Source organism: Mercenaria mercenaria, chromosome 12 (assembly GCF_021730395.1).
Source record: "Mercenaria mercenaria strain notata chromosome 12, MADL_Memer_1, whole genome shotgun sequence".
NCBI lineage: Eukaryota > Metazoa > Mollusca > Bivalvia > Venerida > Veneridae > Mercenaria > Mercenaria mercenaria.
Window position 1 is genome coordinate 20,688,315 of NC_069372.1, and position 144,179 is coordinate 20,832,493.

General features: G+C 36.0%; 3 protein-coding genes across 4 annotated transcripts in view; 1 reads left to right on the plus strand and 2 right to left on the minus strand.

Annotated features, from left to right (window-relative positions):
- Positions 1 to 3,621: 3,621 nt before the first annotated feature.
- LOC123534429 (uncharacterized) lies at positions 3,622 to 22,148 on the minus strand. Of its 2 annotated transcripts, none has more exons than XM_045316673.2 (11): positions 22,028 to 22,148; positions 10,820 to 10,968; positions 10,228 to 10,342; positions 9,024 to 9,132; positions 8,068 to 8,253; positions 7,378 to 7,487; positions 7,132 to 7,225; positions 6,740 to 6,833; positions 5,372 to 5,509; positions 4,810 to 5,048; positions 3,622 to 4,165 (listed from the first exon to the last, which is right to left on the minus strand). In XM_045316673.2, exons 1-11 carry the CDS (start codon positions 22,078 to 22,080, stop codon positions 3,713 to 3,715), a joined length of 1,740 nt encoding a protein of 579 aa, XP_045172608.2. In that variant the 5' UTR covers positions 22,081 to 22,148; the 3' UTR covers positions 3,622 to 3,712. The 2 variants fall into 2 exon arrangements, with proteins under 2 accessions (XP_045172608.2, XP_045172609.2); XM_045316674.2 differs by lacking the exon at positions 22,028 to 22,148 and adding an exon at positions 12,643 to 12,768.
- Positions 22,149 to 26,208: 4,060 nt separating this feature from the next.
- LOC123533171 (helicase domino-like) lies at positions 26,209 to 117,252 on the plus strand. The gene is made up of 47 exons (XM_053520468.1): positions 26,209 to 26,331; positions 32,291 to 32,372; positions 34,014 to 34,181; positions 35,147 to 35,368; positions 35,584 to 35,635; positions 36,019 to 36,123; positions 37,350 to 37,440; positions 37,776 to 37,896; positions 38,983 to 39,168; positions 40,221 to 40,228; positions 42,262 to 42,280; positions 49,562 to 49,711; positions 55,267 to 55,393; positions 56,352 to 56,495; positions 58,416 to 58,507; positions 68,819 to 68,911; positions 70,919 to 71,096; positions 72,472 to 72,608; positions 72,878 to 72,988; positions 73,254 to 73,505; positions 78,061 to 78,197; positions 85,023 to 85,209; positions 85,542 to 85,739; positions 86,176 to 86,317; positions 86,493 to 86,612; positions 87,274 to 87,351; positions 87,717 to 87,941; positions 89,083 to 89,213; positions 90,276 to 90,604; positions 91,853 to 92,055; positions 94,721 to 94,890; positions 95,616 to 95,812; positions 96,249 to 96,363; positions 96,671 to 96,835; positions 97,219 to 97,395; positions 97,769 to 97,852; positions 98,115 to 98,249; positions 104,541 to 104,576; positions 107,254 to 107,410; positions 107,828 to 108,057; positions 108,506 to 108,773; positions 109,610 to 109,758; positions 110,022 to 110,121; positions 113,289 to 113,440; positions 116,097 to 116,237; positions 116,611 to 116,788; positions 117,122 to 117,252. Exons 3-47 carry the CDS (start codon positions 34,023 to 34,025, stop codon positions 117,235 to 117,237), a joined length of 6,567 nt encoding a protein of 2,188 aa, XP_053376443.1. The 5' UTR covers positions 26,209 to 26,331; positions 32,291 to 32,372; positions 34,014 to 34,022; the 3' UTR covers positions 117,238 to 117,252.
- An 18,750-nt stretch (positions 117,253 to 136,002) lies between these two features.
- The window catches only part of LOC123533939 (DNA-directed RNA polymerase II subunit RPB11-a-like), a 9,309-nt gene continuing 1,132 nt past the window's right edge, over positions 136,003 to 144,179 (minus strand). The window contains exons 2-4 of the mRNA XM_045315929.2: positions 139,992 to 140,081; positions 138,904 to 139,078; positions 136,003 to 138,359 (exon numbers count right to left, since the gene is read on the minus strand). Of these exons, the coding sequence (XP_045171864.1) occupies positions 138,324 to 138,359; positions 138,904 to 139,078; positions 139,992 to 140,081 (301 nt within the window). The 3' untranslated portion in view covers positions 136,003 to 138,323. The remainder of the gene's footprint in view (positions 138,360 to 138,903; positions 139,079 to 139,991; positions 140,082 to 144,179) is intronic.

A 144,179-nucleotide genomic window follows, 5' to 3' on the forward strand; every position in this document is an offset into this window, starting at 1 on the left:
GTGCAGATCCAAAAAAATCTAAATCTCGGGTAACTCTTTTTGCGGTAACTCGGCAGCGCCTCGTTACCCACTAAACACGTATTCTTGAGCCAGATATTTCCATTTGCACCTTCAACCGGTGAAAGAGTCTCATAACCTTTCCTTGTCCTAGACCAAGTTTACAAGTTTATTTACAAATAAGCATGAGTCCCACTTTATGTGGGCAGCATCAGCATATACATTTCTATAATACATACATTCAGTAATATATCACATGACAAAAAGGAAAACGGCTACAAATTGTTCATATATAGGGCTATATACAATGATTGATTTCTTATATATATACACAATAATATACTTTACAGTAAAATATCTTCTTTGCTCTATGAAAAATAATTGTTTCTCTAAGAAAGAATCCGTATGTGTTTCTTCTTCTTATTATTGTTGTTGTGCGTATCATTATTATTATTATTTAAATGTTTACTGTATTATAAATATGTTTTATTATAAATATGTATTGAACTCCTAGCTGCCTAAAAATGAAGAGACGAAAGCTTTAGACGAGCAAGAAAGTTAAATACAAGAGAATAGTCTGAAATAACTTGACCAACTGTGAAAGCAGTCTAACTGTACAATCGAAAGTCAGGCTAGACTGCTGATGTAGTCAGTTATTTTCTACTTGTATATTTTTAAAAAGCGCTAAATAATATATACTTAACTGGTGAGATATATATATGTGTGATGTCAATTGGTCACAGGTATGTTTGAAAATTAATTAGATATTTCATTATCTTGTCACACATTATACTAAGTTTTTTCAGTTTGATATGGTTATCTGTCGTAAACAAGTCAATAAACTTTATCATATTAGGTCTTGTTCTTATATGTCTATCAATATATTTATCTCGATCAATATTAAACAATGGACAAACTAAAAGATAATGGTACTCATCTCCTATTTCGTGACAATTTCTACATTTTCTTTCGTTTTGTGGTATATTTCTCCACCGACCAGTTTCTATTGGTAAACGATGATTTCTAGTTATAAATCTGACCAAAGTTTTACTGAAATAAGGTGATAGTTTACTAATATATGGGCTACGAGAGAAACTTGTTTTATAATATTTGTAAATGTTGGTTGCTGAAGTATTATTTATTTGTGAAAACCAGTTTTGAATAAACGTATCTTTCAGTTTTTGAAAAGTCGCCCTAATAAGCCATTTACTATTGATAAAGCTCTGACTGTACCAAATTCCCGAAAACCCAAGACTACATAAGTTGTGTTTAACATTGTCTAGCCATTGTGACTTAATACTATTTTGTGAGTGTAGTTCGTATATCAGATTGTAAATTTTTGCAGCTAATTTAGTAGTTCTGTCGCTCTCAATATTTTCAATGAGTCTTGCCCAGTATGCAATAATTCGGTTTTTAATGTTAATTGGAAGTGGGGTAATCTCTAGTTCTCCGTATATCATGTACGATGGGGTCGATTTCTTTAAATTAAATATATACTTATAAAACTTAAGTTGTACTTTTTCTAATATATCTATATTTCCATACCCCCATATTTCACTTCCATATAGAAGTACTGGTTTTACTGTTTTTTTCAAATAGCTCTATTTGCATATCATAAGGGAGAGAAAGGGATTTTATTTTTCTTAGCAAAGAAAACATTGCTTTTGTAGCTTGGTCTGCTATATATTGTTTTGTTTTATTGAAACTGCCATTTTTTGTGAAGAATAATCCAAGATACTTATATTCATTTACTCATACTGAGAAATTTTCCTCACTTTTCAGGGGAAGGAAGTGTGCAAATACTACGATTATTAAGTCAATTTCGCTATTAGCGTTTTCTCCCCTTGTGAGCAAAAGCGATAGCGCTTTGATATCTCCTATCTCAAACAGCGACCAAGTAACCAGACATCATCTCTAACAGGTTTGGTTGTCTGTACAATCAATGAATATAAATCAATAGCATTTTTATTCAGAATGTGAATGTTGTGACTGACATTTTTTAAACAAAATGTTTTTAGCAATTTTCTGTTCTTTGCACGGGACAATGGATACTTTTTCGAACCTAATACACAAGAGTTTCGTTAGCAATTTATTCGTTATACATTGTTTTGATTTCTGATCTGACATTTTAATCCAACGAAGTATCTAAACTGTACCAGAGGAAAACATTTCAATACAATATAGTGTTATTTTTTATGTTTTGTGATAGTATTTATTATCAGATCAGAAACCAGATTAACTTGAATAGTTGGTGTATTCTTCAGACTGATTGACAAGGATAGATCTATCAAGTTTACCAAATTTATTCAATAAGTTCATTGCACATCTTTTAATAATATCAAGTATTGCTATTCAAACAAATCAAAGTATACATGTATATGATGTATGGATGAATGGCCATATTCTGTTCTAAATGTATGCACCTATGATAAAACATAGAGTTCTTATGAAACTTGATTAAATATTAAATCAGGTACATTATATACAATATCAACACATCTGTTTATAATATATCATCTCCAACACCATGCCCCTTATTTTATCTCTGTTTCATCTCAACGCATCCTTATCAATACGCATATCAGTGTAGCTTGTTGTGACGGTTTCTAGCGATTTCAGTTTTGTTTTTAGTTCTTCCGTTGTCATTTCACTGGCGGGTTTTTCATTTTCTTTTTTAAATTTCTTATGTGCACTCTCAATGTAAAACTCAATTCTTCGTGTTTTTTTTTTTTGCTTGATGATCTACTTTGCTGTATATATAGAATTTTGTCATGTCTTTAATATTGATTTGAGTACTTTGATGAGATTTTGATAAAAAATAAAACCTATATACGTAATTATATTTGCAGTTTAACATACTATTTGCAGTTTAACATATTTGAGAATTATTTTCTTTCCTTGTTACTTGTTATTTTTAATAAAAGGGTAAAACATGAAAAAGTAATAAAACCTAAAATGTTGCCCCAAATGAACACAGGTGGTAATTATTAGGTGTCGATTCTTTCTTCATTATGAAAACACATGTGCATCTGTTCACGGTTAATTAATGATCTAATTAGATAAACATCTTTTTGGCGTAAAACGGCACGCACTAGAAAACTGTTTCTAATTCTGTGTCACCGATTTTAAAATTAGCATTGTGATACTGTCTCCCTTTATTAAATATCAGAACTTTTGTTTTACTGGTGTTAATTTGGAGTTTCCAATGGTCACAGTATTCCTTAAAATTATTTAAAGTATGTTGCAAGTCGTTATGGTTATCACTAAATAATACAGTGTCGTCAGCATAAAGTAGAATAAAAAGTTTCAGGAATTTACGTGTACCCTCTTTTATATAATCCTTAGAGACACCAGATACATTTCTATCATTCAAAAATTGTTCCAGATCGTTTAAAAATATAGAGAATAAAAAGGGGGAAAGGTTCTCGCGCGAGTCTGTCCCGCAATGAAACCATTCCTAGACTTAAACTGGAAATCTTTCCCGTTATGAGTCAGATTGATGTCGGTTGAACGCCTACCTCCGGTCAAATCTTGGAATGAATTGTAAATATCTCACCTTACAAATATAGTTATCGCGAGTATGATATACATGTAAATGTGACAAAAAGAAAACTAAAATTGATATAATAGACATAAATTTCTTTACTTTTTCTTGATTTTTTAAGACATGAATAAAAAAATGATTTAAAAAAATGGCAATTATAAAGGCAAATGTTTATGATTTCTTTCCCTTTCTCTTCCTAATTTTTCTTCTTTCTTCACATAAATTGACCTCTATATCGTCAGCTGCAGCTAAACTCTCGTCTGGTCTTTTGGCTTCCATCTCGCATCCCATCTGTATAAACCTTACAAACGTATTGTCAACATCTACTTCCTCAATTATCAAATCATGTGGTTGCTCCTGGTCTACTCTTACATCATTTTCTTGTGCATGGTTCCTTCGGGAAAACTCGGATTCTCCTGGCTGTAGCTCTCTTGCCAGCTGCCCACTGCCTCCATTTTCCATCATGAGGCGGAAAGCGCCCGGAAGCAGTTCAATCTCTGTTCCTTTTCCCTCTTTCTTCCCCCATTTTCTTAACAGATTTCCAGAGGAGAAAAACTTTCTTGGTCGGCGTTTCTTTTCTAGCTCATCTGTCGTTATTTTTTGCTTGGACTCTGTCAATTTAGTCTGAAAATATTAAAATTCAAGGACTGTAAATTAGTATGATCCATAACCTCTCTTACATTCACAGCTCACCATTACACTTCTAAGTAAGTTTTTTTTTACTTGTATAAGCTGAGACTCAACTCTACCTTTGTTGAACGTGACATATTGCATATAATCCATTGTATCATGTAAGTACTATAATGTAAGGATTTTTTTTACTTTCATATATTCATAGGAATTACTTAAGTATTACCCAACTACCTCTAACCTTTCTTCTTACAACTTTAATACATTGTACGAACTGTAAAGAAACCTTTTTATGCTGACATAGTAACTTGGTCACCTAATTTGCATAAACGCACAAATCAAGTTTACGAAGCAAACAAATTATGCTGTTTAAGCTCTTCTGACCTTGCGACCTAGCTTATTTTGTTTAATTTATTAACATATTTCATATTTGGCTGTATTATAGAAATGCAATTACTTTTGTCCGTAAAAATCGGTCGTGAAAACAGCGTCTTCCCGAGTTTCAATTTACCGACTTTTAGGTATTCACAATTTGCATAACGGCCGGTCGACATACAGCCCAGCTAGTCGTTCGCTTGTACGAGCGAAGTTGGCCATTACAAATGCGATTTGAGAAAGTTTTACTGCATTAATAATACCTTTCTGTTTGGCTTTAAAGCATTCATTACTCCTATCTGGAACTTATTCCTGGAACTTTTTTCACTGTCGTCCGTGGCTCGCACGTTATTGTCGATGTTGGCCTGAATTTCATCAATATGCCCGACATGACTCTCTGGGAAGAATCCTTTCTTTTTCTTATGCAGCATGTTGTTTCTTGTAACTTCACCGTAAGCCATTCCTCTGTCATTTGCCGGGAGCAATTTTGTCACTTGGTCGCCTGGAAACAATGAAGAAGAAAGATCAAAATTAATAATTTGGGGTCAAGTATGATGTGACAATTACCTTTCACAAAATGGCCTCTTAACAGGGGTCATCTACTTACCCAGACAATTTTTTACGAAATTTGACAGTCTTAGACCAAACCAGTCGGAACCTTTTTTGAGCTCCAAAGCAGTAGGGGTTATCTTCAGAAAAAGACAATAGAACAGTCATTGGTCAAAGCCATTAAAAACCGTCACAATCCCTCGAACTTAAGATTGCTGGATGGGAAACAAACAATATATAACTTAAAGCCTTACCAATTATTGATTATACACTTACCAATATTTAAATTAAGTTCATCGATGTTTTCTCGTCTGTAGTTTTCTGTTACAACATATGTCCGAGACTTTCGTGCTGTCTTCATATGTCTGTTTACGCGGAGATCTTGTTTAAATTCTACGTCGGAAACATCAAAATCTGAAAGACGAAATAAATATTGTTGTTAAATAATTGTGAGTTTCATATTGTTTTTACCTTCGCCGCCTGTCTGTGTCTCTGCATTTAACTCGCCCGTGCTTTTTGGCTGGATTTCTATGAAACTTCACAGGGGTGATTTGAATGAATCTTAGTTGCGCATATCGTCGGCGCGTCCCACTCGGGATAATATTTGCGGAGTTATGGGTTCTTAAATATAATTGTTGGATAGTATTAATGCTATAATATTGATAATATTGGACTACTTCTCCTTTTTATTGAAACTTCATAGGAACGATCAGTAGGAAACCTAGTTGCGCATATGTTTCGGATTTTACAGTTAAATTATTTTTTTCACTGAGTTATGGCCCTTTGATTATTATACATAAAGTATATGTAGAAATTATTGTCCACGCTTAATCTCTAACTCTAAAATTTCTGTCCAGATTTTAATGAAACTTGACAGAGAAGTTTTTGGTATAAAGCCTTATTCTGCATATCACTGGCACGTTCGGATTATTTTGTGTGGAGTGACGGGACCTTTGAATAAAACGTGTCCAGTTTACTTCTCCTATACACTATATGTGGAACCTGTGGGAAACTATACAGAAATGATCGGTAGCAAGCTTAGTAATGCATTTATTACGGGTTTTACGGTTGATTTTTTTCATTGATTTCGGACCATTTGATTTCTTATGTGTAGTCTACATAGCATCATTTTTTTCTCTGTAATAAGTTAATGTTTCCCACATTTTTAAATCACATATCTAGTTATTACTTTCGAGAATCGTCTTGAAGGTGCTCAAAAAGTAAAGGTAAGCTTTATTTAACGTTGCATGTGATCAAGAGACAACATGACCCACACCGCATTTTTGTGACCAGTATGGTATCCAGTAACAGATACCTATATTGGCTTATTTTACCTCGTAGAACAACCTTCTATTATTGACTATACGCTGAATGCCGAGCATGGGTGCTATCAGTACCATTTTTCACATCTTTGGTACGACGTGGCCGTGAATCGAATCCCCAACCTTCTGCGCTCAAAGCGGGAAATGCCACTGAGCTATTTAGTCTTTTAAAGGAAATTGTTCCTCAAAGGAGGTTTGTCATATGGATACTGCTAGGCAATTAAATAACTCACATCACGATTTGTGTTGCCTGCGTTGGTGATAACGTTAGATGTAACTTAAGAAATCGTAAAACAGCGACTTTGTGGATAATGCTACATACCGCTATCGCTACTGTATGAACATCTCTCCTCTGCCTCTATCTCCGCTCTTGCTTGGGCATACATCTCTGTTGTGTTACCGGAAGGTTCAAAAGCCTATAATCGGAAAATTATGAAAAAGGATTTAATTATTTTTTTCTGATGATAATGCATGTGTATACACCCGTCTTATAACGCGCAAATTGAAATTGTCACCATATGAGAGTCAAACTTCTACCAAAATGGTCCAAACTTGATTCTAAAATGATCTTTTGTAGGAACCAGAAGAATGTTGATCTTTTTTTCTTCTTAAGTAAAAATGAATCATTTGAAAGAAGCGAGCGTATCAGGAAGTCTGAATATCAGCGTATTAACAAATTTACTTTATACTAAGAAGAACTATCTAATTAATTACCTCAAATTGTGGAGCTAGAATTTCTTCCCTTTGAAGCACCTTGGTTTTGATTATATTTGCTCCGTCGATGCCTTTGAATATTCGATTTTTATCACTGAAATATAAACATCATGCCTAGGTCAGGGGTGTAAAGTTTAAGAATAATCTTCTGATATTCTGGAAATAAAATCAGTAATTTTGAATTTTTAAAGAAATTTCTTCTCTTAAAACTGATTCTTTTTTCATCGTTTTAAAATTCTAACTTACCCGATAATGCCGGCGTCTGTTTGGGTAACACATTCTCTCAGGGCAGACAGCACGATATCCGCACGCTCAGATTGTAGGTCAGTAAAAACGTCCTCATATTCAGAAGATATCTGTTGATTTCACAGAGAAATATTGATTTAAATTTTTTGTAATTTTAAAAATAAATAACAATAATCTTCCTTGTATTATTTCAATCTATATCTATACTTCCGCGCCAATATATTTTATGCACGTACATCACATGAAAAAAAAATCGTATATCCCAAATTAAACATTTTAATCTGGAAACTCTGCTCCACATATTATGACTGTATTTGATATAAATGTGCCCGTTACTCGCGTGAAAACGACTGAAGCTGCGCTTGCTATTGGTCTCCCAGCCACTCACGTGAACATGGTGGTGACTGATACAACAAACTTCCCGCAGCGATTACCTCCCCTATCACTACATTAAGGGGAGACCACTGCATATAGGGGATTGGTAACAAACATGACTGAGTCTCACGTATCGGTTCTCAGTTTTGCTCGTCACTAATGAACATTTTTCAATTAACGGTTTATCCTAATTGTTGACCTCAATCTGGGTTATTCCAACCACTTTTGTATTTGATTTAAGTGTGTTTATGCAGTTGCAGATATGATATGATATGGTATGATCAGTCTAGGAGAATAAAAATCATGCACTCTAACCTTTTCCATATTTTCAAACTTCCGCTGCCATTTTTCGAGTTGTTTCACATATTTATGGTACAATCTGTCGGCTTTTGTTTTGAGAGCATTCAGCTTTCCTTCTGTTCTGTATACTACATCTGGTTTGGTAGCAAGTTTGGATTTTATTCTACCTCTTTCGATTTGAAACATTACCTTGTGGTAAGCCTGAAATCATGTATTGCTGAATTAATAACATGAATGCACCAAAAAGAAAAAATCTTAGAAAACCAGACATTTTTTTTTCTTCAGAAAATAGATTTATTTTGGTTTCTTTCACTGTATGGTAACTACAACTTGGATCTGTCCAATGTGGTATCGAGCAAAAACAACAACAATAACGAAACCACATAAGATTTGTTGATTTCTGCTATTAAGATGGTAAATCATATTTTGATGAAGTACTGGATCTATTCGCAAGTTTAACAAATGATCATTTATTCGTATTTGCGTTCATCTGTGTGCTTAAGGCGTGTTAGATTTATTGTTAATAACTTGGAGGTCCAGCAAAATATCATGAGAACATTTTAGAAAGTCCGGAATATATAGAACAACACATTATATAAAGGGGGTATTCACACAATATCATATTGTTAACCAGTGAATGGTTAAGCCTAAAAAAATCTTTGTTTCCGGTATCCCGACCTACACTAAATGTTTGGCCCGACCCTAAATGTTTTTATGGCCTTGGAGAACTTTGGAAAACTGCACTTTTTTATGCTTTAAATATGGTCAGTGATGTTAGAAATAAACTTACTGATGCTCCAGAGGCATAACCCCCTTATTTGTGTTCATTTTTGACACAAAAATAATTTCCGAAAAGTCTCACTTAATTAAAAAAAATACCGCCTACCTACCTAAATTTTTTCAGCATGTTACAGGAAACAAACAATCTTTTTTAGGCCTGAAATTGTATATAAATTTTAATATAAATGTACCGTCTTGTGCTCTTCAATAATCTTGTTTTGTTTGTCCAGTTTTTCACGACGGTTCTTCAGCTGCTGGCTGTATTGCGCCAGTTTTTGCTCATGGGCCTTCATTTTGTGTCTAAAAATAGAATATTCTATTACATATCACCTTTTTAAAAGTTTTATCTGAACCAAAAAAAAAATATATATATATATATAAGATCCCCTGGAACAAAGAACTATTTGTTTACCATGTCATGAATATAAATGAAAGCAGGCCAGATATAACAGATATATATATTTATTAAGGAGCAGAAACTATCTTTTGTTTACATGTTTATCAAACTTATCAATTAAGAAATCTTTAAAGGTATGCAAGACCCAAATTCAATATTCAAAAATATGATGAACTTTAAATATACGAACATAACATTAACATGTTTATGTGTCTTAATAGTACTATATGTATTCGATTTTTTTTTGTATTATTCACTTTAAATATGTATAGCTGAACGCAAAATAAACGGTACTACCGCTAAAAATGGAAGTTTTTTTAACAATCGACTGTTACTGCATAACATTTATAAAGTTAAATATATTTGATGAGGATATTCTACATTTGAAGTAAATATCTAATAAAGATTTTAATGGAAGATGGCATTCGATGTCTTTAAGACATTAATTTGTAATATTTAAACCAACTAATTTGGTAAATGGAAGTAACCTCATATAGTGGTATACTACTCATGTGATCTTTGACCTCATTATGCCCTAAAAACAAAGAAGGCGACATGCCACTTCAAATTTACTAGCTAAAATTTAATGAATTGATTTTGATGATTACTTTTATAGTAATAACAGAACATCAACTAAGGTCACAATTTCTTTCAATATTGGCAAAATATATGGAATTGGGCTTCCTACTATAGTGCTAAACCAATTTTGATTTTTGTAACTTCGTACTAATTTATGAATTACAAGGCGCATTTTTGTGTTAGGTTTAATGTCGCATGGCGACTTTCCAGCTTTGGTGGTCGAGGAAGACCCCAGGAGGTGACCCTCCGTGAACAAATTTCATCACGAGCGGGCACCTGGGTAGAACCACCGACCTTCAGCCACCTGGATGGCTTCCTTATATGAAGAATGAATTCAACATCCAAAGTGAGGCTCGAACCCACATGCATTTTTACAAGATAATTATGTATGTCGTATACATCTGAGAAAAAAAGCATACTGTTTAAGTGAGCGTTCTAGTTCTTGATAGACTTCAGCGTCCGCCTTTAACTTTGTCGCCTGGTATTTCAAACCATTTTGTACAGTCATCAAGTTTGCAATCAGGGTTTCTTCGTCTGTAATATAAATCAACCATAAAAATAGAACATAAGTTTCATAACTGATATCAGTTTATTTCAAATAGGAATTGCTTCAGTAAGCTTACTTGGTAATTTATGCTTTTTAAATGCAGTTCAAGACAAAAAAAAAAAACAAGGTCGTAAGAGCTCTTGTCCAAGAATCAGGCTTTGTGATATAAACACCAGGAATCTACATCTCTATTTGTGCTATTGTACTGGAATAAGTGTATTTCTTCAATGAAAGAGAATGACCACTTGCTCCACTTGCTAGTAATACAGAAGAAAAGGATAAATGACCTCTGACGAGCATGTACAAATGTATATTGTTTGTTGTCAATTCTCGAACCATGTTGAATTTTAACCAAATGATGTACTATATCAGACAAATTATCAGTATAGTTTTAAGAACATATAAACATGTGCCTGTTCCTGTATGCACAGACAAAACTGTGTATGGCTAGATAAAGAACTGACCTTGACACCTGGTATCTGTAGTTGTAGCAATGCTTTCCATGTAGCTCTGCGTTCGTCCGATTATCTTGCACAGCGACTGGTTGTGTGCAAGGTTTGCGGAGGCAAGAGCTTTAAATTGAGCCCTCCAGAACGGGATGTCACACACAATACTGAAAGCAATTTTATACAGCTGATAAAGTATATATTCATAATAATAATAATAATAATAATAATAATGATGATTTTATTTTAAGAAGGTAACACATAAAGACATATAACAGTTCTAGAACATATTACAAATCTTAAGTCTCAATGTGGCCTTCTTTATCTGTAAAATAAAGACACAACAGTTCAACATGATAGAATTTACGTGATAAACATTTAAACACAAGAGTCACTCTTGACAAACACTCAGTTTGATTACACATACATGTATACGATCCTGAAAAAAAAGAGAAGTCAAATCACTCAGACAAAACAGTCACACACAAAACAGAAGATAACGAAATAGCAATGACAGAGAAAGTTGCAGCTTATTCCGATTCTAATAGATATTTGTTATATTTGTTTTTTGAAAGAAGTGAATCCACACAACGGATATTCTGTGGAATGATATCCCATACTTTAGCACTAGTATATTCAAATGACTTTTTTTATTCATCGAAATACGAGAAGTTTGTAAGAACAATATTTTCGGGTTGCCGTGATTTCTTCTGATAAGGCCTAAAAAATTCTTTGTTTCCGGTAACATGCTAAAAAATTAGGGTAGGTATATAGGTCGGATTTTTTTTTTATTAAGTGAGACTTTTCGGAAATTATTTTTGTGTAAAAAAATAATAAAAATAAGGGGATTATGCCTTTAGAGCATCAGTAAGTTGATTTCTAACATCACTGACCATGTTTAAAGCATAGAAAGTGCTGTTTTGCAACTTTTTGTTAAAAAGTTGAAAAAAAAAATATTATCCACGGCAATTAAAACATTCAGGGTCGGGCCAAAAATTTAGGGTAGGTCGGGATACCGGAAACAAACATTTTTTTACGCCTAAAAAGCACCAGCCATATGAAAACGAAGTAACGAAAGACATGCATATCAAGACTAATTCTTAGAGTCAGTATATATGTAGTCTAGGATTAATTATATCAACTAAAATACCCGGCGGGAATTCCCCACCGCAACTTTTCTCCAACTAAAATCATGTTGTCATGAATATGAAGTGTACAATAGCCTAAGAATTCATTTAACAACAATGGGTATTTTCAAAAGTAGAGTCAAATTAACAGCTATGTAAACAAAGTGACAGCTCATAATTATGTCTATGAATAACTTTTTAACTATAACTATGAATGAAAATACAAAGTACATGAATATGTTTAAAAAGTAGTTAATTTATGATCGGAAAAGGGGTAAAAGAGATTGAGATAATCTGAGAAAAAAACGTAAACAAGCTAAAAAAAATAGGTAAATGAAGCAATCTAATAAAATAATTAAGTTTATCTAGAATGTCTGTAATCTTAATTATACCGAAATGAATTATAAAACATTGTCTTTAAATATAACAAAATATCAATTTTGTCCAAAGAAACAGTATTTTGATACATTTTACTTTAAACTATCACAGAAGACCTATGTGAAGACAACAGAAACTAATAAAACCAAAACTATTTTTTGTCTTTTCGCTTTGGTTTTAGCACCGTTTTCAACAGTAGTTCAGTTATTTAACGACAGGCGGTTAACCAAAACCGTTTTCCTGCCATGTACTATGTAGGCCTACTAGTAAAAACCTGTTCCCAGCAAATAACTGCCAACTTTCAAAACGAAATTAAAGAGAAACAAAAGAACATACTGTGCTGGAGAATGGCCATGCTGCACGTTAAAAATCTGCAATGATGCTTCCATTTGTTTGCTATTTTAGTTTTCTTTTTGGGAAAAAGCTGTTGCTGCTTCTTCTCAACTTTGTACGGTGTTAAAGTAACAACGACGTTGTCAGAGTAACAACGTCATTTCACCGTGGGCGGAAGTGACGTTTTGACGTCGATGTCTGAAAATGAGTCCCGGCTTGTTCCTGCCATTCCTACGTCCAGTAACAGTAAACATCGGAAATAGTGTCATTTTGTGTTTTGGGTATAATTTGCCTTGCTGTTGATACGCGTGTCTGAGTAGCTACATGAATGACTGTGTCTAAAATACACTAGGGTTGTTTAGATTCCTGTGCTTCTTTCGTTCTCTTTTACTCTTTTTACAACAAAATGGCTGCGAAACCACCCAGTCCGCCATCTTGGAACCACCAATATTTTTTATATTTGTTTTTGAAAGAAGTAAGTGAATCCACACAACGAATATTCTGTGTACTTTAGCACTAGTATAGCCAAATGATCTTTTCATATAATTTGTGCGATATTTAGGTATTAAAATATCATTATGTACAACTGATCTAAGGCAATAATTTTTATTGCTGGAAAATGTTAAAATATCATGTAAGATGGTACAAGATTTTTTGTAGTTTTATGGTGGAACCATTAACACCACATAACAAACGCATGCCATGAATATCCTACCACTTTAGATTTCATACAGTTTGCCGGGTTTTAGTGATGAATATAGCCAGTCTATCCCTCTGATCCATGACATTTCGTGCAAAGCATGATTGCAAATTCATTCCGTGCAAAGCATGGTTGTAAATTATCTAAATACATGTACACTGCTGACTTGCGTACAAATTAAACCAACTATCAGTCAAATCGAGTCTGCAATATTTACTATTTGTTTTGTCCTCATTGCTTCTGAGGAATCTATTTTTCAGATATTATGTTGTTATTAAGTGATTAAGTATATATCAATATCTATTTCAAGAAAAAAAAAAAAAAAAAAAAAAAACATTAGATAATTTTAGGATTTTATTTAATGATAACATCCTCACATCATTTAAAGATGTTTCAGCAAATAACCTTTTTATTTACACTACAGTATGTTCTTTGATTTTAATGCCGACCGTAACTTTGTAAATTCTTGTCCGGGCTGTAATTCTGTCATCCATGATGGAATTTTGAAATAGTTTGGCATAAATATATTAACCTTAATGAGACGACGTTTCATGTGTAACACTCAGACCCCTTTCTACAATGTCAATGTCACACTTAGAAGTCAAACAGTCTGTTTTGTGTCCGGATCGTAACTTTGCCATTCATCAAGAGGTTTTAAAAGTACTTAGCATAAATGTTTATCAAAATGAGAACCCTAGCTCCAAGGTCAAGGTGTTAACAGGGTTATTTTTGTGTCCGATCCATATTTCTGCTATCCATGGAGAGATTTTGAAATATCTTGGCATAAATGGTAACTATAATCAGACAATGTGTCACGCGCAAGACCCAGATCCCTTGCTCCAAGGTCAGTGTCATATTTAGAAGTCATATCATAATAGATCTTTATGTGTCCGATATATAACTCTGTTATCCATGAGGGGGTTTTGAAACAACTTGGCATAAATGTTTACCATAAGGAGGCAATGTGTTACGCGCAAGACCCAGACCCCTAGCTCCAAGATCAAGTTTACACTTAGAAGTCAAGTGAAAGGTTAAAAGGGTCTGTTTCATATCCGATTCGTAACTCTGTCATTAATCATGTTACAATCTAAATATTTTAAGATTTTGTACCAATTGCAAATTAGCTCAGTGGTAAAGCATACAGTCCATGTTAAACAGATCTTTTACCGTGTGGGTTCGAAACTCACCATCGACATTATTTTTTTTTATCGTAAACATTAAGATTCCTTCATGAACTATGTGACAACACAACAGAGTATCATAAGCCGATATGGCAGATCAGAAAAGTTTACCATTATATCAAAGATGATATTGACTAAATGCATGCATTTAAGCCATGCAAATAATAAACATACTGTTGTTTTATATAAAGGCATACATACAAATACAAACCATCAAAGAAAGAAACAAAAATATGGGAATGAAAATGAAAACATTAAAAATATTTCCCGATAACGAGAAAACGTGTCGTGAATAACAACCAGACCACTAGCTCCACGATCGCGGTCACATTTAGAGGTTAACGGTTTACATGGTGTGTTTCTTGTCAGTTCCATACCTATTCCGTCGGTGAAGACATTTTAAAATTACATGGCATAAACGTTCCCTATATTAAAATGACGTGTCAGACGCAAGACCAAAATCTCTAGTTTCAAAGTCAAAGTCAAACTTAGATTAAAAAGCTAACATTTATGTTTCTTGTCCAGTCAATAACTCTGCCATCATCAAACATTACTTGTCACAATTTTCCCTATGATGAGTTAGTGTGTCATGTTCAAGACCCAGACCCTAGCTCTAAGGTCAAGGTTACCTTCGGTGAAATTTTTTCTCTTGTCGAAAAATTAGTCATAACTTAACCATTCTGGCATATTTTGCGCAACGAACTGTAGCATTCTTGGACAAACCTCGGGGGCGTTTGTCACTAATAGTGCCATTTCTTGTTTGAGCTTCAATTCTAACTTTGAGAGTTATATATATTTGTACTTATCCCTTTAAAATGTCAAGGTCAGTAGTGGCTATTGTCAAGTTACCTTAAAGACACACCACTTACTAACTGTAACCTTTTGTATTTCCATAATGCTGTCTGACTAAAGTACATCTCCTATTACGCTATACTTAGGATCTGAAGACGTGCTATTGCTAGCCTCGTTCTGACGACTATTCCGTTAGCCAGGCAGAAGGCTTACTTACAACATTTTGTAAGAATAAAAAATCTGTAAGCGACTGGTCCCGAATTCGAGTCCCTGACAGCCTACACATTTTTACTTACTTACAACATTTTGTAAGAATAAAAAATCTATATTTAGACTGGGTTTTTGATAGTTACATTTTTATGACGTTAAGTGTCAGCCGGTTAGCTCTGTCGGTAAAGCGTTAGCTCTGTCGGTAGAGCACTTGCTCTGTAAGCGACTGGTCCCGAATTCGAGTCCCTGACAGCCTACACATTTTTCTTAATCTTTGACATTCGAACAAGTCGTCTGATTGGTTAAAATAAAAAAGGAAATAGAATTGCGAAAATAAAAATAGCAATTCTGGAAATCGAAAATATACAGAACACGATTAAGAATGGGTCCTTCTCGGATATTCGTTTAGAAGATCAAGTACTTCAGTCAGATTGTTCCATAATTGTAATTATACATTTTTGTATGGAGAAATGAGAAATAACAAGTGTCTAACTACAGTTTGACAGTAACAGATATAAGGCAAAGATAATGTGTTACTAAATATATTGTTCAATTAATGTAGTAGTATGCACGGTACTTCATGTATTAAGGTGAGTTTAGATCACACTTTGTTTCTATATACAGTGTAAGATAGTTATTATTCTATTTTTTATAAAACTATACTGAGAAGAGAATGACTGAGTAAGTTTGCAGATGAAGTTATGAAAACCGGACTGAGCTTGTCCACCTATCATCTTGTAGAATAGTTGTATGATACCAGTATTACCAGAATTATTTGCACAAAGTTCATGTGGGAGGAAAAGTAGACCACTAGGTATTCGTGGGTCTTTAACTCTTCTAACTTGTTAAATACCGATGGATAAAAATAAATGCTAGAGCCTACAATTAACGGTCAATGCAATACGTTAATGTTACACACCGATAGCCACACGAAAACTACATGCAGGTATAGACTTGCCACAGTTCTCTACTGCGAAAATCTAAAGTGGTAATTTTGACTGGGAATTCACGGCATGGGATGCTGAACCGACCTGTTCACATCTTGGAACCACCAACACCACCAAACAAAATGGTTGTGGTACCACCCAGTCCACCATTTTGGAACCACGAGTAACACCAAACAAAATGGCTGCAGAACAACCCAGTCCGCCATCTTGGAACCACCAGAACAACCTATCAAAATGGCTGTGGAACCATTCAGTCCACCATTTTGGAACCACCAGCACCACCAAACAAATGGTTGTGGAACCATCCAGTCCGCCATCTTGGAACCACTAGAACAACCTATCAAAATGGCTATGGAACCATTCAGTCCACCATTTTGGAACCACCAGCATCACCAAACAAATGGTTGTGGAACCATCCAGTCCGCCATCTTAGAACCACCAGAACAACCTATCAAAATGGCTATGGAACCATTCAGTCCACCATTTTTGAACCACCAGCACCACCAAACAAATGATTGCGGAACCATCCAGTCCGCCATCTTGGAACCACTAGAACAACCTATCAAAATGGCTATGGAACCACTCAGTCCACCATTTTGGAACCACCAGCACCACCAAACAAAATGGCTGTGGAACCATCCAGTCCGCCATCTTGGGACCACTAGAACAACCTATCAAAATGGCTATGGAACCATTCAGTCCACCATTTTGGAACCACCAGCACCACCAAACAAATGGTTGTGGAACCATCCAGTCCGCCATCTTGGAACCACCAGAACAACCTATCAAAATGCTATGGAACCATTCAGTCCACCATTTTGGAACCACCAGCATCACCAAACAAATGGTCCAAAATTTGCCAAGACAAGCTCCAAGCAAAGATCCACATATTCCGAGAATTTTTTGGAAGTTTTGATGTGAAATGTTGAAGTTTTCACGGAATGCTGTTTTCTATATATCACATTTTGATTTGTGCTGAATGATAGAATCACTAATTAAGGAAAATGTAAATGTATAATTACAGTATACGTTGCGTTGCGTTACGTTACCCTGGAGCTATTATCACCTTGCCAGGCCCATTATCACTTGTACAGCCATTCCGAAAAAATGTCCCATTTTAGAATTGAAAAAATAAAAAAATTATGGTTTGCGGTTTCGTAGAATACCAACAATTTCATAATGTACAAGGTGTCAAGTTAAAAATCTGAAAATTCCATCCACCAACTAATTTGCGTTTCAAAGATATGAATATTTATTTATAAGGACCTAAATTTACGAGTAACGGAGGTTAATTTCTGGTTCATAAGATTTCTTGGGCAACGTATATGTCATTTGATACAACTAATGCACATTTTCAACACTTCTGTACTCTACAAACCCTGAATAAGATAATAAATGTGCTATCAGTCCAACTTAGACAAAAAGTTGCTCTAGATGTGCCTATTTTAATATTGCATTGTTTCCCAACAAACTTTATTTACTTTATTTTTATTTTCTTCTGTTAATATTTTGTTAGCTAGATGAAATTATTTCATATAAGGTATCTTTAGTTATGCAAAAATAAAATGTCAGAATGTGATCAAAAAGAAGGTGTCACTTTTTTCTGACAATTCATTTAATTATAACGTAACCGTTTGTGATTTCCAAACCAGGTGATAAGTAACGGATGTTAAACTTTTGAATCAAGTAGTTTTATTTTGTAATATTTATATATTATAGATTACACAATCTTTTTGTTATCATAATGCAACAGTAATGATACTGCCGAATCTGTAACGGAACAGCTGCGGCATTTTAGAAGATGATACATGTACAATGTTTACTATTTCTTGAAGAAATATAGAAAATTGGGAATAAAACCGAAACAAACTGGTGTGATCGTATAACAGACCACTACTTTACGGCATTATCTATTTAATAAAAACTGTTTATTATCGGGAGCTTACATCACGTATGTGCCCAAACTGATATTAGCCAAGAAAATATACTTAAATGAATTAACAGAAATTGTAACGGATGTTAAACAGAGGACAGTGCTTTATATCGATGGCAGTATAAATATAATTTTAAAGTCGGGAACGAATATTTTAGTTCAAAGAAAAAATATTCATTCTTAACCAGGTATAATGACGCATTTATATATCTAAAGAAACTTTTATATATCCTGTTGATCTCAGTGTTTCGATAAATTCTTTTTCAGGAAGTGATATCAATGTTTCTACATATCCTGTTTCATTGAGTGATCTCAATGTTTAGGGCCTACATATATTCCGTTTCAGGGAATGTTCTTAATGTTTTGATACATCCTGTTTCAGAGGGAGCTCTCAGCGTTTCAATATATCTTGTTTCAGAGAGTGGTCTCAGTGTTTCTATATATTTTGTTTCAGGGAGCGATTTCAATGTTTCAATGAATCCTGTTTCAGTGAGTGCTCTCGTGTTTCGATATATTCTGTTTAAGGGATGGATCTCAGTGTTTTATATATCCTGTTTCAGTGAGCGGTCTCATTGTTTCTACATATCCTGTTTCAAAGGGAGTATTCTCAATATTGTCAGTATTAGGAGCAAGAGTAGCCACTGCACTGTGATGTTTAAAAACATTAATTCCACAGCTGGTTATCTCATGCTGCCGGGTCTTGGTTTCGCGTGCTATGTTACTTTTCTCAGTTTCAGCAGGTAAAAGAAACAACAGAACTACGAGCAATTGAGAAAGTGATAGATATATCTTTTATTCCACCATAAAATAAGTTTGCATAAAATGAGCAAATACATACACCAATAAAAACATACATACAACATAAATATAAACAAAAAATAATTTCAAAATTATTTGGCAATGTTGAATAGATGGGTAATTTAAGTGGAAAGGGGAGAAATATCGGGTATCTATAGGCCTGTTGAGTTCCGCATTGACGAAATACACTCCTACAATATGGTAAATAGTGCCTGTATAGCTGAGCTTTTTTGTATATCTGCGTGAATGAGTGGCATTCCCGAATAAAAAATGCAAAACAGAAAGTAGCAGAGTCTTTGATCATTGACACTAAGAGTTATTGTAATCACATCTATTCAATTTACTTTTTACAGTTGAAGCTTTATCTAAATAATGCAGTGAATTATATTTCATGTTCACAGTAGTATTAAAACATTACAACATTCTTTCAATGTCCGATTGGAAGAAACAAACATCTATATATCAAAATTTAACTTCCGTTACATTGTATGTCGTATTCAGGTTGTCGCTGTTCGGTTTATGTTTTTTTTTCCTGATATAAAAACATTTTTTAAGTTAAAGGAATTAAGATAAATGTTATGTTTCAACAGAGCTCAAATAGTATATTGGTAATCCTTAACTTAATTCAAAATATTGTAATATATTTAACCTCCGTTACTATTGGCACTAAATGGCACCTAAAATTGTTCTCCAGTAAAATATTAACCTACAGTCACAGTACCACTTATGTCTTTAACTGGTAGAGTAAGGAGAAAATGCATTTCCAAGTACCTGGAACAAGGGCAAATTAAATATATTTTCTTTTTCAAAGATTTTAACCTCCGTTACTTTGCCGATCTGTTGATTGATAAACCATATTTTCAAGTACAGTGGAATTAAAACTGCGTTTCTCTTTTGTCTTGGGTCTATTAATACAAATCAAACATTTACAGCCACTCTGAAACTGTGACAAAACAGAATATACTAAAATCTATCAAATTTATCTTAAAATATTTACCTTACCCGTTAAAATGCCGTGTCTTTAAAAAATATCCAATGTTGTCAGTTGCAACTACCATGTACGATTAAGATTTAGATTAACCTATGACGCAACTATATAGTAGTAAGAAAAACCACGGGCGACGTTGGAAAAAAAAACTAATAGATCATCACTAAATTTGTAACGGAAGTTAACAGTAACGGAAGTTAAAAAAAATGTGCATTTTCTGGCTGATTTATCACGAAAAAAGCAAAAAAGCAACTGGAGTTACATCAGTACTGGCAAAACACATTGGCGCATCACTCTCACTAACCTCAGAATAATTCATATTCTCAATATTTTCTCAAAATCCTGGTCACGGAGGTTAACTGACATTTTCAACGATCCCAGTCAAATATTTATAGGTTATTAGCTTTGTATCAGGAAATATGCACGAGTTCTTCAGTGGAAATATTGCGCGACTTTAGGAGCGCAATATTCTTCCGCTGAAGAACGAGTGCATATTTCCCGATACAAAGATAATAACCTTTTTATTACATACGCAACTACACGTGTAAAAATAATGAAAATATCATGAATTTGTTCAATAGCCTGAATAGGGTTGACAATACTGAACTAAATAGAAAAAAATAGTGCAACAACACACACTGAATTACGTCACGCACCCGATATGAAATTCAGGCGTCAGTGTATGGAAAAATATTGACGTTTCCGATACCAGTGTAACTTAACGGGGAGTAGAAACGAGTATGTAATAAACATTTGATATTCATATCAAACTATTGTGGGAGGTATCACTAAAACTTAATAGTTTAATGAAACAAATGACATAAAAGAAGGGCACAAGCACCTTTCTACTGTTATAACAAATATTTATGTGGTACTTTTCATCGTCTTAAGTGTGATAACGGAGGTTAAAGCTATTTTGGGGACAATGGTATAATAGTTGATGAAAATTTATATCTTCTGTGGCTACAAAATAAATGATATTCATTCAAACTATGATTTGTTTGAAATTATTTAGAGGTAGTCTTTTCTATTCAGCATTGTTCGTGCTTCTTTATCTCTTGGTTATATTTATGCACCCTTTCGTGGGACAGCCAAAAAATGCAAATTTCTGCATGTTTTAGCTGACATTTTAAGGTTTAATCACCATCTATCTGAAAATTTCCATTTTTCAAAGACAGCACATATATATACTTAACAAATAATCAAGGCCTTCGCGTTGTTTATCGTGTAATTTACAACGGTTCAGAGTTCAGATGCGTAGGAATTGAACCACGAGGGCGTTAGCCCGAGTGGTTAAATACTGAAGCATCTGAACGATGAACCGTGGTAAATTAGACGATAAATCACAAGAAGGCCTTGATTGTTTTCATTCTGACATGCACGTTGATATATTTCAATAAATATCATACTGGAATTCATTTACGCGAGGAGTAATGTATCGGACGTCGGGCGGCTACATGACGTCAAAATTGACGTCATAATGCTCTCTTACCGGTCCGTGCGTCAACCGTTGTTTATCGCAGGATATATTGCGTTTGATTTTCTTCTTTGTTTAACTGGAAATCAATTCGAGCCATGTTAGAATGATAATTCAACACAGTGAACATCCGTATACAGCTCTTTTTCTACTAGTAAAATGACAAGGACACATAAAAATGGCAAATGGGACATTATTTCTGGAATGGCTGATAGTCACTGTTCTTCCATTTGTTTACCTATACATATTAATTTAGTTTAAAAGACCAGTATTTGGATAGATCTACCCTTTACTTTGATATTTTACTGGAGACACGAAAGAAGAAAATAGAAACGAATAAAACAAGAACTAAATGAACATACTGTGCTGGAGGGTGAACATGCTGAACGTTGAAAAGCTGTAATGATTTTTCCATTTGCTTGCTGTTTTAGTTTTCTTTGCGAAAAAAATAGCTGTTGCTTCTTCTTCTCGACTTTATACGTTAGAGTAACAACGACGTTGTTAGAGTAATAACGTCACTTCACCGTGGGCGGAAGTGACGTTTTGACGCCGACGTCTGTAAATGAGTCCCGGCTTGTTCATTTAAATGGAAGAGGGAAAACAAAGAAACGGTGAAAATAATGTCACTCTTGTATTTTGAGTATAATTTTTATTGCTTTTGATACGCATGTCTGAATGCTACGTAAATGCCCGCTCTCGATCAGAATTTTTTGGATTCATGTTCTTCTTTTGATCCCCTTTTATAATGGCCAATTAGAGACAAGTGTGTATGTAATGCTACATAATGTGACCTTGAACTTAGATCTAATGGCTATAGCTGGAGTAATATACTTGCGATAAGCAATCGTTCTATGACGTTTTAAGGTCATGAGCCAAAGCGTTCTCAAGATATTGAACAGAAAGCAGGCAGTCAGGCAGACAGACTGACAAACAGACAGAAAGATGTGGGTACTGTCTTTTCTTTCCCTCTGGAGGGTGTATGTCACGGAGAAGGCACGTGGCATCAACGGTTGTAGACCATAATTATATTGAGATGTAGCCGCCTGCATGCCCTGACTGATACCGGAGAGAATGGCTCTATACAAAAGTCCAAAAGTCATGGGACGATGAGCATGGGCCGTGGCAGACACATGTTGTCTTTGCCTGAGGGAATCAACCTACCAGGCCTACATAAAAAAATCCTTCGGCCAATGATTCCCGCAACTCATGTGGTACTTTCGTGACAGCTGTATGGCGACAGACGGCAATGACGAGAAACAATGACCGGCTGCAGAAGACATACTCGAGGGACACTTCTGCGTGGCACAGATGTGAAGACCGTACAGAGGATTTTACCAGTGCATGTGTACAGCATCTTCTCCTCCAAAACAGTCCTTTTAAGGGCATGTTCTAATCTCTGGACTGACCTAGTCTGACCAGGGCGTGGCCTGATCTGCCTCGGCCTTCTCAAACATTGGGCTCATCGGGCCAGGCCAGATTTTGCGGAAACTTAACATATACAAATATCCATATGTCATTTCCAGAAAGACTATGTACTTAAATGTATAACGACTGTAGACTGCTCATACTTCAAACGTTTCATGATAAAACTGCAACATGTTTATTTGTATTTAAAAGTCACTGCAAGTCAAACCGACAAATGTCAAAGTGATGGCTGATCTTTATCACACATACTTTAATGTACCAGTTTATGTAAGAATATCCTCGTAGTTCGTAGTGATGTGCTGCTACTTTATAAATCAATTAACAGGTAGTAAATACATGTATATGGAGATAAGGTACAATTCAATCGATCCATTCTACAGATAAATGGCAATAGTTTTACCCTATCCCTCTGTAATCAATATTGGTAACTCTTAATATTTTGAATCAGACATACTCCCAAAAAGTAAAATTTTAGGTATGGCAGACATTTTTGATTTACTGAATGAGAAAATAAAACGGGTCCAAACGCAACATTCTTGGTGTCAGTTTCTTTAAATCATTCGAACATTGGAAACTCTGGCCTCCGCTGGCCTGGCTCGGTCGAAAATTGTGCTCATGGGGCCAGATTAGAACATGCTCTTTTTAAGGGATACAAAGAACCCCTGTGGGGGCTACCTTCTCAGTACTTTGTCTTTAGTGGCTCATGTTCTGTGCTGTGTTGTGTTTCGTAAGACACTAAATGTAAAATCTCAATAAAGAGAAATAGCACAGTAAAGTGAATATACTTTTAATGATACTATACGAATGTTTAACAGCAAAAGACTACAGAATGGCGGGGAACTAATGTTAAATGTATACACATTTAATCAAGCCCTGGATATAGTCTATTTCAAAATTTATAAATGAATTAAAAATATAGTACAGCTTATGTCATCGTACGTTTATGTCTCATCGGTCGTTTACGATGACCTACTTTGCAATGGGCTCATCATTCTGATTAGCTGTTTGGCTTATACTCTATGAAAATTGTATAGAAGATAGATGTAAATTTTCTTTAACTTTCGGCTCCAAAATCTTGTGACATACTGGCAGTCCGTACACTACGTAGCTATGTTACACTGTGCCTGCATTGGCGAATAGATCGTTATCAAGCATAAATACATAATACTCGGCCTTTGGAACCAACTACCAGCTAGAGCATGTACCGAAGCCCAGATCTTCGACGCTTTCCAGTCAGGGTTGGCCAGGCTCCATTTGTTATGTACAGGCAAAGAAGTATAAAATACACAGAATGGCAACTGGCTGTAATCTCGCGTGAGCTCGTGTTAGAGCGTGATTCGGCGTTATCTTACTAAAAACAAACATCGGCGAGCATGGAGTTACAATTTGTACCTTTAAAACTACATTTAGAATACATGTTAGCTTCTAAAACAAAATTAGCTTAATGTGAAATGGTCATAAGACACAAAGTACACGTTTTTTTGTCATCGAAAGAAGCGTGGTCATACGGTGATAATTATTTTACCGATGAATAATTGCTTTCGCATACAAAATGGCGCGTGGAGAAAGCGCCACTTCCGGTAAACGAGATCTCGATTTTTTGTCACGGGAGGTTGGCGAGATTTGCTCTATATGCCTTTCAAGTTGCCAATCTATTTATTTTTATAGCTCTTTGGTACAGGATATACGAGGGCTGTTCAAAAATAACGTTGACTTTTGCTGTCAAATGTCGCATATTGTGTAAATAGCAATGTGAAATATATCGTTGTAATTCGCATGCAATCTTTCTGTTACTTGGTCATTTATTTTTGTAACATTTTTGCTGATAGGCGAAGGGCGTCGACTATTTTTATTACCATAGCTACGCATTACTGGCGCAGTCGCTTTTTTGATCTGTCGTGATTTGAATTCGATCGCTAATGTTCGCACTAATAGTATACTTGTTTGCCCAAAAATACGTAAAAGTGCAGCAACAAATTACAGCGACATGCACCTAGAGTATGGCGTCATTCCGACGTGGGAGGCGGAAGAAAACAACATTTAAACTAAGTGGGTATTACTGTTTTAGTGCATGTAATGTCGTCATCGACTCGCATAGATGATAAGACAGTTTAGTAGAAAGATTGCAAATTATGATGGTATATTTCTTGTTTTGCTTCATTAAAATATATAAAAGCTAGAGAAAAATTCTATGTTATTTGAGAAGGCCCTGCAAGTTATACCAAGTTATACCATGCGTACTGTCAAAAGTTTCAAAGTTTCAAAGTTTATTGGTAAAGTCAAGGCCCGTTAAGGGCATCTGACAACAACAACATGAAATGTTAAACAGTAACAAAATAATGAAAATGGCAAAAAACAACAATGATGGCATGATAAATGAGTGTGACAGCAAGAATTATTGTTGATTATTGCATGTTTTCAGTGAAAGTTTGGAAAATAGGATGGTGTATTGCCAGTAACTTTCACAAACAAAAAACTAAAGGACGAAGCAATTTTCACTGAAATAGACAATTTAGACAAAACATGCAATAAAAGGAAAGGAAGTTTGCCTGCTGTACATGTGAGACCCAAATATCCCTACCCACAAGCACCACATCCCGCATCCCCACTCGCAGCTAAGCCACTTGTGAAAATACCGCACCCGGTGCTCGCACGCAAGAGACATCCCACCTACACACTCAAACAAACAAACTTTCCCCTTTATATATATATGTGTACACAAGTGTGTAATATAAACGGAGAATGAGAGAACTGAAAGAAGTTACTTGCATATGGACATAATATGTTTACAAAAGATTGACAGTTTTACTAATACTACTTTGTCGGTGCTGTTCATTAACTGTGAAAATTTAACAGCATTTGGATTTTTATAATAGTACTCCTGTAAATATTTCTTTCTTTCAACTGTAAAATGATTACATTTAAAAAGATAATGAAACTCATCACCCAAAGCATTTTGATTACACAAATTACAAGTTCTAAGGTTTCTATCAATGTTAAAGAATCTTCCTTTGTGTCGTACGTGTCTATGACCCAACGCTTATAAATTTAGTGGCCTAAAACCAGAAATATGACGTTACAATGTACTAAAAATAGCTGACTAATCAAATGGCGATCATGTGATTCGAAAATAGGCGTGCGCATCCCAATAAAATTCCTTTGGAAGCCATATACAGAGACGCCCTTGCCTCAAATTTTGCAAATCTTTGTGCGCAAAAATAACAGCCGGAAACGCATGCTTGTACGTTTGTGGTGTTCTTAAGTAAAGAAGCAGTGTTGATTTTAAAGGATATTACATTTTTAATTTTGGATGTTCAGTAATTAAAGCAAGAAGAGCGAAATAAAGTTTCTGTTAGATTTTGCTTGAAAGGAAAATGGCGCATGTAGCCGCGCAGCCAAAGTGCCGGAGAGATAATTCGCGTGTTTATGAAGAATGGTTCGATGTCATGAGACGAGTATTAAAAATAAATGCAAGTTGAAATCTAAATCCTATGCTCATTATTGCATATCGCCTTGAATTTCAAGAATTTCAAACAGAAACGAGAACTGATAAAATATGCATGTTTATAATGTGGGTGGGGTGCAGACAAAAAACACTTCGTCACTCGTTTTTACATAGAATCTGGAATAAAACTTAAGTTAAGAGCGTTACAAATCAAATTAATATTTATTTGTTATCGAAAATCGTCAACTATACCAACATAGCTTGTGATCATCATATTTAATAAACGTAAAACCTGTAAGAGTATAATTAAAATTTTTCAGAGCTCAGTCTAATAGCCACTATCAATATCATGTCCAGTAGTTCGTATCAAGAACTTGCTCTTTATGGAGGCCACATTGAAGCTTGAATTTTGAACATTGTTGATTATCTCTTTAGCAAGTGATGTACATGGGAGGCTTTACAAAGATTTACCTTGTGTAATCGTGCCTGCAGGTAGCCTTGAAATCCAGTCTGACAGTACTTTTTTTCTATCTGCAAAATGATAGCCTTAGGAAACCCTATTTTCCGACTGCAGTGCAATCTATTTTACACAAAATGTACTGGTGTAAATTAGAACAATATCTTTTGAAATCGATAATCCATTGCTAAAAATAGAAACTGAATTCGGACGGATTGGTATCGTGTACTTAAGGTTTCTTAACATATCGGGTCCATACACTTGGCTAATAAATGCCAGTTTGTACCTCCCATAGCTATGATAGCTTTTCCAGCAAGTGGTTACATTTTTTTTAGAATGAACTTGAATGTGTCATAGTTATCAAATTGTGAGGTAAACTCAATTAATTCAGACCTAGTGCACTGGTCTATGAAAATTATTGAATACTCGCATCATTGCTGCGTTTCATGTCAAATGCGCAAATTTGACCACGTTCTAATTATATAAAATTAATAATCAATGGTAACAAGGAAACTCCGTCCAGTTTCCCCAGGCGTGGATTATGTCAAGAACGCGGTGATTACTGATTAGCGCAAAATTAGTGGGTTCTTTAGTGTATAGATATAAGATATTAGATAGGATTTTTTCTGGCCAAGCACAAATTATCTGCGGCGTACCAGGCTAACCTGAAATAATAAAAGAACAACTACTTCTGAAAGCAATAATCCATTGCTAAAATTAGAAATTGAATCCTCATGGAAAAGACAGATCTATTGGAATTGTGTTTCAGAACATTTCCGATCCATAGACAAATTTATATCAGTTTTACTTTGTACCTCCAAAATCTTTTCCAGCAAGTTGTAACAATTTTTCAATATGTCGGAATAAACTTTGATGTGAGTCATAGCTATCCGTTGTAAGGTGTTATAATAATGCAGACCTAGAGATCTATGAAAATTGCTCAATATTTGGTGGCATTGTCTTTTCATAGCAAACGCGCAAATATAATCGCATGTTAGGCTCTTTACAGATAATCAATATTCAGTAGTGACATGGAAACTAGTTCAGATTTCTCTAGGTGTTGATAATATCAGAACAGGCCTCGATCTTGACGGTAGCCCGAGGCTACTAGTTTTTCAGACGGACTACCGAATTTCCCAAGCTGGGTAGTCCGTCGGGCTACTAAGTTTTCAAACATGTTAATAATAAAAGCGTGAAATTTCACCGATTTATCTGATGTGACAACGATATTTTCAGTCCGCATAACACCGGTCAGCCATTTTTCCGAAATTTAAATCCCTTAATTTTCACAATAATTACAAAAAGAACTTCGTGAATCTGAAATGTACATCCTAAATACTAGCTTTCGTATATTTATGCATGAATTGATGACTTCAGATTTGCAATATATAAAGTAACTTTACAAAATTCAGAAATTACATCCCTAAAAATTACCTGGATTGACTGGAATTTACCCGCGAATCATAAAGATATCAAAACGTCATGCCAGTAATTTCCATTCCACGAGCACGTGCGACCTATCGTATCGCCGTTACTTAAATGTTTATCGACACGTACACAAAAAACGCTTGTAATGCATTCATTTTTTAATATAATTGCTTCAAATTTTCAGCACCGCTTTAGAAATAATACAGTTTGAATTCTATAACGATTTTAATAAGATGTCGACAGAAATTTTGGCAAAATTCTATAAAAACGATCGAAGTTTCATACAATTATTTGTAAAATTTCAAACAACGCGATCTTAATTATTTATTTATTTCTAAAAGTAAATAAATAATACAAACTATGGTCATAAAATTCGGACTTTTGACAAGAAAGTACAAAAAACAGAATTAAAAAATCTTAAATAATGAAAAAGCGGCAGCAATTCAAATACATCGAGTAAAACGATTTTTGGCAAACAGATTTCTGCAAGTGCGGATGAATAGGTTATGGGGACCTCGTGAACGTAAATAAAAACCACGATTGTTTTAAAATAAAGCAGTATGATGTCGCTGTGGTTTTTAATAAGTTTAATATGTAAACGAATCTTTGTACATGTCTTTTTTGACTCGACACTATGTCAGATATTCTTTTCAAACAATAATGTAAATTCCTTGAGGGCAAATAGGTCACAGAGGTAGGATATCCACTATGATAGTTCACGGTTTGACACATTTACATGTCAGTTTATTCGGGATATTGCGCATTCGCTTTTAAAAAAGATTAAAGAAGATACTTTTTTACTGATTTCTTCTCAGCAATTTAAAGAACCGAGGCCGTACGATCAGACAGTGATGTGTCACATGGCGCGAAAAGATGACGTAATGCCATGACAATTTCGGGCAACTAAACCCCTTTGATCTCCACTTTAGATGCCATGATACCGACGCACTTCTTTTAGCTCTTTGAGGGGGTTTTAACTGATGATGAAAACAAGGCCAATTACTTGGTTATCAACAGAATAATTACCGATAATTGTTAATGTTTTTTTTTTCGCTTTAAACACGGGTGGGTTGATGATGATTATTGTGTCCACGTCGCCCTGGACTGTGATAATAGGCTACATTTACTTGATCATAATGCAAAAAAACAAAAAACAAATACCGACCCTACTTTATTTTGGCCATGCCACCAGAAACACAACATTTTTTGGGGGGGGGGAGGCGAAGGGGGGCTTACCAGGCTGATCCATTATTGCAGTTAAATTTGAACAGCTACACTATATTTTAAAGGCCCTGGCTAAAAAAGTAAATTTTAGAAGGGTAGTGCAAATTTGAACCCCACGCCTGGCATATAACTAGATACTGGTATAGGTCTTACTTTTTTCTACAGTTTTCTCCCATAATTTCTGTCTGCTAGTTACTTGAATATTGTAACATGGTTATCCACTTACGTTGGCTTAGCCTGCACATGGATGGTGTGGGTAGGTTTGTTGCCTACCATTTAAATAACTGAATGTTGAATCAAGCATAAACTAAAATATATCATATTTATAAACAAAATGATTTCGAGCAATTAAAAACGTTTTCTGGCAAATGGTTTTCTTAATTTACTTGCCCGAAAGGACAATTGCTGAAAAAAAATTAAGGTGAAGACTGTAATATATTTTTCTCTTTTCCAAAACTGGACTACCAGAAACCTGGTCGGGCTACTTGATTTCACAAGTTGGTAGCCCTGCTGGCTACCAGCAAAAGTAGGTTAAGATCGAGGCCTGCAGAAACTTGATTACTGCCGATTAACACTAATTAGCGAATATTTAAAGGAATCTTAAATGCATAGATATTAGGTATTATTTCTTGTGACAAAGCACAAATTATCAACAGCGGCAACTTGCCAAGCTAGCCTTTAGGCATGTGTTTACAAAAACATGTGCATTTTAAAATCTTGGAACCACTGTTCAAAACAGCATGCAAACCAGATTGCTGTCATTTTACTGCCACCGGAATAAATGTACATTCAGTACAGTTGCATCAGTATTAATGAAATTTTGAGCAGAAATACATTGGATCACAGACATTTGATCTTATGGCAGTTTAGCGTTTACATCAAGTTGATGCTTCTAAATTAAAATACTTATAAAGCATGTAAAGTCAACCGTTATTAAGCAAAAATCAGCAAAACATATTCTGAGATGAGACTACTTGGTGAGAAGAAAGTGAGAGGTGTTATTTATTCGATTTTAGTCCTTTTATGAAACTACGCCTAACAGGTGTTTAGAATTAGAAATATTAAGCAATTTTAAATGATAAGATGGATTGCATTTGGTAGTGTGAGGAATTTGTAAATGAAAATTGGCTGACATATTTTCTTACAAATCAGATGATACTGTCATTTTGAGAAGTTCGCAGATAAACTAGTCAACTCCAGTAAAAAATTCCAGGAGAAAAAATGAAGAGTCAGGGTTTCAGAAATCCCATGTCCGGAGCCCTGGGGCTACCAGAAAATTTTGTCTGCTACTAAATTTTTTCAGAGCGTGCCTGCTGGGCTACCTTGAAACCCTATATCGAGTAGCCCTGAAATCAATACTCTAGTTTCCATGCATAATTTTGACAGTTATCTACAATCTCTTTGTGTATCGGCGATACACACCAGAGGCATTAATTATCTTACAACCTATTTGTCACAGTCGGTAAACAACTACCCCTTGTTTAATCGTACCCAGAGGCAAATGTTTACATGTGCATGCGAGTTTTAGACTGATCCAATAGCATCCAAGTCGCTGATCCGTAGTGTTCTAAACAATATGTAAAGCAGTCTTAAAATAACGTCAGTTTACCGCCACCTGCCAAAGTGTACTTTCGTTTTTGCGACCTCAATATTTATCGAGTTTTGAGAGGATATACAGGGATCAGTGACATTTGATTATGAGGCAGTTTAGTGCTTACATCGAGTTTATGCATTTCAATTTAAATACTTGCACAGAATGCAAAAATCGGCAAGTTCATGTTAGAAACTATACAGGATTTCGGACAAACATAAATTCGGATAAGCGAACGCCATTGTCAAGAAAGTGAGAGACGTTATTTACTAGGATTTAGTCCTTCTATTAAACTGCTTATTAAAAAAATGAGTAATGATAATTGCTATTTTAGAAAACAAAATCTATAAGAACATATGCATATGGCTAGAATTATGAAACCCAGTATTAATTTAAGCATTCCATACCAACTGTAGACAGCAGTATACAAGCACTTAGCAAATAAACCAAAACGGTCATTGCCCGCCTAATAAACTAAAATGTTCGGGCTACCACACAAAAATATTGGTAGCCCAATGGGCTGCCAATAAATTTGAAGATTTCTGAAACCATGAGGATGATTATTGCTAATTTAGTGAACAAATCTGTAAGAACATGTTGTGGCTATAATTTGGAAACTATTAATTTAGTTCTTCAAACTGGAATACAAGCAAGAAGCAGTAGTACCTAACAAACTAAAGTGGTGGGGATTACAGACAAAATGTTGGTAGCCCAATAAATTTGCAGATTTCTGCATCCTACACTTGTCGGGCTATATACCAGACCAGATGAAAGACAGCTGGTAATGACCAGTGTTTGATTTATGAATAGAAATAAGATAAGTTGATAAACTAAATAAAGGAAAGCAAGCACACTCAAGTGCCAGGCTTTAAAGTATTTGGCATTCTACATTCAGTTTGCAGTCTAAGAAAATAAATTAAGTATTCATCTGGCATATTAATTTATACATTGATTCTGTACTATCTATTTGAACCTGATGAATTTAATGTGTACTGTAATATATCATTAACAGAAGTATATCAGGGGTGACAGTGCTATTATTTTTCTATTTACAGGAAGTACAGATGAGTTCAGCAGATAAACAAGTGCTGGTTGCTGACGTCCTGGGCAATCATTTAGCCTTTGTCTGCTGTATTGGTAAGTTTATTATGCCCACGCTACTTGATAGTTTTGCTGAAATCCTGTCTCTGCTTTTTCGTTTAAACTCTTCAGATTTTACACAAAGGGTTCCTATCCAGCGGACAGCAGTAAAGAAAAAAACATGCAGCCATCCAAAATATTTCATTGCAGTATTTTATTGCAAAATCCAGTAAGAATTATGTTTTTGTGGGCACCCTGTGTCTGCGTTTGTTTTCTACCTCGACTTACAATTTTTTGTCTATGAACTAGGTCTTAAACTAGGTAACTAGAACAAATCATGGTAAAGTCCACATTCTCTACTTGATTATCATAATCTTAGAATGTTTTTCTCCATGAAATACAGGACGAGTTCAATATTGGATTACCAGAGGTCCAAAACTAGGTCATTGTGTCGAGCTAGAAAACCCTACAATTTTTACTTTATCTTCATAGAACTTTGTCAGAATGTTTTTCTCTATAAAATCTAGATAGATTCAAAACTGTGTTATCTTGAGGTCAGAAACTAGGTTACCAGGTCAAATCATAGAAAACCTTCTTTTTTTTATTCTAGAGGCTCAATTTTCTTCTTGCTCTTCATAACTCTTTCTCTGATATTACAGGTATAATAGAGCTATACCACAATACCACAAAACCACAAGTGGATAATTAGGCCCTTCCTGAATTGATGTGTATTCACAAATTTATCTGCTATGAAACTTTTAGTCAGTCGGTCTCTTTTCAGTATATTTAAAAAAAAACCAACAGGCGAATAATATCACCAATAACTTGCCCTATACAATGTGTGATCTTGAGTAAACTAAATACATAAAGCACTCTGCAAGAACAGAAGAGACAGTTCTTCTTTGTGTAAGGTATAGTTTATTGAGGATGCACTTCATTAACTTTCATCTAGTTATTTACTGTAGCCAGGGAATCCAGTCTGACAGTTTCTTAACTTTTTTCTACCTGCAAATTGACAGCCTGGGGAAACCTGTTTTCAGACCGCAGCGTCATCTATGATTAGTTGATTACACCCGAAATATATGGGTGTTTGATAAAGAACGATAACTTCTGAAAGCAATAATCTATGGCTAAAAATAGAAACGGAATTCTCACGGAAAAGTCAGATCGGAATAGTGTACTTCTAAAGATTCCCGAACATTTCCGGGCCATAGACAAATACCAGTTTGTACCTCCCATAGCTTTTCCAGCAAGTTGTAAAAACTTTTAAATATGTCAGTATAAACTTAAGTTTGCATCTTAGCTATCAAGATGTTATATAAATGTAGACCTAGTGATCTACTAAAATTGCAGAATTTTCGGCAGTATTGCCTCGTTTTCGTTTCAGACAAGTGCAAATATGATCACATGTTAATTAGGCTAATTATAGAAAATCGATAATCAGTAGTGACATGGAAACTCCTTCAGATTTCCCCAGGCGTTGATAATATCAGTAACTCGATGAATGCCAGTTAACACTAATTAGCGCAAATTAAATGGGATCTTTATTGCATAGATATTATGTATAATTTCTTCTAACAAAGCACAAATATTATCAGCGGCTTCCCAGGCTATATTTACTGGAGTAGTCTAGCATGTCTTTGTAAAACGACTGGTTTTTACCTAGAAAAAGCTTTATTAGGTTAATTTGTTTTGCAGAATAATCCGATGGCCACACCAAATAGGCCTGGATACAGTGGCAGCATGTCAAGCCAAGGAGGGTTTGGTATAGTCATGTCAACTGGACCATCACCTAAGAAGAAGATCAAGGTCGAGGAGGTTCCAGCAGCCACGGAGGAGATTGGACAGACCAGGAACCTTGTACTGGTATGGTTTGTTTCACAAGTTCGGAGTAGTTTGTGCAAGGCCATGTTGCCCCAGTTCTGTAGAAATCTAAAAATAATTGCAAGGAAATTGAACTGTTGAATAGATGCCAGCCAGAGTTGAAAGTACTTACAGATTCATTGTATAGTTATGTCTCCCACCACACAGTGGTGTGGGAGACATATTGATTTACTCCAGTCTGTGTGTGTGTCTGTCTGTGTGTGTGTCTGTCACAAAGCTTGTCCGCACTCTGAGTCGAACATTTCTCATCCAATTTTCACCAAACTTGAATAAAATGTGTTTGACCATAAGAGCTCAGCCAAGTTTGATAACTAGCCAAATCGGTTCAGGCGTCTTGGAGTTATGGCCCTTGAGTTACCAAAAATCGGCCTTTTTACTCTTGTCCGCACTCTAATTTAAACATTTCTCATCCGATCTTCACAAAACTTGAACAAAATGTGTTTGACCATTAGACCTCGGCCAAGTTCGATAACTAGCCAAATGGGTCCAGGCATTTTGGAGTTACGGCCCTTGAATTATCGGAAAAAATGGCAGTTTTACTCTTGTCGCACTCTAAATCGAACATTTCTCATCCGATCTTCACCAAACTTGAACAAAATGTGTTTGACCACGAGACCTCGGCCAAGTTTGATAACTAGCCAAATCGGTTTAGGCATTTTGGAGTTACGGCCTTGAATTATCGAAAAATTGACAGTTTTACTCTTGTCCGCTCTCTAAATCCAACATTTCTCATCCGATCTTCACTAAACTTGAACAAGATGCGTTTGGCCATAAGACCTTAGCCAAGTTCGATAACTAGCCAAATCCACCCAAGCACTTTTGATTTATTAGTGTCTGAATTTTTGTATCTTTGTGATCAGATGATGGTAGGTGCTTTAGATTGCCTTTGTTTTAAGAGTCTTTGTTTAATAATGGAAAATGCGAAGTAACCGATGTTAACTTTTTAGGATGAGAAGCTTACACAGATGCTGGAACTGAAAGAAAGCTACTTTGATCATTTGACCGAGTGTTTCTTTCTTCAAAATGGTGGTGGATTGATGGACTATTACGGTTGGCGGAAACGTCCCACTCCCCAGCTTGTACATTTCCTCAAGTCCGGTCGCCTCGACAGTGATGATGAAGATGAGAATCCGGTCATTTATCTGAAAGAGGGCAAAGTAACTGATGAGGTAATACATATAAATAGACATTTGATGTTATTTTCCTTTAATTTTGTCGCTCGGACATTGTGATACATTTCTGGAATTTAATGCATAGTAGATAAAAATGGTATTAAAATTGTCGTAGTTTTCCTACTTTGTCTGTCTAAATTTGTTTGGCTTTTAAGGTTATGTGGTTTGTGAAAATAATGTATTTGGTAATACAGATGTTTTTTCTTCTGTAGGTTAAAGTTTCATCTGCTGGGTCGGCATCTGTTACTTCCTTGGGAACGGAAGGTTGGTAATATTTACTAATTTATAATTATTTTTATGTACAAGTGTAGAAAATTGAGGAAACAAAAGTTTTTGTAAATTAAAATTTCAGTTACGATGTTCAAAATGTAATGAACTAAAAATAACTGGCAAGTGTGGTGTTCTTGCACATTTTCTGAAGAAGAATTGGAGGGAAAAAACTGAACAAAGTCTGATAATTGGGTGCAAGAGAGAAAAGTGTAACCCATTCCTTGTTTAAACAGAGAGAACAAATATTTAAGATTTTCATATTTTGCAATGTACGATTATAAGATCAACTTGTTTGAGACTAATTTTCAGATGTTTTTGCAAAATTTCTTGATTGAATTACAAGATTGTTGAAATAACAATTTAATGTAATATATCAGATTTGGGCATTTTACCTGGAATAAAGTTTGAGCCACCCTACGAAATACCACAGGAAGCAACATTGTTATCCCCAGTTACTGTACATGAACCAACAAAATATATAGGTAGACCATGGTATTGTGCAAGTGTGGCTTTTTTCTTTCTCTGTAGTGCTTTATACTTTGGTTCATTGAAATAGTGATTTTACACACCCTAGTTGAGTTTGTGTTGTGCATCATTATTTTTACCTTTATATCAGTCTTGTATCGAAAATAAGTTGCCACTCAAATAGGTAAAATTGACAATGGCTAGAAAATACTCGGAAGTTTGTCAGTCAGTTTACTCGGAGACTTTTAAAAGATGTCTTTTGTTAATAATAACGTATTTCTTTTATGATTAATTTCCCTTCATATTTTTTAGTTACATTAAGCAAGTTGTGTGATGTAGGGAGAAATTGGCAGATGATTTTAAGAAAATAAAAGTTGTGCTATCAGATTGTTTAGATGAAGTTTTCCGTATAGCGGGCTGAACTGAGTATGTTAGGACTTTCACCAAGTTCACCAACAGTTTAAGACCAAGTTAAAGTGGCATTGATTCACTCAGTCTGCATTGAGCTTAAAACTTCTGTCATTGTCTCGAGCTATCCCTGAGCTCTGTGCCAACTAGTTCCCGATATATCCTTGTATTTGGGAACATGTACTTGATAAGTCTGATATATAGTGGTCGCAATAACAATTTTCTTTAAAGACACAACTGCTTAGTTTAAAATGTTTCGCAGGGGTTTCATTGATTAATGAAGTAGAAGGTAGAATTTGCAGAGTAGATATGGGTTTGGGGGTCGTCCCAAAAGACCAGAATTTTATTTGCTACAAGAAAAGTAGTCGGGCTTCCGACCACTATAGCAGGGAGGAATCCTGGCCATACAGCCCTTAATGAAACCCCTGTTTTGTAGCTTGCTGGACCTTCTGTAGAGCACATTGTCTCCAAGATTTTTGCGTACCTTCTTGTTGCTTTTTTTCTTTGCATGCATAACATTTGATTTGTTTATTACTCAGTATTGAATACATAATAAGGCTTTCAAGGATATGAAGTATGCAGATGCTTAACTATTATGGGATGCATTAATTCTATTCTTGTGTATGTTTCATGATTATTTTAATAACGACTTCATTAGTTTTCTGTATTTTATATGCTTATTTAAATGTTGGAAAGGTTGTCTTGCTAATAGTGCTGTTTTTAGAGGTAAAAGTGTATCATGGCAGGACCTTTAATTTTAATGCTGATTGGTTGATGAATATTGTAGTAACCAGTTGATTAGCAAACACGTTTTCATGCTGGACTTTATTTACAGGAACTACTGCAAGTTCAACACTTCCTGTTTCTCAAGGACTGCACAGGTCTGTCTCGGACTCGAGGCTACAGACTATTTCATCAACTACTTTGTAAGACATTAATTTAAACCTGTTGAATTTTATTTTAGTATGCTGATTAGTAAAAGAATTACCAGACAAATTATTTAGCAACTTCCAGTGCTATGTTTAATTTAAAGCTTTTGATTTTAAATAGTTATAGATGAAAAAAAAAGTATTCTATTAAGATACACAGCTATATCGGGTTCCAGTTATAAATAGTGTTACACTTGACCAACCATTGGTCATCTTCAAAGTCAGACTCGAATGTTCAAGTCTTCTCTCAATACAAACTAAAATTTTGTTGTTCAAGCTGTTGGCAGAGACTTAAGTATTTGTCAAAGTTGCAAATATTATTTACTTTACAGGTCTGGGTCTGTGAAAAAGATTGGCTCTGGTTCCCCAGGCACTAATAAACAGGCAAGCTATGATGGTACCATGATCAAGGGCATCTCTTCTCAAGAAGCCATTGTGGAACGAGCTAAACAGGTATTCAGTTAGCTAGCAGATATTGAATAAAATCTTGCTCTGGTGCCGTATGTGATGCAGCATTTGATGCCACTTGACTCATTCTGTGTTTGACATTCTGTCATTTACAATTACCTAGTGGCAAGATTATCAAGGACAATTTTCAGTCTCCAGTACTAGAACTGTTCTTTTCAAGTGCTGTTAATGAAATTGTGACAGATTGAAACTATACAGGGCTTAACTAACTCTTTAGAGCACTTGCCCATAGGGCAGCTTCAACTATTTTTCACTCCAAACTCAATTTTTGCCCAAATGTAACAGTAACAAAGCAGTAACACATGATTTTCTCAGAAATATTTCTTGGGATCTTTCATATATTTTACTTTCCTGACAGGCAACTGAGTAGGAATTTTTGCCTGCAAGCATTCCACTTTTACATGCCCCAGTCAATAGGGCAGTCCTTATGGATGAGCCCTGATAAAAGTTTTTGTAGTTTTTGCTTGCATAACTAGAACTAGGGAAAGGGCAGTGAGAAACTATAAACCTGTTTAATTAGATTTTTTTTGTGTCAGTGTTAAAACACGTCTGTTGGAATGTTAGTGTTAGAAGAAATTTATCACATGCTGATACTGAATGGATTTACTGCGAGTTATTGCAGTTTTCAGAGTTTGGTCAGCGTTTTTGAGCAAAAGGTTTTCAGGCTTTCTGTTTTGAAACAGTTTTAACTTCTAACATTTGACATATGAGATGCTACTTCTCCTAAAGACTTTCATGTTAATTTTAGTTCATTAATTATCCAATTTGCCACTTGACTCATTCTGTCATTTACAATTACCTTGTGGCAAGATTATCAAGGACAATTTTCAGTCTCCAGTACTAGAACTGTTCTTTTCAAGTGCTGTTAATGAAATTGTGACAAATTTACTTCATCTAAATTTTTTATAAAGTATATTTCCTAGAATATTTTTTCTAATCAAGAGTTTGAAATGTTTCTTTTGAAAAACATTTTAATGTGCTATATATGGGGGAACCAAAAATTTGTTAAAAAGGTTGCTTTAAGCTTTCGCTAAAAAAAAATTGTTTAAACTTTTCTGAAATCTATTGTAGGAAGCCCAGGTGATGAGTCGTGTTGCTGAGTTGAGAAAGGATGGAATGTGGTCATCACGCCGCCTGCCGAAGGTGCAGGAACCTCCCAGACCAAAGGCCCATTGGGACTATCTGCTGGAGGAGATGCAGTGGCTTGCAGCTGACTTTCAACAGGAACGAAAATGGAAGAAAACTTGTGCTCGAAAGGTACAGCAATTCTCTAAACACAATTCAAACTTCCGTTGAAATACATGTTTTTTTCTTTTTGGGGGGAAGGGGGTGGTGCCCTTTGGAGGGGGAAAAAATTTCGCGTAAAAAAAGAAAAGGGGAATTTTCTTTGTGTTAAAATAAACTACAGATTAAGTTTTTGAAAAATTCGGGGCCCAAAGAGCCTACATGACATATAACAAATGAAAGAACAATACCGATAACCAAAAAAATTTTTTCAAATGTGGAGGTAAGACACCCATTGACTCCCAAAATTACACAGACATTAGGTCCCTTTCTTAAAAAAAATGGGTGATGGCGTTTTTTTTTTCGCAAAGTCTGAATTTTGCAGTCACTGTTACATTTGCCCTTCACAATAAAAAACAAACTGAAAAAAAACAATGTATGCATTGGACTAGCCCCTTTCCCAAAGCTAAAATCAACCCTGACTGACTGAAGATGGAAAATCAACACCCCCGGCCAAACAAATAGAATGAAAAATCATTTACAGACTAACATTCAACAGCTTGTTGTGAAAATAATAAAGCCTTCGATGATTCGATTTTTCAGGGGAAGTTACCCCAACCGGTGTCGTGTAAACAAAACGCGAGATACGCGGTGAACTGTTTTCTATATAAAAATAAATAAAAAAACTAGTGAATTATGTTTTAAATTGTTTTGGTTTTTTTTTTTATTTTCAGGGGGAAATTTTTGGGCATCGGGGGGAAAAAAAATATATTTTGAGGGGGGAAGGGGGCCCGAATTTCGCCCGAATATTTTGGTAAAAAAAAAAAGCTGTAGTTGTCTTGTAGCCCTTTTATTGGTAGGGATAGCAAATTTGCCCTTCTTGAGGAGATTTTTTCCCAAAAAGTTCATTACTGTGAGAGACGATGACGGGGTAAATTGTTGTAAAAAAATTCCGTTTGAAAAAATTTTTTTTTCCCTTTGGATATTGATTTCAACAGTTCTTGATGTTAACCGAGGCATTTGTCTGAGCAGTGACTAAGGGGGATTCATATATGACTGCTTAATGACCTTTTCTTATGTTACAGACTTCAAAGTATGTCTGTGATAATTATGCTGTCATGTAATATAAGTTACCATTGACGTAATTAGGATGGTTTTAATGGGCATAAAGTTCTATGTTCATTTTTCATCTGATTTCCTATAGCATCAGTTTGCTTCTTTCCAACTGATACAAAAACGTTCATGAAGCAAATCTCAAAATATAGGAGTATCGTTTTTTTCCCAACAATTACATCTTTAATAGTGCAAAGTGAAAAATGCTGATTCAGTTTTTGATCACATCAGTTGTACTATTAAAGTTAGAGCACTCTGTTTTGCCATTTCCTTGTAATAGGCCTTTTTTCATTTTGTGAATGCCACCAACACCGGTGGAACTAGGGGAAAATGTCTAAATTGGATAAAGATATTTCTTGTGTGTAATACAAGTGTGGAATGGCCTTGTATACTGACACAGTAAAAGTGACATTTAAAGGTGTCATCTGAAGAAGCCATTTAGCACACGTCTAAAAATTAAACTTTATATTCACAATTCAAAGATTCCACCAAAAAAGTTTTCCAAAATATTGTTGAAGTTTAAAGTGGTGATCTATTGTCTTGAAAGATAGATTTTTAGGAGCTATTTAATTTCCCTGCTTCATTAAGTGATGGACGATGACGGGGCTGACTTGTTGCAACAAATTTCTATTGAGGACAGTTTTTGTTCTAAAGGGAAATTAATTGCACCAATCTTGTGTTAACCGAGGCATTTGTCTGAGCAATGAATAAAAAGAAAAAACAAACAACACACCGGAAAAATTTTCTAAAAGTAGTTTCTAAAACGTTGTTGTTCTTGTAATATTTTGAAAAGGAATGATTTAAATTTTTCATTTTCGGGAATACTTTTTGAAAGGGTATTTGTCATCTTCTTTTTTTTGATGCTGCCCCATTTAAAATATTCCTCACACGGGCTTTTTTGATGACATAGTTTGCCAAGAGGTACAGAAGTACTTCCGATTTTGAACAGAAAGGTTAAAGGGCTGAAAAAAAAGAAAGCATGAAACTAAAAAAAAATTGATCCAAATTTTGCTAAAATGGGAAAGAATTCTGGCCCAAACATTGAAAAAGGTATGTATTCAATTCCTTTTTTGATTATATACGTTTTTAACGGGTGAAAAAATTCGTTTTTACACCACACACCCTGTAAACTAGTAGACGCAAATGAACTTGTTCGTGGTGTCGTCTTTGCCTTGATAAAAATTTTGTGGCCCAGTGGGGAAAGACCAGGGGATCTGCCCTTTTTATGTCTCCCTTTTTTCCATCGACAAAAGACGGACTGTTTGAGATACAAAGTATGTATTTAAATTCGGGAGTTTTTTGGTCGCATCAAAATACATTGTTGTGGTCCCTTTAAAAGAAAGTAAAATATTTTACGGGTGCACTGTAAAAAAAAATTTTTCAGGTTGTAAGTAAAAACAGAACGTCGTTTGATGAAAAAGAAAAAACCCATGGACTTGATCTAAACTTCATTGTAAACCAACAAGCTATTTAAATTTGGCTGTCTAAAGGGTTTCCCCAGCAAGTTCAAAGGCTTCTTCTGTAGGTGGGGCCACCCCAACCACTCTTTTATGGTGATGGAATTTTTTCCGGGGGTTCTGTCTGAAATTTTTTAAAAGTTTAATTTTTTTTTTTGCTTTTTTCCTGCAGTTCATTACAATGATGAGAGATGGAGGCTGACTTTTGCAACAACTTCTATTGAGGACAGTTCTTGTTTTTAAGGAAACTAATTTCACAAATTTTTGATGTTAACGAGGGATTTGTCTGAGCAATAAAGTAAAGTATAACAGTGCAAGATCTTCAAAGCAGGATGTTGTACAATACAGAGAAAAATCTATCCATTTTGAAACCACCCGGAACTTGATTAGCTTTAGAATCCTTTAAAAATTACAGAAACGAGAGAAAGGAGGGATTTTTAAAATTTTGATGTCCCCATAAATGCAGGGATTAAACCTTTTTCATTTTTTTTTCTTGGTTTGATGAATTCAAAAATGATGAGGAGAGGAAACGATGATGAAAAAAACCATGAGAAAGCGAAAAGGGCATTGATGAGGTAAGAGGGGTATAAATTAACATCGCCCTGCCGGGCGACCGATTTTAGTGGGCGAGTCAATTTTCCCCCAAAAAATCGCCCAGCCCGGGGAAAGGCTTTTATTCATATTAATGTCAATTTCTGGGTTTTTCGAGGACTGTCTTATTTAAAATGCACTAGTCACTTAAATCGGACCAATCAAAATTCCGATATATACTCGACAATCAGAATAGGCGGATCATTTTACTCCGACACTAAAAATTGCTGCGCCATGAAATTTCAGCATAGAAAGTGAGGGTTTTTTGAAGGTTGTTAAAGACTTAGAACGGCCCCGGGCGTGGGACAAAAGGAAAAATTATCGGATTATTTAAAAGACCGGCCAATGAGGACTTTTAATGAAAAATGGACTGTTAACAACCGCGGCTGCATAGAAAACCGACCGCAAAAGGGTGTGTCTTTTTGTAAAGTAATAATTTCGTAATTGTGGTACCTTAACACCAATGTAACAAAAAACTACAATTCAATGTCCTAAACGTGCAGCCTCTATCAAAAGCCCATAAACAAACCCCAAAACCTTAGTGCGCAAAAATAATTCAAAATTTAAGTGCGTCTGTGTTTGAGGGCGTGTCCGAAAGGTGAGTTTTTGGTGTTCGTAATTTATTTAAGAAAAATTTATTTTTACTTTTGGAGGGAACAAAAAACAAAGACTTATCATTAAATTTTGTCATCTAAACTTTTGTATATTTTCCCGCAATAATGCTGGGCCCCCAACTTTTTGGGGGGCCCCTGAATTTGCTGTAATGAGCCCTTTGGTAAAAGGGTTGAGTGTTAATTAATACCCCGTAATGACGATGTCTTCATTATTGCTGTGTGGTTTGACTTTAAATCTTGGGTGTTGAATCCTGTAAAGGAAGACAAGTAGTTTAACTTTCTAGAACCTATTGATAGTTCTTGCCTCTAGAAATAAAGTCGTTACTTATTTACTTACTATCTTTTAATGGCTGATGTACTTCCCTCTTTCGAATTATTTTTGTATTAATTAGCACAAATGATATCAGAATTATTCAATTTTTATACGCCCGTTTGAAAAACGGGACGTATTATGGGAACGCCCCTGGCGGGCGGATGGGTGGGCGGGCGGGGGGGCCGTCCCAACCCTTTTCTGGAGCTATCTTCTAATGCCTGGAGGGGTTTTGATGAAATTGGCCAAATTGTTTACCATCAGGACGGGGGTGTCATGCGCAAGAACTAGGTCAAGGTCAGGTCACACTTAGAGGTTAAAGGTCAAATTGAAGAAAGATTTTTTCCGGAGCATATCTTTACATGCTGGGGGATTTTGATGAAATTTGGCCCAGTTGTTCACCCTCAGGACGGAGTTCAAATGCGAAGAACCCGGTCCCAGGTTAAGGTCAAAGGTCCCCTTAGAGGTCAAGGATACAAAAATGAAAAAATTTTTCCAGAGCATTTCTTCTTTAGCATGAGGGATTTTGATATAAATTTTCCAAATGTTCACCACCTGAAAGGGGGGGTGTCTGCGCAAACCCGGTCCCCAGGTCTAAAGGGCAAGGTCCCTTGGGGGTCAAAGGGAAAAAGAAAAAAAAACTTTGTCCGGGGCTTTTTTTCTTCATGCATAGGGGTTTGATATTTAAATTGTCACAATTTTTTACCATATGAGGGGGGGGTGACTTGCGCAAGAACAGGTCCCTAGTCTAAGGTCAAGGTCACACTTAGAGGCAAAAGGGTACAGAATGAAAACCATGTCCGGGCATTTCTTCATGCAAGAGGGATTTTGATATAAATTGGCACAAATGTTCACCCCACGGACGAAGGTCATGCGCAAGAACCCGGTCCCAGGTCTAAGGTCAAAAGGGCACCTTAGTGGTCAAAGGTCAGAATAAGAAAGACTTTGTCCCAAGATTTCTTTTTATGTGGGGGATTTTGATTTCTTTTTCCCAAATTTTACACCATCATGGGGAAGTGTCATGCACAGTTTTTTTTCTTTGAATTACTTCCCTTTTTTGTTACTATAAAAATTTAAAATTTAAATTCTTATAACTAGTCGGGGAAAAATCAAGACCCCTTTTCTGTGTACAACATGCTCTACACCAATTTTGAGGTGTATTTTGACCAAACTTACCGGTAAAGATTTTTGTGTGGATTACAATTTTTTTTGATATTTTTTTTTTTTTTTTTTTTTTTTTTTAAGATTACTTCCCTTAGTTGTTACTATAAATAACTTTTATTGTAATTTTTAGCTCACCTGAGCAATGCTCAGGTGAGTTTTTGTGATCGCTCGATGTCCGGCGTCTGTCTGTCGTCTGTCAACATCTAGCTTGTGTATGCGATAGAGGCTGTATTTTTCAACTGATCTTCATGAAATTTGGTCAGAATGATAACCTTGATGAAATCTAGGCTGAGTTTGAAAATGGGTCATCTGGGGTCAAAAACTAGGTCATTAGGTCAAATCAAAGAAAAACCTTGTGTATGCGATAGAGGCTGTATTTTTCAATTGATCTTCATGAATTTTGGTCAGAATGATTACCTTAATGAAATCTAGGCCAAGTTTGAAAATGGGTCATCTGGGGTCTAAAACTAGGTCACTAGGTCAAATCAAAGAAAAACCTTGTGTATGCGATAGAGGCTGTATTTTTAGCTCACCTGTCACAAAGTGACAAGGTGAGCTTTTGTGATCGCGCGGCGTCCGTCGTCCGTCGTCCGTGCGTGCGTGCGTGCGTCCGTAAACTTTTGCTTGCGACCACTCTAGAGGTCACATTTTTCATGTGATCTTTATGAAAGTTGGTCAGAATGTTCACCTTGATGATATCTAGGTCAAGTTCGAAACTGGGTCACGTGCCATCAAAAACTAGGTCAGTAGGTCTAAAAATAGAAAAACCTTGTGACCTCTCTAGAGGCCATATATTTCACAAGATCTTCATTAAAATTGGTCAGAATGTTCACCTTGATGATATCTAGGTCAGGTTCGAAACTGGGTCATGTGGGATCAAAAACTAGGTCAGTAGGTCTAAAAATAGAAAAACCTTGTGACCTCTCTAGAGGCCATATTTTTCATGAGATCTTCATGAATATTGGTCAGAATGTTCACCTTGATGATATCTAGGTCAAGTTTGAAACTGGGTCACGTGGGGTCAAAAACTAGGTCAGTAGGTCTTAAAAAAGAAAAACCTTTTGACCTCTCTAGAGGCCATATTTCTCAATGGATCTTCATGAAAATTGGTCAGAATGTTCACCTTGATGATATCTAGGTCAAGTTCGAAACTGGGTCACATGGGGTAAAAACTAGGTCAGTAGATCTAAAAATAGAAAAATCTTGTGACCTCTCTAGAGGCCATATTTTTCATGAGATCTTCATGAATTATGGTCAGAATGTTCACCTTGATGATATCTAGGTCAAGTTTGAAACTGGGTCATGTTTGATCAAAAACTAAGTCAGTAGGTCTAAAAATAGAAAAACCTTGTGACCTCTCTAGAGGCCATATATCTCAATGGATCTTCATGAAAATTGGTCAGAATGTTCACCTTGATGATATCTAGGTCAAGTTCGAAACTGGGTCACGTGGGGTCAAAAACTAGGTCAGTAGGTCTAAAAATAGAAAAACCTTGTGACCTCTCTAGAGGCCATATTTTTCAATGGATCTTCAGGAAAATTGGTCAGAATGTTTACTTTGATGATATCTAGATCAAGTTCGAAACTGGGTCACGTGGGGTTAAAAACTAGGTCAGTAGATCTAAAAATAGAAAAACCTTGTGACCTCTCTAGAGGCCATATTTTTCATGAGATCTTCATGAATATTGGTCAGAATGTTCACCTTGATGATATCTAGGTCAGGTTCGAAACTGGGTCACGTGGGGTCAAAAACTAGGTCAGTAGGTCTAAAAATAGAAAAACCTGTGACCTCCCTAAAGGCCATATTTCTCAATGGATCTTCATGAAAACTGGTGAGAATGTTCAGCTTGATGATATCTAGGTCAGGTTCGTAACTGGGTCATGTGCGGTCAAAAACTAGGTCAGTAGGTCGAAAAATACAAAAACCTTGTGACCTCTCTAGAGGCCATATTTTTCACGAGATCTTCATGAAAATTGGTGAGAATGTTCACCTTGATGATATCTAGGTCAAGTTTAAAAGTGGGTCACGTGCCTTCAAAAACTAGGTCATTAGGTCAAATAATAGAAAAAGCTTGTGACCTCTCTAGAGGCCATATTTTTCAATGGATCTTCATGAAAATTGGTCAGAATTTTTTATCTTGATGATATCTAGGTCACATGTGCTCAAAAACTAGGTCACTATGTTAAATAATAGAAATAACGATGTCATACTCAGTTCAACACTTGGTCATGTGGGGATAGGTGAGCGATTCAGGACCATCATGGTCCTCTTGTTCAATTAAGCTTCATGAACTTTGATCAGAATGATTACCTTGATGAAATCTAGGCCAAGTTTAAATATGGGTCATCTGGGGTCAAAAACTAGGTCACTAGGTCAAATAAAAGAAAAACCTTGTGTATGCGATAGAGGCTGTATTTTTCAATTAATCTTCATTAATTTTGGTCAGAATGATTATCTTGATGAAATCTAGGCCGAGTTCGAAAATGGGTCATCTGGGGTCAAAAACTAGGTCACTAGGTCAAATCAAAGAAAAACCTTGTATATGCGATAGAGGCTGTATTTTTCAATTAATCTTCATGAATTTTGGTCAGAATGATAACCTTGATAAAATCTAGACCGAGTTCGAAAATAGGTCATCTGGGTCAAAAACTAGGTCACTAGGTCAAATCAAAGAAAAACATTGTCTATGTGATAGAGGCTGTATTTTTCAATTAATCTTCATGAAATCTAGGTCAAATTTGAATATGGGTCATCTGAGGTCAAAAACTAGGTCACTAGGTCAAATCAAAGGAAAACCTTGTATATGCGATAGAGGCTGTGTTTTTCAATTGATCTTCCTGAAATTAAGTCAAAATGAGTACCTTAATGAAATCTAGGCCAAATTTGAAAATGGGTCATCTTGGGTCAAAAAGTAGGTCACTAGGCAAATCAAAGAAAAACCTTGTGTATGCGATAGAGGCTGTATTTTTCAATTGATCTTCATGAAATTTGGTCAGAATGATAGCCTTGATGAAATCTAGGTCAAGTTCGAATATGGGTCATCTTGAGTCAAAAACTAGGTCACTAGGTCAAATCAATGAAAATATTTACTTATACTCAATATTTTTGCTCCAATTTTAATGATAATTAGTCAGAATATTGTTTCCATGAAATCACTAGGTCAAACATGTTTACTCTGTTTAATATGCTGTGTTATGGTGTGTTTCTCAGGTGAGCGACCTAGGGCCATCTTGGCCCTCTTGTTTTATAATTGACCATAGGGAAAAACCAAGACCACTTTTCTGTGGTACAACATAGATGTTACTTTCAAATTTTAGGTGTATTTTAAGGTCTCTCTACCTGGTAAGGAATTTTTTTGTGGACTTGGGAAAACAAATGACTTACAATGATTACTAAACAACCACAAAATTAAAATTCATTTGCAATACAGCAGCTAGAGTAAAGAAATTTGCTGTGACGGGCGTATATTGTGACATTCTGGCACTCTTGTTTATTCTTATTTTTTTTATGGGAAATAGGTATGGACATAGATTTACCTTTAGAAATAATGAGGCATAGAGTCACTAGTTCAGTACTATATTGTTGCAGAACTGCATACAGTAAACTTTCAGTGCTGAACTGTGTTTTCTTTTGCCAAGGCCAGATTAATAATTCTTGTATAAATCGAGGCATAGAGTCACTAGTTCAATATTTTGTTGTTGTAGTGCTGATGTTCTCGTAAAGTAAGCGTCAGTATTATGCACCAGTCAGATTCTCTCTAGATTGGCTGGTCACCTTAACCTGAGATAATTTGATTGAAATTAAAAGTTAAACCATGTTGGATGTTTCAGAAGTTAATAATAAAAATGGAGTTAAGTTGAAGATGGGAACAAGTTCCTAGACATAGTCACTAGTTCATGCTTATGTTTTCGTAAAATAAGTGTCAGAATTATGCACCAGTCAGATTCTTTCCTAGATTGACTGGTCACCTTAACCTGAGATAGTTTATTAGATGTATCATGAATTTACAGTCTATATGCAGAATTAAAGGGATAAATTTTGTTAGGTCTAATAAAAATGTTGAGACATAGAGTCACTAGTTCAATATTTCGTTGTTGTAGTGCTGATGTTCTCGTAAAGTAAACGTCAGTATTATGCACCAGTCAAATTCTTTCCTAGACTGGCTGGTCACCAAAACCTGAGATAGTTTAGTTTGTGATACCTTTAAGTTGAGTTACAGTGTAATTCACAAGTAACTTCTAAAATTGTTAGTATTATCTGAAAATATCTAGAAAGGCTAGTATAAGTGAAAAGGAAACTTGTCTTGTGCAGCACGTAAGAGCAGTTCAATTTGAGACAATTTGGTAGCTTTGTTCTGATAGTAGAGTGAAACCTTTCATAAAGACTACCCTTAGGAAATATAAAAGATGGTCTTTGTTGTTGACAGTTGGTCTTCTCAATGCAGGTAGATTTACACTGATAGTTAAACAGAAAGAGAAAATACTGTACCAGTTTGTTAATAGTGGCCTTTAGTTGGAGGTGGTCGTTAGTGCAGGATGACTGTTATGTCATTAATGGGATGAAGCTTATTAAGTGTAGTATTATAAATTTACAGTCAAATTGCATAATTATTGGGATATATTTTTTAGGCCAAATGAAAATGTCGAGACATAGAGTCACTAGTTCAATATTTTGTTGTTATAGTGCTGATGTTCTCGTAAAGTAACGTCAGTATTATGCACCAGTCAGATTCTTTCTGGATTGGCTGGTCACCTTAACCTGAGATAGTTTATCAGATGTATCATGAATTTACAGTCCATATATGCAGAATTAAAGGGATAAATTGAAAATGTCGAGACATAGAGTCACTAGTTCAATATTTCGTTGTTGTAGTGCTGATGCTCTCGTAAAGTAAACGTCAGTATTATGCACCAGTCAGATTCTTTCTAGATTGACTGGTCACCTTAACCTGAGATAGTTGGCTTGAATAGTTGTTTAGCAAGAAAGTTATACATTATATACCGGTAGCTCATTTCACCTTTAGTTGCTCATAATGATGGTGCATGCTTGTGAAAAGTTGTGTTTATTTAAGTTATATAAAAATAGGAATTCCTCAAAACCTTGTGTTTTGTGTTAGTACATGTATATCGAGTATACACACATGAATTGATTTTTCCATTTCTTTTTGATAATTCAGACCGAGACACAAGATGAAGTAGCTGCCTTACAGAAAGAAAGTGAACTACCCATAGAGGAACTGATTGAAACTTTACCGAAAGAAATCCTAGAAAAACCGGCACCTATCCACTCGGATTCTGAAGAAGACCAGGAGGAATCTCCCAGCAAGGTAATTTTACCAGCTAACTGCATATTGAGATGCTTCTTGTGTAGATTAAATGAAGGAAGTGGACCAGTAATAACAATTGGCAAGTTCTGTGCAATTTGGTATTCACTTCTGTTATTTCGGCATTCTTCCGCTTGCTATAAATGCAGCTCATATGAGCAATGGTTTTAGTTTAAAAAGCCAACGGAGAATGTTGAAGTCACATATGGAGAAAGCGTGCAGTAATCACATGGAAATTACCAGTTGTCATTATATGTCCACTATGATGACTGAAATGTTTGTATGCACTTTTGTGATTATAGATTGCTATACCCAGCACCAGTTGAAAATTTATGTGACATGGTGTCTTTGTGTAGCATATAGTAAGTTATAAGTGACTTTTTACCAACATTTAAAGGGACTTGTTCCCTCTAAGTGGTTGCTTAAGTCTTACACATGTTCATTGGTAAGGATGGTATAAAGTAAGAATACACTGTTTCTACACCCAGTACCAGTGGAAAGCGAAGTGTTTTTGTGTAATTTATTGTAATGCCAGTGTTGTCGAGCCAAAATGTTCAGCTAAATTTGTCCCATGTTCCTCCTCAAAGTAGTATGTTTTTACCCACATTCACTTTTGAAAAAAATCCCCCTCTTGCTAGTTTAATAATTATTTTGGTTCTGTATATCCCAAAATATTTGTCTTATTTGAATCTTCTGTTGGCAGTGACGAGTAGCTGCCCCATAATACTCAAAAAGTGCCTGTTTATCATAGCAGTTTCTCCCAATAGAAAATAGTATAGTTCTAAAAAGATAGAAAAAATCTACTGTCAAAATATTTATTTTATTTTATAGGCAAAGTGCCCTGAAATAATTTTGAAACTGCTGACTGCTAGTAATGCATCTGATACAAAGTGACAGTCAAATACATAAAATTGTTTATTCTGTTGTGTTGACTTTCAGTACTGTAAGGCTATTAGTACCTAAATTTCTCTTGCATTGTATTTTTTTTTTTTTTTTTGCTGAAAAATACTGACCCCTGAAAATAATGACGAAAAAAGAATCGAATGCAGGCTTCGTCAGTATTAAGGGATTTTACCAGTCTTAATCGTAGTATTAATCTCTTGAACCGATAGAACACAATATTGCTATACCCAGCATCAGTTGAATATATATGTAACATGATGTCTTTGTGTGGCATATAGTAAATGTAAACTTTTTACCAACATTTAAAGGAATGCTTTTTCCTGTAAGTGGTTGCTTAAGTCTTACATGTTAATATCCAATGAATATTAGATTGATCTTTTCATTGAGCTTGTTTGTAATATGTTGGCATTGTGTAGCATGTAGTAATCAGGGGTTTCATTAAGGGCCAGAGAAGTGGGGATGGGGATTACTCCCTGCTAATGGTCTGCAGCCTCAGCTACTTTTTCAGTAGCAAACAAAGTTCTAAATAGGAGGACCCCCGGAACCTATCTACTTTGAAACTTTGACTGTCAATAAAAAATTAATGAAACCTCTTGAGTAATATAGATCTCCCGCCTTGAAGACAAAAATTGTGAGACAATGTGTTTGTTTATAAGATAGATTAGTCATTTTTAGCTCGTCTGATTTTTTGAAAAAAAATGATGAGTTATTGTCATCACTTGAGCGGTTGTCGGCGTCGGCGTCGGCGTTGCTTGGTTAAGTTTTATGTTTAGGTCAGCTTTTCTTCTAAACTATCAAAGCTATTGCTTTGAAACTTGGAATACTTGTTCACCATCATAAGCTGACCCTGTATAGCAAGAAACATAACTCCATCTTGCATTTTGCAAGATTTATGGCCCCTTTTGTACTTAGAAAATATCAGATTTCTTGGTTAAGTTTTATGTTTAGGTCAACTTTTCTCCTAAATTATCAAAGCTATTGCTTGGAAACTTGGAATACTTGTTCACCATCATAAGCAGACCCTGTACATCAAGAAACATAACTCCATCTTGCTTTTTGCAAAAATTATTGCCCCTTTTGGACTTAGAAAATCAGTTTTCTTGGTTAAATTTTATGTTTACGTCAATTTTCATCCTAAACTATCAAAGCTATTGCTTTAAAACTTGCAACAGTTTTTCACCATCATAAGTGGACCCTGTACAGCAAGAAACATAACTCCATCCTGCTTTTTGCAAGAATGATGGCCCCTTTTGGACTTAGAAAATATCAGATTTCTTGGTTAAGTTTTATGTTTAGGTCAACTTTTTCTCTTAAACCATCAAAGCTATTGCTTTAAAACTTGCAACTGTTGTTCACCATCATAAGCTGACCCTGTAAAGCAAGCAACATAACTCCATCCTGCTTTTTGCAATAATTATTGCCCCTTTTGGACTTAGAAAAATCATTTTCTTGGTTAAATATTATGTTTAAGTCAACTTTTCTCATAAACTATCAAAGCTATTGCTTTAAAACTTGCAACAGTTTTTCACCATCATAAGTGGACACTGTACATCAAGAAACATAACTCTATCCTGCTTTTTGCAAGAATGATGGCCCTTTTTAGACTTATAAAATCATGGGTAGGACAATATTTCTATTATACAAAAAAAAATCAGATGAGCGTCAGCACCCGCAAGGCGGTGCTCTTGTTAAGAATGCATAATTAATTTCCCTGCAATTCATTACAATGATGAGACGATGACGAGGCTGACTTGTTGCAACAAACTTCTATTGAGGACAGTTTTTGTTCTCGAGGAAATTAATTGCACCAATTCTTGATGTTAACCGAGGCATTTGTCTGAGTTATGATATTAAAAAATAATCAGTACAAGATCTACACAATAATTTGTTGTTGCAATATGTAGATTAAAGTTTTCAGTAGAACAAGTTTAGCATTGTGCTGGTATTAATTGAATTAATTTGAATTAATACCTTGACTGAGTTTTCTCAAGGCATTATTCTTGCTAAGTATTTATGAGTCATTTGTCAGTAATTTCTGTTTGGATTAGAGTTTTTAAATATTATTATTACATAGCAGATGTTTGCAGGATATAACTAAGGCTCCCATTCCCACTTACGCTCCCACCTGCTCTGTAAGTTGAACTCTGCTATACCCAGTCAGTCAGTGTTCAAGTTTAATAACGGTTCCGCCCTTTCGGACACAATGAAGCATAAAGATGCCACGTAGAGTATAGACCGCGAACATGTCCCCTTTCATGTTCTTAAAGTGTGATTTTGGGTCGAATATAGGGGTAGTGATTACCTCTCTGCAATTTCCAGATAGTTTTGTCCAGAGATAAATGAATTTTGTTGCTAAATTATGACTATAAGCACAGCGGCCAATAAGACCTGGCCCCGTGTTCACAAAACATTTTCAGTCTCAGCTGAGTTTGATAATGAAACTTAATTTCTCATTTATATCAAAATAGCATGTTTAACACAAAATTTTAAGTTAATAATTATTTTAAAGTGATTATTCGGTATTGATGGTCAGTCTCGTTTGGAATTTAAGCTTGAAGTTTTAGTAAAACTGATATTAAAATTTCAAACTCAAACTCAGCTGAGATCGAAAAATGTTTTGTGAACACGGGGCCTGGATACAGTCAAACACATAAAATTGTTTATTCTGTTGTGTTGACTTTCAGTACTGTATCTAAATTTCTCTTGCATTGTATTTGTTTGGTTATTTTGCTGAAAAATACTGACCCCCCCCCCCCCCCCCCCCCCCCCCCCCCCCCCAAATAGTGGAGAAAAAAGAATTGAATGCAGACTTCATCATTATTAGGGGATTTTACCAAAGTCCTACTGGTAGTATTAAATATCTTTAAATGATAGAAAACAATATTGCTATACCCAGCATCGGTTGAATATATATGTAACATGATGTCTTTGTGTGGCATATAGTAAATGTAAACTTTTTACCAACATTTAAAGGAATGCTTTTTCCTGTAAGTGGTTGCTTAAGTCTTACATGTTAATATCCGATAAATTTTAGATTGATCTTTCCATTGAGTGTGTTTGTAATATGTTGGCATTGTGTAGCATGTAGTAATCAGGGGTTTCATTAAGGGCCAGAGAAGTGGGGGCAGGCATTACTCCCTGCTAATGGTCTGCAGCCTCAGCTACTTTTTCAGTAACAAAGTTCTAAATATGAGGACACCCAGAACCTCTGTACTTTGAAACTTTGACTGTCAATAAAAAATTAATGAAACCTCTGAGTAATATAGATCTCCCGCCTTGAAGACAAAAATTGTGAGACAATGTGTTCGTTTATAAGATAGATTAGTCATTTTTAAGAATGCATAATTAATTTCCCTGCAGTTCATTACAGTGATGAGACGATGACGAGGCTGACTTGTTGCAACAAACTTCTATTGAGGACAGTTTTTGTTCTCGAGGAAATTAATTGCACCAATTCTTGATGTTAACCGAGGCATTTGTCTGGGTTATGATACTAAAAAATAATCAGTACAAGAGCTACACAATAATTTGTTGTTGCAATATGTAGATTAAAGTTTTCAGTAGAACAAGTTTAGCATTGTGCTGGTAATTGAATTAATTTGAATTAATACATTGATTGAGTTTTTCCAAGGCATTATTCTTGCTAAGTATTTATGAGTCATTCGTCAGTAATTTCTGTTTGGATTAGAGTATTTAAATATTATTATTACATAGCAGATGTTTGCAGGATATAACTAAGGCTCCCATTCCCACTTATGCTCCCACCTGCTCTTGTAAGTTGAACTCTGCTATACCCAGTCAGTCAGTGTTCAAGTTTAATAATGGTCCATCCGCCCTTTCGGACACAATGAAGCATAAAGATGCCACGTAGAGTATAGACCGTGAACATGTCCCCTTTCATGTTCTTAAAGTGTGATTTTGGGTCGAATATAGGGGTAGTGATTACCTCTGCAATTTCCAGATAGTTTTGTCCAGAGATAAATGAATTTTGTTGCTAAATTATGACTATAAGGACAGCAGCCAATTAGACCTGGATGTACGCAAGTCTGAATTGAGAGTCTGGGTGGAAAGGTAAGCACATCGGACTGGACCGGACACGCGTTCCTAACATTGACAATATCTGTGCTATACCCAGCATCAGTTGAAAATTTATGTGACATGATATCTTTGTGTAGCACACAGTAATTGATGATTTTTTTTTGAAAATATTTAAAGGATTTTGTTTCCTTTAAGTGGTTACTGAAGTCTTACAAATACTTACTAAGTTAATATTGTTTCTATACAAAGAACAAGGTGAAAATGTATGTACAACATGGTGTCTTTGTGTAGTGCTATGTAGTAATTACTTAACCAGGATTTAAAAAAATTTCCCTTTGAAGTGGTTGCGGTTTTAAATAATTTGAAAAGACAAGATGGTATGAAATAGGAGAAGAGTATTGCTATACCCAGCATCAGTTGAATATGTATGTAACATGATGTCTTTGTGTGGCATATAATAAATGATGACTTATTACCAACATTTTCAGGAATTCTTTTCCTTTGAGTGGTTGCTTAAGTCGTACATTTTAAATATTTGGAGATTATACTGTACATCAGTATGAATTTACTGGCAGAGATCTTAAATGGTTTTCAAGTTTTCTTGTTGCATTTTGCAGAAGGATGGAGATGAAGAGTTTGAAGCTGATGACGACGAAGAATCTGATGTTGAGGAAACTATTGAAGAACAAGAAGAACACGAATCTGCTGACCATAATGAAGAGATAGATGATCTTAAAAATGAAGGTAAACACTCCTTTATAAACTGAATATGCTCTGGAATATTGTGAAATTAGTGGGACTAATTTTGGTGGATTTTGTTGTTGAATCAATTGGTGAAATCAAATCCCAATGAAAAAGTATAAGTCCTATATATTGTACATGCAGAAGTTAAAATCCACGAAATCTTACCCCCAGTGAAAATAGCTGTTTTCAATTACTTTTGACCAAAACCACAAAATTCCATGCCCATGAAATTTAAAAATGATTTCACATTAAATTATTTCATGTAAAAAAGGAACTTCGAATTTAGGAACAAGGTGAGCATAGAAATTGTATAAGACTGGAATGACTTTAGTCAAAGGAAGAAAGTGGGTAGCAGGAAGTTTAGCAAGTATAGGTCCCTAACCAACGCACCTGTCTGATAATTTGTCATGGCAGGAATTTAATAAGTAGGGATATATAAAATGTCCTGACTATAAACTCTTGTGGTTCATGAGTCATGAGAATCCTGGGTCAGGAAACAGAAAATATCTTTGAATATTTTGTAAAAGCTTCCCTAGGTTAATTATGTCTCCACACCACTGTGGTGGGAGACATACTGATTTACTCCTGTCTGTCTGTCACTAATCTTGTCCGCACCGTTGAATATTTCTCATCCGATTTTCACTAAACTTGAACAAAATGTGTTTGCCAATAAGTCCTCGGCCAAGTTCGATAACTAGCCAAATCGGCCCAGGCACTTCAGAATTGTGGCCCTTTAATTACCGAAAATTGCTCTGTACACAGATGCCAGTATCCGCACTCTAAGTCATTGGTGCATGGTTGACTCAGATACATAACTATTTAAATGATTAGGCAGTTGTGGGAGACATGCACTTTTCTCAAAAGCAGCTGTAGTTTAAAGTAGTTTAATCATCAAGACAGGAAATAACAAATATGAAATATCTATAGAACTTAATAGGAAAAAAAAAAACATTTTCAGGGGAAATGGATATTGAGCAACTTAGAGCCAAGTATGCTGCAGCTTACGACTCTGACTTTGAAATGCCTGGAGATAGTGACGAGGAATCAACTGACATTAATGCTTCAGAGGATGAAGATGACGAGGAAGAGGAATCTGAAGAAGGTTTGTGTCGAAATATATAGAAAAGTTAGAGCAAACAATGCAAGGAAATTATAAATTTTCTGTTTTTTATTAAAACATGATTTGTTCCTTTGCCGCCGGCTATTCTGAGGATTAATGTTTTGTGTTTGTGAGTTTTCTTTGCACTGCTGAAATACACATGGGGAACAGTCTGAACAAACTTAAAGAATATGAATTGTAACCTGATACATGCAGTTCCAGTATATGTTAATGATATTGATTCTTGTTGTCACATATGCCGATTCATGATTTCTGTGTATGTGAGTTTTACTCGCATTTTGCTGAAATATACATGGGGAACAATCTGACAAAATGTGTTAGATGCTTCGATAAAATTCTGATGAGACAGTTTCAAATGAGGATGTTTTCTGTGTGTGTGAGTTTTACTCGCATTTTGCTGAAATATACATGGGGAACAATCTGACAAATGTGTGGAATGTTTGAGATGAAATTCTGAATAGTTAGTTTCAAATGATGATTCATGTTTTCTGTGTGTGAGTTTTACTCGCATTTTGCTGAAATATACATGGGGAACAATCTGACAAATGTGTGGAATGTCGAGATGAAATTCTGAATAGTTAGTTTCAAATGATGATTCATGTTTTCTGTGTGTGAGTTTTACTCGCATTTTGCTGAAATATACATGGGGAACAATCTGACAAATGTGTGGAATGTCGAGATGAAATTCTGAATAGTTAGTTTCAAATGATGATTCATGTTTTCTGTGTGTGAGTTTTACTCAACATTTTGCAGAAATATACATGGGGAACAATCTGACAAACCTGTATTGTATGTTCAGATAGAATTCTGAATAGTTAGTTTCAAATGATGATTCATGTTTTCTGTGTGTGTGTTTTACTCTCATTTTGCTGAAATATACATGGGGAACTATCTGACGAATGTGTGGAATTTTGAGATGAAATTCTGAATAGTTTGTTTCAAATGATGATTCATGTTTTCTGTGTGTGAGTTTTACTTGCATTTTGCTGAAATATACATGGGGAACAATCTGATAAACCTGTATTGTATGTTCAGATAAAATTCTGAATAGTTGGTTTCAAGTGATGATTCATGTTTTCTGTGTGTGAATTTTACTCGCATTTTGCTGAAATATACATGGGGAACAATCTGACAAACCTGTATTGGATGTTCAGATAAAATTCTAAATAGTAGTTTCAAATGATGATTCATGTTTTCTGTGTGTGAGTTTTACTCTCATTTTGCTGAAATATACATGGGGAACAATCTGACAAGTGTGTGGAATGTTGAGATGAAATTCTGAATAGTTTGTTTCAAATGATGATTCATGTTTTCTGTGTGTGAGTTTTACGCAACATTTTGCAGAAATATACATGGGGAACAATCTGACAAACCTGTATTGTATGTTCAGATAGAATTCTGAATAGTTAGTAACAAATGATGATTCATGTTTTCTGTGTGTGAGTTTTACTTGCATTTTGCTGAAATATACATGGGGAACAATCTGATAAACCTGTATTGTATGTTCAGATAAAATTCTGAATAGTTGGTTTCAAATGATGATTCATGTTTTCTGTGTGTGAATTTTACTCGCATTTTGCTGAAATATACATGGGGAACAATCTGACAAACCTGTATTGGATGTTCAGATAAAATTCTAAATAGTTTCAAATGATGATTCATGTTTTCTGTGTGTGAATTTTACTCGCATTTTGCTGAAATATACATGGGGAACAATCTGACAAACCTGTATTGGATGTTCAGATAAAATTCTAAATAGTTTCAAATGATGATTCATGTTTTCTGTGTATGTTAGTTTTTCTCACATTTTGCTGAAATATACATGGAGAACAATCTGACAAATGTGTTTGAGATGTTCAGCTGTAAACCACCATGTTACGTAGATTGTATTGTCTATTTCAGAGGAAGAAGAAGAGGAAGAGGACACCATGGTAACAGAAGAGGGTATTGGTCTTGAAGCTCTGATGGATACAGAGAAGACTGAGGAGAAAAAGGTATGTTTCTCTCATCGCATATTTGATAACCAGTTGGCATGTAGCTACTGGGACACCAACACTGAAAAATATTTTTTTTTGTGGACAGTATTAAGCATCCAGCTGGGAGAAATTTTATTTGTAAGTTATGAAACCTGTGTTCCTTAGTGTGTTTGAAGAGCATTAATATGTAATTTAAATAATTGGGTTAGACTGTCTTCGTTGCTTTATAAAGTGATGATTGATATGTGACGGGCGGACAGAAAAATCTTGCTGATTGTCACTAAAATCTGATTTTAAAGTTCTATTTTGGTTAAATACTACTTCCTGGTATATTTAATACAGTATTTTAATAGAAAATCATTAGGGAACTGAAGTTATATTATTCCATGACGAAACATCGACCACTGGTAAATTACCTGTGATTTATTGGTGTATGCAGTTTTCGAAGATGATAGTTTCAGTGTACTTGCCCCAGTCTACTTTGTGGTATGACTGGTTTCACGTGACTGATACAACTACCAGTATGAAAATTTACATAGTACATGGATGTAAGGCAAAAATTAATTTGCTGTCAACTTGAAATTTCATTAACTGCAATTTGCACATGTAGGGACTTTTTAAGATTAATGAGCAGTCATGTTATGTTGACGCTCGGAAATCTGTGTTCCTCATGTATTTCATACCACAGCCGAAGGTCTAGAGTTAATCTTGGATTTGAAGTGATAGATTCATTAGATTGGAACATTACAGTTGTTGTGAAATGACCTGTAATCTTATCGAACAGCATTTATACGAAAGTATTTCTTGATGTACACCACATGTGATGGTGATTCATGGTTCACACAGGCCATGAAAAGTCCTTGAATTTGACGCCTACTCCTTGAAAACTACTTGAATTTTCTAACATTCAGAAACTACTTGAAAACTACTTGAATTTAGGAAAAAACGTACAAAAGATGGCAAATAGTCCTTAAATTCGTCGGGTGCAAAGTGAAAACGGACAAACATTATAAACGGACCAAAATAAACTTAAAAAACGACGAAAAAAAACAACTGTTACCGCCATTAGGGCCTGCCACGGAGTCTGCGATAGTACGGTACGGTACTGTACTTTACGGGTTTTATGCTCTTTCAAGTAATTTTCACACTTAAGACATTAAAGGATAGTGCATTGATGGGCGTGTACGGTCCATATCTTTGTCATCGATGGATGGATTTTCAAATAACTTGGCATGAATGTGTACCACAGTAAGATGACGTGTCGCGCGCAAGACCCAGGTCCGTAGCTCAAAGGTCAAGGTCACACTTAGACATTAAAGGATAGTGCATTGATGGGCGTGTCCGGTCCATATCTTTGTCAACCATGGATGGATTTTCAAATAACTTGGCATGAATGTGTACCACAGTACGACGACGTGTCGCGCGCAAGACCCAGGTCTGTAGCTCAAAGGTCAAGGTCACACTTAGACGTTAAAGGTCATTTTTCATGATAGTGCATTGATGGGCGTGTCCGGTACATATCTTTGTCATTCATGCATGGATTTTAAAATAACTACGCATGAATGTGTGGCACAGTAAGACGAGGTGTCGCGCGCAAGACCCAGCTCCGTAGGTCAAAGGTCCTAAACTCTAACATCGGCCATAACTACTCATTCAAAGTGCCATCGGGGGCATAAGGGTGGTTTTCAAAATAATGAAGCTTTTTCTTTTCTCTCATCTTACTTTAATTCAGTTTAGTTTTAGAATGCATTTTGGGGCAAATTATATCAAAATCAATGTAGTCAATAAATGTGTGCGATATCAGCTTAATGAATCAAACAGTTTTAAAGTTATATTAAATTATATAGCTAATTTTGTCCCCTGTGCACCCAAAAAAGTGTGACATTTTACATGAAGTATAGTTTTCAACTGTGGCTTACTTTTAAAAACCATGCTTTATTGTTACAGCTTTGGCTTTTTTGTGTAACTTAATCTCTGCACATTTAAATAAAATACTTCTTTTCATTAGCTACATCTTATTGTTACCAATATTTCACATCTTGTGATGGAACCCCCTTCACAAAAAATAGTGAAAAAAATACTAAATTTAAATGTTGAACACTACAATTTCATAACCCTATTACTTTTCTAAAGTCTTAATGTTTTTCTAAGATCCTTATCCCTTCAGCTGTGAAGACACAGTATGATTTTTTTTCTTTATTAAATCAACTTTCTCAGAAACTTGATGGATGTCTATACACCTAAAAATGTCCCCTGTGCACCTTTTTAGTTGTTAAGTGTCAGATTTCTTATATTCTTTAAATAAAATGGGATTTTGATTTATTTTCCTTGAAAGGGAGTTACAACAGATACAAAAGCAGCATTCAACTTCACATATTACTGACTGTTAAACATTCACAGAGCCAAAAGTGATGTCCCCTGTGCACCCTTTTTTGACATATATCAATTTTCATAGCATTACTGTAATTTGTGGTGGCAGTTCTATATTCTTAGCAGTGTGAAAGCAAAATTTAGGCATTACTTGATAATTTAGCATCATATAAGAAACCCTGGACAATTTAAAATTCATTGTTTGCATTTATTTCTGAAGTTGCCAATTTTCAAGTTTAAAAGTGGAAACATCAATTTTATTGCTTCTTAAGCTCTTTAGGTTTACCTAAATATGTAATGTTCACTAGTAAATATTGTGTAGTTAAAAGAAATTTACTTACCATGAACATATTCTATGAATAAATATTTTGATACAATTTGTCCCCTGTGCACCCTTTTTAGTAACATTATAAAGTATGTATGAATTTTACTATTCCATTTTATCATGCATGGCATTTTGTCATTTTTCTACTATGAATAAGCATTGCATGTAAACTAAATGATTTCAGTGTATTAGTTATGTATAAAGTCACTTATTTTTTTTCATTTAAAGCATTACATTCAGTTGAATTTTCATGTTTTTGTAGTGAAAATTTTCAATTTTGTAGTTATTTTGTGGAATAAATTAATTTTTTAATGGTATTTGTCTAAAGTTGATCACCATTAGTCTTTTTATGAATAGAAAACTAATAATGGATGAATATTACACTGATCTTCAGTATGTGTCCCCTGTGCATCTGTACAATAACTCAATTTTGAGTTGACAATTCTAGAAATTAGAATTACTGGACATTCTTGAAATTTGGCATGTGTTTATAAACATGCAAAGTGAGAGAAAAAAATAGGTTTTATAATTATATGTTAGTTATTTTGCATTTAGCAACAACTTTTCTAGGTAAAGTTTTATTTTCATGTCAGATTTGTGCAGAAATTGTGATTTTAAAAACCAATGTCCACAAACATATGAGTAAATAAGTTTCAAACCATACACATACACCCATTACTTATCATTTATGTTTAAAAAATTACTGTTATACATATTTCCTTGTCATAAAACACTGCAACATTTATCACCCATCTTACGGGAAATTCACTGAACTTTCGAATTAAAGGCTGAAATATTTTCTTATTGGCATTTCTCAACACTTTCCGAGAGTTATTTCCTTCAAATCTGAAGTATTTGCTATCATAAAAAATAGGTGACCACCCTAAAAAATAAGTTTGAATTTTCAACCCCTATGTCACACTTTTGCTTCATTATTTTGAAAACCACCCATATGTCATCCTATGGAGACAGCTCTTGTTTAATAGACTGTTTGAGATGGTGATGATGTATTTTACCATTCGCAGTTGTATCTGAAGGTTTATACAACCCAATGAAGGTTTTCCTTCCTTGGATGTCTGAATCTTCAACAGTCGAAATACTTTAAGGTGTAATTTGAATGGCAAATAAAAAGAAATGTGCACTCTTTAATGGCTGGAAATTGCTATGTATTGCAGCTTACATTAGGGAAGTTATATTATTCCATGACGAAACATCGACCACTGGTAAATTTCCTGTGATTTATTGGTGTATGCAGTTTTCGAAGATCAATAGTTTTCAGTGTACTTGCCCCAGTCTACTTTGTGGTATGACTGGTTTCACGTGACTGATACATCTATCAGTATGAAAATTTACATAGTACATGGATGTAAGGCTAAAATTAATTTGCTGTCAACTCGAAATTTCGTTAACTGCAATTTGCATAATAGGGACTTTAAAGGTTAATGAGCAGTCACGTTTTGTTGATGCTCGAAAATCTGTGTTTCTCGTGTATTTCATACCAAAGTCAAAGGTCTAGTGTTAATCTTCGATTCGAAGTGATAGATGGGAACATTAGAGTTTGTTCTGAAATGATGCGTAATCTTGCTATCGAATAGCATAAATTTGTATATTTCTTGATGTACACCAAATGTGATGGTGATTCTTTGGAGTTTTGCAAGCTTTTTGGTTAGAGTCCTCAGTTCCACTGACTTCAGTTGTTTATGTCACAAGGAGAGAACTTTCTGAAAAATAATGTAGGTAATGGGCAATGTCAAACTAGGTCAAAATCCACAACTTTATACCCCTACGAAATTAGCTGCTCTGGCCAAGCTGCTAAATTTTGTGACTGTGAAATTAAATGATTACACTGTAAGCTTCCTCAAGATGATGATGCAAAAGTGACGGGCGGACAGAATTACATTGTTGATTGTCACATCATATATCTGATTGAGTACTGTTTGAAAATGAATCATTACTGAATGTAAGGTCACTGGTCTTAATATAAAATAAAGAAAATTATGCTGCATTTAATAGTGCTCATGAAAGTCTTGAAATTCTGAACCATGCTTAGATACTGTCCAGCTGCTTCTGTATGCAGATCCACTGAAAAAAAATCAAAATACTAACACTGATACTTGTAGAAAGATTACTACTGGTATTTCTATTCAAATGATGATGTAAAAGTGACGGGCGGACATAAAAAACATTGCTGATTGTCACATTTAAGTCTGATTGAATATTTGAAAGTTGTGTTGAATTTATTGATGTTTTGCATAATTGTAAACAAGATGTTAAGGCTTTGTTTCTTGATCCTGATAGGATGGTTTCAGTATCTGGCTTGGTATTTGTTTTGAGAGAAAATGTGAAGAAGAAGAAAACATGAAAGATAGTGTTCTGTACTACAGTTTTACTCTCCTTAATTTTGAATATCTGAGTAAACTTGCTTCTAAACATGACCACTGATCGCTTGTTGATGATTGAAGAGTAACTGTTTAAGTGAACATACTGAAAGCCTGTACATTTCCTGTAGAACAGATACAGATACTCTTTAAACTGGGTATTTGAAGTAGACTGTTTTTGAGATAATGATGATGTATTTTACCATTCGCAGTTGTATCTGAGGGTTGAAACAACCCAAAGAAGGCTTTCCTTCCTTGGATGTCTGAATCTATATTCAAAACAGTCATACTTAAATGGGTGGGGTGCAGGAATCAAAGGAAAAGATTCACTAGTGGGTGTAGAGCAGTAATTATACCCCCGCCAAACATGTTTGAGGGGGGTATATAGGAGTCAGTTTTGTCGCGTTCGTCGCGTCCCGTCCTGTCCCGTCCCGTCCCGTCGCGTCCCGAAATCTATTATCTCAGTTATTACCAAATGGATTTGATTCAAACTTAAAATACATGTTCCACCTTATCACCCACATCATGTGACACAAGGTGCATAACTCTGACCAAGTTTTCATGAATTATGTCCCCTTTTACTTAGAATTTAAGGTTAATTTTGTTGTATTTTCACTATATCTCAGTTATTACTAAATGGATTTGATTCAAACTTAAAATAGATGTTCCACCTCATCACTCACATCATGTGACACAAGGTGCATAACTCTGACACCAATTTTTTATGAATTATGCCCCTTTTTACTTAGAATTTAAGGTTGATTTTGATGTATTTTCACTATATCTCAGTTACTACTGAATGGATTTGATTCAAACTTAAAATAGATGTTCAACCTCATCACCCACATCATGTGCCCACATCATGTGACACAAGGTGCATAACTCTGACACCAAGTTTTCATGAATTATGTCCCCTTTTACTTAGAATTTAAGGTTAATTTTGTTGTATTTTCACTATATCTCAGTTATTACTAAATGGATTTGATTCAAACTTAAAATAGTTGTTCCACCTCATCACCCAGATCATGTGACATAAGGTGCTTAACTCTGGCATAAATTTTTTATGAATTATGTCCCCTTTTACTTTAAATTCAAGGTTGATTTTGATGTATTTTCACTATATCTCAGTTATTACAAAATGGATTTGATTCAAACTTAGAATAGATGTTCCACCTCATCACCCACATCATGTGACACAAGGTGCGTAACTCTGACACCAATTTTTCATGAATTATGCCCCTTTTTACTTAGAATTTAAGGTTAATTTTGATGTATTTTCACTATATCTCAGTTACTACTGAATGGATTTGATTCAGACTTAAAATAGATGTTCCACCTAAACATGTGACACAAGATGCATAACTCTGATACCAATTTTTCTTGAATTGTGTCCCCTTTTACCTAGAATTTAAGGTTAATTTTGATGTATTTCACTACCGGTATATCTCATTATGATTGGCTTAGAGCCAAAGGGAAGTAACCTTTTTTGTACTGAGTTTCTTCCCTTTAAATTCGAGGAATTAGTCTATTTTTAGAAATCCTATATTTAGATTTTCAATATTTTAGGTATTTTTCTAACTTTTTTATTATAAGTCCTATGTAAAAAGTAAATACATTTTTCTGTGGTAACATGGGTCAATAAGACACTTTTTTGTATTCACTTTTAGTGTATCTCTAATATTAGAGATTTTTTATATTTACTAGTATTACTTATATGTGGAAGCCCAGGATGAAGTACTCCAAAGACTAAGTATTTTTAAGATTTCTTATGGTTGCCATTCTTCTGTGACAAGACCTTATGGTGGGGGTATGAGTCACTCCTGTGACAGTTCTAGTTAACCTTTGGTACATGTGTGAAATCAGTGATGGCAGTCTATCGTACATTGAAAAAATTAAGTAATTTTTTAGGCACTAAACAGAGTTGGAACATTGTATCATTGATATTATTGTGTATATAGATCTAGAACAGTTAAATGACAGTATTCACAATGGAGACTTTTTAATCGACTGTTTGAGATGGTGATGATGTATTTTACCATTCGCAGTTATATCTGAGGGTTGAAACAAACCAAAGAAGGTTTTCCTTCCTTGGATGTCTGAATCTATATTCAAAACAGTCATACTTAAATGGGTGGGGTGCAGGAATCAAAGGAAAAGATGCACTAGTGGGTGTAGAGCAGTAATTAACCTTTGGTACATGTGTGAAATCAGTGATGGCAGTCTATCGTACATTGAAAAAATTAAGTAATTTTTTAGGCACTAAACAGAGTTGGAACATTGTATCATTGATATTGTGTTATATAGATCTAGAACAGTTAAATGACAGTATTCACAATGGAGACTTTGTTTAATTGACTGTTTGAGATGGTGATGATGTATTTTACCATTCGCAGTTGTATCTGAGGGTTTATACAACCCAAAGAAGGTTTTCCTTCCTTGGATGTCTGAATCTTCAGCAGTCGAAATACTTTTAAGGTGTAGTTTGAATGGCAAATAAAAAGAAATGTGCACTCTTTAATGGCTGGAAATTGCTTTGTATTGCAGCTTGAACAGATTATAAGATTCTTTCACCGGTTGTAGGTGCAGATGGGAATTTCCGGCCTCGAGGGTAACTGTTTAGGCGGTAACGAGGTTCCTACCGAGTTACCGCCTAAACAGTTACCCGAGAGCCGGATATTCCCATCTGCACCTATAACCAGTGATAGAATCTTTTTCTTGCATACCGATATCAAGATATAATAATAAAAATAAAATCAGTCGAACGGCTTTTTTTTAAGAACTATTTCTTATAGCAGCGTATTTAAACAAAGCGCGGGAAAGCAACGTCTGTAAACAGGAAAGACGTTGTGACGTTTCAAAGACAAATAACAATGTTTAGTTCTGGTTTTGTTTGATCAGTTGCAGAGTAACGTTATGGATTTTTGATAAAATAACATGTTTTGAATCGAGAAATATACTATCAGGAATAAAGAGGAACTGTCAAGGTACTGGATTTTTATTCCGTTTTTCGAAATAAAATATAAATAACTACACAAATCTTCTACATATATGTAGTTTGTAATACGTCATTTAAAGCACGAGAGTCATCTTACACCCCGGGGTGTAAGATGGATTTTTCCAGCACCGGTAAAAATACCGGAAATCCCCGTCTGGTATGCAAGAAGGGGTTTTCTCAGACCTTGAGAAGTCTTTCCATTTGATCTCAGATTACTACTGGAATTTCTATTCAAATGATGATGTAAAAGTGACGGGCGGACATAAAAAACATTGCTGATTGTCACATTTCATTCTGATTGAATATTTGAAAGTTGTGTTGAATTTATTGATGTGATGTTCAGTGTTTGAATAATTGTAAACAAGATGTTTAGGCTTTGTTTCTTGATCTTGATAGGACAGTTTCAGTATCTGGCTTGGTATTTTTGAGAGAAAATGTGAAGAAGAACAAAAACATAAAAGATAGTATTCTACACTTCAGTTTTACTCTCCTTAATTTTGAATATCTGAGTAAACTTGCTTCTAAACATGACCACTAATCGCTTGTTGATGATTGAAGAGTAACTGTTTAAGTGTACATACTGAAAGCCTGTACATTTCCTGTAGAACAGATACAGATACTCTTTAAACTGGGTATTTGAAGTAGACTGTTTTGAGATAATGATGATGTATTTTACCATTCGCAGTTGTATCTGAGGGTTGAAACAACCCAAAGAAGGCTTTCCTTCCTTGGATGTCTGAATCTATATTCAAAACAGTCATACCTAAATGGGTGGGGTGCAGGAATCAAAGGAAAAGATGCACTAGTGGGTGTAGAGAAGTAATGTTCCTTTGGTACATGTGTGTGAAATCAGTGATGGCAGTCTCTCGTACATTGAAAAAATTACGTAATTTTTTAGGCACTAAACAGAGTTGGAACATTGTATCATTGATATTGTGTATATAGATCTAGAACAGTTAAGTGACTGTATTCACAATGGAGACTTTTTTTAATCGACTGTTTGAGATGGTGATGATGTATTTTACCATTCGCAGTTGTATCTGAGGGTTTATACAACCCAAAGAAGGTTTTTCCTTCCTTGGATGTCTGAATCTTAAACAGTCGAAATACTTTAAGGTGTAGTTTGAATGGCAAATAAAAAGAAATGTGCACTCTTTAATGGCTGGAAATTGCTATGTATTGTAGCAAGAACAGATAGGGTTTTCACAGGCCTTGAGAAGTCTTTGAATTTGATGCCAGTCAATGAAAAATGACAAACCCATAGGAGGATATGTAAAAATCAATCTCAGTTTGTCTTCAGAGGTCAAAATCCACAAATTGATACCCCCACAAATTAGCTGCTCTGGCCAAAACCACTAAATTTTGTGCCTATAAAATTAAATGATTACACAGTAACCTTCCTCAAGATGATGATGCAAAAGTGACGGGCGGACAGAATTACATTGTTGAATGTCACATCATGTATCTGATTGAACATCTGGGGATAGAAAAATAAGCTGCATTAAGGTGTGCACTTCAGTATTGTTAAAAAAGATAGGAAGTGTGTCTTATGTATTATTGGACTGTTTCATAATATGAAATTTTGTAATTTTGAATCATGCTTGCAAATACTTGAAGTGCGTTTAATTCTTATTTTATTGCATTTTGTGACAAAATTTTAAAAAAAAGAGACATTCTTCTATATGAAAGAAAGGTACTGTTTCTATTCAAATGATGATGCAAGAGTGACGGGTGGACATAAAAAAACATTGCTGATTGTCACAATATCTGATTGAATATTTGAATCAAAGAGCTTCAGTTTCAGTAGTCACCATTTTGAACTTGTAATGAGGTGGAGGTCATTGTTTTTTGCATTATTGAAAACCAGATAGTTAGGCTTTGTTCCTTGCTTTGTTCCTTGAATCCGAAACATCTGGCTTTGTCTGTGTTCAGAAATAATGTGGGAAATCAGAAATTATCAACAAGAATATACCAGGGTATTGTAAGTTTTGATAAATATGTAAGTTCGATTTTGTGAAAGGGTCTCCATAACTTATATATTTGAGTAAGTTTGTTCGAAACATCGACCACTGATGAATGTTGATTATTCATCAGTGTTTATAGCTTTCGTAGAGCAATAGTCAGTGTACTTGCCCCGATCTATACATTTTCTGTAGAACTGGTTTCACATGACTGAAACATTATTTTATGTTATATACCATATACACATTGATTATAGCAGTTTATATGTATGCTTTCATCATCTGTTTGTGTTTTGACAGGAGGATGAAGAGGGTCCTGGTCAGGAGTTGACTGATATTGCTGCACAGGCTGCTAGTCTACAACCCAAAGGTTACACACTACAAACCACAGAGGTAAACAACCATTCTTCCAGTATGCTTATCATTTCATATTTTGTCACGTGTTTTCTTAGAAATGTTTGTTATAAAGTTACAGATTAGGTGTATGTTTTCTGGGTTGATGAAATAATTGTAAAACTAGATTGCTACACTTGTCAAGTTGTCTCGACAAATTTGCCGATGAAAATTAATTTTTGGATTCCTTGAAATTTACTTACATCTTACTGCTAGATAAGCTAAAGTTCCTTTTTGAAAAGAGTGAACTCTTTTATTTCACTTGAAAACGAAAATTGTCAATATTCTTCCTTTGTGAAATTTAAAACTAAAATAATGATGCTATGAAATACGTATTCTAGTGATATTAGATAACGTAATGGAAGATAATGAATTTGGCCTACATTCTATCTGCTGAAAAGAAGTGTATTGATTGCTCCTGTGGGAAATCAACAGTTTTACGCCTTGCAGACAAATTTATTGGAAAATTCTCTTATACAATGTCTGGTTAGGTCTTCTTATTCAAGCTGTGATATGACGGTAGAGAAACTGAACTCTATTTGATTTGTATTGTTTTAGGCAGTTGAGGTCTTGCTTACTTTGTGTATTGTGGTAAATGTTGCCATAAATACAAAAAAGCCTCATAAATAACGTTCTGAATTATTGCTCTGGTTACTTCTTTTTGTGAGGTACTCAGATCTCAAGTCAGAGACATCCTGATATTTAAAATGCCATGACTTGTCTGTTTGTTTTGGGTTTAACGCCGTTTTTCAACAGTATTTTAGTTATGTAATGGAGGGCAGTTAACCTGACCAGTGTTCCTGGATTCTGTACCAGTACAAATCTGTTCTAAGCAAGTAACTGCCAACTTCCCCACACTAATCAGATTAAAGGTGCAAAATAAAGACAAATGAATAGACATAAATCTTTAAAAAAGACTACACATTTTGAAATATAGTACTAAACATTACGATAGCCATGCAATATTCCCTTGAAATCAACACATATACAGAGAAACAAATGATTGTTTCTGTATTTTCTTAGACTGACATGGGGGGTCATTTTGTCCTACTTTCGTGTTTATCGCTTTTCCGTAATTGGTCGGAAATTCTTTGGGATCACGTGATTTTAAAATTGTTTCAAACGAATATCCATTTAAGACGCGCAACAAATTAACTGTATTTTCATGATGGTAATTATGCACGACTTGCACGAAAAATATGAGATGTGCAAAATTTAAATTTAAAATTGACAGTGACATATATTAGGCCAAGACAATGTGTTTAATGTCTAAAATCTTACCAAATTAATGTAGCCATGTGTACATAAATAAGTGTATTAAGGTAAATTTCAATCATACTTTGTTTCTGTAGTGTAAGATAGTTACTCATTTATATTCTTAAAATTATACTGAAAAGAGATTAACTGAAAAAGTTTACAGACGAAGTTGCAAAAACACTTTTATTCGGGAAGGGCCTGAATTGTCCTTATGAAAACTTGTAGTATAGCTGTTTATTACCTGTATTATAAGAATGATTTTCGTGAAGTTTTTGTGATTTACAAAATTGTTGAATTCCATGCGCTAAGTTTGTAAAAATCACATTATCGTTTGGGCATATGATATATCTTGCATCTATTTATAAATTATAGCCTCGTTTCGGAGGCTTCTTCCGAAAAAGTCCGAAGATGCTCGACGGGTTCGTAAGCAGTCGGAAAGCATACTTTCGGTTTGACATAGGCAACAGTTTTTGTGTATTTGTTAGTTATTCTTGAACATATTGATGACTGTTTGGTCAGAACCGATGCAGTGGGCCATATTTTCAGTAAATAGGAAGTCTCAGCTACAAACTCTGGTTTTCATATAATATTCGTTCGGGTTTTAGTAATGGACCTTTAAAAGGTCTTGATATAAAATGTGGTCATTGTGGGATTTTTGTATTGACATTGTAATATAACAATAATTATTACACCTTCAAATACATAATTATATTGACAAGTTTCAAAGGATTTTGATGTGCTACATTTCAGGTGAAGACGAGTGTACCATTCCTGATAAAGCACACGTTGAGAGAGTACCAGCATGTTGGTTTAGACTGGCTAGCCACAATGTATGAGAAACGCCTTAATGGAATTTTAGCAGATGAAATGGGCCTTGGTAAAACCATCCAGACAATAGCGTTGATAGCACATCTTGCTTGTGAGAAAGGTAAAAAAACAACCCTATTATTGACTAGTGCAGGTACATCAGCTAGTGCAGAAAGGACCTTGCACATGTAGCTAGATATTTTACTTAGATGATGCAAGTGCAGCTCGTATTAATGTGGTTAATACAACGAAACTTGACCAGCACTAACTACTGACAAAGGAAAATGTATTTATAAAGATTAGATTTAAAAAAATGATTCCCTATCAACGCACCTGTGTGATGTTTTTATCATAACAGGATTTTTATCATTAGGGATATATAAATAGTCCTGACTATAAACTCTTGTGATAGAATTATCATCAGAATCCTGGGTCACGAGACATAGTACTTTCTGTAATGCAATTTTAGTATTGTTTCCAAAATGTTGTATTTCCCTATCAACGCACCTGTATGTTATTTTTATCATAACAGGATTTTTATCATTAGGGATATATAAACAGTCCTGACTATAAACTCTTGTGATTGAATTATCATGAGAATCCTGGGTCACGAGACATAGTACTTTCTGTAATGCAATTTTAGTATTGTTTCCAAAATGTTGTATTTCCCTATCAACGCACCTGTATGTTATTTTTATCATAACAGGATAGTCCTGACTATAAACTCTTGTGATTGAATTATCATCAGAATCCTGGGTCATGAGACATAGTACTTTCTGTAATGCAATTTTAGTATTGTTTCCAAAATGTTGTATTTCCCTATCAACGCACCTGTATGTTATTTTTATCATAACAGGATTTTTATCATTTGGGATATATAAACAATCCTGACTATAAACTCTTGTGATAGAATTATCATCAGAATCCTGGGTCACGATACATAGCACTTTCTGTAATGCAATTTTAGTATTGTTTCCAAAATGTTGTATTTCCCTATCAACGCACCTGTATGTTATTTTTATCATAACAGGATTTTTATCATTAGGGATATATAGTTAGTCCTGACTATAAACTCTTGTGATTGAATTATCATGAGAATCCTGGGTCACGAGACAAGTTTTTTAAGATTTTAATTTAGGGACAGATGAAATAACTTGACTGTAAACTCAGGTGGTTAGTTTTAATATTGCCATTTGAATCCTGAGTAATAAAATAAGAATTTACAGTAAAAGAAGATTGACTTGTGAAAGAGAATTGAGGCATGTTTGACATCTGTATGGAATCATCCGAATGGCCTTGTACTGGAAAATGTTTGTCATTATGCATTAGTCATTGCAAAGAAGAATATACAACTGCCAATATTTCATTATATGTTGCAGTTTCTGTTTTGATTGCAATGATGATTGCCTAGTAATATAGAGCTATCAGTGTAATGTATACCCAGGTTGTCATGGAAACCAATTGTGCATAGTCAGAACTAAATGTTTATTCCACAGGAATCTGGGGTCCACATCTGATTGTTGTACCTACTAGTGTGATGTTGAATTGGGAGATGGAATTCAAAAAATGGTGCCCTGCCTTTAAAATCCTCACATACTATGGAAGCCAGAAAGAAAGGAAACAAAAAAGAACAGTATGTTATCAGACAGTCAAATATTCTTAGTTTCCAGTGTGGTTTACTACTTGCACTAAATTGCTTTTAATTATGTTGAAAGTTTTTGAAATTGGATCTTGCATAGGTTTGGTTTCTGTCATCGGCATCATGTTCTAACTTCCTTACATGTATTTCCAGTCTTCTTGAGAAAAAGAAAATACATGAAATTTAATATAAAGGAATATATTAAGAAGTTCATGTCTTTGTTCAGCAAAGTATAAATCAAACATTGTTGCTTTATCTTTCAGGGATGGACCAAAACCAATGCCTTTCATATTTGTATTACCTCGTATAAACTAGTGATTCAGGACCATAATGCTTTCAGGCGAAAAAAGTGGAAATACTTAATCCTAGATGAGGTAAAATTTTAAAAGTGATTGTTAAAGCTGTTGTCTTGCTCTGCATATGATTTGAATTACTAGGGTTTTCAACTTTTAAGTTAAGGCTTTTTGTTGAGTTAGGCCATGTATAATTTTATGGCTTCTTGTGGAAGTGCAATATTTCAGTGCATAAATACTGAGATTTTCTGTTTTCTTAAGTTCTTGTTTAAAGAAAACAATGTAAATGCATTATCGGAAATAAGGTTGAAGAAGTGTACTAAAGGCTTTGATTTATACTTTTCAGGCTCAAAATATTAAAAACTTCAAATCGCAGCGATGGCAGTGTCTGTTAAATTTCAACAGTATGCGACGATTGTTGCTGACTGGTACACCATTACAGAACAGTCTGATGGAATTATGGTCTCTAATGCATTTCCTTATGCCACATGTGTTCCAGTCACATAAAGACTTTAAAGAATGGTTTGCTAATCCACTCACAGGCATGATCGAAGGAAGCCATGAATATAATGAGAATCTCATTCGTCGACTACACAAGGTGAGCTTGAGAAGTAAAAACCGGATAAGTCGTTAAACTGATGGGGGAAAAACAGTTGTAACAGAATGTATTTAGGTTGATTCCATTGATATTTTCTTGTTACAGAGTTTTTTCAACTTCAAGCAGGAAATCTTCATTTCAGGTCAATGCTTGAAGTTACTATTCACCATATATTATGTAACACTTCTCAGAATTAGTACGGCGATGTGTATTGAAGTGAAATTAAGTCATATGACTGGTTGAATCTACCAACATAAATGCTTGTTAGTACAATACATTCGTTATTTAAGTTTGGGCAAGGTTCCTTAGTTATTCAAGGTGTAGTTCTATGAAGCTTTCAGAAAGGCCTGGGTAATCACACTTGTATTTCAAAGTGTTTGTTGGCTAATTGGTTCGCTCTGTTAAATTTTATCAGTATTTGTTGATGTCTTACATTTCCATTGTACAAATAGAAGTATTACACAGTACCAGTTGAGAAATGATAGCCTAGCTGTGTGTTGTGACCGTATAGGTGAGTTTTCTCAAAGAACAAAAGTCTGGAACATCCATCTGAGGTGGCATCTATACCACACTGGATCAGCTTTCACAGAAACAGAAATTGCATACAAGTTTGGTTTGGCCCTTGCGTATTTGTTGCAGTAGTAATTAATATTTATAGTTGAGAAATGATAGCCTAGCTGTGTATTGTAACAGTATAGGTGAGTTTTCTCAAAGATTAGAAGTCTGTAACATTTATCTGAGGTGGTTTCTGTACCACACTGGATCAGCTTTCACAGAAACATTGAAATTGCAAAAAAGTTTGGTTTGGCCCTTGTGTATATGTTGCAGTAATAATGTGATGGAAATTTAATATTTATAGTTGAGAAATGATAGCCTAGTTGTATATTGTAACAGTATAGGTGAGTTTTCTCAAAGATTAGAAGTCTGTAACATTTATCTGAGGTGGTTTCTGTACCACACTGGATCAGCTTTCACAGAAACATGGAAAATGCATAAAAGTTTGGTTTGGTCTTGTATATATGTTGCAGAAATAATGTGATGGAAATTTAATATTTATAGTTGAGAAATGATAGCCTAGCTGTGTATTGTAACAGTATAGGTGAGTTTTCTCAAAGATTAAAGTCTGTAACATTTATCTGAGGTGGTTTCTGTACCACACTGGATCAGCTTTCACAGAAACATGGAAATTGCATAAAAGTTTGGTTTGGCCCTTATGTATATGTTGCAGTAATAATGTGATGGAAATTTAATATTTATAGTTGAGAAATGATAGCCTAGTTGTATATTGTAACAGTATAGGTGAGTTTTCTCATAGATTAGAAGTCTGTAACATTTATCTGAGGTGGTTTCTGTACCACACTGGTCAGCTTTCACAGAAACATGGAAATTGCATAAAAGTTTGGTTTGGTCTTGTATATATGTTGCAGTAATAATGTGATGGAAATTTAATATTTATAATTGAGAAATGATAGCCTAGTTGTATATTGTGACAGTTTAGGTGAGTTTTCTCAAAGATTAGAAGTCTGTATTATTTATCTGAGGTGGTTTCTGTACCACACTAGATCAGCTTTCACAGGAACATGGAAAGCCAATATTAAAGCTTAGTTTGGCTCTTGTGCCTGTAAAGTAGTAGTGCTGAAAAACCTGGTTGAGAAATGATAGCCAAGCTCTATATTGTAGCATATTAGGTGAGTTCTCTTCAAGAGCAGAAGTCTGTAACATTCATTTTAGGTGACTTCTGTACGTCACTAGACCAGCTTTCACTGACTTATTAGAAACATATTGAGGTGTCTGGCTCATGTGGGTGTATGTTTGCATTCAAGTATTTTGGAAAAGGAGTTGAGAAATGATAGCCTAGCTGTATTTTGTGACAGTTTAGGTGAGTTTTCTCAAAGAACCAAAGTCTGTAACATCCATCTGAAGTGGCATCTATACCACACCGGATCAGCTTTCACAGAAACATAGAAACACATACAATGCCTTGTGAATATGAAATAGTAATATGTTTTAAGTTTCTTGGAGATGCCAGTTGAGAAATGATAGCCTAGCTGTATGTTGTGACAGTATGGGTGAGTTTTCTCAAAGAACAAAAGTCTGTAACATCCATCTGAGGTGGCATCTTTACCACACCGGATCAGCTTTCACAGAAACATTTGAAGTCTAAAACACCTTCCAGTGTTCGCACAATGTCATTGAGTTTGATGTGTCCTTTAAAATGATTAAAAGAAAACCTGGAGAAGAACTTTCAAAACTCATGAAAAATGTTTTGTCTGCAACTTGCTTTGTCGAAAGAATAGATTTAAAGAAGAATTAGAAAAAAATGAAGGTAATTTGAAAGTAAATACTGTATTTGGTCACTTACTGATTCTGATATACACAAGTAGTTGTCATAAGTAACTGTCTGTGAAGGTGTTTTATTGTAGTGTATACAGATTGCAATTTGTACTAGAACGCCATTTTTGGAAATAGCTCATACAAGTTGTTTTGACTAAGATTTCAAGACATGGTTTCGAGAAAAATAGTCTCTGAAAAAGTACCTGAAATGTCCTTGGGAAGTACTTGAATTATGTCTCGGGGTGTTCTGTATGAATCGTGCTTTATGTTCAGTTCTTACATATCCACATGGGTGAAAGTTTTCCGTATTATGACGGAATTCCGTATTTTGGACCTTCCCAAAGGTCATTTTTCCAAATCGTGTAAATCCGATGAGATTTTCGTGGGGGGGGGGGGGGGGGGGGGGGGGGGATCAAGTCAACTCGTCCCGTAGTCATTGTTCCAGTGCGGTCGTCTATCAATGGCAAAATAATGGCATTAATATTTTCAAGGATGCTAAAAATAGCGCTGATTGCAACACTTGCATCGTCCTTTTCCGTTAGGAATACCGTATGTAACATTATTCTATAGCCGATAATAACCGAACGCTGGCGATTATTCATCCAAAAATAGACTGTAGATCGGTTATTTCCGCGGATAAGAGTGAAGATTCTATTTGAAATTTCCGTGTGTAACCGATGGTTAACGAATCATTTCAGCACGCGTGATACTTTATGACCTCCTTTTACGACAACCAAAAACCTGTTGATTACTGCTAATCGGAGGCAGAAATTTCGATTGTTCACAATACTGAAGAAAATGACCGATCTGACCATCATCAAGTTTCTACCAACGGATTAAATATATATCAGATAGATATTTGATGTGTTGCATATTGCACAAACGATTAATTATTTTACACCAAGGAGATTGAGAAACAAACCAAGAACAAAATTTAACGGCGATGGCAGTTGTCCGAGTTCGATTCTGAAAGATTGAAATGGTCTGATAGTGAGACCTAGAAGGCTAGATAGATATTTGATGTGTTGCATATTGCACAAACGATTAATTACAAATCCAATGGAAAGAAAGGTATCAGACTTCACTGCGAGGACGGCAAACACCAGAAAAAAACACTCGAGTTGTGAAAACTGAGGTGAGATGATTTTTCATTATCTGTTTATAAATGCTTAATCTATATGGAAGAGGTACTAAAACTCACAACATCCATGACAAGTATGCCTCAAATTCAAATAAAAATAAGGGTATTAAACATACTCCAAAATACTGAAACACAGTCTTTAACAGTGTTACCTGAACTTCATACATTATTGTATCCTTAATTCAGGCAATTTTGGCATGGATGTGACCCCACCCTCTTCCTTTCTTCTGTCTTCTCCTTGCTTTACTGGCCATATACACTTGCTTGCTGGGACTGGTCTGTTAATTCTGAGTAAATATTAGTTTAGCTTGCCCTGAACTTATGAGCCCAGCAGCAAAGTGTCAGTTTAAACCAAAGAAGCCAATTTCTTTGGGGAACCCATGCCCAATTTTTTTTTATATATATATATATGTCTAAATTTGGGACTGTTCTTGATGTCTTGTATGGCTCTTCTGTATAGTTTTGTATGTCATTTAATACTTTGTCCATTTGTTTACTTTCAGGTTCTGCCAGGTTCTTCTAATGGTACTAAGAACACTGAATCTATGCAAGACAGGCTGGATAAACAACATGCCATAACCAGTGGCACATACGTAAACACACATAGCATTGCCAAAAGTTAGAAGGATGACCTAAAGAAAAATCTTAAAGGACAGATCTTATCACTGTATACCAATGAGGCAACAAACAATAACAATGATAAGAATTTGAATGTAATCGCATTGTATATTGTGAAATAGTGTGGAAATAATAAAATTACAAATTAATTTTTGAAAAATAAGGTCTTGAATTGTTGTTTGCAGAAGTCTCCAAAACTGAAATACAGAGGAGTCTACTTATCAGGAAAAGTTTTGTACAGTACTTGGAAATTGCTGTATTTCAGGAGCTTCCGGGGCCGCTGGCCCCCTGGACCCCTAGCCAGGGCTTTGCCCTGGACCCACCGGGGGCCCTATCGGCCCCCTGGCCCCCAGATATTTCTTTCAGTATTTTCAGATTTTCTAACTTTCACCCATGTATCCAGTTAATAAGTTCGAAGTTCTTGGCTGTAAAAAAAAATATAAATATTCTGTCTTCTTTCAGGTGTTGCGGCCATTCCTGTTGAGACGATTAAAAGACGATGTAGAGAAACAAATGCCAAAGAAATACGAGCATGTTGTGATGTGTCACCTTTCCAAACGTCAACGATTCCTCTATGATGAATTCATGGCTCAGGGAAAGTAAGGACCCCTTGCTTTTGAAAATCTTCAATAGGGAAAGGCTTGGTCTCGGTGACAGTTTATTCAAAAATGAAGTTTCTAAATATCACAAGAATGCTTACACCTACTTTTCACAAACTTTGAAGGCACATTGCTCCTTGGTAGTGAATGATCCCTGTTGATTATGAGGTCAGTGGGTTAAAGGTCAAGGTCATTGTGTTCAGTATCCTGAAAACTTTTTATCTACCATCCTTCAACTTGCCAGGCACATTTGCCGTGGGCATGATTTTGAGGTCAGTAGATCAAGGTCACGATGATACTGAATATTGCCACCATGGACCCCTCTCAATTTGAGGTTTCTAAGTCGAAAGGTCATTGTCTCTGTCATGTTGTGTTCAGATGGAGGTACTATGTGATCCGTCAGTCTGTTTGCAACTTGCTTAGTTTACGCCAAATTACCTAATCCTGTATCCACAAACTTGATGGACACATTTTGCTTGCACAGATGTGCTGTTGTATTTTCCAGTAAGTTGAGGAATCTGCTCTCACATACTTGATTGGGTTTCCCCCAAAAGAAGTATTTGTCAGTTCCTCACAGATAAATAAGCAAACACAGACACCGGCTACAACTTAACATGTGGTACTCGGTCGCATGATTTGCAACAAGTAGTGCATATGTATATTTTGAAATGCAAGTATTATTTGAGATAGTGTAATTGACAAGCAGCAATTGTGTTCAAGAATAAAGGTCGAATTTCTGGTCTCCCAAGATTCAAGGTTGTTTTGTAGACAATTTTTAAAAACACTTCACACATGTTTTGGCAAAAACAGCTTTTATCATTGGGATATATATTCACTCCAGGAGAACTACGTTCCAACGTAAGTCAAGTCTCATCGATATCATGTGACATACCTCAACGATGAAGCTACGGTATCGCTTCGAATGACCTTGTTGATTCACGTATTATGTGTAATTAAGCATATATTTTACGTTTTTATAACTGAAAAGATAAGTTAGATGTGTAGAAGATATATTAGCTATTTGCAGCATTTTGCAAGATACAACGAACTAGTTACAAATACACTTATGTAAGCTACATAAATGTTGCAAGGCCGCAACGATAACATACATTATGTGACAACATCTCACATACAGTGTTGCAAAGTCTCAGCATCATAATTACCATTTGAACTTGTAGAAAATTACACTTATTAGATATACGTACATGCGTACGCCGGCAATCAATACTGTATAGATAATTAGGATCGTAAAGCATTACTCCAAGAACTTTCCACATAAATTAGCTATTTCGTAACAATGTTTTCGACACCATGTGCAAGCGTATTGCTCATTTTGTCCGCATATAATATTATTATTACGTCGTGCAAATGTATTAGGAACCTGAGACGTCATAACTCGTAACCATAAAAGGCGCAAGTGCTCTCAGGACGGATATTTCTGTCGAGTTCGTAAACACATAACTGATTTTTTTTCTTGCATATCGTATAAAAATTTAGCGTTTCATTCTGACAGATCATTTTTGTTGCATGCCGTATTTTACAAATAACAACAGAAATCTTAAAAGCAATTAGAACACTTCATTTGCAGTTCTCATTCTTATGGCAGAGCATGCACCCACAGGGCGGGAAATGAACGTCCGTAAGCCGAAGTACGTCATTACATTCAGTGAAGCACAATTAATAACAAAGTTCCACTTTAGTTTTATCGTTTAAAGTATAACGGTATGTTCTTTCCGTAAAATAAACGTATTCAGACCGACAAAAATACTACATGTATTAAAATAGGACGAAGAGAAGGTCTCAAGGTACATGATATTGTCTAAGTTCACAAATAAAATATCATAAAATATCAAAGCAGCGCAAGTTGTCATAACAAGCACGAGAGCCATCGCATGAGGTGCCAGATGGGTTTTGCAGGCATTGGTAAAGTCGACGGAAAGGCCAGTCCGGTGTATTTTTCTTATTACGTATCTAAAATATTTAAATTGAGTTTCAGTCGACTGCGATCGTGCAATATTTTCCTTATTATATACGTTACTATAAATAGTAACAAAAGCCGTTTAAAAACGGTCATTACGGCTTCTGTTTATGTATCCATAATGGCGCAGTGCGCCTCTGGCGCCATAACCATAACGGCCCGGGGTAACCAGAAACGTCAGCGCGTTTTGATGTGACGTCATGAAGCAACATTATTTATGGCGATTGAAAGGTCGCTGAATCAGATCGATTGTCAAATATTGATGGCATTGTTGATAAAAAAAGTTAAAACAAATAATTCTTTTAGGTGTTTGGAAAAATTTTAAAATGAAAATACCAAAATAAATATTAAGTGAACGTATATGATAAAAAAAAAGTCATAAACGGCTGGTTGTGCCTTCTAGCCGCAATGGCCACCTAGTTTCATAATGGTCCTCGGAATAAAGCCCTTGGGCGATTATATAGAGAATAATAGGTTAGTGCCGTAGATGAGAAAGTTTATCTGGCGAGGTGGAGGAGGTATCGGGAGAGCCGAAGGCGAACCTGATAACGTCCGGAGCCGAGCCAGATAAACTTTCTCCATCTTAGGCATTAACCTTTTTATTATATTTATCTTGTCATTACTTCTTTTTCGATATTTGGTAATTTATTTTACAAAAATAAGTGTGCGACAACCGTTTCAATGACGTCATATTCGTAATGAAGTCACTTATATAATGACCGACAAAATCGCAATGACTTCTTCGTTTTTTAATAAAAACTCATTATTTGACCACTCATTTTCTGAGTTCGGACATTTCCAACACAATAGTGATGGTTTCAATGCAAAATTTCTTATGACAACAAAATTGTTCATAAGGTCACATGATCAACTGACCGTATATCACTGGTCACGTGTCAACTGACGGTATATCAATAAAGATATACGGCACCCTGATATCGGGTCGAAAATACTGCAAGTGACAGGATAAAACACTAGACATGCGATTATGGCAAGAAAAACACAACCCAGTCGTATATTAACTTCGTAGCAATTCTTCATGAAATGTTTTTCTTTTCAACCCTAAATTATGCTTTATGTAAGAAAGTACAACTATCAAGGCATTTGATTTTATACAACATGTAGCCCCTTATCCAAATGGTATAGAAACTGAAAAACCCCAGTAAATGCTCGAACAAATGAAAAATGCACTTTAAACTTTTCTTAACGATTATAGGTACACGTGTAATAAACAGGTAAATAGATGGGAGAACGGTGTCTTTTAGTGATAATGGCCCTGAAAGAAAATAATAGCCCTCGGGCTATAATCACCCCTTGGCAGGGCCATATACTCAAAGGCACCACTCTCCCATATATTAAACTGTACATATTGCAGACAACGCTTTCAGATCAGAGGTAATGTTTTCTAAACGTTTAAATGGAAAGAATCGCGTGATGTCTATGACGTACCGTCCTGCGGGACGTTGCGACATCTATTTGACGTTTCAACTTGTGGAAAATATGAATACGGCAGCTTGATTTGTTTATTAGATTTTCGGAGGAAATTCTTCTCGTATTTTTTCCTGTTTTTGTACCCGAAAGAGAATTTAGACATAAAGTAATTACGTAGGTATGTAATAAAAACGTTATCAACTTGTACGTGGATATGTACTCGTTCTTTCGCTCCTAAAGTCGCGCAATCTTACTGCTGCAGAACAAGTGCATTATATCCACATACAAAGTCAATAACCTATAAATATTGACGTTTTTGTTTTATTTCGGGTGCGGTACCGTCAATTGTGGCGTCAGTTTCATGTATGTCGTAATTTTTTAAGTTCTTTAACAAGGACATTTTCTGTTCCACTTGGGTTAAAGAATAATAATATCTATCATGTGTTTGCGAATCGGATAGAAATATCCGTCCCGAGGGCACTGCGCATTGGGCGGTAATGAGGCTTGCCGAATTAACGCCATGCGCAGGTGGCCGAAGGACAGATATTTCCATCCGATTTTGTAAACACATGACTGATATTTTTTCCTGCGTATCGTATACATGTTACCATTTTATTCTGGCAGACGTTTTTTCTTGCATAACGTATTTTACAAAAGGTAGAAATAGTTTCTTTTTAGCACTCTTTCTTATAGTGGAGAATGAACACAAAGCGCGGGAAAATAAGGTCCGTAAGCAGAAGTGACGTCATGATGTTTTGCGTTACGCACAATAACAAAGTTCCACTTTAGTTTGTCGTTTGTAGCGTAACGTTAGTTTTTATGGTAAACTAACGTATTTTGAATCGAGAGATTATACTATAAGGAACGGAGAGAAACTATGAGGTACATGCTTTTTTCGTATTTTACATAAACAATATATTATTAGTGTATGAACCAATAGTTGTCATTAACAGCACGAGAGTCATCTGGCATGGGGGTGACAGATAGGTTTTGCCGGCATGGGTAAAATAACCGGAAACGCCAGTCCGATATGCAAGAACAACTTTTTTATCATTGATTAATAATATCTGTCATGGCTTGCCGAATTACCACCATGCGCAGGTGGCGAGGGACGGATATTTCTATCCGATTCGTAAACACCCTGACTGGTATTTTTTTTTGCATATCGTATACATGTTGGCATTTTATTCTGGCAAATTATTTTTCTTGAATACCGTATTTTACAAGTAACAGGTAGAAATACTTACGTAGCACTCTTTCTTATAATAGAGAATGAACACAGAGCGCGGGAAATTAACGTCCGTAAGCAGAAGTGACGTCATGGTGTTTTGTGTTACGCACAATAACAAAGTTCCACTTTTAGTTTTATCATTTATAGCGTAACGTTATGTTCTTACGGTAAACTAACGTATTTTGAATCGAAAAATACACTTTAAGGAACAGAGAAAAATATCAAGGTACCTGCTTATTTCGTATTTAACATATACAATATATTATCAGTGCATGAACCACTAGTTGTCAGTAACAGCACGAGAGTCATCTGGCATGGGGGGTGCCAGATGGGTTTTGCCGGCATGAGTAAAATCATCGGAAACGCAGTCGGGGTGCAAGAAATAAGGAATAATACACACGTAGTAATTATAAAAAGATTTTTTAGATTTGCATGGATAAATAGGCATTCATTCTTCATAAAGACGCGCAATATGTCTCTATTTCCGCTGCAGAACGCGTGCATAGACCTAGATACAATCTAATAACCTACGATTACATGCTTACTTCAGGTTTCTTAGTTGCGTCCTGTGCTTCAAAAGAATCTTTTACAGACTTAATAATAATTAAGGTGTGCGCATGCAATAGTATAAGTCAACTCCGCGCTACCCCGTACATATTGCTAGTAAGATATCAAATGAAATAAAGAAAGGATAAAAAATACTAGTACATTGTACATACTTGGACAAAATCTGATTTTCAGTCACAGACTTGCTGGTACATTTCGCTCGAATATAAGTATGTTTAGCGCAAGACTTCGATGAGTGTCAGTAACGCTTACCTATGTCGCGTTTAGAGTTAGTAACATCATCGGTTAGAGTGAGGAACATGATATTAAATAAATATTGCCTGTTTATGATAAGCAGTTGCAGTAATATGTTTCTAAGATTATAACTGGCATTGCTTTAATCGGTCATTGATGTCAGTAAGTATTGCTGTTGAAAAATGTAGTACATTTGTTTTATTCTGGAAAATAGCAAAATGCTTCTTTTTTCTAAATAACAGAAAACTGTTTTTAAAAATTAAATGTTTTGATAAATTTATGCGATTACTTTTAGAATCTGAATACATGTTCAAGTCAAGACATAAGTAAATATCATAAAAGTAATTGCTATATATGAAAATAATATATGCCGTGTCATATTGAGCGATACGGTAACCAGAAGTCGTTGAGATATGTCACATGATATCGTTGAGACATGACTTACGTTGGAACGTAGTTCTCCCGGAGTGATATTTGTCTATTTCAGTTTTGGATGAAATAAGATGGAATTAACTTGTTCCTTAGGATTTGATGTGGTGTATTATTCCACCATTTCCCCCACACCCCATAAATGATAATTTTTTTGGAATGTCTTTTTGTATTGTGAATGTTTTTTATGCCCCCGAAGGGAGGCATATAGTTTTTGAACCGTCTGTCTGTCTGTCCGCAATTTTCGTGTCCGGTCCATATCTTTGTCATCGATGGATGGATTTTCAAATAACTTGGCATGAATGTGTACCACAGTAAGACGACGTGCAGTGCGCAAGACCCAGGTCCGTAGCTCAAAGGTCAAGGTCACACTTAGACGTTAAAGGATAGTGCATTGATGGGCGTGTCCGGTCCATATCTTTGTCATCGATGGATGGATTTTCAAATAACTTGGCATGAATGTGTACCATAGTAAGATGACATGCAGTGCGCAAGACCCAGGTCCGTAGCTCAAAGGTCAAGGTCACACTTAGACGTTAAAGGATAGTGCATTGATGGGCGTGTCTGGTCCATATCTTTGTCATCGATGGATGGATTTTCAAATAACTTGGCATGAATGTGTACCACAATAAGACGACGTGTCACACGCAAGACCCAGGTCCGTGGCTCAAAGGTCAAGGTCACACTTAGACGTTAAAGATCATTTTTCATGATAGTGCATTGATGGGCATGTCCGGTCCATATCTTTGTCATTCATGCATGGATTTTAAAATAACTATGCATGAATGTGTGACACAGTAAGACGATGTGTCACGCGCAAGACCCAGGTCCGTAGGTCAAAGGTCCTAAACTCTAACATCGGCCATAACTATTCATTCAAAGTGCCATCGGGGGCATGTGTCATCCTACGGAGACAGCTCTTGTTTTAGTGATCAGTTTTGTTCTTTTTATCTAGAACCAAAGAGACACTAGCAACTGGACATTTTATGAGTGTTATAAACATCCTTATGCAATTGCGGAAAGTGTGCAATCATCCCAGTCTGTTTGATCCAAGACCAATTATCTCTCCATTCCAAATGCAGGGCATTGTTTATCATACAGCATCTCTAGTCCTCAAAGTATTGGATTATGATCCTCTAAATGTAAGTATAGCAAGAAATAGACTATTTCAGAGAAGATAAATGTTTATTTATGAGGAAAAGAATTTAAAATTCCTGTTTGTGAGAACTTTAGCCAGCTGGCGGCAAGTGATTCTGCCTTTGCGGCCAGTGCAGACCAAGATCAACCTGCACATCCGTGCAGGCTGATCTTGGTCTGTACTGTTCGCCATTCAGTCAGTAAATTTTAAGTGAACACCCCTTTGAATAATAATTTAGTGATAGACCAGTCAGATAAAGTTTAGTTGTACAAGCATTGAAATGGAAAGGTTAAAAAATAGCCAGAAGTGTACAGAATGGCTTACCATTTCTTCCAGGACGTAGATCTTCAGCTGTATCCTGGTTTGGCAGAAATGGAGAGAGACCTGCCTGCATTTATTGCTCACCGTGTAAGAAAGTTACAGGCACCTCGACGCTTGATCGAGGAGATAGAGATACAACCTAGTCCGCCACCTCGACCACAACCTGGAAAACTGAAAACCAATGCGATCAGATGTGTGTCACCTGCTGTACAGGTATAGGATACATGTTGTACTTGATGTTGTAAAATTGTCTGGTATTTCATTTGTTTTTGAGGCAAAGGTTTGTCTGTGAAATTAGATTTGGATGTTGTGTCATATTAAGGGCGATGTTTTGTGATATTTTACTTCAGAAGGATTATCACTGGTTGTGTAACAGTAGTAATATTTTAGTTACTCTGTTTGAGTACTTTTTTTGATATCATTTGAAATCTAGAAGTGTAATTTTAATGGCTGATACTTGATGTATGAAAACTGTCCATAAAAATATATTTAGAACAAAATTTATGTGAAGTGTAGACTTTTCCAGCATTTGGCTTTCTTCTTCTGCAACTATTTTCCTTAGCTGAGAAATAAATTGTTTTTCTGTCTAACTGTACAGAAAAGGAATGTGTGATATCACAAGTTTGTTGTACATTTTGTTATATTTCAGTCTGGCCGAGCATCTCCGGCACTGAATAGCAGATCTGTGTCCCCAGCCCCTGTGATAAAACCTGTCAGTGCACCATCCACTCTATCTGGCTCCAGTCAGCCCCCTTTACAGGCTACTGTTGCTCCTCAGATCCAAGGACAGGGTAAGTTATATATACAGTTTCTAATTTCAGTTGATTTGTACTAGTATAATGTATCTTTTAATGTTTCACTCGTATCGCATATTTTTTATTTTGCATGATGTTAGTATATGTATAGTAAAGATTGTTTGAAAAAAATTTTGTTGTTTAAGTATTTATGAAGTACGTATTTGTTTAGGCACAACAAGTACCAGTAGCCAGCAACCAGTCAGTAGTCAGCCTATAACTGTACAGATCCAGCACACAGAGCAGGGTACCAGGCTGGTGTTGCCTTCTAATCAACTGTCACAGCTGCCAGGTAATTTGTCGACAGATTGACTTTAATTTGTTGTCAGAAATAGAAAGTTAAGATTTTGCTCTATTTTTCAGCATTTAAAATTGAAGTTAAACTACGGAAAATACATTGAAGTTAGGTGCATAGAATCTTCAGTATGCCTTAATGATCCTGAATTCTATCTTCTGCCTGGATGATTCATCTAGGCATTCCTTAAAGGGTTGCGAAAAGAATTGTCAAACTTGCCAGCTTGTGTCAGAGCCCATATGTACAAGTAGAATTCACCATATTTTACTATAGATATCCTTAACATGGACAAGTACAAAAAAAGTTTTTGGCGAAAATGGACAATTAAATCAAAATCAGAGTTTGCTGCCTCTGGCCTTTCACATGGAAGTACAAGTTGCAAACTTTGTATAGACTCAAGTGAAGACTTCATGCACTGATAATAGTGTTTTTCTGATGTACACTTCCTCCTGCATCTTCCAAATTTATTTGAATTTAAATGGATTAAAATGGTTACTGTACCACTACATATGATGAAAATTTCGACGGGCGGACAGAACAATTGTGTTGAACGTCATTTCTGAAACAGTAACTGGATTTGGTCAAACTATGACCTGGTGTTAATTACACTGTGAAACCATAACATACAGTATCTTACAGGATTGGAATGTATTTTCAGGCTTCCTTCAAATAGTACAGACATCCTCTGGTCCTCAGACTGTGGCTACCTCCAGTGTTGTGTCCACATCATCAGTTGGTAAGTATGTTTTTGTTGTTAACATTTTAGATATTCACAGAAACCGTGTTTATAATACTCCAAATTGCATTGTTATTTAAAAGTTGATACATGTTAAATTATATAGAATCGAGGCACATTCACTGCCAGTAATGGATCAGATGTTCAGGTCCCATTTTAATGTCCTGCATGATGAATACCAACCACTTTGATGAAAGAAAAGATACTAGATTATGCTTACCCATGTGTGTGGAGTTGCATTGAATTTGTGTAGTCTGACTGGTCAGAATATTGGTTTCAGTGACAACAGCACATTTAGTTTAAATGTATCATTACCAAAATTTAAAAAAAAATCTAATTTTCATGTTCAAAATTTTTGTTATCAGTGAATGGTTCCCCAGTTGTGACAATGGCAAGCCCCAGTCTGAAAACTGTGGTATCCAGCTCAGCATCACAGTTGAAGATGTCGCCTGGGATACAGTCGGGTACCAACTTCCCTACGGTACAGTTTCCAGCGGGAAGTCAGGCTCAGAAACCAGTGATGAGAGTATCCCCACTCACTGATGGTCAGCAAAATCATGCCAACGGCGATGGTCTTGTCTTCACTGCAGGTATTCACTATTGTCTTCTGTATGAATACAATGGCTTGAAGTCTTTTGTTTTAAAGTATTTTTTATCACAGTTTAAAAAAAGCCAATTTCAAGTTCTTTCGAGACATAGAGTCACTAGTTCAGCACTGTTTTGTTGTAGTGCTGATGCTCTCGTAAAGTAAACGTCAGTATTATGCACCAGTCAGATTCTTTCTGGATTGGCTGGTCACCTAAACCTGAGATAAATTGATAAAAAAATGTATGCCCAGTGTGATAAGGGACTTTAAATTATTTATGAGTGTATGAGCTTGTAATTAAACCATGGTTGCAAATAGTATTAGTAAGGAATCACTTTGCTTTCAATGCAGCTGGTAGCACCTTTTGCATATTCTGGTGAATCGATCTTTTGCTCTCACTGAAACCTGCATGGGATTTAGAATTCTTTCATGTGCAGAAGCCGTCCAGCTGCATTATGGAAGTTTGTTGCCTACATGTTTCTGAAATAATACCCACAGAGTTCCTTCAACATAAAAGCAGGAATGTCAATATTATTTTTGAAACCTTGACAATTTATATAGCTGTGTTATTTTAGGAGGCTGTATGATAATGCCGAGACACCTTAACCTGAGATAGTTTATCAGATGTATCACAAATTTACAGTCTATATGCAGAATTAAAGGGATAAATTGAAAATGTCGAGACATAGAGTCACTAGTTCAATATTTTGTTGTTGTAGTGCTGATGTTCTCGTAAAGTAAACGTCAGTATTATGCACCAGTCAGATTCTTTCCTAGATTGGCTGGTCACCTTAACCTGAGATATATCCATTGTTGCTGTGTGTATAAATGTTTCTTGGTTTAAAAAAGTTCTTTGAATACTGCACTTTAGAAATCTTGATAAAACAGCACATGTTCTTATGGAAATGACAGTCAACTTTTATCGCTGGAACTTGACAGGACCAGCATTTGTTCAAGTTGAAGGTAGTTTAAGCCATGGAACACTTGACGTTATAGAGGGATCTTTCCAGGACCTGATGGTGAGTTTGGGCGAAGGGTGGTATTTGAATTATCCAGAGTTCGAGGGAACGAAGTGTGACGGCATAGCCATTGGATTTTTTTACTCCAGTAGAAATATGTATGATAGTTGAGCATTTACATTTCAGCTTCAGCTGCTTCCTCCACCTCGTTTGTGATGTCAACAACCTCTAAACCTGTATCCTCCGTGTATACTCCTCAAATGATCAAGCATCTGGAAGATCAAAAGAAAAAGAAATGCAAAACAAAGTTTTTCTCGGTAAGGACCTTGTATTCTAAGGATTTAAGTGAAAGTTCATTAGTTAATGAAAATTCTGTGAAGTATTTTCAGTTAGATGAAAGAAAATGGGTTTCTGGAATTTCAGGAAAAAAACCCAGCTTGAATTCCTCTAAAAATGTGAAAAGAAAGGGCTATGTTATTGGATGAAGTTCTTTGTACAAAACATTATTTCTCCCGACAGATTGTGAATTATGGGTATGAGTACTGGCTTTTAAACAAGCTGAATGGGTAATGTGTACTTTGTGATACAATATATTGGCATATTATCAAAAGTACTAAGTTGATGCAATGCTGACAATAGCCATTGAAAGAAGAAGTTAAAGTGAAGTATTACAGGCATCCTCACATGTATTTGGTCAAAAATGAAAATAAAAACACATCCACAGACATTCCAAGACAAAAGATAGGTTCATTAAAGAATGGCATTCTATTGAGCTGTTATGTATTTTATGATGACCAGCACTGTCATTTTTCCACTAAAAGCAGATAATGGCCAAATATCCACATGCCAGCAACACTCATTTCCTTGGTAGATCATTCAGATGAAAAAGTTCATTTCTGAGAAATAAGTTTATAAACATTTACAAAATTTGACAGTGTAGTTTCTGGGCAATAATCTATGAAGGCTAGTCTTGCCTTGCCTCTTTAGGATACAAGTCTTCTTCATTTTTGCTTTACTTCCCGCCACCTCTGATAATTTAATGTGGGGAAGTTGGCAGTTACTTGTGGAGAACAGGTTTGTACTGGTACAGAATCCAGGATCACTGGTTGGGTTAACTGCCCGCCATTACATGACTGAAATACTGTTGAAAAACGGCGTTAAACCCAGAACAAACACAAAATTAGTTTTTTTAATGAAAACGACAGAACGTTCTGATAGTCACAAAATTGAAGCAAAATGAACAAGATTTTTTTTTTAAAGTAAAATTTCATATTTGTTTGAAGTTCAATGCGAGTCATGTTATTAAACCTCATTGTTTTTAGTAAGCGATTTTATTTTGCAAAGGTGAACTGATTCTTAACTAATTTATTTTTTTTCAGGAACCACTGTATGATAAACAGATGTGTAAGCAAAGAGAAAGGTTGAACTATATTTCTAGAACAAACAAACAACATTGTGAACGTAAACCAGTTTATGGACAGGATTTATGTGATGCTGTTAACATTTTCAAAGACCCATACACTAGTAAGACATATAGAAACCGTGATACTACCCAGTGGAATGGGCCGGGTCATATACATTGTCAGTGTGCAAAATTATGTACAAATCGTTATCATCCTAAATATTTATGGAACCAGACCTCAGTGCTTTCAGATATTATTCACACTCCAGAACAGTATTTACAGGAGTTGGAAAATATATTAGATAGGTAAAAGGTTTTCTTAATTTTCACGTTCACTAAGTTTGAAGGTGGTGACACAATGCATTTGAAACTAGACACTACATTTAAATTCTTCTGCTGGTATTGCATTTCAGGGTTTTTTTATGCCCCCAAAGGGAGGCATATTAATTTTCAACTGTCCGTCCGTTCGTTCGTTTGTCATAACGTTAACTTTTTGCATGAAGGCACTTTATTTGCAAACCACTGCACCCAGGACCTTCAAACTTCACATGCTGATAGTACTTACTGAGTCTTATTGATGACTATGTCATCAAACTGCTAATGAGTTTTATGCTTCCAGAGCAGCATATATTACCAAAACTTTGCACAACTGTATTTTCTTTTTGCCAAGGCCAATTCACTAGCACATGTATAAATCGAGACATAGAGTCACTAGTTCAATATTTTGTTGTTGTAGTGCTGATGTTCTCGTAAAGTAAGCGTCAGTATTATGCACCAGTCAGATTCTCTCTAGATTGGCTGGTCACCTTAACCTGAAACAATTTTGTTCATAAATAGGTAGCCAAGCAGGAAAACATGATCATATTGAACACATGTATGTTTTGTAGCTATTAAAATGTAGCTGTTGAAATTTTACAGTCACAAGATTAGTTAAACTTAACAGGGAATAATTTCCCAGGCTTTACGAATGTGGTAACATGTTTTGAGTCATAGTCACGACTTGAAGTAATTTGCTCTTAATAATGCCCCATGTGGTTCTGGGACGATCTGTGTATGAAAAGAATTGGAACCACTGCCTTACCCTTGCATGATCGTAAGAGGCGACAAATAGGGTCTTAACACTTTGTTTTGCAGTAACTCTGTGATTCCAGCAGGTATGCAAATTTTGATTCCATACCTCGTGTTTTTATTTCGATGTAAATGAGATTTGGAACCAAAATTTGTAGTCCTGTTTGGCGCCATATAACCTATACTGTGTTGGTGCCTCGTAAAACCCAAATAAAAAAATAATAATGCTGACGTTCTGATAAAGTGAACATCCGTATTCGCAGGAGTGAGATGCTGTTTAAATTGGCGGGTCACTTTAATTTGAAATAATTTCATTAAAGCTTAAAAAGAGAACCGTGTGAAAGAAGACAATTAATAGAATTTGGTTAATACAGGTTTATGTGAGAAATGTTCTGATAATATGTAATTAATCTTTTGAACCTTGTTATTTAGACAAAATTAAAACTAGTAATTTAGTAAATTACCGAGAGTAATTCATTGTTTCAGGTTTGTATTTGTAACCCCACCAGTGCAATCTCAGACGATACGTATGCATGTTTCTCATCCGCCACCGTCATACCTCAGAGAGGAGTCGTACAGAGAGACATTACTTCGTACAGAGCTCTCGCCTAAAACATCCAACTACCATAACATTTGTACCAGAATGAATGTACAGTTCCCAGAGTTACGGCTTATACAGTATGACTGTGGTCAGTATTTGTATATTATAACAGTAATGATTTTAGAAATGTAAATAGTGAGTTTTTAGTGTCTTAAAATTTTCATATCTGCAAGTTCCAGTGAAAAATAGGGAGTCCTCGATTAATTTGAACTAGATTTTAAACACTTAATGTACTACCTAATTACAGAACGCTAAACATAAATCCTTAAAAAAATATTTTAACCACAAGGCTCATCATCATTTGATATTCAGAAATATAAAGTTTGAACTGAAACTGTGATGTGATGATGTACAGTTGCTTTTAACTGAAAATTTCTATTTTCTGTTACGTTCGAGCCAATATGCCCATCTATAAATGTATAATGGCCCTTCAGCTTTATTAGAGAGCTGCACACTTGGCATGCTACTGCACTTTAATTAAATCGAGAGTCCGGAGAATTATACACCCTGAAGAAGGTACTAGCGGAAATACTGATTCAGAAACACTTATTTTCGCATTCTATATGGTTATTTGTGCGAGTCTGTTCTGGACCCGATTCTTTAATTATGTCTCCCCCAGGAGACATGTTGTTTTTGCCCTGTCCGTCCGTACGTCACACTTCATTTCCGAGCAATAACTGGAGAACCATTTGACCTAGAACCTTCAAACTTCATAGGGATGTAGGGCTGCTGGAGTAGACGACTCCTATTGTTTTTGGGGTCACTCTGTCAAAGGTCAAGGTCACAGGGACCTGAACATTGAAAACCATTTCCGATCAATAACTAGAGAACCACTTGACCCAGAATGTTGAAACTTCATAGGATGATTGGTCATGAAGAGTAGATGACCCCTATTGATTTTGGGGTCACTCCGTCAAAGGTCAAGGTCACAGGGGCCTGAACATTGAAAACCATTTCCGATCAATAACTAGAGAACCACTTGACCCAGAATGTTGAAACTTCATAGGATGATTGGTCATGAAGAGTAGATGACCCCTATTGATTTTGGGGTCACTCCATCAAAGGTCAAGGTCACAGGGGCCTGTACATGGAAAACCATTTCCGATCAATAACTAGAGAACCACTTGACCTAGAATGTTGAAACTTCATAGGATGATTGGTCATGCAGAGTAGATGACCCCGAACGATTTTGAGGTCACTCCATTAAAGGTCAAGGTCACAGGGGCCTGAACATTGAAAACCATTTCCGGTCAGTAACTTGAGAACCACTTGACCCAGAATAATGAAACTTCATAGAATGATTGGTCATGCAGAGTAGATGACCCCTAACGATTTAAGGGTGACTCTGTTAAAGGTCAAGGCCACAGGGGCCTGAACATGGAAAACCATTTCCAATCAATAACTTGAGAACCACTCGACCCAGAATGTTGAAACTTCATAGGATGATTGTTCATGCAGAGTAAATGACTCCTATTGTTTTTGGGGTCACTCCATTAAAGGTCAAGGTCACAGAGGCCTGAACATTGATAACCAGTTCCGATCAATAACTTGAGAACCACTTGACCCAGAATGTTGAAACTTCATAGGATGATTGAACATGCAGAGTAGATGACCCCTATTGATTTTGGGGTCAGTCTATTAAAGGTCAAGGTCACAGTGGCCTGTTCATGTAAAATCATTTTTTGGAAATAACTTGAGAACCACTTGACCTACAATGTTGAAACCTAATAGGATGATTGGACATGCAGAGTAGATGACCCCTATTTATTTTGAGGTCACTTGATCAAAGGTCAAAGTCACAGGAGCCTGAACAGTGACTTGAGAACCACTAGGCCAAGAGTGTTGAAATTTAGCGGTATGACTGGACATGCCAAGTAGATGATCCCTATTGCAGCCAACCATCAGTGTCTCTTTGACTTTCGCTCCTGACCCCTATTGACTTTTTGCCTATAGGACTTTGCATTGGGGGAGACATGCGCTTTTTTACAAAAGCATTTTCTAGTTCCCATAGTCGTCTGGCTTGTGGAAGATTGGTTTCACAGACTTTATTACACAGTCATGGGAGACTTTCATTATGTGATTAAAAGACCAGCTGCTCAGAGCTCTTGTCTGAAGACATGTACATCAAATTCAGCAACTTCTTTTATAAAATCATCATTTTTTCAGTGTAATCTTACATCATTAGGCCATCTCGTTGTTCAGGGTCTTCATTAGACCTTAGGATTCCATAACGTGGCCAAAATAAATTGAGCCATTATACTAACTTGACTGCCTGTATGATAGTCTGGACATTGTATAATGGTTACATATGTGAAACTGAATATCTCCTGATTCTTTCATGTCTTATAGTCGTCTAGCTGGCTTGAGAAAGACAAAATAGTTTACGCAGTTCTGGAGACAGCTCATTAGGTGATTGAAAGACGACCTGCTTTGAGCTTTTTCGGAAGACATGTACATCAAATTATAAAATCCTTATTTGTTCAGTGTAATCTTGCATCATTAGGCCATCTCGTTGTTCAGGGTCTTCTTTAGACCTTAGGATTCCATAACATGGCCAAAATAAATCTAGCCATTATACGAACTTTACTGTCTGTATGATAGTTTGGTCCTTGTGTAAAGGTTACATTTGTAAAACTGAATATCTCCGAAATTGTCGAAGGTCGATCCAAGTTTTGGTCTGTCTTAATGGAAATCTAATTATATAGCTTGGTTTGTTGCAAGTTTTAAAGGTATTGTTTGTTTTCACTTTGTAGGAAAGCTGCAGACTTTAGACATTTTATTACATCGTCTAAAAACGGAGGACCACAGAGTGTTGATATTTACCCAGATGACTCGGATGTTGGACATTCTGGAGGCTTTCCTCAACTACCACGGCCATAGATACTTGCGTCTTGACGGTACCACCAAAATAGAACAGAGACAGGTTAGTTCAAACATTTTGTGAAGTGAATAGTGTTGTATAAAAGTATCATGAAGTTCATAATGCGGTAGAAAAGCATGATGCAGTTCTTGTGCTGGATAAAAATGCCATAAAATTCGCAGTGCTGTACATACAATAGTATAATTGATAGCTGGGTGAATGATATGATTGATTCCTTTTAGTATAGTGTTCCTTATCACCAATTTGAGTCTGTCAGTTGGGCAAGTATCTTCAGGTGGAATCCATGAGTAAACCTCTTAAAGGGACTAACCCACACATTTTAGGCAAAAAAATGATTTCTCTAAAAAAAAGCCATAGAAAGTGAGTACTCTGAAAGTGACGTGTGGTACAAACTTATTGACATAAGATATTTGTAAGATATTGTTATAAATAACCGAAAGTACCGCGCAGAAGATAGTAAACCGCTTTTGTAATAATACAGGAAATTTATAGAAGTCTTATTGCATTCTTACCAATATGTAACTTTCATTATCATCCACTTTGTCATTTTTCAGTGTCGTATATACATTCTATGTCAAACTTTGTGGAAATGAACATGTTGAAAAATTTCACCCAAGCTGTTTGGGAGTACCTTTCGATGATCAACAATAAATGTACAATAGACAAAGTCCATATTGCAGTGTGCTCTTTTATTGCCACTTTGAAGCAATGAATAGTATTGTTTTAATCTATGAAATGAAATCAAACCAATGATTGTTATATTTCAGCAACTGATGGACCGTTTCAATGCAGACAGGCGGATCTTTGTGTTCATCCTGTCCACTCGATCAGGAGGTATAGGTGTGAACCTGACTGGTGCTGATACAGTTATATTCTATGACAGTGATTGGAACCCTACCATGGATGCCCAGGCACAGGATAGATGTCATCGTATTGGTCAAACCAGAGATGTCCATATTTATAGGTCAGTCCAGCTCTCGATGATTATAAAGATTTATCTTCATATCTTGTCTCACAAGGTGAATTGCCTGGTATATGGATGGCAGGGAAAACTTGTATTAGCTTTTTGTTTTGTATACACGGAAGATTATAGATACTGTAAAATCATTAAATTTCGTGGTTTTGGTCAAAACGGCAATTTCGTGGGCATCTGAATTCGTGGATTTCAACTTTGGACATAAAATGAAGGGAAATTTTACTTGTTCGTTGGGATTAAATTTTGTGGATTGACTCAACCACGAAATCCACGAAAACTAGTCCCCGACGAATATTAATGATTTCACAGTACTTGTTTTCTTCAGTTCCATTGGAAGATATGTGTAGGATCTGAGTTCTTAGTATACTTTATGTAAGACTTGTAATGAAAATACATACAACAACAATTGGTATTTCCCTTTCAGATTGGTGAGCCAGAAAACGGTAGAAGAGAACATACTGAAGAAAGCCAACCAGAAAAGAATGTTAGGTGATATGGCAATAGAAGGAGGCAACTTTACCACAGCCTTCTTTAAAGAGGTATGGATCATAGTTATCTTCACATACAACTTTTGATATAAAATCATATTTCAAGATCTCCTTTAAAATTTTAAAATGCCTGTTAAACAAAGTCTACAGAAATTCTTGCCGACTAATAAGGTCTACCATTTATTGGCAGCTGACAAAATATATATAATATAATTCTTCTAGAAACCACATGTTCTACCATTGCACAGAGGTGGATAAAATGAACAAGATGGGTAAGTTGGGCTGCCTGGTTCGAATGTTTTGTGTAAACCTATTTTTTGCAGCTGTGACATCTTTTCATGTAACTTACAAATTTCAGAACACAATCAGTGAGCTATTCTCGGAACCATCGGGCCTGGAATCTCTGGTCAAAGAGAAGGAACAAGAAGAGAAGGAGAAACAAATGAAGGCAGAAAGAAAAAAGAAAGCAGAACAAAAGAAATCTGATCCAACAGAATCTATGGCTTTAGCTCAGTTTGAGAAGGTAAGGTTTGTCTGTGGTTATTTAAGGGAGCTCCTTTACAAATAGAAATAATTTAGAACTTTATAACTTTGTTCAATCCATATATTACTAAGCTTGTCTTGATGACCATTGACCTATTCTGGTACTGAAATGACTGTTTCAAAGTCACGGTGGCTTGTCTGTTTGCAAGTTTCATCTCTAGGCCTCTATTAAAAGCAATATTGACTTGTTAAGTCTTACCAGAAAAAGAAAAAGGTAGACTTGAGCTAACATCTGTTCCATGTCAATCACTGTAAAAGCTGAATGATTTTAGTTGTTTATTTGATCTGTCCTTGGTAATTTTCAAGAATTCGATAAGATTACGTTTGTGATGAGGTTTTACATGTTTAAAATATTTAAAATAGGCTCTAGCCAAAACTGAAGACGAGACTGATGCTGTGGCTATAGATCAAGTCAAAGCTGAACAGAAAGCCGAGCTTGCTGAGTTTGACGAGAACATCCCTCTGGAAGATGGGGCTGACGGCCAGTTAAGAGAAGATGAATCTCATGTGGAACAGGAATTGGCTATGCTTGATAAAGAGGTACTAAAATTGTACAAAATAGCATTATCCTTGTGGAAATGATTTATCAGTAAATCCTGAAAAGACTACGAAACTGGACGTTAATATTTTTATTTGTGATCTTATTATATACTCTGCTTAAAATGAATATATTACTCTTTTAGCCTGCTGGCGGCAAGTGATTCTACCTTTGCGACCAATGCAGACCAAGATCAGCAGTCTGATCATGGTCTGCACTGTTCGCTATTAAGTCAGTAAATTTTCAGTGAACATCCCTTTGAATAATAAGTGGTACTGCAGAAATTGAATGATGGACCAGTCCCTTGTAGAAATTTAGCAGGGTAAGGGTTAAGAAAGGAGTAACCTCAGTTAACTCAATACCTTTTGTTTTCAGTTAACACCTATTGAAAGGTATGCTGTCCAATATACAGAACAAATGATGGAGCCTGTCAATGAAGAGGAACTGAAAATTGCAGAGGTTGGTGGGAATTTAATTATTGGAACCTATTCGAAGGAGGGATAGTTTTAATTGTTCTACGTTTGATTATTAGTTCTAACTGCTAAATTTGTTTACATACCTGCACAAAGCATTGGTGTAATTGCTTCAGTATTATCATTGTGTATTAAGGCAAGTTTTACTGTTTGCATATGTTCTTGTTATTACAGGTTACTTTTCACTTTCAAACAAACATGTAGCATGAAAGCTTTCATATAATTCCATGAATGCCATGTATTTGCAGGATGACATTGAGGCTGTGAAGAAAGATTGGGAGTTGAATCGATTAAAAGCATTGAAAGAGGAGGAAGAACGTCGTGCTGAAATGGAAGAGGACGAAATGCTGTACACTTACAGCCGTGATGATGCTTACCAACAGGTGAAAAAACGGAACAAACAACTAGCACAAGAGGCTCGCAGGTCTGCTGCGGAGGCTCGTGCCCAGTCCTTGAGTCTGTCTCCCCGCCGGGCGGGTCGACAGAGTCTTGGAGCTGGTGAGGAGTTTGAGGAATCTCCCTCCAAGAAGCAGTGGGTTTATAAAACGCCCAAGATTATTAGAGACCTTGTGAAAAATAAAAATGTTGATACAGAAAGTTCTAAGAAAAAATCTAAAGGTAGAAAGGGAGAGAATGATACAAATGAGGATGTGGATGTTGAAACTGTTGATTTTGCTGAAGAGAGTAGTAGTAAACCAAAAGTGAAGAAAAAGCTTATTAAGTCTGAGAAATCTCCTGTGAAGCGAACAAAGAAAGTGAAAGGAGAGAACTCTGTTAATGTACAAAAGAACATTGTTGGGCAACAAGTTGTTACAACTGAGGCTACAAGGCTTGACTCTTTGCCTGGTTATAGTGTTAGAGAAGGTATATTTCAGAAGCTGCAACAGTCTCCATCGAAATCTGTTGCAGATAGAGCCAATATCTTTGAACAGTTTGGTGTTCAGGCACCGCCTGTACAACCCTCAGTTCCTGGCATCAGTGTTGTCCAGGCACCTGGTCAGAATCCGGTCTTTCACAGTCCAATGGCTGGCCAGACTGTGCGTCTCATAAACACTCCCCAGGGTAGACAGATGGTGGTTGTCAGCTCGAGTCCTCCGGTCTTGCAGCAGACCAGTCCTCAGAATGTGGTGTTATTGCAGGGAATGCAGGGCTTCCCGCAAGGGATAGTTGTGGGCAATAATATTGTTTCTCTTCAGGGCACCCCTCTCCAGATGACTCCTGTTGGTAGGGGAGGTAATCCCATTAATCTCCAAAGTCCCAGAGTTGTTGGAACTCAGCAGATTGTTCAGCCAACTCGGCTGGCAACTAGGATTGTTTCCCCTGTAGGTGGACAGAGTCCAGCTTTTGTGCAGAGGTTAGTTGGTACACCACAGGTCAATACAAGCATGATTCCTGTATCGGTCCCAATGCCTCAGTTGAGCCCACAATCTGGGCATCTACAGCAGCTTGGTACCATTCCTCAGTTTAGGATACAATCCCCTCTAGTTCACAATGCTGGTGGTCAAATGGTGAACATCCAGACCACGACAGCAGCTCCACATAGAAAGTCCACTGTGCAGACAATAGCTAACCTCATTGCTGCTGGTAAGATGGCAAAGCAAAATGCTCCCCAGGCAAAACCAAATCCACCTGTACCTCAGCAAGCTCCACTAAGGCCTCCCCTCAGTATACCAAACCTTAGTAACTTGATGAAAGCCCAGGTACCCCATTCCCTGCCATCATCTAATCCGTCGTCTCAGGTCAGAGTTAACCCAACCGTAGCCAAGCTTGTAGCATCGCACATCCACTCTGCAAATGCTAGCACTAGTCCCAGTTTGGTAGCACAGAGTCCGGCTGCAACCAGTGCTAGAGCCCCTAGTCCTGCCATAATAAACCTGACCTCTGTCTCGCGATCCCAGAGCCCAACAGTTGTCAAGGTTGTGTCTGTGTCCAGAACAGGAACTCCATCTCCCAAACTTGGGACGCCAGTACAGCCTGGTAAACCCACAGTTGCTCAGCCAGCTCCAGTCCGGGGTGAAAACCCTGTTGCCACTATCAATATCAAAGGTCTTCCACCAGGTGTGTCAATACCAGCTAGTCTGGTGAACTCGCTGGTCTCTGGGTCTATAGGAGGTATTTCCAAGGGAGGTTTAATCCGAGGTAGAGTCCCAGCAGGCACTGGTCAAACCACTACAACCAAAGCAGTCATAAGAAAACCCATTTCTGAAGTAATGGACTATCCCAGTGTAAACAGTAATGCAAACCTTGTGAAACCAAACATCACAGGAGCTACAAATGGAGGGCCAGGGTCAAATGTCCAAACTGTACTCTCGCCAAAAGTAGACCCCCCGGATTATAGGGCCATGGCTGGTATGAAACCCAACCCTGAATCCGCATCTGCTAGTCCATCAGCACAAGCCTGGTCAAATCCAAATTTGGTCATCAGAACCCGTAGAGCCGCTGTCCAGCAACAGCCACTTCCTCAGTCACAGTCCCTGCAAATTCGGCCCAGCCCCACTGCTCCTTGTCCAACAGAAATCCCAACTCTAGTGGCCAACACAAATGGGCCTCCTGCCATAAATCTTAATATACCAAACCATGTGAATCAAATGGGAGCGAGTTTTGTAGCCAAAAAGTTGGACCAAAGCAGTGTACAAAATAAAACGGAGCAGAAAAGTAATGGTGGAGGAATTGATATAATAGAAATCGGTTGAGTTGTCAAGGTACATGTATATGAGCCTGCATTCTCTATAATGAAGAAGTCATATAAAGTGCACATAACAAATGTATGAATATCGAGTCTTTCATTTTGTTTCCTAATTTTCTGTTGCATATCACATCTATTAGATGTTCTTTTTGCACAATATGTTTAAAAGAAATTTGCCATTTTTTTTATTTTTTTTTTCACAATATGTTTAAAGAAATTTGCCCTAAGCAAATGTGAAATTGTTGACAGATTCAGTAGCTTTGCATTGATATTGTAGAGATTCACGGTTTCTTTGTAAACTAGATCTGGAGTTCCATTCCATAATTGCTTCAGGAGAATTTTTTGGTCATTTATTTTACTAGAACATGCGCTTGCTGAAGCAAAATGCATTTCTGAGTTGCATAAAAATAGCTTGTTTTACACTAATCAGTTTAACTGAGATTGCATTTGTGAGATTGTGTTCATTGAATGAAAGGGTCGAGACAGTGTGTATATATTTGTGGATGCTTGAACAAGTCATTGGTGCTTTGAAAGGCAAATACAATTTGCTACTCATGGTTTATTTGCACGTGTTGAATATAATATTTTGGTCACTATTTTTGATATTTAAGTTAAACTGATCTGTGATTAGTGACTGCATTTAATTTTGTATATATGAGATATTGTACCTGTGTAATTGTGTCCCGAGTCTATTGATTTTGTAAGAATGAGGAATTGTGTATATTTAAAGTTGGAGTGCTATTTGGATTGATTTTTCTCATGACATTTGTGCATGATTTCTGTTTACTATACATATGTATGTACATTTGCTACCATTATCCTTAAAGGTGGTTAATTAGATTTTGGTCAACAAATGGATTTGTTCAAAACTTAATTAGCTGATCATTTACACTGAATAGAGCTCACCGAGTTCGTAATAATTGTCAGATTTTCATTGGAAGTATTTCTAAAATTTGATTTTCTTATCCTGGCTGCCCAACCAAGATAGTGTTATTTTAGCATAAGTATGAATTAAATAAACATATTTTGCCTTAAGAATAATATGAATATTGGCACAATTGTATCAAAGTGGTCAAAGATTTGCATTGACAAGTACTTATTTTGCCACAATTAATTAGAAAATTATTATTACCTCCCTTTGTCTATCTTAGTTGGCTCTTTGTCTATCTTAGTTGGGCAACCAAATTATAATCAAAATAGGTGAATTCCGAAGCTACTCATTGTAACTTTACTTTTGTTTCAGGCAATTATATCCCAATATTTATCAGATGCAAGTGTAAAACTAGAAATTACATTGAAATCAAAAGAAATGGACCACTTTTTAAATACTTTAATATTGAAGGGAAGTAATTACAAATTTTCATATAAAGTAATAAACTTAACTTTTATAATAGGGATATTACTCTATGCAGTAGGTCTTTTTGTTCCTTAAAGAAATCTCTTAACAGAATATATGGAAACTGAAAAATGCCAATCTCATAAAATGTTGCTCAAATGTGATTGACCGCCTTTAATTGATGGAATAACAGGCTCCATGTTCTCGAAACATTTTTCGGTCGTGGTTGAGTTTGAGGTTGAAATTTTAAAAGCAGATATTACTAGAACTTCAAGATTAAATTCCAGCTGAGACTATCCATTAATACTGAATAGTCGCTTGAAAATTGTCATTAATTAACATTAAATTTAAACGTGCAATTTAGATATAAATGAGTGTTGTTGTCGAACTCGGCCAAGACCGAAATTGTTTGGAGAACTTTGGCCCAGGATATGTGCTGATAGAGATGTACAACCTGTGTTTCTCTTTCAAGTAAGGATTTGTTAAAACTAAATTTTGTTCTTGTTAACATTGTAAAAAATGATGAAAATTTACAGAAAAAAAAATAAATGATAAAAAATATACTGTGTTTTCTGCATCTTCTTTCCCTTTGTGTTCTACAAGAAGTGTGTACTAAATGTTGCTTCTTGATGAAACTAATGACAACACTTTGGAAATCATTTCAAAAAATCACATTTTCATTGTTCTGATAGAGCAACATTTTGTACATTCATTAACACCAGCAAGGTTTTGGTGAAGAAAAACGCCCAAAGAGTAAACCATTTGTATCTCAATTTTCTATGTGGCTCAATAAATGACTACTATTTACCTTTAAAGTTCGGTTTTGGTTCAGGGATGTATAAAAAACATTTGGATTACAATTTTAGAAAATTGACCGGTGAATATTTTAGAAATATTTCCTTACCAAAACCTTGATGCATGTTTGAGCACAAAGGAAAGTTGAGATGCAGATGCACACTTTACACAGGTAAAAAGAGAAAAACGCTAAAATCTGGTACATGGGATATATTTGTAGTAAAGGAGCACTCTTGTACTAGAAAAAAACAACCTTTAATTGTAGTTGAATCTGCTTGCATAGAGCTTGTGCACTGAAGTAAATGTCTTGGAAAAAATGAAATATCCAAGTCCAGTCCATTTACTCATAGTGGAGTCACAGTTAATTCTATCTTGCTGTTGGTGCTTCAGTTACAAAGGTCCTCAGAAAAATAACAGCATGATTATATTAACACCGCAGCTTCAAATTCTGATGCTCTACTACATCAACAGGATGGTCACAAGTGTTACCTTGACTAATGAATTTAACCTTGCTATGAAGTTTGGTGAAGCAAGTTGAGCTCGTCTCGATTCGAGATACTGGAATGAAATAAGGTTACCAAGACTGCTTAAAAGGCTACACAGCTGGAATAGTGTGTCCTTAATTATACAGAAATGATATTTCTTTCACTTAAGGTAGTTCTGCACGTTTGATAAACAGGAAGTGATTGCGTAACGTTCAGAAATGAAACTCATTTTATGAATTAATGACGACCTATGAGTAAATTTATTACAATGGCACTGTTACTATCTTTCTAAAGTTAAAATATGATATTAAAACATCTGATACGTTAAATAGTTGAAAAGAATGCCTTAAAATTAGGGTGAAATGTCCAGTTCACTTCAGTAGTGGTGAATTATCTCGAAATTAAGCATACGGATCTATACATTTTATTTCACCACATTATTGGTCACATGTTTATTTACAACTGTGAGAAGTTTTATTAAAATCTATATTGTGAAAAAATTGCCATTCGTGAAAACGTTATGGGAGTTGTAAATTCCCATAGGCGCTTTATGAAAAATTTCATGTAGTCCAAATTTTTCGAATCAGTCTAGCAAAGAACCAAAAACACGACCCTATCCTTTTTATTTGCTGAATTTTCTAAGTACGGTATATTCAGAAGTTTTGGAAAATCAGATTTTAATCAAATTCTACAATCTAGAAAACATATCGACCAAAACCTGCAGAACTACCTTAATTGACACACATAGTTGAAGGTTTCTTTCGTTGATCTTGTGTGTGCCCAATGACTCGCTAAACTGACCTTCATATGCCAGGTTGGGATAACATCTGAAAATTGCTGTCAGATTCCTTATTCCCAGTTTTCTTTTACAAACTAAAGCTAGGTAGTTTCATGGTCAGATTCTGGATTGCATGATGTCACATTTGTCCTGACTTTGCACACAGCCATAGGGCAATGAGTATAGCAGGGTTTAATTTAATAAAATGACCGGTTTTTGTTCCATAATGCTATATATAAAATGATTTAAAACCTGCTGGTCCAGTCTGAATATTACAATGCACGAAAATGAATCTTGTAAAAATAATCCTAGAGTTCGAACAATCTAAATAGCAAGGTGTTCACTTTTGGCTGTTCATAACAGTAAAACGACTGTAGGTTAAAGCTAGATAGCCGAGGAAAGTTGAATATTTTAAAGTAGGACTGTCTGAAAAGATGCGTTCAAGACATTCAGTAATTCCTACCCATCTTGAATACCTGTCAAGAAGATTGCAAACGTGTTTTATGTCGTACCAGTTTTGAGTTTGTGTGTACTTGCAATAAGTTGTTCGGTGGATGTTCCAAATTCATCAGTTTCAGTTTTGTTGTCTTGTAGGTGTTCCTCTCTGACTTGGACCAAGAACAAATGCCTGTAAGTCTGTTTGGCTGCTTATCTTTAATAATAAAATTGGTTTATTATAATAGTAGCTTGATCTGGGATGCTTTATTTGGCTCTCATGGATTTTGCCAGATTGAATCACAAGAGGCACGCCGATTGTAATCCGACCTAGCAAAATTCACGAGAGCCGAATACAAAATCCCAGCTCTAGCTCCTCTGGTAAGAATCCTATTATTATATACTTCCACGTTTTTGTTAGTTTTGTTATCAGACGAAATATTCAGTGTTTATCGATGTTTAAATAGAACTGAGAGTAGTTTTGTGTGCGAAACTTGAACAACTGTCTGGTCATGTATATTAACTAAAAGAATTCCAGCAACAGTTCAAAAGTTACAATACAGAATATTTTATCCGCCTGTTTGTATTTACTTGTGAAATACATGCCGTATTTTTGACAGAATTTATTATAGGTATATGATAATATAATATATTGTGACTTTATTTTTAGCTCGACTATTCGAAGAATAGTCTAGCTATTCTACTCACCCTGGCGTCGGCGTCGGCGTCACACCTTGGTTAAGTTTTTGCATGCAAGTACATACAGCCATCAATTAAAGGCATATAGCTTTGAAACTTATTTTTTCTTTTTCTAGGTCAATTACCAACCTCTCTGGGTCAAGTCCCATAACTCTGACATGTATTTTGGGCAAATTATGCCCCCTTTTGGACTTAGAAAATTTTGGTTAAGTTTTACATGCAAGTTACTATCTCCAAAACTAATGCAGATATTGATTTGAAACTTCACATGTGTCTTCGGGGTTATAAATTTAAACTAGTTGATAGCAGCAAGTCCCATAACTCTGACTTTCATTTTGGCCAAATTATGCCCCCTTTTGGACTTAGAAAATTCTGGTTAAAGTTTTGCGTGCAAGTACATACAGCTATTTCTAAAATGCATATAGATTTGAAACTTATTTTTTCTTTTTCTAGATCAATTACCAACCTCACTGGGTCAAGTCCCATAACTCTGACATGTATTTTGGGCAAATTATGCCCCCTTTTGGACTTAGAAAATTTTGGTTAAAGTTTTACATGCAAGTTACTATCTCCAAAACTAATGCAGATATTGATTTGAAACTTCACATGTGTCTTCAGGGTTATAAAACTAGTTGATAGCAGCAAGTTCTATAACTCTGACCTTCATTTTGGCCAAATTATGCCCCCTTTTGGACTTAGCAAATTCTGGTTAAAGTTTTGCGTGCAAGTACATACAGCTATTTTTAAAAGGCATATAGATTTGAAACTTATTTTTTCTTTTTCTAGATCAATTACCAACCTCACTGGGTCAAGTCCCATAACTCTGGCATGTATTTTGAGCAAATTATGCCCCCTTTTGGAATTAGAAAATTTTGGTTAAAGTTTTACATGGAAGTTACTATCTCCAAAACTAATGCAGATATTGATTTGAAACTTCACATGTGTCTTCGGGATTATAAAACTAGTTGATAACAGCAAGTCCCATATCTCTGAGCTTCATTTTGGCCAAATTATGCCCCCTTTTGGACTTAGCAAATTCTGGTTAAAGTTTTGCGTGCAAGTACATACAGCTATTACTAAAAGGTATATAGATTTGAAACTTATTTTTTCTTTTTCTAGATCAATTACCAACCTCACTGGGTCAAGTCCCATAACTCTGGCATGTATTTTTGGCAAATTATGCCCCCTTTTGGACTTAGAAAATTTTGGTTAAAGTTTTACATGCGAGTGTCTATCTCCAAAACTAATGCAGATATTGAATTGAAACTTCACATGAGCCTTCGGGGTTATAAAACTAGTTGATAGCAGCAAGTCCCATAACTGATATGCATTTTGGTCAAATTATGCCCCCTTTTGAACTTAAAACTCTTTTGATATTTAACTTTTTTGGGTAATATTTTCCTGCTTCTGGGACAATATTTCGAATAGTCGAGCTTGGCTGTCTTACGGACAGCTCTTGTTTTACTTCAGTATAAAATTTCTTGATTAGTGGCAAGGGAGTTTAATGTACAAAATGTCATCGGGACTGAGGGAAAATACTGAAACAATAAAGATGCAATGTTGTAGCAAAGGCCACCTTTTTATATGCCCATATTGGAAAAACGTGACAGTGATGGTGGGTGTGTCTGTCCGTCCGTCAGTCCAACATAATTTATGTCTGGAGCATAACTTTATAACCATCAAAGATATTGATTTTAAACTTGGCATATTGGTAGATGGCGATGAGACAATATAAAAAGCACTTTAACTGGCTCTGTTGGTCTAAGGTCAAGGTCACACATTGAGTTTGTGTCCGGAGCAGAACATATTAACCATTCAAGGTATTTACTTCAAACTTTGGATGTAGGTGGGTGGTGATTAGACAATGTGCAGAGTGCATGAATCCGGGTGTTATCAAAGGTCACAGCAAGGTCAAATCTGCCCATCATTTTGTACACACACCCGCCCCCACCGCACTAAAAAAATTTTTTTGAATTTATCATCAGTCTTCATAACATAGTTTATATTACCCCACTTGAGCCCTTGTTCAAGGTTTATTGATTTAAACTATCCTGGGAGATTTAGGTTACGAGTCAAATAAAGTGAGACTTCAACAGTATATTGCCAGTCGTTTATTGTGTTAGAGTGCCTCAAGTTTGATGAAGCCTTTTGTACAGGACATTTTATATGACAGTTGTGGGCACCACCTACACCTCCCCATGATGACAATGATGTGTACATAGACCAGACACTGCTCTTCCTGTATGAACATTCTGTGATGCCAGAAACACAACTACCTCCTGTATATGTGAAGAAAGAGAAGAAGAAAATAAAGGTGGAATCTATAACAAGTAAGTTTATGACAAGTATACTTTCAGTTATTGTTGTTGGAAAAGTAAAAGAAAAAGGCTTCATAACAGAAGTGAAAGACAGTCCTGCTCTAGACAAATGACAGTGATATGTAAACAGTTGTAGGACACATCTTATTCTGAATTATCTGTAGGTGATCTTTTGTGAATGCTAATTGTATTAACTGTGGTAGTCCCATAAGCTAATAATTCAGTCCAGCCTCTGTGTGATAAGGTCAACATGAAAGCCATATCTTGAAGGAATACACAATCTGAATCGTTTATCCACTGGAGAATAAGTTCTACAGTATTTCAGAATGAACAAGCCTTGCGTAGAGTAATTACAAGATGTTAATTTTTGAGAAAACTGATATATATGACTTGTACAATTGGCTCATTCATTGTTGTAATTTGTGGCAGCTCGTAAGCAGAAGCAGAAGAGGGAAGAACAACCAAGAGTGCCTAGATCTTTGTTTGATCGTGCCAATGCTCAACTGCTGCGACTGAGAAGAGATGCCAAACTGCAGAAACTGAAGATGGGTCAGCTAAAGCCTTACAGGCCTTTACCAACAATGCCTCCTAAACCAGTGATGGAGCAAGCTCCAGACCATCCTGAATGGCTTATACATGAAGACTGGGCTCTATTACAGGTATGTTATCTTCAGTTCTGTTTAAGAGAACTTTTGGAGAAACTAAATGGTTTGCTAAAGTTAACCTGTATTTCAGGATATGTAGCTCTATATTCCGTGTTAATCTCTATATTGCATCTTTGTTTAGTCCTCGAGTATTTTAATCTTGTATTGTGATTTTATAATGCTGTCTGCAAGTTATTTATCAAACTCCTTTGCACTCCAATTATTTTACAAGGAAAGGAGGAACTGGATGAATGAATGAAGTAGCTTTTAAAAAAGAAAAAATAGATTGTTGGTAATCCCAGGAGAAAAGGTGTGGTGCTTGGATTATGTACTGTTTCAAAATACTTCTTTCCTGAATCCTGGGAATTTAGATGTCTATGAATACTTCAGACTTGTATATTATGGCTGGTAACTATTCTACTTACTAGAATCAGAGGCAGTTCTTAATTTATTTGTTTTGCAGGCTGTCCAGAGTTACTTTGATGTGCCTTTGAATCTGATGATAGTGAATCCTGCACATACACCAAACTGGGACATGGTAGCTGATGTGGTCAACAGCTGTAGCCGCGTATACAGATCTCCGAAACAGTGCCGCCTGCGCTATGAGAACGTCATCATTCCAAGAGAGGAGGGTAGAATCATGTACGATATCACACCACGAAAACAAAAGAAACAGAAGGGCATCTATAAGATGGTATGTATTGATTTTGAAAGATTTGACGACAGTTTCTGTAAATTTCACTTAGTTGGAAAATTTTCTAGGGACCTCTTTTTGGACAAAAAATTTGTTGATCTTTTTAAGTACAATATCCTTTTGCTGTGAAAAAATTTTTGGGAACGTCAGACCTATGACTAGGGGAAACCGAGTGCGTTATTAATGGAAAAGAAAACGTGAAGTATACTTATAGATATCTATAAATGTTATATTCATGTATTTTGTGGATATTTTTGGCAAAGGAAATCGTGCAAGAAGACTGCCAGATCCACAGTCAACAGAAACAATGGCCTCCCATTTTGTATCTTTACGTTTTGACTCCCCCAAAGCATCGCGTAAACCCCCAACAATGCGACAGCCCTTGTCAACCCAACCTTGAAAAACCCCCAAAGCATGCCAGTTACTTCAGGAAAACAACATCCAGTATATCACCGCTAAACCCCCATGCAGGTTGCAGAGATTCGCGCCCAAGGGATCCACGGAAAAAACAAAACCACAGCAACAAGCGCAGCTGCAGTAAGTTTTTTTCCTAAAACATTCTATACTTGTTTATATTTCATATCAAACATTCTGAAAAAAAAAATAAAGCGAAATACTTATTTAAAAGATAAATATCCTACAGTTGTTGAAGAAAATTCCCAGGAATAAGTTTTGTGCATATTGATTTTGTACTGTTTAAAATACATTGCTATTTCTGAATATGGGAATTTTGATGCATAGATTTCAGACTTGAAATATTATGGCTGTTTTCTATTACTAGTCAGAGGGGGGTTCTAAATTTTTGTTTTTCCAGGCTGGACTTTACTAGAGTTCCTTTGAAATGTAATGTTAATGAACCCTTTGGTAATACAGCCTACATAGATACTGTGTTCAACGGGCAAGTAGGGGAACAGACTCCGACAACAAGTGCCGCCAGGGATAGAACGGTCATTATACCAGAGAGAGGGAGGCACTACCATATTGCCCATGAAACTGTGAAACACAACTGCTCCTATAAGAAGGTATGATTCCTTTGAAAGTTTGGAAGTGTTGTAACTTCACTTAGTTGTAAAAATATGTAACCTCTTTTTACATAATTGTGCTTGTTTTAATACAAATAAATCCATTTGCTCTAGAAAAGTTTGAAACTTGTCAGACTCTATAGTGACTATGTAGAAAACCGAGTTGATTGTATATTTATTGGGCACGAAGAAAACTTTTTTGAAGTATACTTATTAATACTATTAATGTTATGTTTTAACATGTATTTTATTGATCATTTTAGCTAAAGGTTAATCTCCTGAGATTGGCCAGTTTTCCCTTTCAACAGCAAAAGGGCCTCGCCATCTTGAATTCTTTAAGTTATAATCGGTACCAGACTGCAGGTAAACACACTTCACAGCCCCAAAGACCCTGCCCCAACCTTGAAAAACCCCAAAGCACTGCCAGTGTGTATCTTCTGGGGTGGGTCTCACACCCCAGTAGATCCAAGCCGCTAAACACCATACAGTGCAGGTGCAGTGATTCCACCTGCCAGAGGATCCAGCTTTAGAAATACAGAACATATATTTCAACAACTCAGCAGTGCATAAGTTGTTTTGTCTCCTCTATAAACTTGATTTGATTTTGCATATTAAACCCCATTCTGATGAATTACAGAGGAAATCTTATTTAGCTTTTGCGGAATTACGGTCTACCCAGTAATTTGTAAAGGAATAATCCATGGATGGACCAATTTTCAATAAAACTAAATGTTCTATGTGTCTGTTCGAAACCCGACAAATTTGGTTTTCTGAGGTGATGAATAATTTTTAAATAGTTCTAGCTATATAAAAACCCTTTACTGTGCATTTCTTTGCAGTATAAAAAATAGTGTTGGGGAGGGTGTGTAAGAGATTTGCATTCTATTCCCAGTTTTTAAATTTGTTTCTTCTGGAGAAAATGGACTATTACATAGATGGCAATTTCAATTAAGAATAAAAGGGTTAATGAGGAATTTTACTTTTTTGAATTACTACCTACAATATACTTTAGGGTTAAATACGTCAAGTAGGAAACAGTCAACGGAAACTAATGTGCCCAAGGATATAAAACGCCACCTTTCCTCAGAAGTTCACAGGTGACGGCAACCCCCAAAGTACCATGACAAGTGTGTCAACTACCAAATCAATTGCTAAAAATAAAATTTTTTGCTACAGTTTGAGACGATGAAACCCAGTGGTGTAAAAAAGAATGAGTTTTCACACTTTTTGTTTTTAACAAGGTAATTTACAAGATGTCTCTGGAATAGTTAAACCCAGCCCTTTTCATTCATGCTATAGTAAATAAAAACGCGAGATTGATACTTCATTTGCCCAATATTTGCCCCGTTAACAAATTTCCTTTGTTTAGGTTACTGATTTCATATTTTTACAAATAAAAGTACTTTTCTTTGAAACGTGCAGTACACATTTTTAATTTAAATAGAAAAGTACAATGAGTATAACACGTTTCTCTTGTTCACTTGTCAGAAATGGCCCTTTTAACTACAAAACAGTTCCATTCTTGAACAAAAATTATAACAGTTACAGACTTGTAACAGACACAAACACAAGCGGCTGCCATTAACAGCAGAGCCCCATGCCCATGCAGAAATCACTATAGTACAGTTGTGGGAATTTGCTGGTGTTTGACTAGGTTCGATAAGCTTAAAGACAGTAAGCTCTAGTTGAGGACACATCAGTTGGCACAAGGTCAGTGCTGTAAACCAATTACCGGGCGGAATTATAATTTATTTCTGATATACAAAAATGTAAAATTTTATACTTAACTCGTTTTCGTGCTAAGTTAACCTTTTTGCTTCTCCTCCGAGGAAAGTTGATTTTGTTTTTCGCTTCGCGTCCGCCCCTCGGCGTCTGAAATTTTCTTGTGAACAAGCTTTTCTAGCATGGTCTATGCGAAATTGACGGTTCACCTGGTTGCCAAGTTTCGAAAGGTAATAATGCAGTAGGGGCACCTGGGGACTTCTCTAACCAAATCAAAGCTTCAAAAAAGTCAGCCATTTGACTTATAATTGTGTCAAGTGGGGGACTTTGGGGAAAACCCAACAAAAATAAAAAAATTTGGGTGCCAAGATGGCATCTGTTTCTGGATCTAAATATTGTCAGCCAATTTCACTTGCATGTAAAATCTTTACTGTGCAGTTCGTACTTCCTGCGGTCAAAAATGGCAGTGCTTGAGGAATGTGAGAAAATTGTCATTCTACATTTCCATTTTTTCATGAATTTTGAATAGCAAATTTCACTTGATGAAAAAACTAGGTTAAGTATAATCTGTGACGGGGTAAAAATATCATTTAGGTCAAAAAAAGTCAAATGGATCGTGACCATTTTATCTTTTACTTTTTCACTCGATGATATCTTCAAGTAACTGTAAGGAAAAAATATAAAACGCTAAAAATAAAAACAGTGCCCCTCCTAACCTAATTTTGACCATGAAATTTCAAACGTTCACCCTTGATGTCCTCAAGGGTCTTCATCAGGTCATAGGAAAAAACTACCCAGTACAAAATAGAAAATTTGTCAACAAACCAAATTCCAATGACTCAAAAATTAAATTCCCTTGTGATATCTCAGTTCGAAACGAGGGGGAACAAAGTGCAGTATTAAAATAGAAAAATTTGAGTTTCAACACATTTATCATGGACCCAAAATTCTGCAAGATGTCACCTTGATGAATAGTTAGTCAACGGCCCAATTTCACTTCTAGGCTAAAAATAAAAATACCTTGTGTTAGTGGCTATATTTCAGAATTTTTGAAAATTGGTGAATTTCACCGATGATATATGTCGAATTCATTGGGTTAAAAACTGCTCATATATTTTTAAATAGAAAAACCTTTCCTCCAAAAGAGGCCATATTTCCTTCCAAGATCTTCAAAACAGCAAAGTACATTGAGTACTAACAGGTTTTATTTTGTTCACTTGAGTGCAGAAACTAGCTGTAGGTCTAAAAATAAAAAGCCTTGAACTCCTCAACATATTCCAGTTACTGCAAATAGCAGCAACAGACATTGATCATGCCACAAAAACAACAAGTAGGTGGAAAAATAGCAAACCTTACTACCTCTCAAAAGACCATATTTAGAGTTTCAGAAAATTGGTGAAATTTTCAGCCTTAATGACTAGGTAAAGTTAAAATTATGCAAAACAGTATGCCCTATGGAGAAACTGTGGCTTCAGACCATTTTTTCAGCTGTTATCTCAAAAATTGGTCAACAAATTTGATAAATTTGTTGTGTAAAATACATTTGCAAAATAAAATAACAAATGTAAAATTCATTTTAATCCCCTTTATAAGCTTCACCATCAAGGGTCATCAAAAAATTTTCTTGAACTATTATACAGACCAAGTCAGTTGGACCAATGTTTTGTGTATTTAAAGTATAAAGTGATATCATTGCCAAAGCTTTATTACACTAGGCTAAGTGTAATAGCAAATTAAGTAACGGCTTTATTTCACTCAACGGACATTAAAGTGATAAATAATTTGTATGATACACACAAAATATCCAGTTATTAGGTTTGGCCGTTTCAAATACCAGTATGTGTTATCTGTGTTACAGCCTGATCCACTAAGACACCAGCAGCTGAGGCAGCTCAAGGGACCTGTGATACAGGGACAGAAAACTGTGATAGCTCAACAACTTGTCACCAGTATGGCACAGGTATACTTTTATAGTTTTTAAGGTTTAATCCTACCATGTAAATGATTGTGCCATGATAACATGGTCTGGTCTTATTGTTTTGACCCGCCCACATAGCGGGTTCTATGGATCGCGGGGTCGTGAATTCGATCCTCGGGTGGGCCGTATGGTCTCCGTTACTATTTGATAAACGACATTGTGTCTGAAATCATTAGTCCTCCACCTTTGATTCATGTGTGGAAGTTGGCAGTCACTTGTGGAGAACAGGTTTGTACTGGTACAGAATCTAGGAAAACTGGTTAGGTTAACTGCCTGCCGTTGCATGACTGAAATACTGTTGAAAAATGGCGTTAAGCCCAAAACAGACATACAAACTTTTTGTTTTGAAGCATTTAGGTGCAGATAAATACATGTACATATTAGGTGTTGTTTGTTCTGTATTGGGGTAGGGAAGCTGAATGGCTGGGTGCTGAATGTGGCTGACTTTCTCACCTTCGTAAGTGTAGGTATGAGACCAAGCTGGGTTGTGTGAGGAAACTGGTGTCTGTTATAATAGGTAGGAGACTTCATTCACGATTACAAGCTTGAAAATGGCCATATGATCTGAAACTTAGAACCAACTAACAGCAACAGCCTATTCTATAGTGGATATATTTTCTTTTGACCTTATTGTACCCCCCGACAACAAAGTTGTAAGGGGGGGGTATACTGGTTTCAGGTTGTCTGTCTGTCCGGGGTCTGTCCTCGTAGACGCAATCTTGTGCGCACCATCTCTCCTTACCCCTTGACAGAATTTAATGAAACATTCACACAAGTGATCATACCACATAGTTGTGCATGGGGCATGTTAGGTTCTTTTAGAAAAAAAAATTGCAGAGTTATGGGACTTTGTTTTTTTGTTGCTATACTAATATACATAGACACAATCTTGTGCGCACCATCTCTCCTCATCCCCTTGACACAATTTAATGAAACATCTCACAAGTGATCAGTACCAACAGTAGTTGTGCATGGGGCATGTTAGGTTCTTTAGAACAAAAATTGCAGAGTTATGGGACTTTGTTTTCTTGTTAACATACTATATACATAGACACATACAATCTTGTGCGGCCTAATCTCTCCACAACCCCTTACACACAATTTAATGAAACTTCACACAAGTGATCAGTACCAACTAGTTGTGCATGGGGCATTTTAAAGGTTCTTTTAGAAAAAAAACTGGCATAGTTATGGGACTTTGTTTTTTGTTACTATACTGATATACATAACACATCTATGTGCACCATCTGTCCATCATCCTTATGCAATCTATGGACGTCAAAATTGAATGTAAACTGTTGTGCATGGGGGGTATCTTTCATTTCAGAGTTTATGGGACTCTATTTTTTTTTAATATACTCAGTAAAAAACACCTTGTGCAATCTCACCTCATCCTTGGCCCAAAGTTCAATTGAAACTTCACACATTGACAGTGATTGTTACATGAGGTCTATACATAAAAGGTTATGGACTTTGACCTTGTATAAAACTGTCCAAAATGAAAGTCTGTATGCTATTTTGCATGTTCTCCAATGCCCTTACTTATGAAACATAGACAAGTGACAGAACCACCCTAGTTGTGATGTGCATGTTCATTTTTTTAAAAATATTCGCATGTTATGGGACTTTGTTTTTTGTTACTAACGTATACATACAGTTTTAAAATAACACAGTCCACATAAAAATGCAATCTTGTGTCCAAATTAAAATTCTGTGTCAGGCAGGGGGGGGTACTTTTCATCACCTTTTATGATAGCTCTAGTTTTAACATACTTCAGTTAAAAATCACCTTTGTAATATTACTTTATTAGGACTCAATTGCGCATTGGATAAATTGCTACCCTTTTTGACAGTGATTGCCTTACATGAAAGTATAGACCCACCTTGTATAAACTGCCACAGATCAATTTTCTGTTCTATTTTGCTTGTTCTCTATGCCTGTGCTTGTAAACAGGAGAAACAAGTAGCAGTATACTACAGATTAGGTGAAGTACAGCCGAACTAAATGCCAATTACCCAAACTCATCGCCAGGTTCCAGGCAAAATCCCAATGTAATGTATATTGTATAAAGGCTCAAACTACTGATAGCTCGAACAAATTTTGCTGGTCCTGTCAAGTTCGAACGAACAAAGTTTGACTGTATAATAGCCGATACAGATGAATGTTCACATTTTTTTTTGGTAACAATATGTTTTGCAAGATGCACTCTGTGCTGGAATAGTTTAGTCCAGTCCAATTTCACTTCTTGCTATAGTAAATACCAAATACAGCAGATGTTAGTGCTGATACTTCAGCATTGACAATGTTTGTGTTTTGAACAAAAAATTTTCTATTTGCTTCCGCTTTGATTAGTGATAAATATCACATATATTTTATTAGGGCCTCATTTGCCAAGTAGTTAAGTCGCTGATATCGAATCACTTGCCCCTCACCGATAAGGGTTTGAGCCTTACTTGAGACATTGAATTCTTCAAGGAAGCCATCCAGCTGGCTTGCCGAATGTCAGTGGTTCTACCGAGGTGCCCGCTTGTGATGAAATAATGCACAGAAGGGCACTTTGGATCTTCCTCCACCATCAAAGCTAGAAAATTGCCGGTAACATGATTTGACATGTTGAAAGAATGAAGCATTTTTCAGGGTGGACAGTTGAAGGCCTCTGCAGGAACACCGCAGTTGACCCGACCTTTGACCCAGGATGAGCTGGCACGGTTCAAACAACAGCAGCTGACTCAACAGAAGGTGGCTGGAACATCAGTGGCTCAGCTTCATCATCCACAGGTAATGAATGTATATAATTATGTCGGGAAAAGATGTTGAGATGACTGAAATGCTCTGTTTCAAGTTTTGGATACCAGTTCCTGTTTTACAACTGGTTTTAAGACACCTAACACTAAAAAGAAAAGATTGAACACTTCATTTTTAGCAGTTCCAGCATTCATGTGTGCTCAGTTTGTGTTAATGCAGTTTTGATATTGGAAAAGGTTTTTATGCAAGTGAATGATTTAAACAAGGTATGCTGCCCTGTATATAGATGCTTTGTTGTGAAGTGAAGATGCAAAAATGTCTTCTGTATGGTCAGGCTATATTACTGTGAATAAGCTATTGAACTACGGTCTATTCCACCTGTTCATTTGTTGTTCTTTCTTCATAGATACAAAGCACTCAGATAATAGCTGGTACACCTATACAACAAGTGAGTCAGGCTCTGTCGAAGGTGACGGGCCAGCCAGCTACTTTAGTGAAGACAGTGACGGCCCCAGCTGGCAGTGTGACAATACCAGTCAGTAATGTGAGCATCAACGTCAGTATGCCACAGAAAGGCGGCGTAGGTAAGTTGGCCTCGTATTCATGCTTTTACCAAAATACACCTTTCCACATAGATACAAGAATTTGATTGAAATTGGTTGCAACGCAAGTGCCTTAAGCAAAACTACAGAGTAAAACTTGAAATTTTGTTAATGTGAGTGAAAAGGTAAGCTTTCTTAGTAAAGAAAGCAATATGAAAAATGTTACGGAATAGATCTTGTTCAATCATCAAAGGTCATTTGAATTTTACTGACTGTTCTTTAGGTCATAACATGTTTGTTTCAGTAAATATTGCCATAACTACTCTACTTTTTAAGAAAATATAACATTAACTTTCATCTTGTTTACTGTTTCAGCTAAAGTGAGTCAGATCAATCCACAACAGATGCATCTTCTACAACAGAGGAAACAGATACCTGTCCAGAAAAGTAAGTGTACATTGAGGAGACGGCAGCCAGCTTTAAGGTCTTAGAAAGTCTGAAATGTCGATGTCATTTATAGTGCAAGCATAGTCCTGTTGCCACATAAATGACCCAATTAAGTTCATACTCACTCGACAAACCTTGTGACCTGACCTGGAAACTGACCTTTATATAGATGACCTCTACCTTCATCAGTCGGTACAAACCAGATTTCCTACAGTCCACATTAATGACCCGATTTGGTTCATACAACAGTCCTACATCTTCATTGTTGGGTTTAACGTCGACACAATTTTAGGTCATATGGCGACTTTCCAGCTTTGATGGTGGAGGAAGACCCCAGGTGCCCCTCCTTGCATTATTTCATCACAAGCGGGCACCTGAGTAGAACCACTTTCAGTCCTACAGCCCACATAGATGACCAAATTTAGTTCATACTCTTGCTCAACAAGCATTGTGGCATGACCTATAAACTTAACTATACATAGATGACTTGACCTTTATAATTATGATCTTCACCTTTAAACTTGAGACTTCAAAAAAAAAATTTTGGGCAAAACATGGCCCTAGGTCGCTCACCTAATGAAAAACAAAACCATACCAGATGTGAAAACAATGTTTTTGTCCTAAGTTGAGATTTATGGAAAACAAATATTCTGACACAATAACATCAATCAAAACAAAAAGGACCAACACAATTGGTCACCTTACCATAAAAAAGCATATTCTTAAATATTTTACCCTGTTTTAATTGACCCTAGGGTTTCGACCCCCAGATGTTCAAACCGACCAGATTTTAACAGGCAAGTCATTCCGACCAAAGTTCATAAATCAATTGAAAAATACAGCACTCCTATCACCATACACCCACGCATTACCATGAATATGACCAAGGACCCCTAGTTTTTGACCTCCCCGAACAGACACCCCCGATTCAAAATTGCAACCTAGGGGTTTCAATTAAGGGCCCCAATCATCCTGCCAAATAATTCAATGAAAACTAAGTGAAAAGAACAGTTCTCTTATGCATACACAAGATTTTCTTAATTTGACCTAGTGACCTAGTTTTTGACCTCAATAACCCATTTCAAATTCGACCAGATTTCTCAAAGGGATCACTCGACCAAATTTTATGAAGATCAAAGAAAAATACATCCTTAATTTCATACACAAGGTTTTTTTTTCGATTTGACCTGTGACCCAGTTTTTTTTACCCCAATACCCTTTTTTGAAATCGGCCTAGATTTTACAGTAATCATTCTGGCTAAAATTTTATGAAGACTTGAAAAATACAGCCCTAACGATACACAAGGGTTTTTCCTTGATTTACCTAGTGACCTATTTTTGAACCCCCAAAGACCCATTTTTTTAACCGGGCCTAGATTTTTTCAAAGGGAATCATTCTGACCAAAATTCATGAAGACAATTTTAAAAATACCGCCTCTATCGCATACACAAGGTTTTTCTTCGATTTTACCCAGTGACCTAGTTTTTGACCCCAAAGAACCCCTTTTTTGAACCCCTATATTTTTTCAAAGGGAAAACATTCGACCAAAATTCATGAAGATCAATTGAAAAATACAGCCCTATCGCAACACAAGGTTTTTCTTTGATTTGACCTTGACCTATTTTTTACCCAGATGACCCATTTTCGAACTCGGCCTAGATTTTATCAAGGTTATCATTCTGACCAATATCATGAAAATAATTGAAAAAAACACCCCACGCATAACAAGGTTTTTCTTTGATTTTTACCTATGACCAGTTTGACCCCCAGAGACCCTTTTGAAACCCGGCCCAGATTTCACAAAGGGAATCTTTTTGCCCAAAATCAGGGTTCGCCAGGCTGAAAGTACTTAAAATGAAGGCATCTTTAAAAATCCTTTAAAACACAATTTTTTTTGAAAATTGCGAAAAATTGCCCAAAAACCTTGAAAAATACTTGAAAATTTTTATTTTGTCGATGCTAGACAATTAAAAAACTCCCAAAAACCAAAAAAAATCTTTTAGAAAAAAATGGCAAGTTTTGAAAAAAGGGGAGAGCTCGAAAAAGCCGAATAAAAAAGGCGATGTTTGGACGAAAACAAAGTTTGGGTACGAATTTTTCGTACTTTCTGTTAGCGTTGCTCCCCTGACTAAAAGGCGTCAATTTTGTCACGACAGAACGCAATTCTTATCGAAAGGGAAAGTGTGTGCATCTTACGGTACCCCCCCCAAACATTACCCTTCTTTTGCATCATCGAGTGCTAGTATTTCAAAATAGTTAAAAAAAATAAAAGTACTTAAAGCAAAATTTTAAAGGGCAACAAACCCAAAAAAAACCTTTAAAAAAAATCCCAAAGAAAACATTAAAAAATATTTCAAACCTGTTCCAACATAAAAAAGCGAAAAATTTGCTCTTGGTGAAAGAAAAACTGCCCAAAAACGGTATTGGGCCCCTTTAAAAATTACACTGAAAAGATCGGGGACCATTTGTCGCTCTGATGAAAACTTAAATAAAAAGATGCAAGAAAAACAAAGGGCTTCATATTTGGTTTTTGGGGTGCAGAATCACAGCAGTATAAAACGTATTTTGGGTTTTAATAAGTCCTTGAAAAATATAAGACTAGGGAGAAAAGTCCTTGAAAAATCCTTAATTTTACTTGGCCTTTTCTTATGAACCCGAATATTTATGAAGATCAAATTGAAAATACAGCCCTATCGCATAAAAAGTTTTTTTTTGATTTACCAGGACCATTTTGACCCGAGATACCTTTTTTCGAAATCACCTAGATTTCATCAGGTTATCATTCTGCCAATATTCATGAAGATTTAAATTTAAAAAAACAGCCCCTACGCATAACAAGGTTTTTTTTTGATTGACCTAGTGACCTAGTTTTTGACCCGAGATGACCCATTTTCGAACTCGGGCCCAAATTCATCAGGTTACATTTTTGACCAAAAATTCAGAAGATTAATTGAAAAATACAGCCTCTACGCATACACAACTAAATGTTTTACAGACGACAGACGACGGACGACAGGCCGGAAAAAAACGAGCGAAAAAAAAAAAACTCACCTGAGCAAAAATTGCCAGGTTTTAGCTAAAAACAAAATCTTTGTCAAAACTTGGGGTTGAAAAGGGGAGGGGATTGTTGCAAAAAAAAGCCAAAAAAAAGTCCCCCGAGGGTTTGACAGTACAATGGTTTTTTTGTTGTGCCCTCAAGCTTTTTAAAGGTTATATGGTATATGACATAAGGAATTGTTTATCATAGTGACAACAATAAACATCAAAACAAAAAAAAAGCACCCAACACAATGGGCCTAGAAGTCACCATATTACAACAAAGAAGTAAATGTACAGTGGAATATTTATATGTTGATCTGAAAGATTGTACACTTTTTTTAGTTTGGGCAAAGGCCCCACGATTTTAACCGTACAGATTTTCAACACAGGGGCGGGGTTACCGTCCACACTTTTATCCTGGGGAAACAACACACAGGGTGGGACTATTCAGCAATCATACCACACCAACCCCCAAAAATAGCCACAGGACACAGAGCAGGCCACTCCTCAGATGGTTAAAAGTGATTCCACCACAGCAACAGTACAAGCTCCACAGATTCAGCAGACTATACAAGGTGCAACACAGATTGTTGGAAGTTCTGCAACTGTTACCACGGTCCCCGTACCGTCTTCACTGATCTCTTCCTTGCCGCAAGGTCAGTCCTCAATGACTGCCAGTATTGTAAAACCTGGAACTGTAACTGGTGTAGAGGCAGTAACTACTGTTCAGATACATCCAATATCATCTATCACTCAGTCCAAGTTGACCGGAGTTCCACAGAATGTGGTTGTGACGCCTGTCCAGTCCGTTCAGCATGTGACTGTGGCAGCTCAGGGTGGATCACAGCAGGCACACATACCAGCAGGGTCCCAGGTTGTGGTCTCGGCTGCACCCACACCCAGTCAGACCCTACAGGTAACAGTTCCAGCGTCGACACAGGTGCAAGCCCCAGTACAGCATGTAAACGTACAGCAAGCACAGGCAGCTCATGTTACAGTGAGTGGTCAGAGAGGGGCTAGCAGTTCACCAGCTCCACTCACAGTGACTGTGACCCCTAATCCACCTTCTGCATCGGTTACCCAGAGCACACCAGTTACATACACATCTACCCCGCAAGCACAGCCTCAGCCCACAGACCAGGCATCACAACAACAGCAGACTGTTGCCACCATACTGCAAACACAGCGGCAGGCTGCAGCCCAGCAACACACAGTTCAAGTTCAGCACACACCATCTGCGCAGCCGTCCTCACAAACTATACATATACAGTCCTCGGGCCAGTCAGGAACACAAAGTCAGCCGCAGACACCTACCCAGTCGCCTCAGGCCCAGGGTAAGACTGGAAGCTATGGACTGAGAACAAGAAACCAGACTAAACCACAGTGAAAGAATGGTGCTCCCTGTTTTGGTTAAGTGATGGAAGTCTTACAGCCCTAGTGGACTATGTGCTGTGGTCTTCAGGTCGGGTTACGAAACTCCAAATCGGTCTACATGTACTTGCATTGTGATTTTCAGACCATTACACCATTTTATCAGGTGACTTGCTTGCAAGATTAATCTGTGGCCATTTTAAAGACGAATGTAGTGTTTATATTGAAAGTAATGAATTCTGTATAGTACGTAAATAGAAGATTGAGATCAGAGGGAACAGTGTATATATCATGCTTAGCTGTGCAAGATTACTATACATTCAACTGTTACTGTGAACTTGATGTGTTACGGTTCTTGTTGACAGAAAAGTTGGAAACAAAACTTAAGGAAGTGACATTGCCTACTAGATAAGTTTGTGAAAGACACCAGAGTGATGTGAAACAGGTTACGGATTTGTTAGTAGTTTGTGGTTGATCAAACAACTGTGAAAGAGATTATAAAACTTTTGTTTTAGAAGGATTTAGTGCTTAGCAAGTGGATAAAAAACTGAATTGTTGACGACACGTGAACAGGAAATAATTGAAAGTAGGTTCACATTGTTAAGATTGATACAGCTTGATTGGAAATACGATAAAACTGCAAGATGTAATTTACATGCACGTGTATGTATTACAAATGAGAAAAATATCAAATGTGTAAAAAATCGATACTTTAACATATTTATAGTGAAATACATGTAGAATATTGTTCAGTACTTATTTTAGTCGTCAGCTGTGTAAGTAATTTATTTATGAATAATAATAATAATAATAAAAGAATTAAAAAAAAAAATTGTACTTCAATCATTTATCAGCACAAGTCACATTTATCTTGACCTAAACTAGATCTTTTGGAAGCATTAAATGCAATCTAGCAGACTCTGTTTTGTCGAGTCTGTTCATGATATATTACAAGAGGGTCATGATGACCCTGGATCGCTCACCTGAGTAATATGAGCTACATAGACGAGTGTAAGAGATCGGGTAAGAAATATAAGAAAGCATTGAAATCTTTTCCCAATTGTGTGAACATGTTTCAAATGTCAAACTGATGCTTAAATGTTAAGACAGTAGGTCACTGAAAGTCAGTTTTAAGATTGGTGTGCAAAACTGTATTATGTCGTCCAAATTTCAGGGCTGTGTCTTAAAATACAAGAAAGTAGGTCTGGTCAAGATCCCAGTCTGGTGACCCCTAATTACTTTGGGTCATCAGGTAATTATAATAAAACAGTCAGATAACTGTTGTATTTTTTCCTATATAACTTGTATACAAGAGGGTCATAATGACCCTATATCACTCACCTGTTAAACCTGGCCTTGGAATCATCAAGATAAACATTGACCAAGTTTCATGAAGATAGGGTCATAAATGCGGCATCTGCAGTGTAAACAAGCTTTTCCTTTGATTTGACTGGATGACCTAGTTTCAAACGTGACCTAAGAATCCTCCAGCCAAACATTCTGACCAAGTTTCCTGAAGATTGGGTCATAAATGTGGCCTCAAAGAGTGTTAAACTTTTCCTTTGATTTGACTGGGTGACCTAGTTTTTGACCCTAGATAACCCAGTTTTGATCTTGGCTTAAGAATCCTTGAGATAAACATTCTTACCAAGTTTCATGAAGATAGGGTGTAAAATGTGGCCTCTAGGGTGTTCACAAGCTTTTCCTTTGATGTGACCTAGTTTTAGACCCCACATGTCCCAGTTTCAAACTTGGCCTGGAGGTTATCAAGATAAACATTCTGTGCAAGTTGTATCAAATCGTAAATGAAACCCTGTTTAGCTGAAATGACCAGAATAGAAAATTTTGCCCCTTTTATGGGCAGTATAGAATCTATGATGGAATCTACACGGAACAGAGATCTTATTGTGACAAGTTGTAAGTGTGGTTAGAATTGAATGTAAAATGTCACTTCTATCCTGTTCATGAGGTAAAAATTAAAATAATTTAGCTCTTTCAGGGGCCATAACTCTGGAACCTATGACTGGATCTGATGGATCGATTGTTAAAGATACTTTGCAAGTTGGTATCAAATCAAACCATAAATGGCGTCTATATTGCTGTAAAAGCCAAAATAGCACATTCTGGACCTTAAAGGGGCCATAACTCTGGAACCCATGATGGGATCTGACCAGTTTTCTAAAGAAATCCAGGTATTATGCCAATAAAAGTTGTGTGCAAAGTTAAAATCTATTGCAAAATGTGGTCTCTATCATGTTCACAAGCCAAAATAGCAAATTCTGGCCCTTTAAGGGGCCATAACTCTGGAACCTATGATGGAATCTGGCCAGTTTTCGAAAAGAAACGAGATATTTTGCCAAAACAAGTTGTGTGCAAGTTTGATTAAAATCGGTTGCAAATTGTGGTCTCTATCGTGTTCACAAGAAATTGTGTACGGACAGGCGCTCACAAAAGCTCGCCCTGTCACTGTGACAGGTGATCTGAAAAACTAAGTGACCCCGGGCGGGGCTTTAATTGGACCCCGAGTCATGATTTGAACAATCTTAGTAAAGGACCACATGTAAAATATCTATGCTCTGTGCCTCTGTTTCAGAGAAGAACATTTTTAGCTCGACTATTCAAAGAATAGTCTAGCTATTCTACTCACCCTGGCGTCGGCGTCGCACCTTGGTTAAGTTTTTGCTTGCAAGTACATACAGCCATCAATTAAAGGCATATAGCTTTGAAACTTATTTTTTCTTTTTCTAGGTCAATTACCAACCTCTCTGGGTCAAGTCCCATAACTCTGACATGTATTTTGAGCAAATTATGCCCCCTTTTGGACTTAGAAAATTTTGGTTAAAGTTTTACATGCAAGTTACTATCTCCAAAACTAATGCAGATATTGATTTGAAACTTCATGTGTCTTCGGGGTTATAAAACTAGTTGATAGCAGCAAGTCCCATAACTCTGACTTTCATTTTGGCCAAATTATGCCCCCTTTTGGACTTAGAAAATTCTGGTTAAAGTTTTGCGTGCAAGTACATACAGCTATTTCTAAAAGGCATATAGATTTGAAACTTATTTTTTAGCTCGACTATTCATAGAATAGTAGAGCTATTGGACTCACCCATGGGTCAGCGTCCGCGTCCGCGTCCCGATTTGGTTAAGTTTTTGTATGTAAGCTGGTATCTCAGCAACCACTTGAGGGAACGGATTGAAACTTCACACACTTATTCACTGTGATAAACTGACTTACATTGCACAGGTTCCATAACTCTGTTTTGCCTTTTTACAAAATTATGCCCCTTTTTTGACTTAAAAATTTTTGATTAAGGTTTTGTATGTAAGCTGGTATCTCAGCAACCACTTGAGGGAATGGATTGAAACTTCACACACTTATTCACTGTGATAAACTGACTTACATTGCACAGGTTCCATAACTCTGTTTTGCCTTTTTACAAAATTATGCCCCTTTTTTTACTTTAAAATTTTTGATTAAGGTTTTGTATGTAAGCTGGTATCTCAGTAACCACTTGTGGGAATGGATTGAAACTTCACACACTTATTTACTGTGATAAACTGACTTACATTGCACAGGTTCCATAACTCTATTTTGCTTTTTTACAAAATTATGCCCCTTTTTCGACTTAGAATTTTTTGGTTAAGGTTTTGTATGTAAGCTGGTATCTCAGTACTCACTAATGGGAATGGATTGAAACTTCACACACTTGTTTACTGTCATGATCTGAAAATGCATAAGCAGGTCCCATAACTTTATTTTGCTTTTTTACAAAATTATGCCCCTTTTTCAGCATAGAAATTTTTGGTTAAGTTTTTGAATGTAAGCTGGTATCTCAGTACCACTAATGGGAAAGGATTGAAACTTCACACACTAGTTCACTGTCATGATATGACATGCAGTGCAAAGGGTCAATAACTCAACTTTGCATTTTACAAAATTATGCCCCTTTTTGAACTTAGGAGTTTTTGGGTTAAATTCTTATATGTAAGCTGGTATCTCAGTACCCACTCATGGGAATGGATTGAAACTTCATACACTTGTCCACTGTCATGAGCTGATAAGCACTATGCATGTTCCATAACCCTATTTTACTTTTTTACTAAATTATGCCCCTTTTTCGACTTCCTTATTCATTCAAGCGACAAGGCTGTTAAATAGTCGAGTGTTGCTGTCCTCCGACAGCTCTTGTTCTTTTTCTAGATCAATTACCAACCTCACTGGGTCAAGACCCATAACTCTGACATGTATTTTGAGCAAATTATGCCCCCTTTTAGACTTAGAAAATTTTGGTTAAAGTTTTACATGCAAGTTACTATCTCCAAAACTAATGCAGATATTGATTTGAAACTTCACGTGTCTTCGGGGTTATAAAACTAGTTGATAGCAGCAAGTCCCATAACTCTGACTTTCATTTTGGCCAAATTATGTCCCCTTTTGGACTTAGAAAATTCTGGTTGAAGTTTTGTGTGCAAGTACATACAGCTATTTCTAAAAGGCATATAGATTTGAAACTTATTTTTTCTTTTTCTAGATCAATTACCAACCTCACTGGGTCAGGTCCCATAACTCTGACATGTATTTTGAGCAAATTATGCCCCCTTTTAGACTTAGAAAATTTTGGTTCAAGTTTTACATGCAAGTTACTGTCTCCAAAACTAATGCAGATATTGATTTGAAACTTCACATGTGTCTTCGGGGTTATAATTCTAGTTGATAGCAGCAAGTCCCATAACTCTGACCTTCATTTTGGCCAAATTATGCCCCCTTTTGGACTTAGAAAATTTTGGTTAAAGTTTTGCGTGCAAGTTCATACAGCTATTTCTAAAAGGCATATAGATTTGAAACTTATTAGCTCACCTGTCACATAGTGACAAGGTGAGCTTTTGTGATCACCCTTCGTCCGTCGTCCGTCGTGTGTCCGTGCGTCCGTCCGTCCGTCCGTGCGTCAACAATTTCTTGTCTGCACGATAGTGGTTTCATTTATGATTTTATTTTAACCAAACTTGCACACAACTTGTATCACCATAAGATCTCGGTTCCTTTCTTGAACTGGCCAGATCCCATTATGGGTTTCAGAGTTATGGCCCCTGAAAGGGCCGAAATCAGCTATTTTGACCTTGTCTGCACAATAGCAGCTTTATTTATGATTTGATTTTTACCAAACTGGCACACAACTTGTATCACAATAAGATCTTGGTTCCTTTCTTGAACTGGCCAGATCCCGTTATGGGTTCCAGAGTTATGGCCCCTGAAAGGGCCAGAATTAGCTATTTTGACCTTGTCTGCACAATAGCAGCTTCATTTATGATTTGATTTTTACCAAACTGGCACACAATTTCTATCACTATAAGATCTTGGTTCCTTTCTTGAACTGGCTAGATTCCATTATGGGTTCCAGAGTTATGGCCCCTGAAAGGGCCAGAAATAGCTATTTTGACCTTGTCTGCACAATAGCAGCTTCATTTATGATTTGAATTTAATCAAACTTGCACAAAACTTGTGTTGCCATAAGATCTCAGTTCCTTTGTTGAACCGGCCAGATCCCATAATGGGTTCCAGAGTTATGGCCCCTGAAAGGGCCAAAATTAGCTATTTTGACCTTGTCTGCACAAAAGCAACTTCATTTATGATTTGATTTTAACCAAACTTGCACACAACTTGTATCACCACAAGATCTTGGTTCCTTACTTGAACTGGCCAGATTCCATCATGGGTTCCAGAGTTATGGCCCCTCGAAGGTCCAAAATTGGATACTTTGGCTTTTGCAGCCATATAGAGACTTCATTTATGGTTTTATTTGATACAAACTTCCAAAATATCTTCAACAACAATAAATCTTGGATTCCATGACAAATCAGATCCAATCGTAGGTTCCAGAGTTATTTTATATCTGATTACCTCCCCTGATTGTAGTCAAAATGGATTTATATCAGTAAGTACATGTAGGACTTATTTGAAATTTCATTATTATCATTAGCTGGACTGAGTCAATCAGGGTAGATAATTATGGACTGATTTTATGTCAAATTACCTCCCTTTATTTCAAATTAAAATGGGTATATCTCCGTAACTAATGAAGATACTGATCTGAAATTTCATTTATGTCAACAGATTTATTTGGCAGTTTCTTCTTTTGTTCACTTACAATAATTTTCTTTTTAATTACTTCCCTTTTACGTTAATATAAATAGCTTATTTTGAGTAACTTTTTTATTATTGGCCGTAGGGAAAAACCGAGACCACTTTTCTGTGGTGCAACATGGATGGTACCTCCAATTTTTAGGTGCATTTTGACATATCTATACCTTGTAAGAATTTTTTTTTCTTTTTGGTTAAATTTCTTTCCTTTGTTGTTCCTGTCCTTTGGACTTAGATATTTTTTCTGAGGACCTTCTTGGTCCTCAAGTGCAATGATAACAGGTGAGCGATATAGGGCCATCATGGCCCTCTTGTTTTTTCTTTTTCTAGATCAATTACCAACCTCACTGGGTCAAGTCCCATAACTCTGACATGTTTTTTGAGCAAATTATGCCCCCTTTTAGACTTAGAAAATTTTGGTTAAAGTTTTACATGCAAGTTATTATCTCCAAAACTAATGCAGATATTGATTTGAAACTTCACATGTGTCTTCCGGGTTATAAAACTAGTTGATAGCAGCAAGTCCCATAACTCTGACCTTCATTTTGGCCAAATTATGTCCCCTTTTGGACTTAGCAAATTCTGGTTAAAGTTTTGCGTGCAAGTACATATAGCTATTACTAAAAGGCATATAGATTTGAAACTTATTTTTTCTTTTTCTAGATCAATTACCAACCTCACTGGGTCAAGTCCCATAACTCTGGCATGTATTTTGGGCAAATTATGCCCCCTTTTGGACTTTGAAAGTTCTGGTTAAAGTTTTACATGCAAGTTTCTATCTCCAAAACTAATGCAAAAATTGAATTGAAACTTCACATGTGCCTTCAGGGTTATAAAACTAGTTGATAGCAGCAAGTCCCATAACTGATATGCATTTTGGTCAAATTATTGCCCCTTTTGAACTTAAAACTCTTTTGATATTTAACCTTTTTGGGTAATATTTTCCTGCTTCTGGGACAATATTTCGAATAGTCGAGCTTGGCTGTCTTACGGACAGCTCTTGTTTTATGTTTTTCCTATAGAACTCTGTAAATTCAAGCTACCAATAAACCCTTATTTATTGAAACTTCATATACTAAGAAAATTCAGCAATTAAAAAAGATAGGGTCATGTGTTTGAATTTTTGCCAGGCTGATTTGAAACAATTTGGACTTCACACAACTTTTCATAATTGGCGTCTGGGAAAATTACAATTTTGATAACATTTTCGCGAATAAAATTTTTGCTACAATGTAGATTGTAATGAAACTTCTCACATTTGTAAATAAAAATATTGTCTATAGTATGGTGAAATAAAATGTATAGGTCCGTGTGCCTGTTTTTAGCCCACCATCATCAGATGGTGGGCTATTAAAATCACTCTGCGTCCGTGGTCCGTCCGTCCGTCATTCCGTCCGTCCGTCCGTCCGTTAACAATTTCTCGTTATCGCATCTCCTCAGAAACTACTGGGGGGATTTTGACCAAACTTTGTCAGAATGATGTATTGGTACCCTAGTTGTGTCCCCCTGAAAATCAGACTGGTTCAACAATTTATGAGTGAGTTATGGCCCTTTGTTTATTTCTATATTTTACATAGATTTATATAGGGAAAAACTTTGAAAACCTTCTTGTCCAAAACCACTGAGCCTAGGGCTTTGATATTTGGTTTGAAGCATCATCTAGTGGTCCTCTACCAAGATGATTCAAATTATTTCTCTGGGGTCAAATATGGCCCCGCCCTGGGGGTCACATGGTTTATACAGACTTATATAGAGAAAAAGTTTGAATAACCTCTTGTCCAAAACCACAGGGCCTAGGGCTTTGATATTTTGTATGTGACATCATCTTGTGGTCTTCAACTAAGATTGTTCAAATTATACCCCTAGGGTCAAATATGACCCCGCCCTGGGGGTCATATGGTTTACATAGACTTATATAGGGAAAAACTTTGAAAATCTTCTTGTCCAAACCACAAAGCCTAAGGCTTTGATACTGGTAATGTAGCATCATCTAGTGGTTCTCTACCAAGTTTGTTCAAATTATCCCCCTAGGGTCAAAAATGGCCCCGCCCCGGGGTCAGCTGGTTCATTATAGACTTATATAGGGAAAAGCTTTTAAAATGTTCTTGTCAATAACTACAACATTCAAATTTGGACCACATATGTATTTTTGAGTGGCAAGATGAACCTTGACATGAGTTGACCTTGATTTTGACCTAGTGACTTACTTTCACATTTCTGTAGCTACAGCCTTCAAATTTGGACCACATGTATATTTTTGAGTGGCAAGATGAACCTTGACATGAGTTGACCTTGATTTTGACCTAGTGACCTACTTTCACATTTCTGTAGCTACAGCCTTCAAATTTGGACCACCTGCATAGTTTTGTGCACTGGAAACAAACTTTGACCTTGATTTTGACCTAGTGACCTACTTTCACATTTTTGAAGGTACAGGCGTCAGATTTGGACCATATGCATAGTTCCATGTTTCAAAATGAAATTTGGTATTGATTTTGACCTAGTGACCTACTTTCACATTTCTCAAGCTACAGCCTTCAAATTTGGACCACATGCATAGTTTTGTGTACCAAAAAAAACTTTGACCTTCACATTGACCTAGTGACCTACTTTCACATTTTTGAAGGTACAGGCTTCAAATTTGGACCACATGCATAGTTTTGTATTCCGAAATAAAATTTGACCTTGATTTTGACCTAGTGACCTACTTTTACATTTCTCAAGCTTCAGCCTTCAAATTTGGACCACTTGCATATTTTTGTGTACTGAAATGAACTTTGACCTTTACATTGACCTAGTGACCTACTTTCACATTTTTAAGGTACAGGCTTCAAATTTGGACCACATGCATAGTTTTGTATTCCGAAATAAAATTTGACCTTGATTTTGACCTAGTGACCTACTTTCACATTTCTCAAGCTATAGCCTTCAAATTTGGACCACATGCATAGTTTTGTGTACCGAAATGAACGTTGACCTTTACATTGACCTAGTGACCTACTTTCACATTTTTGAAGGTACAAGCTTCAAATTTGGACCACATGCATAGTTTTGTATTCTGAAATAAAATTTGACATTGATTTTGGCCTAGTGACCTACTTTTACATTTCTCAAGCTACAGCCTTCAAATTTGGACCACTTGCATAGTTTTGTGTACTGAAATGAACTTGACCTTAAGATTGACCTAGTGACCTACTTTCACATTTCTGTAGCTACAGGCTTCAAATTTAGACTACATGCATAAGATTGTGTACCGAAACAAACTTTGACCTTGACATTGACCTAGTGACCTACTTTCACATTTCTCAAGCTACAGCTTTCGAATTCGGACCACATGCACAGTGTTGTGTACTGAAATGAAATTTGACCTTGAGCTAATCAATAAGTCTTGAAATTTGGAACACTCAAAAATGGCACATTGGTGGGCGCCAAGATCACTCTGTGATCTCTTGTTGAAATAACTGCCGAATATTAAAAGGATCTGCACATTACACACTTATTCCAAGACATAATTTGGAATAATGGAACCCGTCAACCATTTTGATATATTTTACCTTCAGAAAGATAGTCAGGCTGCCATTTTAATAAATTTACTCACGGGTTGCCATTGATTAATAAAATGAATTTCATTTCCGTATACCGAGGCCAGGCTTTATTCCATGTTATACGGATATATGACGTTACGTCGTGACTTCTGGTTAATCAAACTTGCAGAACTACCTTAAATATCAACTATGACCCATCAATTTGTGAAAAGAAGTTGTTTAAAACCTTCAAGCTCTCACAGCCCTTACCTGCAGTAATGTGGAAACTTTAAATTGAGAAGACTATTTTGCAAGGATCTTTCAAGCCTTAATAAGTTGTTTAAACTAGAGCTATCACTAAAGGTGATGAATGTACCCCCCACATGCACTGACACAGTACATTGCAATTTGACGCACACAAGATTGCATAATTATGTGGACTGTATGTATATAGACTGTATGTATACAGTATAGTAACAAAAAACAAAGTCCCATAACTATGCAGAATATTTATCTAAAAGAATGTAACATGCACCATGCACAACTAGGGTTGGTACTGATCACTTGTGTGAAGTTTCATTAAATTGTGTGTAAGGGTTTGGTAGATTACGCACGCACAAGATTGCATACGCAGACTGTATGTACATAGTATGTTAACAAGAAACAAAGTCCCATAACTCTGCAATTTTTGTCCCTGAAAGAACTTGACATGCCCCATGCACAACTACTGTTGTTACTGATCACTTGTGTGAAGTTTCATTAAATTGTGTCAAGGGGATGAGGAGAGATGGTGCACACAAGATTGCGTCTATGTATATAGTATAGTAACGAAAAAACAAAGTCCCATAATTCTGCAAAAATTTTTTTCTGAAAGAACCTAACATTCCCTATGCACAACTACTGTTGTTACTGATCACTTGTGTGAAGTTTCATTAAATTGTGTCAAGGGGATGAGGAGAGATGGTATGCACAAGATTGTGTCTACGTATATAGTATAGTAACAAAAAAGTCCCAGAACTCGGCAAATTTTTTTTCTAAAAGAACCTAACATGCCCCATGCACAATTACTGTTGGTACTGATCACTTGTGTGAAGTTTCATTAAATTCTGTCAAGGGGATAAGGAGAGATGGTGCGCACAAGATTGCGTCTACGGACAGACGGCCAGACAGACAGACAACCTGAAACCAGTATACCCCCCCTTACAACTTTGTTGTCGGGTGGGGGGGGGGGGGTACAAAAATTGTAGGGCGGAGTATCCGCCTCAGTGCTAACAAAATATTATACCAACTTCCAAAAATCAGTCATTCCTTAAATTAATAATGCAAATAGCCTAACAAAATAGTGCTTAAAAGTAGTTCTACCTCCTTCACAAAACTATCTTTTTGCATAATAATAGTTTCTTAGATTTAATGTGTTTAAAGTCGGCAGTATTTATTAAGGAGCGCAATAATACAGCTTTTGTGTTGTAGGCTTAAAGTAACCATTATGGGGAGATGATTTGACTATCTGCATTGAATCGTGTGTTTTCAGTGATGGGGAAAATGATACGGAATGGAAAATAGCAATGGAAACTACTGCTGTTCTTTGTGACTGAATTTTTGTGCAATGATACCCTGCATGAGTAATGCAAATTCTGCGTTCAGTGGAGGCAAATTCACCAAATGCATAGTTGTAAGACCGACTGGAAGCAGATAATTAAATAAATTATAATTGAGCCGTGCCATGAGAAAACCAACATAGAGAGTTTGCGACCAGCATTTATCCAGACCAGCCTGCACATCCGCGCAGTCTGGTCAGGATCCATGCTGTTCGCTAATGGTTTCTTTAATTGCAATAGGCTTTGAAAGCGAACAGCATGGATCCTGGTCTTCTGGTCGCAAACCCACTATGTCAGTTTTCACATGGCGCGGCTCATATGTTGTTGGTAAACAGTTGAAATGTTTCTCTGTACATGTACCTTCACAACACAATTTCAGCCTTTCAGAAAAATGCATTTCAGGATTGACATTAAGCCTTTAATCTTCGATTCATTTGTCTTTAGATAAAAACAATTAGAAATATTTGCAAATTGAAAAAGACAAGAAAATTTGCGAATGTTCAAGTCAGTTTATGCTAAACCCACAAATTCGCGAATGTTCAAGTCAGTTTACGCAAAACCCACAAACATAACATTTATAAACATTGTTTTTCCCGCATAACCATAGCAAAACAATTTGTCCGCACCATCAGTTTTCTGAAAAGCTTTGATTTCTAGATTTAGCTCTTATAAACACGACCGTCTGAACAAAATAGGGGTACACACAAGGATGTTACTGAGCAAGTTTTGTAACAGACCATCAAGTGGTTCATGAGAACAAGCCATTTAAAGGATTGTTCTATATTTAGCTTCGGTGGCCTCTCGTAAGTTGTAAGGGGCCTAACGGAACTATTTGGTCAAGATTGAGAGCATAAAGACCATGCTGCATACCAAGTTTGTTGGAAATCCATCAAGTGGTTCATAAGGTTTTTTTTCCGTTTTCAACTCCAGCTGCCTCTAAAAGGTGTCGAACATAATCGTTTGAACAAACTTTGGAGGCCCAGCAAAACATCTGAACAAACTTAGAGAGAACCATGCTACAGATTAAGTTTGATGATGATCCCATCATGTTGTTCATGAGAAGAATTTGTTTAAAGGTTGTTTTTTTTCTCCATTTTTCACTATGGCTGAACCTATAAGTGTTGAGTCTAGCATACTTTCTATTTTTATGCCCCTGAAGGGAGGCATATAGTTTTTTGAACCGTCTGTCGGTCTGCCAGTCTGTCCGCAATTTTCGTGTCCAGTCCATATCTTTGTCATCGATGGATGGATTTTCAAATAACTTGGCATGAATGTGTACCACAGTAATGTCGCGCGCAAGACCCAGGTCCGTAGCTCAAAGGTCAAGGTCACACTTAGACGTTAAAGGTCATTTTTCATGATAGTACATTCGTGTCCGGTCCATATCTTTGTCATCCATGGATGGATTTTCAAATAACTTGGCATGAATGTGTACCACAATAAGACGACGTGTCACACGCAAGACCCAGGTCCATAGCTCAAAGGTCAAGGTCACACTTAGACGTTAAAGGTCATAATTATTTCATGATAGTGCATTGATGGGCGTGTCCGGTCCATATCTTTGTCATTCATGCATGGATTTTAAAATTATTGGGCATGAATGTGTACCACAGTAAGACGATGTGTCGCGTGCAAGACCCAGGTCCGTAGGTCAAAGGTCCTAAACTCTAACATCGGCCATAACTATTCATTCAAAGTGCTATCGGGGGCATGTGTCATCCTATGGAGACAGCTCTTGTTCATTCTGGTGGCCCCTCTAAGGGGCCAAACTGGACCATATAATGGAACTTGAGAGCCGTCCAACACCTGGATGTTCATGACCAAGTTTAGTGTAATTTTGACCAACAGTTTCAGTAAAAATGTAAACAGGATGGTAAGTGACAGATCACTTACAGGAATAATTATATATAATACCAAGAACAAAGCTCAGGAGAGTTTTAAACAAGAGCACTGCCATGCGGGTGCTGACGCTCATCTGATTTTTTTTGTGTAATAGAAATATTGTCCTACCCATGATTTTCTAAGTCTAAAAAGGGCCATCATTCTTGCAAAAAGCAGGATAGAGTTATGTTTCTTGATGTTTAGTGTCCACTTATGATGGTGAAAAACTGTTGCAAGTTTTAAAGCAATAGCTTTGATAGTTTATGAGAAAAGTTGACTTAAACATAATACTCAACCAAGAAAATGATTTTCTAAGTCCAAAAGGGGCAATAATTATTGCAAAAAGCAGGATGGAGTTATGTTGCTTGCTGTACAGGGTCAACTTATGATGGTGAACAAGTGTTGCAAGTCTTAAAGCAATAGCTTTGATTGTTTAGGATAAAAGCTGACCTAAACATAAAACTTAACCAAGAAAACTGATTTTCTAAGTCCAAAAGGGGCAATAAATCTTGCAAAAAGCAAGATGGAGTTATGTTTCTTGATGTACAGGGTCTGCTTATGATGGTGAACAAGTATTCCAAGTTTCAAAGCAATAGCTTTGATAGTTTAGGAGAAAAGTTGACCTAAACATAAAACTTAACCAAGAAATCTGATATTTTCTAAGTACAAAAGGGGCCATAAATCTTGCAAAAAGCAAGATGGAGTTATGTTTCTTGCTATACAGGGTCAGCTTATGATGGTGAACAAGTATTCCAAGTTTCAAAGCAATAACTTTGATAGTTTAGGAGAAAAACCAGATGAGCTAAAAAATGAAACTTCCATAAAAAAGTTTTATTTATAGTTTCCATACAATCTGACTAAAGTACATATCCTATTACGCTACGCATAGGATCTGAAAACGACCTATTCATGGCCTCGTTCTGACGATCCTTCCGCTAGCCAATCAGAGCTTGGCTTACAACATTTTGCAAATCTACCTGTAGCCTTGATTTTTGATATTTACAATTATTATGTCGTATTGTGTCAGATGGTCGGTTAGCTCAGTCGGTAGGCCACTTGCTTTGTAAGCGAGGGGACCCGGGTTCGAGCCTTGAAATATCAGCATATTTTTCTTACTCTTTGGCATTCGAACAAGTCGTCTGATTGGTTAAAATAAAAATAGAGATACTGGAAATCCAAAATATACAGAAGACGTATGTGAATGGGTCGTTCTCAGATCTTCGTTTAGAAGATCAAGTACTTTAGTCAGATTGAGTTTCCATATTAAAATATATGTATAACAGAATTTCAAGCAGTCCCTGACAGTCGTGTAGAGCTATGGTCGAGAAAACTTTGGCCTAGAGTTTAAAATTTTAAAGGACCATCTAGAGGCCTTGTATTCTCAGAATAGGATTTCTTAGTCACGTGTACAACAATGATCTTGTAGCAGTGACAAATTTGCCAGTCTGTTGACCATGCATGCATGTTAGAATGATTACCAATTAAAACTAGACATTATCATTTCTGTATGGGAATGCTTGATTTTTCTCTACCTTTTTTGAAACACAAAAATTCAATGTATTTATATGAAGTCTATAGAAGGAAACTGGTGAATTTAAAACTGTCTTTTTTAAATTTTTCTTGTCGGAGGTGGTGAAATATTTCATAAACACCTAGAAAGTTTCATTGAGATTTGAACAATATTCCTAATCTATAAATCCAGTTTTATTAAATGCAAAAATGCATACATTATACAGCAGTAAGTAACATAAAACTATGAAACAAAGAATTATTTAAACAACATAAAAAAAAAATACAAAAAATGTAAAAAAAACTCGCTTTTATTTTCACATCTTCATTTAAAAACAAATTCTCACAAATTTATAACAAGAGGGCCATGAAGGCCCTGTATCGCTCACCTGACCTAAAGACCATCAAGATTAACACTCTGACCAAGTTTCATTAAGATATGGTCATAAATGTGGCCTCTAAAGTATTAACAAGCTTTACCTTTGATTTGACCTGGTGACCTAGTTTTTGACCCCACATGACCCAGATTCAAACTTTATTTAAAGATCATCAAGATTAACATTCTGACTTTAGTTTCATGAAGATACAGTCATAATGTGGCCTCTAGAGTGTTAACAAGCTTTTCCTTTGATTTGACCTTGTGACCTAGTTTTTGACCCCACCTGACCCAAATTTTAATGTGACCTATAGATCATCAAGATTAACATTCTGACCATGTTTCATTAAGATATAATCATAAATGTGGCCTCTACAGTGTTTACTAGCTTTTCCCTTGACTTGACCTGGTGACCTAGTTTTTGACCTTAAATGACCCAGATTCAAACTGGACCTTGAGATCATCAAGATTAACATTCTGACCAAGTTTCATGAAGATACAGTCATAAATGCTGCCTCTACAGTGTAAAGAAGCTTTTCCTTTGATTTCACCTGGTGACCTAGTTTATGATCCCAGATGATCCAATATCGAACTCGTCCAAGATTTTATTGAGGGTAACATTCTGACCAAGTTTCATTAAGATTGGGCCAAAATTGTGACCTCTAGAGTGTTAACATGCTTTTCCTTTGATTTGACCTGGTGACCTAGTTTTTAACCCTAGATGACCCAATATCGAAGACGTCCAAGATTTTATTGAGGGTAACATTCTGACCAAGTTTAATTAAGACTGGGCCAAAATTGTGACCTCTAGAGTGTTAAGAAGCTTTTCCTTTGATTTGACCTGGTGACCTAGTTTTTAACCCCAGATGACCCAATATCGAACTCGTCCAAGACTTTGAGGGTAACATTCTGACCAAGTTTCATTAAGATTGGGCCTAAATTGTGAAAACAGTCAAATTGCTGACGACGACGGACACAGGGCGATCACAAAAGCTCACCTTTGAGCACTTTGTGCTCAGGTGAGCTAAAAACAGAACTAACTTTCAAACTGTGTCATTACAACATAATTAGGGGAGAAAAACTGTTTCTCAAATTAAACATGATTAAAATCAAGAGTGACTCAAAAATGCTAAATTCCAAATGAAATACAAACATTATACTGTTCCAGCAGTAATTCGACATGCAAATAAACCAGTGGCTTTTTTACAAATGGGTGAAACCTTGAGTATTCACTTTCTCATTTTGTAGCAACTTGAGAAGTTACTTTTACTTGGTCTCCTGCCCCAAAATAACAGATATTGTACCTTGAAATCATGCATTTGTGTATATCTGTACTGATCAAGTGAAAAAAGAAGGACTAACTGATACAGTGATAACTGTGATGAGGTCTGATCTACTCTCAATTTCAGAATGTTACTTTATACAGATGATTGTTACTTCAACTGCTGTGTCCTGCCTGTCTATTCTATGTCAGTATTGATTGACTTACTGATTCAATTTAACTACAATAACTGTTGAAAATCTTGCACCAAATTTCCGCCACATTCTCTGCAAACACTTCTCATTTTCAGTCATTAACAAGAATTGGTGAGAATTTGAACACATGAACTTAATGCACTGTAGTATTTTCTCTCTAATACAGCGGCTGTATCTATCACAATTGTCCCATCTTGCTACCGTTATCTGTTCTCAGATATCTCCTTCTTGTCTCTCTCTAACTGCCTCCTGTATAGGAAATTAAATAAACTGTGAAATGACTAAAGAGTGGACACAAAAAGGATTGCAAATTACAGTCTTACATGATTAAGTAGTTTCCAATTGGATATGAAATACATGGGCATGTTTACAGTGAGTAGTGACTAAAGGAAATGAAGTTATTACGTCTCTTATAGGTTATTATAGCACAATTTTATTATGTGAAACTTTTGGTCTATATTTACAACCATCAGCTAAAAAATAAAGGTTAAAAGAAAGTCAATATGTGGCAACTGGATGCTTTTATGCAAGGGTTAGACTCCAGTTTTTGATAGCAGGTAGCCAGATTCCATTATTAAATACTGGTAGTCACCACTGCCATTGAGTTAATACAATTTTCAACATTAAGTAATATGGAGCCTTAATCTCAAGTGCCTGCCCCAAGTGAGACACCATTGCAATTTGAAATCTGAAACCAAGATCAGGAAAAAGTGTAAACATGATATTTTCTGTTAATTTTCTCATGTGAACCTGTCTGATGTAAGAAACCTAGGCTGAATTATGGTAGACTTACCCTAAATCTCTCCTCCATGAGAGACACCTCTGAGATGAGATCTGTTATGGCATTAGTGAGAGCTTCCTGTGGACTGTAGTCCGCTGTGGTCTGTATCCTTAATACAACTTTGTGTTCGAGAGGGTGAGGATTCTTGTAGCCAGTAAATAACACCTGGGGGTCTTTACGCAGTTGCCTAGGGTAAGAAATGATACTTTAAACTTTATAACTAACTTACTACAAGCCTTATCTCAAGTACAATGCAAACTTTGTGATTTTATTTCTTTAATCTTTGGTAAACAATCATACATTGTGGCTGTATTCAAACGTGCAACATGTAGATCATTTCACCACTGGTCTTACATCATCTGATCACTGACACAAATAACCATTTAATAATATCACTTCCCAGAGAATCTATGCTAGCACTGAAAAGTACATGATGTAGCATTCTCTGACTGGCTAAGCATGGATAAGAAAGACAGTGTACTTAGTGGAAACAATGGCCACATAGTATTGGTGATCATTACTCAAATTCAGTCACAAACTAGATGTGTGTCCTTAGACACCACTCGTGTCACTGTATATGGTTTCATGACTCTAGATGAAATATTTTTAGGATATATGCAACACGAACTTTAAACTTAAAGCACTTTGTGTATTTTTTACCAAATGAATGACCATAACTTCGGCCTAGCTGAGTAAAATCCCAAAAAAAACATGCAGTGCACAACTTTACATGATATATAACAAACAATCCTCTTATGTTTTATGACTCTAGGTCAAGTACATTTTGAGATACAAGGGACAAAACATTTATTTTTTTGACTAAGTCAAGGGCCATAACTCTGGTCTGGCTATGTGTAATCCAAATCAAAACTTCAGTGTTGAATAACACTCCTGTGAGGTTTGATGAAATGCACAGGTCAAGTACTCTTTGAGATATGCATGACACAAATTCAGACAGATAGATGGGCAAGGGCAACTCTATGTGCCCCACAAAATAAAACTGTCTTAACTACTACAAATTTTAAATGTTGAGATATGTGAATATTAGCAGTTTAAAGTAAGCAGATCATTCCTGACTGGTCTTACTGAAAGCTACTTACGTGCAGATCATGTTTCCTAAGGTATGGTCCTCCTTGTTTATGGTAAATATTGCAGCATTTGGTACCTTCGTATCCTTTTCTATCTGAATCCTGAAGTTATAGCATCAATATCAAAGTTTTAATTAAACTGTTTGATCAAGCTGTTCAAAAGAGAAGTTGGTCACCTTAACATCAGCTTGCATGTACAGATTTTGTTTAAGTCTACTGTTCATTTGATAAATAAAATATATATTTTATGTGCTATGGTCTAAATTAATCCTGATACAACCTCATTTTTTCATACTACATGTATTACTAAATAAGGAACTTATGTAGATATAGTACAAGCGATAAATGTAGTGATGGGACATCGGTTGGAGAACACCAACAGATTATCGGTTGGAATCGGTTAGCAAACTGATGTGATGTATCGGAAAAATAATCAGTTCAATGTTATTTATTTTCATACTTGTTTATTCAGATATTTATGTCTTTAAAGTGACTGTTTTACTTAAAATTCTAATGCTCTTTTGAAAAATAAAGAACTACCAGTATTCAGATGCTGTAAAGCTGGTTCCAAGTAAACCGAAACTTGTTCAGTAATTAATCACTAATTATTTGTAGACAGGGAAACCACAATAAATTGCAATCCGGTATACACTTATCATAAACTCATAGCTGTCATTTGTGACAACTGACTGGTATACATGTACCTGTAACATATCTAGCATACAGCAAGAAAGTACAAATATTTCAGTCTTTTTCTGGCTGACAAAAACAGTGATTGTAGAAAATCATTAAATGAATTCTGTCATTTTTGGCAATATTATTATTATGGTTACCTTAGGTTTAGCCACACTACAGAGCTGCACTATGTTCCTACTACTTTTTGCTATGGCATATAACAATGTCATGAAGCCTACATAAAACAAGAGCACCGCCTTGCGGGTGCTGACGCTCATCTGATTTTTTTTGTATAATAGAAATATTGTCCTACCCATGATTTTCTAAGTCTAAAAAGGGCCATCATTCTTGCAAAAAGCAGGATAGAGTTATGTTTCTTGGTGTATAGTGTCCACTTATGATGGTGAAAATCTGTTGCAAGTTTTAAAGCAATAGCTTTGATAGTTTATGAGAAAAGTTGACTTAGACATAATATTCAACCAAGAAAATGATTTTTCTAAGTCCAAAAGGGGCAATAATTATTGCAAAAAGCAGGATGGAGTTATGCTGCTTGCTGTACCGGGTCAGCTTATGATGGAGAACAAGAGTTGCAAGTTTTAAAGCAATAGCTTTGATGGTTTAAGAGAAAAAGTTGACCTAAACATAAAACTTAACCAAGAAATCTGATATTTTCTAAGTCCAAAAGGGGCCATAAATCTTGCAAAAAGCAGGATGGAGTTATGTTTCTTGCTATACAGGGTCAGCTTATGATGGTGAACAAGTATTCCAAGTTTCAAAGCAATAGCTTTGATAGTTTAGGAGAAAAGCAGACCTAAACATAAAACTTAACCAGGCAACGCCGAAGCCAACAACCGCTCTTGAAAGTGATGACAATAACTCATCATTTTTTTTCAAAAAATCAGATGAGCTAAAAATGATCACATAAAAAGCAGAGTTCAACCCTTTTAATATGCACACCGGTCAGCAGTACTGGGACAAGTGGAAAAACAGTTCATGTCAACTGCAACTCAGTATAAAAATACCAATGTTCTTTCCACTGAAATTACATCATGGACACGGAAATTTGGCGGCATTATTGTCCAATGTCAACAAATAAATTCTCTCGGACATACTATAACCATGTGTCAGTCGGCGCATTGGGTGACTGACATCTGTCAGTAGCTAATTAGTATAAGACGCTCTGCCTGCTGCCATACTTCTGCTTGTGGCGGTGGATGATATTGAAATTCACCAAGATTTTGACAGACAACTTTCGAACTGGAGACGCCTCAAAATAAATTTCCGTGGGTCAAGCCAATGCATGGGGCATTTTCTGTGCGTGTCAAATACGAGTTTTGCTTAATTTTTGCGGGTCAAAACCCAGAACCTCTGATTAACTGAATGCCCTGCATGTGCAATTGGTTCCTGTAGTCGTATATAGCGAGCGTTGAATGCTGGGACACATTGTCCGTGACGTAATAAAACATCTATTTAAATTAGTGTAATCACCGTCTTGACTAGTTGCCTACCCCGTTGCTGTACGTCAAACTATTAATGATGCAATGATTTTAAAGTGGATTTCAGGGTTTTCCCTTGGGTTTTTATTTGGGAGTCCATGGACTTAAGCGTCCCTAATAATTTTTTTTTGGGGGGGGGGGGGGGGTCCACAAATTACTGATTTTGAAAATGGACATTATTACTATAAAAATTTACCCTAACCGAATGAACTTGTATCTTTTTAATTTAGATAGCAGCTGATTCAATATTTCAGAATGTTATCTTTCAAAATGAGCTTCTCAATTCAGGCAGAAAACAAAAGGTGTAATAGTCTTTTTGTTACGATCAAATAGCCAGTAATTACCAGCAATCAAAGTGTCACCTCGTGTCAATTATGTTGTTCACAGTTTGATCTAGGTTAAAGATAATACTCAATCCTTAATTAGTATCATAATTTTTGTGATTTATTAATATTTCTTTCATCAAAATACTTTTAAATTGATATGAAATTAATTTTGTTTGAAAGAAAAATAAACCATTTGATCTTTTACGGAACGTAACAGCAATCTTAGATTTTAGGGGTGACAGTTAGTGCGGAGAGTAGTTTCCCTTTACCAAAATGGCGAACATCGGTAACAAAACTTGTTTTGAAGTTGGAAAATCGTCTATACCTGTGCATAATGCGCACCCACGATTAGGGGGTGGTCCCGGGGGTAAAAAAAACTGCGCATTATACATGGGTATCTGCGTAAAGGAGGCTTCAGTGCAAAGGAGTTTCGTGACCGATTTTGCGGGTCCAGTGGACGCAGAGGCACTAAAAAATGAGAGTTCAAAGCAGTAAAAACATGTCAGGGACGCAGAAAACCTGCGTCCGGGAAAACCCTGGGATTTAATATTACCAAAACATAAAATTGGATTTTTTTTGCCACTCGATTGGGGTAAATTGATTTTTTTGGGAATATTTTTCCGAGGGGAAGTCACCGACTATCGGTGTCACTTTCTAGAAAAAAAAAACCTGCAGAGATATCTGACTCTATCAAAAACATTAACCAACGATGACGCGGACGCAGACACTGAGGCGAGTGCAATAGCTCTACATTTTCTTCGAAAAGTCGAGCTAAAAACTTAGAGATAAGTCATTTCGTAGTAAAGCCAGTTTTCATTACTGATGAGTTTTTCTTAAATAAAAATTTTAGGTACTACCTCTACTGTATGAAAATTTGATTAGACATGAAACCACTTACATGCTTTAATATTCCTGTTTTCTATTAAGATAACCCCAAAACAAGAGGGCCATGATGGCCCTATACAAAGAACTATGAAATATTATACACAGATTGGCAACTGGGTATTATCCTGCATCATCTCATGTTAGCGCGTTATCTTATTTCAAAGCGTTTGCCGACTTGATAAATTGTGATCAAATCAACTGAAGTATAAACTGGCGGTACCCCCGGCGTGTAATAAACCGAATCGAGTCCATTTTTCAAATGACAACTGTCGTTTTCTAAGACTTCCAATCATAAATTCATTCCTTCCCCATGTAGAAATTACTTATAGCATTAAAAAAACACCATTATTATTATAAACAAACGATCCTAAAATAATCTTATTTCAAAGGGTTTGCCGAATTGATCAATTGTAATCAACAGACGCTTACACCGAGATCTCATTCAGTTGTCACAGCAGGGGTCACACTGGGAATTTTTTTCTCTGAGCCACTGCTTTTTCCTAAGATAAAATTATGAGGCCAACAACGGCGAAGCGCATAGCATTGACGTTCTTGTAGGACTACATTATATGTACCAAAGTACTCATACTACTCAAGAAATTAATGTAGTTATAACATATTTCTTAGTAACCCTTTAAAAAGCTATTTAGAAAATCAATTTGTGTTAATTTCTAAAATTATCATTTTTATAAACATCTGCCATTTAATAAAAAAATTCTGAAAATCACATTTAAAATAAAGATGTCAAAAAAGAAAAAAAAAAATGTTTAAAAAAAACAGTGTCTTATTTTGCACATTGCCTATAAGTGGGTGGGGTT

Excerpts from the sequence above, each read along its gene's own strand:
- LOC123534429 (XM_045316673.2), bottom strand. The coding sequence starts at position 22,080 with ATGGAAAAATCATTACAGCTTTTCAACGTTCAGCATGTTCACCCTCCA. Across the intron at positions 10,343-10,819 it reads TACAGATACCAGGTGTCAAG|ACGAAGAAACCCTGATTGCA; the intron begins GTCAGTTCTTTA and ends TTTATATTACAG. Across the intron at positions 4,166-4,809 it reads CTTTAAAGCCAAACAGAAAG|ACTAAATTGACAGAGTCCAA; the intron begins GTATTATTAATG and ends TAATATTTTCAG.
- LOC123533171 (XM_053520468.1), top strand. The coding sequence starts at position 34,023 with ATGGCCACACCAAATAGGCCTGGATACAGTGGCAGCATGTCAAGCCAA. Across the intron at positions 85,210-85,541 it reads TGGATTATGATCCTCTAAAT|GACGTAGATCTTCAGCTGTA; the intron begins GTAAGTATAGCA and ends CATTTCTTCCAG. Across the intron at positions 87,352-87,716 it reads TGTGTCCACATCATCAGTTG|TGAATGGTTCCCCAGTTGTG; the intron begins GTAAGTATGTTT and ends TTTTGTTATCAG.